A 135,273-nucleotide genomic window follows, 5' to 3' on the forward strand; every position below is an offset into this window, starting at 1 on the left:
TTACAAGGTTGTTAGATGTATCATGAAAGCAAATAATATTTTGAATCATATAATATGAAGTAGTGAATACACGTGAATTAAGTAAACATAAATAAATATTTAAAATTATGTGTTTTATTAAAAGTTCTAATCATGTGATGCATTTTAAGAGTTTTTTATTTCTTTTTTATTTTGTCATGTGATTTAGACTTACTTTGTTCATGCATTATGTATGATTTTTTGTTGAAAATTTTTTAGAAATACCCCAAAAGTAATTGGAGAAAAGCATAAATACTCCAAAACTATGCCAAATTGACAATCACCTCCTTTTCCATTAGAAATCTTAACGAGTTAAGGAAATAATTAATATATCCTTAGCTATATTATTCTATATCTTATAATATAAAATGTCGAATAGAAGAAGAAGGAATTCATGGAGGAAGAAATACGTTGAAATTTAGGATTTAATATTTTTAAATGCAATATTGTAAAGTCACAAGAGAGCAAAGGTAATATGAAATTATGAAATTGTTTAATTGAACCAAAAAAGAAAAAAAGAAAAAAATGAAATTATTAATCATGACTTAATTGAATTTGCTAACAAAGTGTATTATCTTAAAAATTTAAGAGACATTTTAAGGTGTCTGTTCTAATTTGATATATTTTTGGGGTGTGTGTTTTTTGTTGATTGTCTTGGGGTGTTTCTAAAAATATTTTCATTTTATCTAAAAATACATTATGCATGATTGAGAATAATAAATAATCATATAAAACTCACATATATAATCAGAATGTTTGTGGCTATTGTCTCTAGTTATACTATGTATCTAATTTATTTTAACACAATGACTTTCAATTTTTATTTTTATTTTTTTAAAGAAGAAGTTTGATATACTGAAGGCAATTGAAATACTTCTAACCTACAAGAAAAAAGAAATCTCAGGTAATTTTTTTTAATTTTTTATTTCTACTAACAATATGAACTAAATTATATTATTTATTTTTAATGAGTCAGATTGATTATCAAAATCGTCAAGTACAAAATTTCATAACTTAAAAGGGTGGCTCAGTTGGTAAAATACCAATGCTTCATATAGGAGATTAGAGTTTAATCCCTTTGGGGTTGAGGATGAAGTCCTACCTTGTATTTATATTATGTGTAATAGCTACATCCCCGAGGAGTAGTCCAGGTGCATGTAAATTGGCCCAAGCGAGCCTCAATTCAAAAGAAAAAAGAATTTCATACATTTCAATATATATTAGTTCAAAAGAAAAAAGAATTTCATACATTTCAATATATATTATGTGGTTCTTGACATGTGTTTTTTATTATAAACTATAATTTTGAAGTATTGTTATATTAGAATTAGCTGAATAAAGTTACAATTTTGCAATCACCAAGTAAAGTTGTATTAGAATTGTTGTAGTATTAGGTTAATATAAATATATACAATAAAGGACTTTATATGTAATACTTTTTGATATTCTAAATTTGGTTAAATATTAGATTCTTTTTTTCTCTTCTATAGTAGTTTGTAAGTAATTTATCTCCTATTATTGCAAAAGAGGGGAGAGAATAAATAATTAGTTAAATTAAATAAAATCATAAGAAATAAAAGAATTTAGGTATTACAAAAATTAATTACCATGGAAAAAATGATTATCAAGTAATTATATATTATTGAAAATTGGGTTGCAATTAATATTGATTATTATTATACGGTAAAATAAAGTTACATGTGTATTATTTATTATTGTATGCATATCAAATGATTAAGGACTCATAATGAAATAGAAATGTAGTCATTTTTCTTGAGTTTATGTTTTTATAATAGTGGCATAATAGTATTATATATGCTTTGGTTTTGATTTTGGTTCATTTTTATTAGTTTTTATTAGTTTTGATATCCCTAAAATATTCTTGTGTAGAGATACAATCAAGGTGAAGGTTTGAAAAAGATAAAAGTAATGTTTTCTTCTAATTTTTAACCTTGCTTAAGTAGTAATTTTGTAAATGTTCATTAATGGTATCCGCATAAACAAAAATATCAGTTTATGACAATAAATCATAAACAATAGTTGATCTATCTATTTTTAATTCAATTTATTTTTTTATGAGAAATAGGAGTCATAACTCATGAGAACACATCTATTTATGTTTGTATGCCAAATAATCACAAATTTTTTGTGACAGCAACCATATGTAGAATATGGGAGGAGCATAATAATTGCATGTTCAAAAGAAGCATTGCTGGGGTCTCGATTTTGCCTCTTAGGAACTTCTTTGCTTGTTAGCATCATCGAGTCACTTTCAATTGATATAAAGTGGTATGTTTTAGATAACTGAGGAGAATTGGATTGCCATCATTTGTGATGAATCTCGTATAAAAGATATTGGTGAATATAGGTCCATAGCTTGGAACCAACATAGCAAGATTTTTATTCACTTTAGCGGGGGCTCCTCAAGGCAATATATCTCGATTGGAACTATTGACTATCAAGCGTGGTATAGAAACAGTAAGAAGCATGGACTTTGATATAGTAGAAATTCAATCAAATACAACGGACAACAACATTTCTCAACCTCTTGGAGAGTCATGGATTTGGTAATGGAAATTAGGGAGCTTAGGAGTAACTTCAATCTTCAATAAAAAGTTCATTTTTTCTTTAAAAAAATCACAATTTTTTATATAAGTTTAAATGTTTTTTTTTTTTTATAGAATATAAGTTTAAATTACACTGAAGAGAGCTAAGGCGAGACGACGGAGATCAAACAGGAGTATAATATAAAATTAGAGGGTGTGGAATGAAATCGATTCAAAAACTATGATCGACGTGATTTTGTGAAGACAAATGAAGCTTTTGAAATCCGGCACCCCATAAATCCCGAGGAAAGGTGAACCGACGAATCGAGATTTTTACAACCAAACGGGTATAATTTTTAGATTTATGAATTCAAAGATTTGAAATCTCCATACTCATGTAACCAAACAGGCCCTAAACTAATTTGATCTATGGTAAGGATAATAACATTGAAATAAGCAAATACCAGGAATTCTAATCCAACGACAATCTGTAGAGCAACTCAAAATAAAGAAGAGACACGAACCCTTCGAGTCTGGAGCGGCACCCCGTCGGGGGAGTGCTCTGTGCTCCCCGACGGGTTTTCCACCACAAAAACAGGTGGGACCCACAGGATAAAAATCATAAAACATATAAAATTAAAAAAACATCATTTTTACCCGGTGAGTCCCACCTGTTTTTGTGGTGGAAAACCGTGGTGCTGATCCAGACTCGAACCCTTCGTCTGGTTTACCAATTTTGCCCCTCTGTTTGACGATTTGTCAGGTAGCGACATTTCTTCAATTTGATCAAAATTACCTGCACTTGCCCTTAGCAAAGTGGAGTTGAAACGTTGGAGTAAAGGATATTATTGGGAAAGTGAATTTCGGAAATCTTACAAACGATTCACTTTCAGATGAATAACAACTATTCCTGTTCGAAGATAATGTACTTTCTTTTAAATGCATTTATTAAATTTACATGCATGCCCCTGGAGATTCAATGTCTCGCAATAAACTATACTTTGTCCGAAGAAACGCCGCTCCCACTCCCAACGGCTACTTACAGAGCTCTCTTCCTCTTTCGGCATTTAAACCTCCTCGGTTTGCTAAACATGAAGATCAAAAGCTGAAAGAAGCAACGGAAGCAAGGCGTCTCTCTCTCTCCCTCTCTCTCCCTCTCTCTCTAAGCTAACCGTACTTCATTTCTAGTTCTTGAATTCCCAGATAGATCGGAAGCAACAAGTAAAGCGTGTAGGAGGAAAATGGAAAAGGGTCGATCAGCACTGTTGAACAAGGATGATGACGAGGAGTTCTACGAGAAGATTGAGGCTCCCAAGTATGTTGACTTCACCGTTCCAGACCCACCTCTTCCAGACGATCGTTCCTGGTTTTGTTCGCGTGTCGGTGAGTTAAACACTGCGGTTGGGTTCGGTTTCTGTTTGTCGGCTCGTCTGAATCTGATCCTTTTTTCTGTGTTCTGTAACTCTTTTTTCAACCTTCTACCCTGAAAAAAGTATTATCTTTCTGTTACTGGCATAATTCACTAACTTAAAGCTTGGATCTAGTGTATGCTTTGCTTAAATCTATCAGAATTTTAACTTGAGAACTTCTGTTTCACATGCTTTTCATTACTCGCGACTTCCTCATTTCCTGTGTCCCCAGTTATCTCCATATGTGCTTGTTTTGGTTTGATCTGCAATTAAAGTTTTTTTCTTTTTGGGTTGGGGGGGGGGTGTTGGAGATGGCCAACCGAAGATGCGATTGATCTGAGTTTTCTCCATACTCTACAGAATTTTTGGGTATCAGCTATCTGTATAATTCTTAGGTTGAATGGGTTGTACAGAGCTTTTATATTGCTGATTTCAGCTTGCTTTAGTAGCTTACTGTCGGGTTTAGCTTGGTGACCTTCTCTATCTATACAATCCAGAAACCCCTGTTTCTTTAAAATTCATAAGCTTTAATTATCATGTTTGTATTATAGATTGTCTTCAGTTTTTGCACTGAATTCAAGTCTGTTTAACAAATTCAACTTTCTAAGTTCAACTTTATGATTTGATTTTCCAATTAACCTGTTAGTTGTGCTTCAGGATGCGACCTGAAGCATGAGGAAGACATGGATCCTGATGCCATTTATAGAAGTTTCGTTCTTCGGGTGAGCTACTTCTATCTGCTCATTCTTTTCATTACATGGGTGACACTTCATTGCAGACATAACCTTTCCGAACTGTACAGGTTATGGCAGCAAGGAGCCCCAACATAAAACTTCAGAAGGCAATGAGCAGACTAGCTTCACAGTAAGTAAAGACTTTGGATACTCATAGTATGTTATTGCAAACTCAAGGATGAATTTCTATCAACTTATGTTAGGGGAGATTAAGATTGGACTGCTTGCTTGCTTCCCCCATCTACCATCAGAATTTCTTTTTTGGTTTTCTTGACACTTTAAGTTTGTTTGTGCTTTGACATGTATTTGTTATCTCTTCTTTTCTTCACAGTGCAACTACTGGATGTCCCCAGTCAGCACCTGCAAAATCATCGAAGAATAGAATATCAAGATTTACTGCAATCACGTTGGCATCTCAAAAGATGGCTGATAAGACACCAAAAGCCCATCCTATCTCTAAGCTTAACTCAGTTTCAAATGCAAAGGCTATGACAACTCCTAGGTCTAAAAAGCACCTCCCAGGGCCGGATCCCTTATGTAGTGCTGAGAACCCAAAAAGAGCTGTTTCATTGACAAAGAATAGAGTGGTCTCCAAGGCCCTCATATTCAACTCACCAAAGAAAGATGAAAGGGTGAAAACCTCGTCACATTTGCATAAACCAGTCACAGAATTATGTAAACAGGTAAAGAAGCTTGAGATAACCAGTCAACAAAAGCAGGGACGACATTCACGTATTGTACCATCACGGTACATCGCTAGCAACAAGGTTCCTACTTCCAAAATCTCCAAAGCACATTTGAAGCCCAGAAAGCTCAAAAGCCAAGCTGAGGTTCCATTCATTTCCCGAGGTCCCAAGAATGGCCAGATTGCAGAGACTTCAAGATGCCTGAAGAGCAAAACCAAAGCCAATTTACCTCAATCTAATCAATCTTTGTCACATGAACGGATTGATGATGACTCTAGTGATATGGAAATTGATGGAAAATCAAGGGATGGCTCCTTAGAAGCTTCTTCTGGATCAGAGAGTTCTGAAAATCATGGAAACACTGGTCATAACAAGCCCCTGACGACTGTAGAAGCCTCAGATAATTTAGGTGCTATTTCTACTGAAGATGAAAGTAATCCGACAGGGGAGCATGCATTAGCAGGTTCAAGCAATGTTGCAGCTTTACTTTCAAATTCGGAGGACGGAGGATTGACTTATGAGGAGAGGAAAGATTCAGAAGTTGGCATTCCCAAACATCGAACTCAAGAAGAAAACTTAGGTGCTAATTGTACTCAAGATGAAAATAATCCAATTGGGAAGAATCCATTTGCAAGGTCAAGTGATGTTGCAGCTGTACCCTCAAATTTAGAAGACCGGGGAATGAACTACAAAGAGAGTAAAGATTTAGTAGTTGTTACGAAGCATCAAACTCCCAATGCAGCAAGAATTGAGAATTATGCTGTAGAAAGTGATGATAAAGAAAATGCTTTGTTGCCTGATGATAACAGGTTTGAGCACCACACACTCATTTCTCCTCTCATAGTAGAACTAGTTGCAGATATTCATTCAAATTACACATTTATATTAACAAATTTACTTGCTTCAAACTGATGACAGAGAAATCAACATAAAGAATAGCCACTCTAAAACTCATGAAGCTCATGAAAAGTCTCAGAAGGTAACTTAATTAGATTTACATTAACTTTAGTCTGTACAGATATGGTTCCCTGATCTCAATAATTTCTTGTCATCCAACTGCTTTTGATCATTGTGCAGGTCATTCGGGAGTTTGGTAAAAGGGACTGCTCTACTTCTGTTGCTAGTGTTGCCCCAAAGTACAATAAAACAAAACCAACAAACCCTAAACCTTTCCGGCTACGAACTGATGTAAGTGAATTATTGAAGAAATAGTTCCTTTGTTAGTAACATCAATGTTTTGATGACATGAAATTTATATTAGGAAAGGAGCATCCTTAAGGAGGCAAACCTTGATAAAAGGCTGCATCTTCTTGCTCCTTCCAAAGAAAAGGCAACAGTCCAAAAGTTATCTACTGGAAGGTTGCGAAGAAGGCATCTAATGGAAACCCAAGTGAGTTTGTTGTCCTCATTAATCCCCCACCCTCCCTCTTCTCCATGACTGCTTAGCTAGAAGCCTATATTGACTTTCTGCTTTAACTATTTCAGAAAACTGAGCCGTCCCACCAAGGCACCCAAACTGAATCAGGAAAACCAGTTAGAAAGGTTTGAAGTCAGAATAATAATCTTGCATTCTTTGCCTTGATTGGGTATTTATTAAGTATAACATGGTGTCCTTTTTCAGCAGCAATTGAAAAATGGTTTTCTTAAACCATCAAAATGTGCTACAGAGACAAAAGTGGTGTCAACCATTCAAAAAAGCCAGATGGTAAGTTCTTCTTCCAGAAGGCAACATTTAGAGGTTCACCAATGTGAGAAACTTGTGTTAATACTCTGCCTTTGAAACGTATGACTCCTCAGGTGCAAGATGGTAAGGAAAGAGCAGGCCAAGAAGTAGAAAATAGCTCAAAAAAGTCTACATTGCCTTTGCGGAAACAACTTGTCAAACCTCAAAGGTTTTTAGCCATCATGTTTATATTAGTTATTGTAAATTATGAAGGGTTTTATCTCAACTGAGACTGAAAGGGCCTCGTTTGTGTTTTTCTCCTATTGTTTCTGTTGTCAGGAAGCCTTCAGCAAGCAAGGCAACACTAGCATCAATTAGCCAGTTGAGGACAATAAAAGAAACTTCATCTTCAAATTCACGCCGCAGGAAAGTTGTAGAGCCAACTGACAATGGCAACACAAACACCATCAGTAGTAAAGCAACAGCAATAAGGTCCTGTTCCAGAGGGAAAAGACCTTTAACAATTCCCAAGGAGCCAAACTTTCAGTGTGGCCGTATACCAAAGAGTTGCTCAAAGAAGCTGTCTCAGACAACACTGATCTCAAGTTAGAGAAGGGCTCTTTTCTTCTTTCTCTCATTTTCCCCCCTCTGTCGTAATGTTTTTAATCATGTGCAATTATTTCATTGAATCCGTCTTGTTTTTCAATGCAAACAATGTAATTTTTACTCATAGTTGGGCAAATTCACTGTGCTTGCTCAAAGAATGCAATCTAGTCACTGGGGGTTCAAATGTAACATCAGGCTGGTGTAAACTACCCATACAATTTTTGCACAGCGGAAAAAATACTGTTAGAATGCCACGAAATAACTAATCAAAAAAGAAACAATAATAAAAATATATAGAGATTTAACATGGTTCACACACCGATGTATTATGCTACGTCCATGGGCGAATAAAAAAGTTTTTTCATTTTGTAAAAGAACAACAAAAGAATATCTCACAACCTATCGCCAAGAACAATATTACAAGAACTCTCACCTAAAACCCTAATCAAAAATCTCAATCTCTCAATGATATGGTAGGTGAACATAAGGTACATATATATAGACTCTAATCGGGTAAATGGGAACAATGCTGCATGCATTATGACCCTCCAAGCCTATGCGTAGTGTACCATGCTACTTAAAACTGAGAAGAGAATGGTGGAACTGATAAAATATGAGCATTTTTCTTACAGGGCCACAAGATAACATCAGCATTTTCAGTGCAGGCTCCCATACCGGCAGAATCAAACACTATATAGAGCCTTTTCATTATTTTTTTTCTGGCGAACTATGAATTGGTAATACGGCCACTTTTCATTAAAGGATAATTGAATTCAAACAGGTGTTTTCCCTGATTTCAACAGAGACTGATATGATCATTATTATAACAACCATTCATTAGATAGTTGACCAAGAAAGCTCCTGGTGAAATGGGGTGCCTATAACATAATTATCATGTGGCAGATACAGGCAGACTAGCTCCTTGAAAAAGTTCACATAGCTTAGGGGCTTTCCCATAGAGGGAAAACCGAATTCGGATCATCACCCCTAACGGGGAGCACTCTCCCTGACGGTTTTTCCACCACAAAAACTGTGGCCACCTCTGAAAAATATTAAAATAAATAAATAAATAAAAACACTCCCATCACCACCCCTGCCCCCCACCCCTTTTTGTGGGGTCGCTGATCCGGATTCGGGAAAACCTTCACCTTCTGGTGACTGGCTGTGATGATAGGCATGAAGACCAATATTGGCTTTTACCCCAAGCTGGTGATAATGTACACAGCATTGCCTCTTTTACCTTTAAGGTTTCAAGAACACTATAAGTTGGTCAATGAACAAAACCAAGTGAAAATCTCAAGATAACCCACAACCTCAGTGACATTTGTTGCTTTGATCTGTATTGTCTTTGTATAACTCTTTCTGTAATCACTAATAACCCAGCACCTAGTTAGACATGTTCTCCGAGCAGTATGGTTTGACACCCTAAATGAAATTGAATCTCTACCAAAGGGTCACAAGAAACCTTCACGGTGGGCGAAGTTGAAGCTCAAGTCTTAATTGTATACAGAAAGTCTACTAGTAACAAAAATGCATTTGATATGAGAAATACATTTAGATGGGTAATATGGTGTACAAAACCTATTGAAATGGTACACAGCCATGAAAGTCAGTAGAAGCCAATTCAATCTCTACTATTCGACAAGAAGGAAGGAATAATGATAACTAGACTCCTACATGAACCCTTCACGGTCGCTTTGCCACCAACGTAAGGAATTCCTGCTCTACCATTGTCTTAAAAATACTCATATTTCATTACTGTCCCAAATGAGAAAAAGAACCTCTCCTTGCCAGGACTAGCAAACATAAAATTCTTTGGAAGTCCTAATAAGACATCCAAGTGGTTCCTGATCATTCTGGTGTCCTTTGGTTGTCTGAGCCGCAAGTGTAATATATGCTAGCATGTGTGTCAACCTCTCCCATCTTCACATGAAAGAACTTGCTGCCCTCCAATGCTGATACAATACCTCAAATGGTTTGTTCCCCTATGTTGCTTGCTCAGAATGTGACAGAAACATTTATGCCTTCACCGAGGAGCCTCACAAAAGAAACTAGTCATGGATACAGCTAAATAATTTAGAACAAAATTGTAGGGGTATTTCCAAACCCCAGGTTCTAAATTATCTACATAAAGAGAGGGAACAAAACTCAGACAAAATGTTTCTTCCTCCGATTATGGTCATCATTCTCATCTTTTCCTTTCCTCTTCATACCTTTTGATCTCTTTGGTGCCTGTGAAAAGAATTCAAGCAAATCCACAATTGCACTTGAGACAGGGTCATGATCAAGCAGAGCAATTACATCAGGGATTGGCAGTTAGAGAAACAAGAAAAAAAAATGCAAACCTCAGCAGAAAAGGTCTTGAGAGGATCTCCACTTTTCCTAAATTTTCTCTTTGGTCCCTGTCGTTTACCAGATTTGGTATTTCCCATTGCGGCTCTAGCAAGCTTGACAATCTTACTGGCTTCCTGAGTTGTCGGGTCCAAGAGGTATTCAGGCACAGCCTTAAGGTGTTCAGGAGGAGGTTTCTTGCTCAGCACTTTGTCATGCTTCAGTAGATCTGTTAAACCCAGCATCAATCTCAGAACCATTTGACACAGGAAGACTATAAATGCATATTAAGCCAAATATCCAACAAATGAACTCCATTACCCAAGTCCTTTGGATTAGCTTCAAAATGAGTCTTCAACCTGAACAACAGAAGAGTCAGTAGGGACTAACCACACAGAAATGATCAAGAATTTCTTCTACATATGAAGTACTTATGAATGCCCAGTTTGTTCAATATACACCAGAATCCATTTGATAGTCTATACCTTGAAATCATCAATTTATGGGAGTTCTTTGATAAATTATTTTTGCAGATTTCATTAGGGAAAACCAAAAGAAGGTAGATATCAGCCTTCATACAATGGTAATTCTTCAAAAACGTTACTTTTGTACACTCCATCTCCCCCTCTCATATGACATGTTTCAACCAAATCAGAAAAGGTCCTCTGATCTGGGTTTTCCATATGCAAAGGTAAATTCCTACTGGCAGCAGTCCACAAGGAGGAAGACTGTTAATTCCCTGTAATTTTTTAATTTGAACTCACCTCATTTAAATTTGCAACTTACAGATGGAAAAAGTTGTTTAAGAAATCTTACTTCTCAGAGTTGAGAATTTCATTCCTAAGGTCCTGAGCCCGTGATTCTCTTACTGCAACCTTTGTTATACTCTTCCCAACATCCTGTAACAGACAAGCAAATTAAATATACACAAATCGAGAGCATTACTCACAGCAATGATCTTCTACAAGGCAGGATTGAGGTAGGTACTACCAGTTCACTCAACTCAGAGTGGTGTGCTGTAATAGACCAACTAAAGGCCTTTATATGTGTCTTATGCCTTCGACTCATGCATTGACCTATTAACAACTGACATAGAATATACACATACAAGTACAAAGCACCAATGCACTTTTAGTACACCTCAATGACTGAGACATGGGGAAAGGTATTCGTTGCATACTAGGGCTGCAACAGGGCCGGGCTTTTGCAATCCCAAGCCCTGCCCTATATATTCTAATCTAAAATCATTCCCGCCCTGACCCTAATTCAGGGCCAAGGATTATTGTCCCTAACTCTAAGCCCTACAGGGCCAAGCCAAGCCCATTCCAGCCCTGATTGGCCCTGTACTTGGCCTTGTCCCTAGCCTTGATTGGCCTTGTCTCTGGCCCAAGCCCTGATTGACCCTATCCTTGTCCCTATTCCTAATTCATTGAGATCAAACATTAGGGACAAAATTAGGCCCAGAATCAGAGCCAAAATCTGGGCCAAGGTTAGGGCAAAAAATAAAGGACAGGTCGGGACAGGCAGAGTAATCCCAAGCCCGCCCTTGGCCCAAACCCACCCTTAGGGCCAAAATCTTAAGCCCAAGCCCTATTCGGGCTTAGGGTGGGTCAGGGCCAGATTTGCACCCCTATGCAGACCCATCACCTGGCACACACCAGGCAATGGATGTCTATAACTGACAAAAGCACAGAGAAGCATACAGAAACATATTATTTGACCATTTCCAACATTAGGAAGCTAATTTGGGGAAATCATAATAGGACATGTACCCTTTCTTTTATCAGGGCAAAGGTGGAGAAAGGGGGATAGATAACGAGTAAAGCTCACTAGCGTATATGGAGAGAGGAAAAGAATACAGTGCAAGCCTGAAATTGCTGAACCAAAAAAGGTAATCTGCTTGCTGGAACAGCAGCCTGACCACAGAGGTGTCAAAAGTGCATGAAGGAGGCTTCAGATGCGAAAAGATATCAATGAAACACAGATAACACTACTCTAAGCGGGAGTAAAAGTGGTTGACCTGGTAGATATCAAAGGAGGTGAAAGGGAATCCTGGCTTCATTAGCAAAAGCAAATTAACCCATGAGTTGGCAACAAATTACACAGAGAAATCTTCTAAGAATTACTCCAACGAAAAAATATGTCACACTCACGCACAATGGTGATCCTGATGAGGGTAAAAGTTTTCATCAAAGTTGAAATATAGTGCTCAAAAAACACAAAGATACTAACTAAATATCTCCAATTTAGGGTAACATTGTCAACCATTTGGATAGTTTCCTATCTATTCAACAGCACCACCGATGTGTTGCACATATTCAACATTGTAGTCATCAACCATTGGATGATATCCACTTATTAACACAAGAAATTTACCTCAGCTCTATATCGTAAGGATTCCACAGCGTTCTTAGTCAGTAAAGGAAATGGTGCGATGAAACTTGAAGTGTCTTCATTCTCATTATCTCCCATCATGGATTTGATCTCTTCAAAAATTTCCATTTCATCTGGAGAAACCTGGAATGAACCAGTAGTGAACTATGAGATACTACCATAAATAATAATATAATAGAAGTTCAAGACTACATCATTATCAGGTGCCGTCACACCATTTTGCACCCCTCAGTGAAAAACATATAATTCAAGAGAATGTATCATTTTGTAGGCTCATGATAACAAAGAAATTGAAAGATATCTATGCATGCATAATTAAGAATAACAAGTTACACATTGATGCAATTTTTCCTGATGAACTTAGTTTACATGCCAAATTAACGACGAAGAATTATTCCAGCAAGATAATCTTTTCTCAACTGGAAGCTGGGATCCCTTTTCCCAAAGTTTGGAACTTGAAGCCCCAAGGCAGTTCCACTGGCAGTGGTTACTCGAGCAAGTACAACAATATCATGCATTAATTAAAAACATACCAATGAGACTGATGCACCAGTATTATACGCTCTTCCTGTACGCCCTATTCGATGCACATATCCGGCAGCCGTCGGAGGCATTTCAAAATTTATAACCTGTCATAAACCGTACAACAGGGCAAGTTAAATGCCACATTTTTCAGCCAAGACAAGCACTGATGCAGAATTGGAAGAGTAGAATACAACATAGAACCAGAGCAGCACCAGTCCTTTCATGTGGGGCTGCGTCTGGCCACAGGTACATGCCCAAGCATAGCACCAGTTACCGTTACTTTTCCCTATTTTCAACTGATGAAACCAAATAACTTCAATTTTCTAATGAAAAACTATTTTTTGACAGTGATATCTTTCAGCTTGAGAGGGGAATTCTCTGTATGTTCTCCAGAGGGGGCATTTTCATCCTATAAATTTGTTACGAGGAATCACTTACAAAGAAGATATTCCCTTCATTTTGATTGTCATTATTCTAAATATTATAATAAAGTAGCAACTAACAGAATGAAGATGCGGTACTTGTTTCAGTTACTGAATTTGTTACCATTATGGGACTCACCCAGTTGATATGCATGGTAAGAGTTTTGATTTCAGGTGCCCCACCCGATCCACGCCCCACCTCTTTTTCTTCCTTTCTTTTTATCAGAATCCAGATTTCAGAATAGAAAGGACTTTTTTTTTCTTTTTTTCTTTTTTTGGGGGGGGGGGGGGTGTTGGTTGGAGTGATATGGGTAGTTAAAAATCTAGCTAGGTAACTATGCTAGAGTTGAGTGGCGTATAATGATAATTATCCTCATACTAGATGTATGAAGAACTTAATTTCATAGTAGAAACCCAAACTCTTCCAAATTGCTGCTCAAAATCACTTCCAGGTTTGAATTTGAAAACAAAAAATCTCCCGTACGTCAAAACGTCACCAATACTATAATATTTACTTCTAAAAACCATTAAATGGGGTCAGTGTTCTCAGTGGGAAGCGTGGCCCCTCCACATGCACAGGGAGCCAATGCAGGCTGCACATTGACATCATGAGAGGCGAAGTGACCACTCCCAACAAACCCCCCCCCCCCCCAAAAAAAAAAAAAAGGTTGGCCGGACAGAGAACTTTTCTCTATAAAATATTATGAAGATTTCGAGGAAGAATCACAACTCCAACACAGTTGTGTAGCATACCGTATAAACATTCTTGAAGTCAATTCCTCTAACTACTCCAAATTCTGAGTCTAACTTCTGCTTGAGGTGCTTTTTGGTTTTTCTTGATGAAACTTGATTCTCTGACTTGCCTTCTTCCTTCTCTTTTATTTGGCTATCAGTTGCTATAAGATAATCAAAAAGTCCTGCATTGAATTCCTGATGGAAAAAGAACGATATGAAGAATACTGAACATGGAATATGTTCAAAAAAGGGAATCTCAAATTGATATTAAAACATAAATGTAGGGAAAAAAGGAGTTTTAAGGTAAAAATAAAAGCCAATAGTGCCAGCATAAATCCCAGGAGGGTGAAAGCTTCATCCTGCACCTACAAGTGAAGAGAAACCTAAATTTCACAGTTTTATTAATTTTGGACTCCTTGAACAAACATGGTTCTCAGTTTCCAACGAAGATCAACTGCTTGTTCAGTCATACTCTTTTCCTACTCACCTTCATTAGTTTCCTTGATTTTTTTATGGCATCTTCACCTGGCAGCTTGAATTCAACAATTTTAGATGCCATTCTTATGCTGTACATCAGTACAATTTAACAAAGCTTCGGATTCCCTAAGTACAGAAATCTATTCAGTTCTCCATTTTGTTTATTTCAATCTTGGAAACCCACAGAAATTAAAAAAGTTGATGCATAAGGAGGCGTAAGAAAGCATATGCTTTTTTCCCCACAAATTCTACCCTCTGTTTCCCAGCATCAACTACCTACCTTGATGATGTGCTTTGGAGAAGAAAATGGTTGACACCAAGAACCAGCAGTCATTAAAAAGTAGACAATACCTTCTTCAAGAAACTACTTAGTTACAGCACTCATATCCACTATAACTAATGATGTACATTAATCTAAATATATGTCAAAACTAAACAAGATCACCAAGTAGTCTTAGTTTCAGGCCTAAACGAAACAAAAGCAAGTGCTGAAATCTCAAATTGAGATCCTGCATGTCTTCGTTTGGCCTGATGAAAACAGGACTTTGAAACAGAGTTTTAGAACCCTTGTCAAGACCCTTTTTTTATCTTGCAATCATCATCCCATATCTAACATAGACAAGCTTTCATTAGGTCATTGAAAACATGGGGAGAAATATTTGGCTAAGGTTTAAGACCTGCTTAGATACAAAATAATGTAGGCTAAACCCATTATTTCAAGTCACCAGTCAAGAACAGGATAAACAAGCACAAGACATACCTCAAGGATATGGAGACGTGAATTCTGTGGCAACTCACCATTTAAAACAGCAGATCTGATTCCAAACTGCCACAATGCAGAATTTCAGTCTCAGCAATCAAAGGTTAAAAACGAAAAACTAAATTTGAGTGGTATACAAATAAATAATGCACAAGGAATCTTTCTGAATTGTTCAACTTAGATCAGCCACAGGTGTCTGATGGATTCATTAATTATGAGGATAAAACTAAGAGGAAATCACATGCAATCCCCCTGGTTTTAGGCCCAATAACATGTATCCCTAAGAAACGGAATGTCGGAATCCCCCTGGTTTTAGGCCCAATTACATGTATCCCTAAGAAATTGGCCTACTTACATGCATGTTCTTATAATATGCTTTCGTTCTGGTCATTCTTCTCTCCAGTGTTGAGATGCAAAGCAGGTGAGGAGCATGAAGTTAATCATCACAGAAAGAGGAATGACCAAAACAGGAAGGAAGAGAGAGAGAGAGAGAGAGAGAGAGAGAGAGAGAAATAAAAGGGAGCAAAATGGCCACATTTCACACCTTAAAAGGGTAACATAGCCATTTCAAATATTTGTTCAAAAACTATCACGGAAAAGTTAAATGGGATTATTTGTACCCTAAGCAAATCACAAGGGGGCGCATGCAATCAGATAAATTTCCAGGGGGCGCACATGTAATTGGGTTAGAACCAGGGGGTTACATGTAATTTGCTAAAACTAATTTTTAGTAACTAGAGCTATAGTAAAATGAGGACACCGTCACATTAAGTCCCATCAAGTCCGTGTATACCCGGAAGGACAAAAGGGACAAGTGCAGCTCAATCCGGATACTCATGCTGCATTAGATGTTACTGTACCTGCTCTAGGAAAAGTCTCAATCTGAAAGCCATGTCAATTGTATTGACAAAAATCAGAACTTTTTTTTGAACAAGTTCCAGTTTCAAGAGAGCAAGGATGTGAAGTTGTTTGTCTCGAGCACTGCATGAAATCTGAATAAAACATTTAATTAGAACTTCTGTGTGGGTGGGAGATTTTTTTTTTTTTTTTTTTGGGGGGGGGGGAGCCTTAGAGTAAAGTTAGTTGACATCTAATGACCAAGGATAAGAAATATCTACTTCCCAAAAAAAAAAAACAAAGAAAAGCTTAAAAAAAGCTGACGAGCCAAAGAAAAAGGAAGAATAGATATGTGAACTCAAAAAGATCTTGAAATTTGATAAATAAAACTACAAAAAATAACTTTGTTGTCAGAAGGGGGCAATCATGTCCCCATAAAGAACATTTCCTCTTCAATAAGAATACTACTGTCTCTAGTCAGCAACAACCATATATCTCTAATCAATAGAGATATCTATGAATATATTAAACTATAGGGATGCGCGCACACAGACACCTTAATGCACATATCAAAGATCAAATTTTACCGAGAAACTATTTCTACAATTTTTTCCTCGAGGGTTCGACATTCGGATACTCATTGTTAGAAGAATTCATGTGATGGAACCTGTTATTTCTGTTCAACCTTCCACAGGTTCTGTGCTTCAGACGATCTGCTGTTTGTGGTTTTTTGGGCAGAGTGAGCATTGATAGTGCGAGTTCTTGGAAATGATAGCTTGATTGTTGTGAATGAAGGAGATGGCGTATAAATTATTTTATACAACAAAAAACTCAGCCTTATCCCAACTAAATGGGATTGGCTGACTAATTTCATAATCAAGTTGTAGCCTAGGCATCCAGGCGTATCTTTAGCAAATTGTTTGCCAGTTTCATTTTGACAATGCCTGGTTGCCTTGTTGGTGTCATCTTCAAACCCACTCATCTTTTTTCCTCTAAGACCTTGATTTGTCTAGACACCATGACAACTGCTGAAAAAGGTATCGACAAAACTTTCAAAACCAAACCAGTAGCAAACCAAAAAAAGATACTTGGTTACAGTGTTGACTCTTTCAACGAGACAAACATCAAGAGCACTAATCAAGCATGGCCAATAGTGCTCAAGCACTAGCTTGATGATTCCAGTCTTCATAGGTATAATATTTACTTCAACAAAAGGAAACTGTAAAATTGGATAGGGCAGTCATGTACTTTGAAGAAAACATAAAAACCTGATTTTTTTTTAGCTTTTACAACAATATCATGACAACAAAGCGTAAAGTGTCCAATATGGGTGAAAACAACCTGGCCCAGTTTTAAAACTTGGTCAAGATTCTAGCAATCCCATCATCATATATTTGTACAGGGAACAGAACGAAAAGTGAGCAAATTAACAGTGTTTGCAATTCTTTCTATGTTTATTTTTTGAACAAATTTTTATTTCTGCAAAATAGATCCATTCTTCTACCTGACCTTTTCTGCCAAGGAATTTATACGTAATCTTTGAGATTATTTTTATTTTATTTTTCTAACAAGTTTCTATTTCTGCAACATATATCCTTTCTACTCCCTGATCCTTTCTGCGAAGGAACTCATTGGTAAAGTAAAGCAATTTTTAATTGTATTACAGACGAAATTGGATAGGATTTTGTTAGAATCTGGTTTCCACATCAAGACTATTTCAAATGGAACTTCAATACTCTTCCCCACTGGATACATATTACCTTGGCTTAAGGAGCACTGATAGTTCCTTATACCTCTACATACACTATCCAATGGCGCTATTCTTCTTCACACATTCAGGCCCAGATCAAGCAAAATCCAGATTGAATACTTTCAATAAACATCCCTGCTAATACCAAACCTGGAAGAAATTCATTCACACAATTACGGACCTATGGATTAAACCCATTCTTCTTGGGCCAAGATCACCAAACTGCTTCTGCTTGCAAAATTAGTACTAGTTGATTTATGTAAACTTCAAAGACTCCAAAACAGGAAATACCAAGTTCCTGGGACAAATGAGGACTTATTGTTTAGATTTTAATATACAAAAATAATTAATGCACCAAGACTCTGCTTCTGCAGAACCACTTCAGCACCAGGTCACCCTTTTAATTGATTCTACAGGCACATCTTCAGAGATCTAACCCATTCAAAATCTCTGATAATGCGTTACATAATGTACTTTATACAATGGGTCCTAGGTTTGCTAATTCACACTAGGTGAATGGGGTTCCCTTGGCCATTTATAAGGCTCGCATAATTTTGGAAGGGAATGTAGGAGTTTCTATATTAGAAATTTAAATGTTGGTTACAAACAGAACATATTTATCGTGATATTTATTTTCTTGTCAAATTTCATAATATTTGTGGAAATTCCTTCTCTTCTTGATAACATATTCCATAGAGGAGTAATGGCCATATCATAACTATATTGTGGAAGGTTATATACAGCTCGACAATGAGGCCTCTCTATGTAGCCTCTTTTTGCCCCTTTTTCCGAGTGAAAATAAGAGTGGGAGGTAATAGTAAGGCCAGAGTATGCCATGGGCACAGGAACACAGATGCAATTTTTTAATGGTTGTGTTTCTTGCTTGGTGTTGCTTTGTTAATAAATTATACTGCTTAATGCTGCAGGCAGTGGCCTAATTAAACAATAATGGGATAGTAAATATCCATATCTCCTTTATTTTATAGATAGGTCCAAAAAAGAGCTGAGTTCATGAACACACAGATGTTGGTCCTTGCCAACTTAGTTAAATAACCACCCCTGCGTTTTATTTTTTTTTAGGAAAGGGGGGAGGGGTCTACTTGAGCAGGCAGAAAATCTTACCCAAAATTGCTGAACATTTTTAGGGATAATCTCATCCTTGGTATCTCCAATTTCTGGTAGAGTCAAAATGAACGGGTTGTGTAGAACAAGCTTCTTTAACTTCTCGACATCAGCACTGCCATTCAAGAGAGAGAGAGAGAAAAAAATTATGCATAGATGAACCTTTCTGAGAACTGAGAAAAAGGAAATACAACAAATAATTGCAGGATGCTCTTATAAATGAATCTGATAGCCTCTGAATCCTACAGTTTCTCACCCCCCCCCCCCAAGGTGTTTCCAACTCAACTAATATATATAGCAGAGAAAGAAAGTCAGAGCATAGGACTAATCAATCTGGTTGAAATCTATAAACTTATCTAAACTGCTTTAGTCTAATGAATTTGCCAATTCAGGTTTTCAAATCCCCCCCTCTCTGACTCTCTTCTTATGGGGGAGAAGGTGAGAAGGAATATATATTAGGACACACATGTAGTGCTAGCGAGTGAGTGAGTGTGTGTGTGTGTGTGTGAGAGAGAGAGAGAGAGAGAGAGTAATGCCTGAATAATTATAAATTTGAGCATATTAGTAAAGTTTAATAAGCACATATCAGGGATCAGCTGTACAGGAGCTACATGTTGGAATTGTCATCATTAATACGCAGAACAGAATGACACAAACTGCTGGCAGTTGTCAAATAATAGCACAACTAGTAAGTTTAATAACAAGAAGTCAAGTAGATATATATACAACAAACCTTGAGGTTGCAGACATAAGAAGTGACTGACAACGTCGAGGGATATAAGGAGTGAGTGCTTTTATATCATCTTCGTAGCCATATGACAAAAGAAGGTCGGCCTGAAAACAGATATGAATCAATCTTTTCTTAGTCCAACGAAGTAAAATAAGGGGAATTCTATGGTAAGGGAAAGATCCCAAAGGAACTGCAAAAGCAACAAGGTTGGAGTATTAAGACTGGAAAAAGCAAATAAATCTCACAGCATGATGACTTAATTATTCACAATGAAAAAATAAAAAATTATCCAAGTGAGATATTTGGATGCATGCTGAATTAGTTACAATGAGAGAGGGGGGGGGATTCAATCCAAAAGCATATAATAAAAATGTGTAAATATAATCCACTATTTTCCCATTTTCAATCCTATGCTAGGGGTATTCTCTGGAAGAAAAAAAATGCACTACCCTATGACCTGGACATGGTGACAAGTACCAGCCCTGCCCTACTTAGTTGGGTTAAAGCTTTACTTTAGTTAGTTGAGTTGTTAATGCAATAATGGTTTACAGGCAGAACAATGCATCTTCTTCCTCTGGTGACCTAGCTTCTGATGTAGATCACAAGTCCATAAGTTCCCCAGGAACAAGCCCCAAAACCAGTCCAGCAAGGTTGCAGGATTCATCCGGTGTGGGAGCCATCCTGGTCTGAGGATGCAGCAAGTTTTTGGTGGTTCGAAGGACTATCAACCAAGGCAGCCCCAGCCCAGAAGAAAATAAAAATAGAAGAAACCAAAACATAAATTTATTTGAGACAGAACCATAGAAGCTAGTGTTTGCAAACAGTGAGTTGGCACACATATTGGGCAGCTTACACTGAGTACAAGATATGGAAAGCTATATTCCTATTTTTGTATAGTTATGACAGCTTACTATGTTTTCTATTCTAATTTTCAATTTGGCTGTAAAAGAAATTAGATCGTTTCTAAATTCATTTTAGCAAGTTGGTACTAGTTTCTAATTTTGGCTTTAGAAAGTCAACTTAACAATTATCTAGACACCTAACTTTCTTAAGTTTCTATTTCAGTCATTTTTTATATGGTAGATAGTACCACTGAAGTTTGAACTCATGACCTCTAAATTATGAGGTGTTGAACTTTGCCAACAGAGGTTGAGTGGACCACAGTTGTAGCTTTAGCGCAATTGTCAGTGGACCACAGTTGCAGCCAGAGGTCAAGGCATCAAAACAGTCTCTCAGCAAAAAATGTTGTGGTAAGGCTGCAGCGTAGAACTTCTCCCCCACCCCAAAACAAAAAACAAAAAAACAAAAGAGGCTATGCTTGTGCAGAAGCCTTCGGCACAAGGTTAGCACTTTTTGACCTTTGGCAACTGAACTACCCTTTGGGATTTTCTATTACAGTCCTCTGTTTCCTTTTGGTTAGATTTAGTTTCTGTTTTCTCCTTCTCTTTTCATTGTTTTTTTTTTTTATCTTATTTGACACTTTCTCTTTTGTGAAGCATAGGCAAAGCTATAAACAGGCCCCATCAGTAGTGCTTGAATTAAGACATAAATTAATGGAAGTTATAGTGCTCACATGCAAGTGATAGGTCTGAGAAAGATATGTGTTCAACAACTGAGATAGATACAGGAGAGCAACCTAAGGCAGAGATAGCATATCATCCCAATCAGCCCCACTTCTATATCTTTTTTATTCTTCTTTCTTTGACCTTTATGTTCTCCATTCACAGAAATCAAAGTTTCAGCTATATAATCTTGTTCTTTATGTTATTGATCCTTGCGGCAATCAATCTCACAGACGTTTTTCCCAGACTGAGGTTGAGTTTGACATTAATATCTATGCACTCATTCAGACTGTCATAACAATAAATATATGAAAACACACCCTGATAGCATACTGATTTTTGTTAAAATAAATATATGAAAATAAAATCTGGCAGCATAATGATTTCCATTGCAGTAAATACTACTCAAAGGGATCCACAATTTTGATGCAGGTTAAAGTTAGAGTTTTAATCATGAAATATGGAAGACAGAGAGAGACTTTCCTATGTACCTCATCCAGAATAAGGATTGAAAGCGAATCCTGCAGGGACTTTCCTTGAAGGACATCTCCTGACATACATGTTGAAATGCAAGCGGGTGTGGAGATCAAAACATCAGGTGGCCCACACAATGCAGCACGCTAGGAGCAAGAACACAATAACCATAGACTACGTTATGCCCTGAGATAATTTTGCAGCATCTATCCAAAAACTGCTTACAACTCTAAAAGGTGAATTGGAACACAATATTTAAAAAATCAGACCAAATTGGCAGAATTGGACAATTTGAAACAGCATTGGCCAAGACCAATCATGATTTTGGCTGACTAGGACAAGTTTTTGCCAATTCCTGCAGTTTCTTGCTGATTTGGATCAGCATCTTTGGCAACCAATTCTGGTGCCAATTTCAATATCTTAAACCATGGGAAAAACCAACTTACCAAGTCAGAAATGGGCATGCTGCTTGTTAACTGCACAACTTTCAGTTGAACTCTACAGGACTCGATGAGAGACCGTACCTCAGAGTAAACCTAAAAAAAAAAATTAAAAGATAATAACATAAAATAAGAAGTTCAAAGCTAGCAAGTAGTGAGTTTCTTCATAAACCAACATTTAGCACTAGGTACTAAAACATGCCTGTTGGCACAGTTCACGGGTAGGGACAAGAACCATAGCACACGGAGCAGTTTTTGGAGAACCAACGTCCGAAAAGAGCTTCTGAAGTAATGGCAGGAGGTAAGCAAATGTCTTTCCAGAACCAGTTTTTGCCCGAGCAACAACATCCTTGCCTTCCTGTACAACATCAGGCAGTGAAAAATAACAACATTTGCAAGAAGAGACAATAGTAAGGCATAAAAACCCAAAATCCAACCTACAATTCTAAGAAAGAATAGAAAAGCATAAAAACCCAAAATCCAACCTACAATAGAAAGGGGAACGAGAAGCTTGGCAAAGTGAATACAATGAAACAGTGCAAGAACGAGAAGCTTGGCAAAGTGAATACAATGAAACAGTGCAATTAATAAAACTGACCAAAATCAAAGGGATGGCCACTTGCTGAATCGGAGTTGGTTTTGTGATACCCTTCTTTGTCAGTGCCCGAACCAGGCGGGGGTCCAAACCAAGCTCCTCGAAGGTCTGAATTTCTTCTTCTTCCTGCTCACCTTCTACCACGCCTTGCTTATCCATCGTGTCATTAGCCATGAACTCTCAACTAAAACAAATCATTCAACTACACTCAGATACAACAGGAACACCAAAAAGAAGATAGATAAACATGAGAAGTAAAAAACAAATATGAATCAAAACCATAACCAATAATTTCCCAGAATTGTTTCATCATTCCTGCTAGACAAAGAGAAGGAAACTACATCGGACTCTCCATATTGAAAACCTAAACAAGAAGAAAGCAAAAGAAAACTGAAGAACTAAATGTGCTACACCAAAGAAAAACGCAACCTCTAGGCATTGTCGTCATGCCAAAAACCAACGCAGGGGAGGATTTCGAAGTTTAGGGTATCTCGAAGAAACCCACTTTCTCCGGTGATCAAACAAAAGCTAAAAATAAAGAGTGAAGTATCGAATGTGCAATAGGGAACGAAAGTTGGAGGAAAGCTGATTACACTGTTTCCACAAACCAGCCGACAGAGGAAGAAAGAGAGAGAGTGTGTGTTTACCTCGTTCGTGTAGCTACTGCAAATACTCAAACAAACAGTTGCAGTTTATGCTCGCCCTAACAACTCCAGGCTCCTTCACAGGTTCTCTCAGACTCTAGGTCTCGAAGACGAAGAGGGAAACTTCAGCAAAACAACGATTAATCCTCCGGGGTATTTGTGTAATTTAAAGGTTCTTTTAATTTCATTTAAAGAATTAAAATTTACTAATTTACAAAAAAGACCCCTTAAAATGTAAAAAAAATCCTTTTGATTCTCAGCCGTTGGATCATGTTTTGATTATGTGGTGAAACAACACCCTTGGTAGCTACAGCGGCTTGACACGGCCCAATTAGAATGACAAGATACAATTTATCATAGGCCCAATGGTATAATATTCATGGGCCACACATGGGCTAGCCCAACTTATAAATAACACTAATGGGCTACACTTAGCCCACATTCTATAAGGGAGGAAGATTCTAGAGGAATCTACATCTATAAAGTATCTTGTCTCTAGAAATATCCCTATAAATATCTAGACCCACTAGAATATTCCTAACCATTAGATTCTAGACACTTTTACAAATCACAACCATTCATTGTATCCTACTTCACCTATAAATAGGGGAGGGACTCATTTGTACAAAGCATCAAGTAAGTGATCAATACAAGTTCTCTCAAGGTTCTCTTTAAGCTCTAAGCTTTATTCTACTCTCTCTAGCTAGGTTTTAGGCTGACTTAGTGCAAGTAAGTGCTAAGTGCCAGCACGGTTGGCTTAGTCAATAACTAAGGCCGTGACAGGCTGCTGCAAACAAAAATCAGGCTTCTAAGGGATTTGAATTTGAACCCTGGCCTCTTATGTGGAAGCATTAGTTTTTTGTCAATCGATCCATCCCTCGAGTTCAACTTCCCTCTTTTTCTATCGGAGGATTCAATTTTTTTTGTTTATATCAGGTATATGGGGGTATGTATTATAAAATATACCTATGGGTTCGGGTGGTCTTGTTGAATCTGGGTGGTTAATGCACTTGATTAATTCTAGACAGTCCAACTCCACCATAATGTGATCTCTACCATTTCCCAAGGTATGAAGAAGGCCGTTGTGGATGATATTAAAGTACTATGTAGTACCTTTATGTCTTGTAATGTGGCCCATATGTCTTGGAAATTTAATGTTGTTGCAGATTTCCTAGCCCGGAAAGTCCAGTCTCTTTCGGACGCGACTGCTTGGCTTGTTTCCTTTCCTTGGTTGCGCGAGTTATGCTCTCTCGCTCCCTTGGCTAGTCCGTCTCTTAAATAAAGAGTTTGATTACCCAAAAAAAAAAAAAAAAAACACCTCTTGGGTGTTGATCTTACCTACGGAACAACCCTAGGATGATGGGTCTTCTCCTTTGAAGGATATCTACTAATGAGTGATGAGAAGTTGTCACATATAATGTGCTTATATTTAAGGTTTAAGCTAAAACATTTCTTTTCACTCTACTTATAAACTCCCATCTTGAAATCCGATTTAGATTGAAACTGCATGGGTCTCTTTTGCCGAACGAAGAGGGGGAGATTGAAATCAAACTTGGGTTAACAATGGTACTATGGTCTTCAGGATTCGGGCTTGTGAATTGGATGTATACTATATATATATAATGGAAAAGGGGTTCTATTTTAACCCTTAGATCAGCACATTTATTATATGTGATAATTTTTTATCACTCATTGGATACTTATTAGAAGACGTTTTGAAAAGAGAGGAACCAAACCCAAAGCAAAGTGCAAAGGCCCAAAAAATATATCTCTTTTCTACCAATCGATTGAGTTCCTTTTGATCTTGAATAAATTATGGTCGGATTAGAGTTGAATATATGGCTAATGCTGGTATAGATGGCCAAGCCAAACATAAGCTTACAATAAGTTATTTTTTGATAAAAATATAAGAAAAATATAAAATTACATGTTGTTTTACTGTTTTGTGATTAAAGATAATATCATTTATAGTATTTTATCTGAATTCTATAAATTTTATAATGTATATTTTACAATAAAAGTTAAAAATTATTGGACTTGTTAGATGGGCTGGACTCTCAGCCCATAGCCTTATTAATAACCCAAACCATCCCTAACTTGGGTAAGAAATTTTCATTTAACTCAGCCCTCAAGATTCTTTCACCTTGTAATTCCATACCCAATGATGCAATGAAGTTGATTAGCATGAAAATCCTTTTTCCATGTGGCTAGATCCACATGGTGACAATGGCGGAGCTTCCTAATGTTGGGAAGCCGTGGCCCTCACAACGAATTTTTTGAATTTTTTTAAAATAGACTTTTCGGCCACATATAGTCAAACAAATGTACATACAGCGGCAATGAAACAAGGAATTGAGATCCAAAACTGAGCAAAAACTTGGCTGCCAATGCTTTACTGCATCATAAGTTTTAACACTCATGCTACAACATTCCACCCTTCCGACGCCCCCCAAGCCCATATTTTGATATGATGCTAAAGAAATGTAGTGCTGGTTTTCAGTCTTCATTGATAATATTCTTTTTTTTCCTTTAAAAAAGTAAACTCTTCAGTAGATTCAATTAGAAAAATTAATTTGTATCATATCAACAAGAGGGAAGAAAAAAAATGATGATATAATTAATAATTTTTTATATAAAAGTATATGATCAACATAGTATAGAAAGACATGAAATTATAAGAAAGAGAAAGAGAGACGACAGAGAGGGAAGAAAAAAGATAGATCTTTGAAAAAATGAACGGATTTGGGATAACTTTCAAAGAAAAATGATAAATTGTGTTTGCAAGAAACATTGAAATTGTGTGTTTTTGGATACACACAAAAAATGTGAACATTCTTGACATTATTCATGAGAATAAGAAATGCATACATAATGAATGACCAAGGAAAAAAACAAATTCTTGTATGTAGAATTTTTATTTTTATATATAAATTTTTTGGAGGGAAGAGAAAGATGGAAATAAAAATTTTATTAACAAAAAAAGCATCACTATATGTGACATTATATTAACAGCCACGCCCAACAAACATATAGCAGTGTCAACGAACCAAGTTAGGTCCAAATAAAATGTCTATATGAGAAGGAATTTGGTAAAGGGAATTTAGAACAAGGCCAAGTATCTCACCTCGATAAAGTTTCGGATTCGAATTCGGATGCCTTCTCTAAATTTTTGTCGGATTCGGATTCGGATAGCGGTTGCTAATCGAATTCTGATTCGGATTCAGATACTGGTGTATCTGAGCCGAATCCGATCTATTTACAGGTCTACTTAAAAGTGGGTTTCTTTTCGAAACATATGGCAAAGGTACATGAAGTGAGCACAGTCCTCAACCCACAAACCCAACTCAGTCTTCTTCCCCTGAAGCACCAGATCTGCACCAATGGGGGAGCATAAGACAAGAGGGACACTGGGTTAGCTTTTCAAATTTATAGACACATAGACATGGTCACACGATTGAGCACGGAACCACAAAGAGAACAGAGCTGGAATTGAAAGCTGTGGCAGCTAATGGTTGACTGCATTATAAGTTTTCAACCTATTTCCCATGGAATCAAATTTGGTGGCTTTGTGGCACCAAATTTCCTGCCGTGACCACACAATTGAATGATTAGTCATTCTAAAAAATTAAATGAATATATTAAATACTAATTTTGATCTAATTTATATTGATACTACCAATGAAAGATACAAGTTAAACAGATGAAGAATGAGTGCAACTACCCATTCAACTACTCAGAGACCTTCTTGTTTGTTTTTCTTGTAAGTGAGATGCCCAAGATTTTTCCGATCTAGAAGCTGGATTATTTTGAAATTTTGTATTAGTCTTAGTTGTTAAAACATGGCCAGGTAAGCTAGCTTCTTCTCCTTTCTGAAACTAGAAAAACCTTGGCCAAAGCATATATTTGTTACTGTTCTATGCTTTCATGGTTAAAATGTCTGGGAGAGCTTTTGTTTTGATATTCACCTTCTGGGCTTTGCTTACCATCATCACCCCAACTCTTATTTTCTTGTCTGCCTCTGCAAAGCATGGTTTGGATGACAAAGGTATGGATAGTAGGGAAACAGAATTAGATTCTCTGTTATTTGTTTGTGAATGAAGTGAATCATGAACATGAAATTTTCTTGTTTTTCAGATGGTGAACAGAATGGCAGAACAACATGGCCTAGAAGAATGATGGGTTATGAACAAGAACAGTTAAGGGTAGAATTGCAAACTCCGGCGGCTGCACCAGAACCTTCTCATATCAGCTCTGGCAATAGGATAAGAATAGCCCATGATCTGAAATCTGAACACCTGAACAGAGTCTTTCATGGAGTTAAGAGAGAAGGGGAAAGTGATGTTGGAGAAGCAAGACTGTCAATTATGTCATAAAGATCAGATTTTTATTATTATTGTTGTTATTTTTCAGTATTCATTGTAAAGATTAGAGTTGATACCACTAAAAACAGAGCTTGAAACAATGACAGAAAACTTTTACCTGTAAGCAATCTTGTTTTTTCGATCTGCTTGTGTACCATAATTTTGGGGAAATTTCTTATATTTATCAATTAAGAAAAAACGAAATAGGTGAATTAAGTGAAGATATAAACTCACTGTTCTATGATGATGTTCATTGTGCTTTGCATATTCTCATAGAAGAAAAAAAACTTGGCTGTTTCATTACCATCAACCAAGCAAACGATCATGATGAAAGGTTCTAAAATTGAGTATTTCTCTTCTGTTTGCCTTAAACTATGGATTTCTATTGTTTAGTGGTCATTGTACCCAATTAAGACTTGCAATGCTTATTGACTTTTCATTTTGATGACGTCACCGTTACTCTTAGACTGTTGTCCACATTATGAATGGATTGAAAGTATAAAAAAATTAGAAAAAAATTCTTGTTTTGCATGACTTTTTCAACTTAAGATGCTTATGAAAAAAGGTTTAAGTAACTTACATATGGATGGAATCATCCAACTAAGGTGATGGTTGACAATAAGTAAGTTGGAGTCTTGTAACTTGTGAATGAAGAAATGCGAAGAAAAAAAAATGTAAATGAGGGTTTTATGAATACATATAAGAATTAGGGAATTTTTGTAAACCTTTTGACTTTTTATTTTTTAAGTGAAACATATAACCAATTAGTACCCCATATGACAATCAATAAGGAAATCGAACAGGTTGGTTTCGAAGTCATGTGTGACAATAAAGTATATGCTTAATATACGAGAAAAGTTCATTCTTTTAGTTATATATTTGAATACGTATAATAATACAACGATTGATACGCGTATTTATTAACTATCTTGTGGACATAATACTTTAGAAAATTTTACATTAAGGGTTCGTTCAATGAATGCTAAAATCTTGTTGGGTCCCTTTGCTAAGAAAATTATGTCTAGGTCCAAAGGTCCTTAACACTGTTTGGGAATTGGAATTGTTAGTGGAATTCAAAATTTAAATGTTAAAGGATGAAAATACCACTACAAACATTTAATAAAAATAAATTTATTAAAATGCCCTCATAACTTTTTCTTAAAAACCATATATAAGGGTACTTTAATGCTGTGGCCACGATCTAACCGAGTGTTTGAGGTCGAAATTTCAACCACTCTTTCTTTTGGGTTACAGACTTATAGGTAATTATGGTTGAAAAAGTTATTAACAAAAAAAAAAAAACCCAAATGGATGATCGAGATTTTGACTTTGACCACTCATTTCATTCACCGTAGGTAGTTCAATGTTGCGGAATAAGACATCGACTACTCATTCCATCTTCACTGTACGTAGCTCAATGTTGCGCAATTATTGTGCAGCACTGAAGCTCTATCTAAAATCTCCGACCACCTAGTGGCTGATTGCCAAAATTCACAAAAAAAAAATATATATATTCTCCAGCACTGCCCCACGACTACCTACCAAAAATCACCAACCATTGTTAAACCACCCACCTGCCGGAATTTGGAGGGCTTTTTAAGCATCAATTTCAAGGAAAAAATCACTTTGATAAGGTTTGGTGTCAGATGCTGGTGTGAAAGCCCAGATTGGAAAATAGGGTTTGTCGGAAGCATTGAGAGGGTTTCTTCCATTGTCTTCGATCGAAATGCCTTACCTTGTGGATGGGAGTTTTGGAAATATGATATATATTTATCCATGACCAGGTACTTTTCAATAATCTTTAAAAGAGGAACCTACAAAAAATTGGACAATTCAGATGTAGTTGACGCAATTGAGTCAATTTTTTTTAGTGGTTTTTGGTGATTCGCTGATGGGTGATTTCTGATGAGGTGAAGGAAGAAGATGGGTGAAAGGGGAATTACTTCACCCACCTTTGTGATTTTAAAAATATATATAAGAGTATTTTAAATAAATTAAATTTTATTAAATTTTTAAGCACCTAGACCAATTTTGCTTCAGTGCTGCGAACGGTTGAGATTGAGCCAGAAAATAACAATAAACTACAGCCGTTGATTATAAAAATATTAAGATTTAGTGTTTTAAGTAGGTAAACTGGTTTGGTTCAAGACATTTACAAACCAAACCGACTCAATTTATACCAAACCGAAGCATTCAAAGATTGAGAAATAGAGGGGAAGCTAAACCTCGTCTTCTTCATTGTTTGAAAAGCAATCTGAGAGGAGAGAGAATGAAGAAGAAGACCCTAAGTGCCTCTCTCTCTCTCGTTCGCAAGCTGGAATGAAGAAGATGATTAGATGAACGAAGAAAAGCCCTATTTTTTCTCTTGATTTTGCTCCCATTTTGAAATGCCTCAGTTCGGTTCGTAAGTCGGTCCAACAACGGTTTGTTTTTCCCTCGTTGAACCGTTCAGTTCAATTATTATTTCACTTAAAACAATCAAAAGCTCACATGGGTTTAATCAAGAGTCAGCATTCTTTTGGAGGACATGGCATCATCTGGGCCGTTCGCAGCACGCACTAACTGAAGCAAGTTCCTCAAAAAAACGTTGTTGCAGGGAAACCCTTGCTTTCGCATAAAAAGGAATCCAGATCATCACCCCCGACGGGAAGCACTCTGTGCTCCCCGACGGTTTTTCCACCACAAAAATGGTGGGCCCCACCCACTGAAAATATTAAAAAAAAAGAAAAGAAAACCCTCCCATCACCACTCCTGGCTCCTATTTTTTGTGGACTCCATAAAAAGAGAGTGGAATCATTGGTTTTTAATTTTATTATTTCTTGTGGGCGGGGGGAGGGAGGAGAGCAAGGGAGACTACATCATAGCATTTCCTTATTTTGAAATGAAAGAGGAAGTAAGGTGAAAATGAAAAGCAAATAGTAACAGAACTTTTATTAAGAACAAAAGAACTGTCAAGGAAATTGAATATTGAAAACTATGTGTGCAACCAGTGGTTCATTATAACATCAGAAAAGATGTTCATTAAGGCAGCATTAAAGATGCTGGCATTGTAAAATTCCATACCCTGTGAAGGATTTGAGTTGAAGCTGAGTGGCATCAGCATTGTTCGATAGCAATCTCTTTCCAAGCCGGTTGCGCAAATTTGAGGTTTCCCACAATGTTGTTCAAAGAAGGAAATTATACAGAGGAGAAACAAGTTCAGAATCATTGAAAAAAAAGGATTGTTAGGTGATAAAGAGAAATAAAGAACACGAACCAGCTCGGTTAAACCTAGACCGAATTGAACCTAATAGAACCGACCATGTCAAATTCAGTCAAACAAGGCAAGGTCGGTCAAACAAAGCGTAAAGGCTATATATCAAGTTGAATCCAATTAGACTTGTAGCCAAAGAAGTATCTGATGGAAAGCGTAAGATTCCACAAAGACACATTACCATCAACCAATGAAACAGGTGAAACCAGTGCTGGCCAATCGAATGTCATCGAAAGATTGATACAAAAGATCCAAAACGGCAAACTACATATTTTGTGGAAGTGAGAAGTGATCGCTTATTCCTCTGGAAGGGTGCATCTACTTTTCGAAATGACAAACCATTTCCATTTTATGTCAAACTGGAATTTTCAATATTCAAAGAAATTCCTAGAATACTTGTGCAAGGTAAGCTTGCGCTTTAGAGGAAATAACCCCCTTCAAAACCCTTCGATACATACCACTGCAAGAAGCCCTTCGACAGGTTAGGAGAAGACACGAATCTGAAGCGCTTTCCCTTTGGATGAAGCCCTTCATTAATGAAATAAGCCCTTCAAAACCCACATCTCTGGATTTCCTCTCTGTGTTCAATCCCTAAACCTTCCGTCAAAGCCAATGTTGGAAGAGAATGAAAGAGACGATTGCAGCTCTCTCTCTTTAGGGTTTGAGAATGAATAGACGATCACACATCACTCTATCTCCGGTTCTCTCTTTCTCTATCCTCTCAGATTGCTTCTCAATAGAATGAAGAAGACGACCTAGTTTCCCTGGATTTGAAACTTTTGAATTGATCGGTTCGGTTTAGTTTTTAGCCGGTTTGGTTTGAAAATATTTTGAGCCAAACCAATTTACCTACTTAAGGCTGTGTTTGTTTGCTGGAATAAAGGTGGGGTGAGAAGAATCTTGAAAAGAGTGCAGATTTCTTACTTTTCCCTTAAATCTCAAAATGGTAGATTGTTTGGTTGCTTGGGGTGGGAGGGTGAGAGACAAGTTTCCTTGAATCAAGGGAACATGTCTGCGTTGATGTGGCAGCCCAACTTTCCCACCCCAAACCATTTTAAAATCCCACATATTTGGTGGGACTTTGTGGGAAAGTTGGGAAAAGTAAAAAGTGAGACCCACCACTATCACTTTTCTACAAAATCCTTTCATTTCCTTCTCTTTTACCCCACTACACATGAGATCTACATGTTTTTTTTTTCCATCCCTTTTTTCCCACCCCACCTTTGCAAACAAACGTAGCCTAAAAGACTAAAATTTCACATGCTTAAAATCAAATCCTATAATCCATTATTATTTTCTAGCTCAATCGGAGCCGACCGTTCGCAACTCAATGTTGCGCATTAATTGAAACAAAGTTCAGACTAGCCATGTGCATACCGCCCGTATAGATGCTTCCCAACTGTTGCATAGTTTTTCCTTCACTTGCCCCGAATGTTCTCCTACAAAAATAATTTTAACAATCAGTCTCAATTCTTGAAACGATGTTAACCATCTTTGAAACCTAGACATAATTTTCCCTGATGGCTAAGGACCCAACAAAATTTTAGATTTTACTAAAAGAACCTAATATAAACTTTTTAAAAGTGACCAATATAGAAATTCATAAATGTATATTAGAAGTTGGATACCAGAAAATCATGAATCTAGAAATCAGCTATAAACTTGTTCAAAAAGAATCGACATGGGAAAAAAAAAAAAAACACAAATATTTATGCTAGATTCAAAGGTTAGGTGGAAATACTCATTGATAAAATCAAGCTTGAAAAAAAAAGAATGATTATGATGGATCTAAGGAGAATTAGAAAAGAAGTAATCGTAAACTGGATGAGCAGGAATTGTTAAGAAAGAAATTTAGTAATCTAATTCAAGTTATATGAGAGACTTTTGTTTGGATGAAGAATTTAAGTTAAAATTAAGCTGATAATAATCAAATCAAAACTACAATCATAGTCTTTTAATATATTGAACTCTAATTTTTATTTATTTATTTAAATTATAATTAGTTTATATTAGATTCAAACATTTTTTTTATAGGTGGATAAGAAAAACTCACCCAACTAATCCAGCTGAAGCAGAGTATCTTCCAATGCCACCCAAGCCCACATTTTGCTATAATGGTAAACAAATGTAATGTAATTTTTCAGTCTCCATTGATAATATAGTCCTTTTTTTTTCCTAACTATTAAAAAAAAGTTCTTTTAATAATAAATTCAGTTTTAAAGAAAAAAAAACCTTGCCAGTAGTAAATTTTAAAGGGATTAACCATCGATTTTGCACCATTTCATCAACATAATATAATTAATATTTTTCTAGATAATATTATATGATCAACATAATATAGATTGAATATGGGAGAGAAACGTAGAGGGAAGAAAAATATGAGTTCTGAAAAAAATGAAGAGATTTGAGACTTACAAAAGGGTTTGGGTAATATCCAAATAAAAAGGATCAATTGTGTTTGCAATAAACATCCAAATTATGTGTTTTCAACACAATCAAAATAATGTGAACACTCTTAACATGGTTAATGGGAGAATGAGAAATGCATATATAATGAATGACTGGGGGAAAAAAGATATTATTGTTAATAAAGTTTTTTATTTCTTTTCCTTTTTGGGGGTGTTGTAAATTAAAATTTTATTAACCAAAACGACATGAGCTAAAAAACCCTCAATGCCAAAGCTGGTGGCTCTTAAAACACAAAAAGTTCAAGTGTGTTTTGAGGAAAGTAGTCTTAGAAGGACAAGTGAGTCCTAATGCAATCAAATTGCAAGCATATCATAATTGATAATTGAACAAGTTATTATTGTTAATTGAGTCTTAATAGCGAGATTCAGCCCCCGATGATAGTAGAGCCCTTGATCCAAGATATCCGTTACTTAATGTATAACTTTGTGCATTGTATCGCTGCCTATAAAATAACAAAATAATTATTTTTGTTTACTTGTATTGTAGCTTAAGTACTAATTTATCCTCTATATTTTTTAAATTTACTAATCTAACCTTAGATTTTACCTATAATTATTGTTGGTCCCTACTGTTAAACTCTGTTAGTTAAATGATGACGTGACAATTTTTATTAATTTAAAAATCTCAAAACAGTCTTAAGGTTTTATTCAACTTATTTATATTTTATATTAAATTACTTTATTACTCCTTTTTTTTCTTAATTATATTATTACTTTTTTTCTAAATTTGGTTGCTCCTCATTTTTTAATATATATATATATATATATATATATATATATTTTAAATTTGGTGTTATTATTATTATTTTTTAACTTCTTAATAATTTGAATTATCAAATTTAGAAAGTTCCTATTCCATTAGGTTTTCTTTATTTACTATCTAATTTGACATTATCAATTTTAGAAAGTTCATTTTCTTAGCAGGAAAAAAATAATTTGGATAATTTTTTTGAAATTAAATAATAAGAATACAACTCTAAAATTAATACTTGTTCTACAAAAAAAAAAGTACTTGTTATGGTTTTTCTAAATAAAGATAATATTGTGTTTTGACTTCTTAATTTATAAGAACAAAATAGACATTAAACATTCGACTGTAATGGTCTCTTAACACTATTAAAACTGAGGGGTAACAATAATTTCATAAAGAGCATGGTCATTTTAGTAATTAAGCGATAGTATAAAAGGACTAGTAAATATTTTTAAAATAATTCATAGATAAAATCTCCATTGGATCTCACATAGGTTCCACATAATATATATGATAAAAAAGCGTAAAGAGACAGGAGACCTAGCATGGTAGGGTTGAGTTGGATTGACCGTAAGAGCCCCAGGTATAGGATAAGCCAACCCAACATGGTCAATTGACATCGAATATGATTTTATTTAACTAAACATTTTAATGATAATTAATGGAAAATAGTCCATAAACACTATTTGCCATGAAAATAAAAAATTTAGAATGAACATGCATGTCTATCATTTCAATGTAGTGACATCTAGGTAATATACCACTATGATAATAAACTATGAAATAATATAATTCCACTTTAAATTTCTGTCATTAATTGTAATAGTCCATTGCAACTAGAACCAACAAGAAATTTTCGCTTTCGATAATATTTGATTTTGTAAATGTCGATGGATCATTGATTTGTTCATGGAATTCAATGTATATTTGTCCGAAGTGTACATGTTATAACGAGTCAGGCAAACTATCGAAGTCCCACCAGTTATTCCGACACCACCCAAGCCACCATTTGATTATTGATTACTAACAAACAAACCAATCTTTCCATCTCCATCCACAACAAAACTCTCTTTTCTCTTGATTGCAATCTCAAAACCTAGAATAAAGGTCCAAAAAACAAATAGATTATTTCGAGATACTAACATATATATGATCAACATTCTAACCAGATACCTAGAAATCTCTTTAACATTAAAAGAACAACAATTGCATGCAGAAGTGGAATGAAAGTGACTAACTCATCTCTTCTGTGGTGAAGATAAGATCCACTAGACAACAAACTACAAGTTTATAAACATAACTACATGAATATAAGATAGATGGATCAAAAGATCAAAAGGAAGAGAGACAAAAGGATTAGAAAAAGATATTTTCTTTTTTGATAGAATTTATAGGAAGATTAGAGTTTAGGGCTTAAGGGGATAATTTTGAAAGGTAAAGGGGGAGTATAATTGCGTTTCTCAGAAACATTGAATTTGTATGTGGTTTCACACAATCCAAACAGTGTGAAGACTTCTGTTGTCATCATAAATGAATAAAATAAAATTTTGTTGAGACCTTAATTTTCATGATAATTTTTTTAACCAAAGAAGAGAAACAACTAAAGCAATGGCAAAGCCACGGTATGAGGATCCCCTCAAACAGTGGAGGAGATCTGAAAAAAATGTCAAAGTGTTTCGGATTACCAGCGACACATTTGACTTCCAATCGCCGTAGCATTTGTCTTTGAAGACGTGACTTATTTTCATTTGTCCCTTAGACATAATCAATGATCTAATATTGTCGACGATAGAGATGAGCTCTAACAAGCCTGAGTGCCCATCTATTATTCAAGGTCATACAAGACCAATCAAGGCAAGGCTGGACTAGATTAAACCCTAACAAGGTTGGGTACGTTGGAAATACACATCTCTTTTGAGACTGTTTGATTAAATCATTTAATAGAAACTTAGAACATTGAAAATCCTTTAATTCACAAGCATAACTTTGCTGTTATCTTTTTCCTGGTGTGTACCCTATGCAATTACTTCTATATAAGTCTATTTTAAATATTTTTGTTCTTTATCTATTTTTAAGGCAAAAATGATTAAAATCACAAGTATAGTGAGTTGTAAAATACACTTGGATTTTTGGACATTCACCTAAATGCCAATCAAATTTTCTTTTTAAATCCATAGAAATATTCGATTTCAGGGAAAACTGACCTTATCAATTCTTGCTTTTGTTTAAAAATTGAGTTTTAGGTTCAGTTAAACTTTTAGTGCGGTTGGTGGTTCACATTCAAAATCTTCTGATAGAAGATTTAAACTTGAAATGAAACCAAGACTAGCTATTAATAGTTTTTGTATGGGAATTGGGAAAGTTTAAACCTATGACCTCTTTGCTAAAAGATGTAGGTCATTGCAAACTAAGGAATCCGATCGATGACAATAAATACCTCTTATTTTCATTTATTAAGAAATTTTAATATAAACTAATAATAATTGAATCACCATCAGATCCAGATCGTGTATATTGAGTAACAAACCTACTAAAGACTCCTATATAGAGACAGTTCCCCAAAACCACCACTAAACATTTATATTTAGAGGCGAATTACTAAAAAAATACCTCTAAACACTACTATATAGAGATGGTTTACCAAAACTTGCCATTGAAAACTCTCATATATAAGGCGCTGCTCATTAGTGCTAATTGAATGTTAGTTCTTGTAATCTCTCGCTAATAAAAATCTAAAACTGTCACCAACAATGAAATTTTTTGTTGTGGACCATTTCATTATTTCCGAATCCACCCAAGCCCCCTCTCATAATGATTCCAAACAAACGCAACATTTCAAGCTCCATTGCCAACAAAAATGTCATTTTCTTGGTTGCAGCTTTAAAATCTGGATCAACACATTCTGGAATTGAAAAAAAAAAAAAAAAAATCATTCAATAGGAACCTTAAAATTTATCTGGTTAAGCTAAAATCTCATTAATAACAAACCTGTAGAAGTGGAGTGGGAGAGACTTTCCTTCTGTGGTGAAGATAAGATCCACCAGTCAACAATCTACAAACCCATAAACACATTTACATGAACAGAATATAGATGGATGAAAAGATCAGAAAGAAAACTGATAGAATGGTTGGAGAATAAAAAATTAGAGTTCTGGGAAGATGAAGAGCAGATTTACAAAGGGGTGAAGTGATAATATGGACGAAAAAAATTGAGCATTTATGCTCAATTTGTGTGTGTTTTCAATTTTATAACCAAAGCAGCATGATCTTCGGTAGAAATCAGATCATAGAAACCCATTACTCATGAATATGGTATTTTTGTCATCTTATTTTTCTTTCATTTTTATTATATTATATTATGCATGGAAGATTTTAGTTAGGTACGTGATCTATGCCAGAACTCCCTCAAGTATATTTTCTCATACAACAAGAAAAGACAACTATAAAATAGAGTACACAAACCTAAATAAATAAATAAAAGACAAAGTAGATTGAATTAGTTCACCAAATGTAGTTCACATCTTGAAATTATAGGAGGTCCCACCTTGTCAGGTTTCATAGCTAGAACCTCCATCTGATTGTATGATGAACGGAGTAAGTGTTATATTATTATACACTAAGCTTGAGAGGAGGTGATTCAAATTCACTTTTGTATAAAAATGCTAGAGACTCTTTAGGAACTAAACACAAATATTTCATCATGAATTTAATCTTCAACACAGTGGTATATATATAGGAATATAGGCTCAACCAGCTTGAGCCCGAACATAGTCTAAAGCTTAAAATTCCATTCTTGAGGGTGACTTAAGGGTTGAGTATTTGACTTAGTTTGATTGACCCGATCCTATTACACTTTAAAATATTTTTTAATAAATGTAACACAACAATATTGAATTGTGAATTATTATGCTATTTTGTGACAAGAGTAGGACAAAACCTTACTGAGAAATTTAGGAGATATTATGTCGATAGTTACATTATATATATATCATCAATTTAATAACCCAAAACCTTTTAAAACATTATCATTTGGCAAAAGAAAAAATCACTGCAGAAGTAGAGTGAAGAAAATTGACTAATCTCTTCTGTGGTGAAGATAATAGGAAGTTACATTAAGTCTCCAAACATAACTACATCAAGGGAAGAGATAAGTTGTAAAATCAGAAAGAGACAAAAGGGTAAGAGTTTAAGGGAAGATAAAGAAACGGTTTCAAATGCATTTCTAAAGGGGTTAAGAGAATAACATCAAAAGAAAAAGGATAGAAACATTGAATTTTTATGTGTTTTCAGAGAATGAAAACAGCATGAACACTCTCAACATGGTTGAAAAAAAAAAAAAAAACTGAAAAAACCCATAAAAATTTTAAATTTTTATGCTTCAAGTAGGCTTCTGGGAGCTCTGTGCTTAACATTATCCATAGCCCGTAAGTCTTGCTAGCCTGGTTTTGCTCACCAAAAAAACTGAAAGTTTCCTCTAAATCGCTTGGATATTCTCATTAACCTTAAAGATTCCTAACAAAAATAAAATGTTTTTAGTTTTATTTATTTGTTTTTTATTTTTCAGAAAAATTTTAAGGACATCCAAGATAATTGACAAAAAACATACATTTCTCAAAACTATATAATTGACAATCATCTCCTTTTCCGTAGAATGATTAGTTAGATAAGATCACGAATACTCCCTTAGTTGTATTTTTCTATCTCTTATAATATGAAATGATAGAAGAACAAAAGAGAAAATACCTCATGGGCAAAGAAAGAAGATTAAGGGTATATGGAGGGTAGCACTATAAAATCAAAAGAGAATAATGCAGAAATGTCTAATGCAATTCACTAGGAAGGCGAGTACCAAACTGTTACTGTCTTATTCATATCCATATGAGTACTCAATCTAGTGGAATCAAACAAAGACCAAACACACATAACACACTCATTTACTCTTAATTACCAAGCAAGTGAACACCAAACACTATATCTAAGAAAAGCGTAGTTACTAAGCAAGTGAACGCCAAACACCATCTCCAGAGAAGGGTTATGATTCTCAGACGAATTGGTTGAGGAATTCATCCACAGTGGTGTATTTCACATCAGGATATAGCTCGGATGCTTCCACCCCGAATGAAGGTTCTATCTCAAAGTTTGTATGATCTCCCTTCACAAAAACCGAGTGCCCAATTGACAATGACACATTCATTGGAACAGGTGCCGCTGCAATGACACAAATAAAAAGAACAGAAATTAATCTTTGTCCCTCTTCTATTATCTGAAAGAGTTTTTAATCGATCTTCTTCTGTTCACTGACCTTCGATGATCTTGAGTACTTGATCCTCTGGAATATACACCCTTTCAACAGTTTTGCCGATCTTCTTCTCCCAGAGGGACACCAGATCATTGAATGAATAAATGTTGCCTGGTGGTTTGATGTAGAGGATCTTGTTCAAGGTCCTTGGGTCATCCACAGCTCTGATTGTGTAGGTGCCAATGTCTTTCTTACTGTTAAAAATTGCTGCAGAGAAGAAAACACAATATAGTTATTAAATAAAATAATATTACATCTAAATTAACTTAATGCGAGACCAATGGGAGAAAAAGATTATCAGCATGAATTTTAATTTGGAATGAAGAGAACTAAGAAGAGAAAATGCTATGAAGCTCAGGAATAAAACCATAGCTTTTGCTCAAACGCAATGCAGAAGTTCAAAGTTAAAAGAATAGTTAACCTTTAGGGTTTCCATCCCCCAAGATGATGACTTTGTCTCTAGGAGGTGCAGTGGCACCAGGCTGTGAGAAGTTGGGAAGAAAAGATTCAGCGAAGAAGTTGGAAGAAACATAGGTGTAGGGAATCCCTTCAGCCTCAACAGTTCGGCGGATTTGAGCCTTAACTCCAAATGTAGTCTTTGCAGGCTCAACAGCATGGGCACGATCCACATCATTCCCAAATTCTGAAGGGAAGAACCTCTGGGAAACAAGTCAAGAGTTGCAATAGAATCATTAAACAAAGAGTCACTCACAATTAAGCATTCGATCCAGTGAGTCATTCTTTAAATACTTCTCATAATCATTCTAATTATCAAAACCTAGATCATATATCTTGTTTTACTTTTGTGAAGGAACCGATCTGGTTCGATTACATGAACTCAAGGTACTGCGCTAGATTTGTGTAGTACAAGAATTTACCTAAAAAATTACATTTAGTGTAAGAATCAATTGTGGTTTTATAGCTTTGGGGTGAAGCAAGGATGAAATTGTTGAGTATGGCTCATGCTGGGGCAGCGCCCCCATTGTCTATAGACAGTCCATGTTTCTGTGGGATTCAGAGTTTTTTTCATAGTTTAGGCTTGGGCCTATAAATAGCTATGGCTTAGGGTTTATAAACGCTTATATACATGCTCTTGTAACCGAACATTGAATATAGTGAAAAACCTAATGCTAGATGTAGCCTCACATTGAGGTGAACCAGGGTAAAATCCGTGTCTCTCTCTTCCTTGTTTTCTATTAGATTGTGTGTGATTGATCGCTCTAATCCTAACATGAATCATGGAGTTGTGGACCTAACCATCATTCCCATGAAGAACAAGATACCCGACGCCGTACCCACCAACCCACTTCAAGCTACTGAACAGGGGAAGGTGGTGGAGATCACTCTTATCACAACAAAGTATTGGATGAGTGGCTAAATTTGACAGAGACATTACACATTTACCAACCACGTATTCAATAGAATTAAGGAGATCAAGGGTATGTGGGGGAAAACATCCTCTATTGTGCACAGTTCTAGTATGTTTTCCCCCGTATGAGATCTTGGTACGTTTGTCCTCAAATAATGAAAGATCTAGAAGTAGTTTTAGGAACCATTGTTTGGTTACTGATTTGGGGGCAGACTTGAATGCTGCGCATTAATGCGCAACACCTGCTGCAAACGCTCGAGATCGAAATCTCAGTCCGTTGGCAGCACTGAAGTTGAACCCACTGATTTGACTTTTGAGTATAGATCATTAACGTTTGAAAAAAGCTCATATTCCATAAATATCTGGTATGGTACAGTGGAAAACATGAGACTGTAAGGGCTTGTTTGGTTACATGAATCTAAGGATTTGAAATGAGATTAAATACTTATATTCATGGTTCAAAAAATTAACTGATTGGTTAACCTCAAATCTAGTTCGCAGAGTTCCGTCAGATAACTTTAGGAATGTCAACAGTGTGGTTTGGGGTGGTTTCGAGTTAAAAAACACTCAGCCCAAACATGATCTGTTAGCAAAATAACGGTTTTGGTTTGGTGCTACTTGGGTTCGGGCTAACTAACAGTTTCGGTTAACGGTCTAGACTAGGATTGACTAACGGTTTGGGCTAATAATTTATGGTATGCAAGAAAAAGAATAAAAAAAAAATAATCGAGCATCCTACAACGATAACCAAAATTTTATGGAAAACAAAATTGCTATTGATCAATTTTTATTAAAAAATGAAAAGTCATTCCATTGTAGAAATCCCACCCACCTTATACAAATCAAGAACTCAAATAGTAAGTAGTAACATAGAAACTGCAAGCTCATTCCTTAAGCTTCACCAGATAGTCTTGAAACAAATCTTCAAACCAAAAACCCTTTTAAATTTTAATTTGTGCTATGATTGATTGTCTTGAAATTGGATTTTTGTTTTGTGAGAACATTCATTTTCCCCCCCTTCTATGAATTTCTTCTCATTTTTGGGTTGGTATTTAGTTGATATGCAAAAGAAATACCTCTAGATAAATATAATTATACTTAATCAACATTCTTATACTTGATAAATATTTACTTAATTTAAACAAACTTTGTACATTCAATTGAATATTCATACTTAATCCTTCTAATTGTCCTTTACAAGTAGTGGAATGACTATTTGATCTTTGAATTTATGTTAAATTGTTCTGATAGTCTATACCATCTACCTAGTGGTAATATGATGAGTCAAATAATATTTAATTTAAAATTATAAATTAGGTTGTAAAACGGGTTATAACAGGTTGCGGTTTGGGTTCGGGTGGGTGTGGGCTCTGCCACCCTCAACCCAAAGATAGTCCATTAAGCTTCTATTCGGTTTTAATCGAGCTACAAATTGACACCCCTAGATAACTCTGTATGAATCCGTAAATTACATCCACTTTATACTCAAAAATGGCTTCGTTCACATTTTTAAGTAAAAAGGTGAAATTCCAGGATTTCATAAATCTACGGATGTTTTACAACCAAAGAGGCATAAATCTCAGATTCATGACTCCAGGGATTTGAAATTCCTGAATTCAGATCTCCAATAATTCATAAAACCTTACAAAGAAAAATGTCCGAAGTGAAACAGTGACAACTCGCAAAAGTGACACTCTAGAGAGTTTCAATTCATAGAACCCTAGAAGAAAAATGTCTGATATTCGTCCTTCTACCAATAATAGTAATAATAATAATTTGTTGTAGAATAATTTCTCCACAACAAGGGTTGCAGGGAGTTAATTTGCCTTTTTTTTCTTTCTTCTAGAGGAGGTTTTAGGGGTTCTCGCGCTTCTACGGGAGTCCAAACATTTTATATTAAGGACAACGAAGAGAAAAACCAGATTTATCAACATCCAATTCTTTTTTTACCTTAACGGTTCCAGCTTCTTTGATAGCAGCAATGATCTTTGTTTGATCTGCCAACTGCCCGTGACCAACAGCAGAGATCACCACATCGACCTGCTTGATCGCCTTCACCAAACTCTCGTGATTATACAAGTCACCCTAGATTATAAAGGAAGAAAAAAGATTATCTTAACCTGACTTGCAAAGAATAACAAAATAAAAACCCTTTCTGAATAATTTATTCATGCTTAGATTTCCTGTTCGAAAGTGTACTCACGTAGAGAAAGGTTACGCCAGATTCCTTGAAACTCTCGACGATTTTGGCTTTGGCTGGATTAGAAACGGTGCTTTCTCTGATCAAAGCAAATGTTGGGTGACCGTTCTTAGCGCTCTCTTCAACGATGAACTTTCCGATTTTACCAGTTCCTCCAATGATCAATATCTTGCTGGTTCCAGCCATTTCTGAATTGTGATAACAAGCAAACAGAAACAACAACGGTCAGAGATTGCAGCGGTGATTAGGAATTCCATGCTCTACCAACATGCTTATAAAGAGCCGAGCATAGCTCTGCTTCTGGAGAGAGGTACTGTCTTACTGGTGCAAGTTTTAGGTTTTTTTTCTTCTTCGTTTTTGGATCAACTAAATTTTAGGTTTGTTTATGTTTCTAAGTTAGCCAATGTGGTGGCCAATCATTGACTAGTATCTACTCTATGGTTGGACAAATCGTTTCTTGTGTCCGTGTGTTCTTATCGGCCTATTGAATGAAGGAATTTCTATAGAAGAAAAAGAAGAAGTGCAAGTCTTAGGTTTGACTATTTGGGAATTTTTATTTGCTGATAGCAAAACCTACGACTTGCATTTTGTTTTTTTGTAGCAAGTCATCACGAACGCCCCTCTCTTGTTCAAATTTGCAAGTAAAAGTGATCCAGAATTACGCATGTTAATTCCAAGGGGTGGCTCAGTTGGTAAAAGACCAATGCTTCCACACAGGAGATTAGAGTTCGAATCCCCTCAGGATGTGCTGCGAGCTCGTGGCTTTGTTGCGTGAAAGGGATCGAATTCCTTCCTGAGGCGTCCTGAGGTCGAATCCTTCTCATATTGTTTCCTCAAGATTAAAATTGGACCTTGGAATCCTAGAGGCCTATGTAATTTGGGAAAGCAATCTGCATTGGTTGAGTGGGTTAAACAGAATTCCATTGTAATGTGTGGTTTCATGGAGACTATAATACGTTTGGTTAACTTTTCCTTGTTTGATGTAGCTTCTTGCCTCTTTGGAACTGTGTTGAGAATTATCGTTTGTCAGAAGCTAGTAGAGTTTGGGTTTTTGGGACCCATTGAAGATTATGGCTCGTTGTGTGTGGGAGTCATCTCAACTTATTCATCTTGATGTTTTGGTGGTTGGGAGCTCAATTTCTTTTGAGGTTTTTTTTTGTGAATGGTTTGAATGAAGAGGATGAACACATCCACCTCTTCTATGATATCTGGTATTTGGCTTCTTCAATGGCAAAGCTGTGGGTGTTAATGGGTGATTGGAATGCTTATCTTGCTCACCAATGCATATCCTTCTTACTCAGTTGAAAATTCTAAAATGTGAGTTAAAAAAGTGGAGTAAGGTGGAGTTTCACATGCTAGACTGTCGTATTTGTGGCTTGAAAGTGCGGGTGGAGGGCTTTTGAGGTGGTGAAGGGCTTCTCAAACAAGCCTTGGTATGTGCTACCCCTTTTAGAAGATATTTGGGTGACTTCGAACAAGTTGTCGCATTGTGACTTTGTGCATTAGGTTAGGTTTTTATACTCTATATTTCTTATCAATATATTATACTCTCTTCTGTTTTACCAAAGAAAAAAAAAACCATTTATGACGGTAAGAAATCTTTTTAAAGTGGAATTTCCTGTTGGATTTTGTTTTAAAAAATATATAATATAATATAATATACTATTTAGATAAGTTTAAAAAATCATTAAAACTCTATCTCCCTAGTTTTGTTTTAGGACTCTTGTTTCTATAGGACTCTTCTGGATGTATATTAGGTAATTTAATTTACCCTATATGTTTAGTCCAACATCGGATGGAGCTAATGATTATATGATTATATAATCATATATAGCTCCTAAGTGGGGTGTATGGTGGTAAAGAGCTATGTGTGGATCACACGCATGCAACAAGCTGGACCAAGTTGGGCGTGATTGCGATAGTGGTCTGTAGACCCTAGTCTAACCAAGCCATGTGGCACTGTAATATTATATAAATAATATAAGGTCACAACCCTCTGCAGGTGACCTTACGTACATGTGCAGCCCTTTGAAGGTGTCCATACGAGTCAGTAAATAGAGGTTAAGCTCTAAACAAGATTTCATTCCGTTTTTTGGTGAAAAACAGAAATTCGAAAATCTAGTGTTAGAAAATTCCATTTTTTGTTTTCTTCATTCGGTGCTGTGTAGACTCTGTTGGAGTGCTGCCCTCGGATCTAGGAGTTGTTGTATCTTGGAGGTAAGAACGTCAAGGTCAAACCCAACAGCATAAAGGGGGTGTTCAAATACCTTAAGGAAAAGTACGGTTTGTACACCTCAACTCACCCTGTGAAAGTTCCTGTTTTCCTTTCGCTCATTCTACTATATTCGGGTAAGTGATTCTGACATAAAGAATACGTTATATATATTTATTTCTCTTTGATTCTATAATTGGGTCTGTCTTTATGTGCCTCTGGTATTCTAGTTCTAACATTTCCCCTCAAGGCATGTTTTGAATTTTAAAATAGAAAAGAAATAAAAAACACACTACTAACCAAGGTACCTTGTGTCGGCGATTTATCGCCGACACAAGGCGACTTTTCGCTGTGTCGCTGGAGGGCCACACGAAACCCCTCAGCGACATCGAATTTACATAAAGTCAGCGATATATCGCCGACGGTCGAAAAGTCGCGACATCCACCATGACTGGTTTTCCGATTCTTGCAGGCGCATCCATGGATAACAGAGGAAGAAAGGTAGAAGGAGGCCTTTGAGGGCAAATTTCGTCACCGTCGGTTTTACAGCATCCACAGAACTTAGAAGCAGGAGCAGCAGCAACATCTCTAGGAGGAGGAGGTCAGGACGGTGAGACTTTTAGGGCGGCGATGAATCTCAAGCGGCTAGACAGAGGAAGAGGAAGGGAAGAAGAAGAACACGCCTGACCCAGCGGAGAAAAAACACTCCGTTTGGAGGAATCCATCAATTTAAAAAATAGTAAAAAAAATTAGAGAAGTAGTGATTCTAACGACGGTGACATTTCTTTTTTCCGGCGACTCCTTGGTTGTTCGGTTGTTCCGTCAAGGGCGACTCCTTGGTTGTTCCCTAATGCGAGTTGATCTTCAGGTGGAGGCTGGAATCGCTGGATATGAATAGCATAGCATGAGATCTAGGGTTAATTTCCTCCTCCAACAGCTTCATCACCAGCATCAGCGTCTTCTCCACAGAAAACCCAGCCTCCGACTCCGGCGCTCCGGCCTCTCCTCTAACCACTTCATCCTCTTTGCCTCTTTCATTGCAGAGAAGGGAAGAGAGAAGGAGAAAACGAGAAAGTGAGAAGTAAGAACTGAGAAACTCAGAAACAGAGAGTCGCCCGAGTACTTGAACGCTTAGCATTAATCGCTCCACAGTGATTTCTCCAAATCTCTCCATCTCCATTAATCGCTCGACTTTTGGGGACATGTCGCCCGAGTCGCCATGTCGCCAGGGTCCGACACGACGACACGGGCCGACATGCCGAACTTTGCTACTAACTAATCTATAATCTTTCGAGTTTAGCTATATCTTGTAGTCAGTAGGTCTGCATAACTATAATTGTTTGTACTTTCAACCAAGAGTAGACTTTTATGCGCGCAATATGTTGAGTCCTAATTAGGTGGGAACAAAAATATCAAGTTTTTTGGTATGTTGTCATTATATAAAAAGAACATGGTTTCCAGATTAACAACCATAGACAAACACCTTGTGAAAAGTAAAGTATATAAAGAACTTCTCAAGAAATAGTAAGAATCTTTTTTTTCCCCTCTCGCAAATCATAATCTAAATCATCATGATAGATCTTTTGCACAGTCAACTACGAGAGTACTTTTCTTTTAGATGTTCTAAATTTACCGTAAAACTAATAAGATTGATTGACCTGTCCTTTCGCTTGTTTACAAGATAAAAAAAAAAGTGAGAAAAATAAACAAGTAAAATCTGCTACTAAGGTGGAGAGACAGAAAAAGGAGTTGTATTGAAAAATATAAAAATGTAAATCCCACTTTTATCATGCTCTTCCATTTTCCATAAAAATTCACAAAAAACAAAAGACCTCTAAAAGAAATGGAGCGGAAAAAAAAATAAAAAAATGAGACAGCCATTTAGCAAAACAAATTTTTTTAATTTAAAAAAATGTCTATACTCATTTTCCCACTCCATAGAACTAAATAATCTAGATTTAAAATTTTATAGGAAAAATTTACTTTTATCCACCATTTTTTTCTACCTCACTTCAAATTCTTCAATCAATGGCACAAACTAATAATGTTCTCAGTGAAAGTTTTCGTGAAGTGAATAACAATTATTGTAAATACGACCTCACCCCTCCCCCTCCTCCCTCCACATCCAAGATAATTGACAAAAAACATACACTCCTCAAAACTACGTCAAATTGACAATCATCTCTTTTTTGGTAGAATGATTAGTTAGATAAGATAACAAATAATCCCTTAGTTGTATTTTTTATATCTAATAATATGAAGTGACGAAGGAAAAAAGAAGAAGAAAGAACTCATGAGGAAGAAAGAAGATTAAAAGGGTATATAGAGGTACTACTATAAAATCAAAAGAGATTAATTCAGAAATGTCTAATGCTCACTAGGAAGTCGAGCACCAAACTGTTACTGCCATGCCTATATATATATATATATATATATATATATATATATATATATATATATATATATATCCATATGAGTACTCAATCTTGGTGAAATCAAACAAAGAACAAACACCCAGCACACTTATTTACTCATAACTACTAAGCAAGTGAACGCCAAACACCATCTCCGGAGAAGAGTTATGATTCTCAGACGAATTGGTTGAGGAATTCATCCACAGTAGTGTATTTCACATCAGGATAAAGCTCGGATGCTTCCACCCCAAATGAAGGTTCTATCTCAAAGTTTGTATGATCTCCCTTCACAAAAACTGGGTACTCAATTGATAATAACACATTCACTGGAACAGGTGCCTCTGCAATGACACAAATGAAAAAGCAGAGTAGAAATTAATCTTTGTCCCTCTCCGGCCTATTATCTGATAAGAGTTTTTAATCTTCTTCTGTTCACTGACCTTCGATGTTCTTGAGTACTTGATCCTCTGGAACATACACCCTTTCAACAGTTTTGCTGATCTTCTTCTCCCAGAGGGACACCAGATCATTGAATGAATAAATGTTGCCTGGTGGTCTGATGTAGAGGATCTTGTTCAAGGTCCTTGGGTCATCCACAGCTCTGATTGTGTAGGTGCCAATGTCTTTCTCATGGTTGAAAATTGCTGCAGAGAAGAAAACCCAATATATTAGTTATCAAATAAAGTTATATTAATCTAAACTTAATGCAAAACCAATGGGAGAAAAAAGTTATCAGCATGAATTTTAATTTGGAATGAAGAGAACTAAGAAGAGAAAATGCTATGAAGCTCAGGAATAAAACCATGGCTTTTGCTCAAACGCAATGCAGAAGTTCAAAGTTAACAGAGTAGTTAACCTTTAGGGTTTCCATCCCCCATGATGACGACTTTGTCTCTAGGAGGTGCAGTGGCACCAGGCTGTGACAAGTTGGGAAGAAAATAGCCAGCGAAGAAGTTGGAAGAAACATAGGTGTAGGGAATCCCTTCAGCTTCAATAGTTCGACGGATTTGAGCCTTGATTCCAAATGCAGTCTTTGCAGGCTCAACAGCATGGACACGATCCACATCATTCCCAAATTCCGAAGGGAAGAACCTCTGGAAAACAATTCAAAAGTTGCAATAGAATCATTTAACAAAGAGTCACTCACAATTAAGCATTCGACCCAGTGAGTCATTCTTTGAAAATTTCTCATAATCATTCTAATTACAAAAACCCAGATCATATATCTTGTTTTACTTTTATGAAGGAACCGATCTGGTTCGATTACATGAAGTCAAGGTGCCGCTGAGCTAGATTTGTGTAGTAGCAGAATTTACCCTCAAAAAATATGATTAGTGTAACTGTGTAAGAATCAATTATTGTTTTATAGCTTTAGGGCGAAGCAAGGATGGAATCATGGAGCTGTGGACCTACCCATCATTCCCATCAAGAACAAGACACCCAATGCCGTACCCACCAACTAGACCTGTAAATGGATAGCCGAAATCCGCCTCCGAATTCACATTCGTATTCGTTTTCAAAAATTTCTTACTGAAAAATATCTGTATCCATAAGCTAAGCAACCGGATTCAGATTCAGATAATTGTTTATCGGATCGGATAATATTCAGATAAATTTTTATCTGGATAGAGTAAAGTATTTAACATTTTTCTTTAAAAATAGATGAAAATCGAATTCGGATACAGGTAATCGGATTCGGATAGCAGTATTCGGTAATTGGAAATTAGAAATTTATAATAAAAAATGTAAAAAAGTGACAATTATCAATCAATAATCGGATATTTTATCAAATATCCGATAAAGTTTCGGATTTGAATTCGGATGCCTTCTCTAAATTTTTGCTGGATTCGGATTCGGATAGCGGATTCGGATACTGGTGTATCCGAGCCAAATCCGGTCCGTTTACAGGTCTACCACCAACCCACTTCAAGCTACCAAACAGTGGAGACCACTCTTATCACGACAAAGTATTGGATGAGTGTCAAAATTTGATAGAGACAGCCAAAGGTGGTATGTTAAAGCGGTTAACGATCCAATTTCTCTATGGGAGGTCTTGGGTTCGCACCCACTCGGCGACATTAACATAAAAAAGCTCCCTTGGGGATGTAAATCGTGGTACGCACAAGCTGGCCCAAACATTTTTTTAGAGGAGATTTCAGGGGTTTTCGCCGTTCTACAGGACAGGAGTCCAAACATTTTAAAATATTTAGGACAACGAGGAGAAAAATCAGATTCATCAACTTCCAATTTACCTTAACGGTTCCGGCTTCTTTGATCGCAGCAATGATCTTTGTTTGATCTGCCAACTGCCCGTGACCAACAGTAGAGATCACCACATCGACCTGCTTAATCGCCTTCACCAAACTCTCGTGATCATACAAGTCACCCTAGATTAGATTAGAAAGGAAGAAAAAAGAAAACATTATCTTAACCTGCCTTGCAAAAAAAAAAGAATAATAAAAACCATTTCTGAATAATTTATTCATGCTTAGATTTCCTGTTCGAAAGTGTACTCACGTAGAGAAAGGTTACGCCAGATTCCTTGAAACTCTCGACGATTTTGGCTTTGGCTGGATTAGAAACGGTGCTTTCTCTGATCAAAGCAAATGTTGGGTGACCAGACTTGGCGCTCGCTTCAACGATGAACTTTCCGATGTAACCAGTTCCTCCAATGATCAATACCTTGCTGGTTCCAGCCATTTCTGAATTCTGATAATTAACGACCAAACAGAAACAGAAACAAGAACGGTCGGAGATTGCACTGGTGATTATGAATTCCTTGCTCTGCTAACATGCTTATAACCAAGGTTTAAAGTATCCCTCGATATCATACGATACTAGTCGATACGTATCAATATTGACCCAACCGATACGATACTTATCGATACGTCTCTCCATGAAATTACACTAAAATACATTAGTCAGAGCGATACAATACTCGATATAAGACGATACGTCTCTTAAAATCACCTTACCGATACGCTACGCAATACCAATACTTTAAACCTTGCTTATAACGCCATAGGCCATAGCCTTGTGGGTGGTGAATTTACGTAAATGTCTTTCCTAGATTCATCGTGAGTGTCGACAACGGTTGGAGGAATTGTGGGCTCCACAAATACATCTAGAAGTTCTGTACCAATACGGTTTAAGGACTCCAACCAATTCGGTTGTGAATGTGTGGCTTTGATATATCAGACGTTCATTGCTATGTCGAGGTTCAAAGCTAACCTAATCCCAAGCTGGGAGAAGAGAAGCTTCTAGGACAATTTGGAGCTCGAATCGGATATATAGTAGGTGGAAACGGGTCGTGTTGCTCCGAATTGATTTAGCGGTTGAAATTAGAGCTACCAGTTTGTTGGGTTTGACCCGATGAATCTATATATATGAAATTGCTTCAGTCATGATCATATGCATGACTGTTAAACGGTTGAATCCAAAATTTTGGTCGAGATTTTGATTCAACGGTTCTATTTACTTTGCAGGACTGTCAACCTAACCGATGAGGAGAGAGGTACTCTCTTACAGGTGTAATCTTTAGTGACCGATCATTTAGCAAAAGAGGCCTTGTCATTATGTGTAATAAATTGAGTAGAATCCACTTTATGGTTGGACAAATCCTTTCATATTTCCATGTATTCTTTTCGACTTTGTTTTTTAGCAAGTCATCTTGAACATGCCACGTGTCATTTCTTTATCTTAAAAAAATTTAAAACCCACAAATGGCTGCAAGTGATGGTAATGGAACCACGATGATGGCCGGAGGGGGAGGTGGAGCACCTAGGGTTTGGAAAATTGGGGTATTGAATTGGGTAGAGCTTGGGACTTCCCTTTGTAGATCTTGAAAATTTTAAATCTTTAAATGTAAAATTAAATAAATAAATATTCCGGCAAGTTCTCTCATAAGTCAGATTCAATTTTGTATACGTGACAAAATCTTAATGGCTAGCAGCAACCACTGCTGCAAATAAAAATCCCTATGGTAGATGGTTACTTTGTCAGGTTGGACCAACCAAGAGAGGTGGATAATGAATTTCAAGATCAATTGGACTAGTGAAAACAGGATGTGTTGTTAGAAAACGGTCCGACCAACATTAGGATTGTGGACCAATCTAAATATCCTTACCAAGGTAATCTAAAATTGCCACGTGTTGTTACATAGTTACACCTAATCTTTATTGTCCATATATTGAATTATATTGGGATAATGTAGGGATAAACGACAAACAAAAATGATGGATAATGCCAATGGAGGAGTAGTAGGATGGTTAGGAATCCGCTTCTCAGTGGAGAGGTCATGGGTTCAACTCCTACCGGCGGCATATGTAATATCCCTATCCCCAAATATAAAAAGCGCCTTTGTACCAAAAAAAATGATGGATAATGTTTAATTAAGAAATGTCTAATGCAATTCACTTAGTACAGTTTGGCTTTAAAATGGATGGAAGGAAAAGTAATTCCTACAATTTTTTCGGATGCAAAAACACTGGGCCTTCACTTCTCTGTATTTAGTGCTGCTCCTCCACAAGAAATTTTTTGGTGTCCTCTTGCTGTAGGTTGAGTTAAACTAAATATTGGTGGGTCTTCTTTAGGCAATACAGGAAGGTCTGGCGTGGAGGAATACTTCGAAATGAAGTTGCTGCGGTGGTTTTCAATCTCAGTATTTTTTTAAATGTTAAAACCAACTTTGAGGCTGAATTGGAAACTTTCATTCACGGATTACGTTGGGCAAGGCATTTACAAATTAAAAAGCTTTGGGTAGAAAGTGATTCAAAAGCTGTGGTGACTTTAATACCTCAGAAGAAAATACCTTAGTATATCTTTTATATGTGGAGAGAGTTACAATAATATTTGTTGAATATAGATTGGAATATTTCACATTGCATACAATGACAGATTTTTTGACAAATTCGACAGCTAGAACAGAAACTTATGATATTAACATTCCTTGATCAGCTTCAATCCTTAATGAACTTGATGTGGATGCCTCTAGACGTCCTAGATTTCGTTTATAAGTTAGTGGTTTCTAATCTGAACAGGAATCAGTGAAGAAGGGTATATTGGGGGCAACAGTTGTTGCGGGTAAAGGAGGATGGTTCTTTATACGGTATTAATTGATGTACTTTTAATATTTCTTCTTCGCTTAATATAATGATCCTTTTAGCGAAAAAAGGAAGTCGAGCACCAAACTGTTACTGCCATATTCATATCCATATGAGTACTCAATCTTGTGAAATCAAACAAAGACCAAACACGTATCACACTTATTTACTCATAATTACTAACCAAGTGAACACCAAACACCATCTCTGGAAAAGCGTAGGTACTAAACAAGTGAACGCCAAACACCATCTCCGGAGAAGAGTTATGATTCTCAGACGAATTGGTTGAGGAATTCATCCACAGTGGTGTATTTCACATCAGGATAAAGTTCGGATGCTTCCACCCCAAATGAAGGTTCTATCTCAAAGTTTGTATGATCTCCCTTCACAAAAACTGAGTGCCCAATTGACAATATCACATTCACTGGAACAGGTGCCTCTGCAATGACACAAATGAAAAAGCAGAATAGAAATTAATCTTTACCCTCTCCTATTATCTGATAAGAGTTTTTAATCTTCTTCTGTTCACTGACCTTCGATGTTCTTGAGTACTTGATCCTCTGGAACATACACCCTTTCAACAGTTTTGCCGATCTTCTTCTCCCAGAGAGACACCAGATCATTGAATGAATAAATGTTGCCTGGTGGTCTGATGTAGAGGATCTTGTTCAAGGTCCTTGGGTCATCCACAGCTCTGATTGTGTAGGTGCCAATGTCTTTCTCATGGTTGAAAATTGCTGCAGAGAAGAAAACCCAATATATTAGTTATTAACTAAAATAATATTAATCAAAACTTATGCAAGACCAATGGGAGAAAAAAGTTATCACTTATCAGCATGAATTTTAATTCAGAATGAAGAGAACTAAGAAGAGAAAATGCTATGAAGCTCAGGAATAAAACCATAGCTTTTGCTCAAACGCAATGCAGAAGTTCAAAGTAAACAGAGTAGTTAACCTTTAGGGTTTCCATCCCCCAAGATGACGACTTTGTCTCTAGGAGGTGCAGTGGCACCAGGTTGTGACAAGTTGGGAAGAAAATAGCCAGCGAAGAAGTTGGAAGAAACATAGGTGTAGGGAATCCCTTCAGCTTCAATAGTTCGACGGATTTGAGCCTTGATTCCAAATGCAGTCTTTGCAGGCTCAACAGCATGAACACGATCCACATCATTTCCAAATTCCGAAGGGAAGAACCTCTGGAAAACAATTCAAGAGTTGCAATAGAATCATTAAACAAAGAATCACTCTCAATTAAGCATTCGATCCAGTGAGTCATTCTTTAAATACTTCTCATAATCATTCTAATTATCAAAACCCGATCTGGTTCGATCACAAGAAGTCAAGGTGCCACTGAGCTAGATTTGGGTAATACCAGAATTTACCCCAAAAAAGTACAAGTAGTGTAAGAATCAATTATTGTTTTATAGCTTTGGGACGAAGCAAGGATGGAATCATGGAGCTGTGGACCTAACCATCATTCCCATGAAGAACAAGACACCCGATGCCGCACCCACCAACCCAACTCAAGCTACCAAACAGGGGGAAGGTGGTGGAGAGTGGAGACCACTCTTATCACGACAAAGTATTTGGATGAGTGGAGAAATTTGACAGAGACGTCACACAATAATTAACCACACATTCATTAGAATTAAGGAGATCGAGGGTATGAGGTCCTGGTACGTTTGCTCTCAAATAATGAAAGATCCAGAAACAGTTTTAGAACATTTTTAGGTTGGTGATTTGAGATCCAATCTTGACTACTACTTTTGGTCTTTGCCAGTCACAGTTCTGTGGGACCTTGCTTGGGTCCTGCGCATTTACATCAAGTCATTCATTTCATTTTGGGTGGTGGGATCAGAATTTCGGTCGAGATCAAAATCTCGACCATCAAAATTCAACGATCGAAATCGAAATCTCGACCGAAATTTCAGCTTGATGGTTGTGCGCATAAGATCCAAGCTTTATCGAGCTCGGTGTTGTACATTAATTCTGCAGCATTTGATTAAAAGTGTTATCCGTACCGCGGAAAATGTGAATGCGAGACTCTAAAGATCTCCACTAATATTAATCTCCATAAAACCTAGCAAAGAAAAATGCCTGAAGTGAACAGTGACAACTCGCAAAAGTGAGACACTAGAGAGTTTCAATTCATAGAACCCTAGAAGAAAAATGTCTGATATTCATCCTTTTACCAAAAAATAATAATAATAATTTTTTGTTAGTAGACTAATTTCTCCACTACAGGGGTTGCAGGGAATTAGTTTGCCTTTTTTTTAAGGAGGTTTTAGGGGTTCTCGCGCTTCTACGGGAGTCCAAACATTTTATATTTAGGACAACGAAGAGAAAAACCAGATTCATCAACATCCAATTCTTTTTTTACCTTAACGGTTCCGGCTTCTTTGATGGCAGCAATGATCTTTGTTTGATCTGCCAACTGCCCGTGACCAACAGTAGAGATCACCACATCGACCTGCTTGATCGCCTTCACCAAACTCTCGTGATCGTACAAGTCACCCTAGATTAGGAAGGAAAAAAAACATTATCTTAACCTGACTAGCAAAGAATAAAAAAAATAAAAACCCTTTCTGAATAATTTATTCATGCTTAGATTTCCTGTTCGAAAATGTACTCACGTAGAGAAAGGTTACGCCAGATTCCTTGAAACTCTCGACGATTTTGGCTTTGGCTGGATTAGAAACGGTGCTTTCTCTGATCAAAGCAAATGTTGGATGACCGGACTTGGCGCTCGCTTCAACGATGAACTTTCCGATGTAACCAGTTCCTCCAATGATCAATATCTTGCTGGTTCCGGCCATTTCTGAATTGTGATAACAAGCAAACACAAACAAGAACGGTCGGAGATTGCAGTGGTGATTTGGAATTCCTTGCTCTGCCAACATACTTATAACGAGCCGAGCATAGCCGTAACGGCATAGCTTGTGGGTGGTGAATTTACGTAAATGTCCTTCCTAGATTCATCGTGAGTGTGGACAACTGTTGGAGGAATTGTGGGCTCCACAAAGACATCTAGAAGTTTCTGGACGAAAGGACTCGAACCAATTCGGTTGTGATATCAGACGTTCATTGCTATGTCCAGGTTCAAAGCTAACCTAATCCGAGCTGGGACAAGAGAAGCTTCTAGGACAATTTCGAGCTCGAATCGGATAGATGGTAGGTGGAAACGGGTTGTGTTGCTCCGAATTGATTTAGTGGTTGAAATTCGAGATACCAGTGTTTTTTTTTTTTGGTATAAAGACTTTTCATTCAAAGATGAAAAGACCAAGACAAGCTCGTGGGGACAGCAAAAGAGTCATCCAGCCATAGAGTGGTAATAGGCCATGATGTCGAGCTCGGAATCGACAATGCCACCTTTGCTAGTTTATCGGCCAAAACATTGGCCAATCTAGGAACAAAACAAAAAATGCAATTTTCAAAATGGGAAGCCAGAGAAAAAGCATCTGAAATTATAGGCTGAGCACTTAAAGGAGCTGATCTGTTGCTGTTGTTTAGGATTGAGATCAAATCCTTGTGTGTTGTGTTTGACCGTATGGATCTACATAATATGAAATTGCTTGAATCATGCACATGACCATCAAGCAAAATTTTAGACTGTCGTATCCAAAATTCTAGTTGAGATTTTGATCTGACGGCTCAATTTACTTAGCATGACAGTCCTGCATTTTTAATGTACAACACTGAAGCAAGGTCCCTATATATGAAGCGATACACAAAAATCAAAGAACCAACCTAATTTTTCAAACTAAGTTTTAGGTTTGTTTATGTTTCAAGGTTGGCCAATGTAGTGGCCGATCATTTAGCAAAAGAGACCTTGTCATTATGGGTAATAATTGACCAGGATCCACTCTATTGTCGGACAAATCCTTTCATGTCTCCACATTTTGTTTTCAACTTTGTTCTTTTAACAAGTCATCATGAACACGCCACTTGTTCTAATTTGCATCTAACGGTATGAGTCAAAAGTACAAGTGCGGGTACGTAAAAAGCTCAACTTTCCACCGGGAGGTCTTGGATTCGCACCATTCGACAACATTAATTATATAAAAGCTTCCTTGAGGATGAAGTAGTGACCACAAATAATCTGTAATCTTAACTAGAAACCAATTTCTTGCATTTCTTTTTTTTTTTTTTTTTTTTTTTTTTTTTTTTTAAGAACTGAAAACCCATAATGACTACAGGTGGTGGTAATGGTGCCACGATGATGGTCGGAAAAGGGGGAGGCTGAGGTGGACGTGGAGCAGCGGAGGAGTACCTAAGATTTGGAAAATTGGGAGATCAAGTCCGGTAGAATTAGGGACTTCACTTTATAGATCTTGAAAATTTTGAATCTTTGAATGTAAAACTAAATAAATAAATATACATATAAACTAAATAATCTTTCGAGTTTAGGTATATATTGTAGTCAGTAGGTCTTATGCACGCATCATGCTGAGTCCTAATTAGGTGGGAACAAAAATATCAGATTTTTTGTATGTTGTCATTATAAGAAAAGAACATGATTTCCTGATTAACAACTATAGAGGAAAACCTTGTGAAGTAGGGCATCTAAAGAACTTCTCAAGAAATAGTAGAAATCCTTTTTGGGTGATTTTCATCTGGACCCCAGAGGTTTGACTCAAGTCACTTTTAACCCAAAGAAGATGATATTTTGCATCTGCCTCCCCTGAGGTTTTAAAAAAAATCAATGTAAGGACAAATTAATTTTTTATGACCAAAGTGTCCTTGTATATATTTAAATTTTTATTTTTCTGAGAATTATAACTTTTTCTTTTAACAATCAAGGGGTTATTAGATACTAAATTTACAAAATCAAACCCTTGGGTGAAACCGGGTGGAAGCCCAAGAGTCTTCACTCAAACCCATCAAAGATGTTGAATCTGTTGATATTTATCCAGCTGGTTCAACTGTTACTGTTCACCGAGTGGGGAAAAAGATCCAAGACCTCAAGGCAAAGATCGAAAGGATCTCAGCAAACAGAAATAAGTATGGCGGTGATAATCTGGTCAAGGCAGATTCTTTGGGAGAAGATGTTCTCTTTCCTGAGCTGAGTTCATTTAATGGTGCCGAAAATCCCAGATCTCCCTTGCCTCTGTACAGCCGAAAATCCCGCTTTTCCTTACATCCATGGAATTGATAAAAACATCTTCACTCTTTTCCTTACATCCAAGCTTGCAGACACAATAATCTAATTTATACTACTGGTAAACAAATAGAGAAAACTTAGATTCATTACATTCCTGATCTTTGATTTGTATAAGAATACGAACACAAAACGCTGTAAAGTGACTCTTAACTGAGAATATGTATAAGATCAAATCTCTAGTCTTTTCTGGCTAATGAAGAGCTCTGTAATCAACCACTACAAATTCAAGAGATGGCTCCTGACCCCGCAGCTGCGAAAGGGCCACGGGGGGAGGGATGATATCGGGGGGCATGTTCGGCGGCGGAGGCACAATTTCAGGCGGCTTCGGTGGTACGACCTCAAGCGGTGGTGGTGGAACGATATCCGGCGGCGGCGGTAATGGTATGTCGGGTCCAGGCGGTGATGGGTTGGTGGGACAGGGAAAGGGAAATTCGGTCCACCTGGAGGTGCAACTGTTACTGTTCACAGAGTGGGGAAAAAGATCCAAGACCTCAAGGCAAAGATCGAAAGGATCTCAGCAAACAGAAATAAGTATGGCGGTGATAATCTGGTCAAGGCAGATTCTTTGGGAGAAGATGTTCTCTTGGATAGAAAATTAGTCCCACCATGTACGAGTGAATCAACAGATTCAACACCTTTGATGGGTTTGAGTGAGGATTCTTCGGCTTCCATTTGATTTCATCCAAGGGTCTGATTTTGTAAATTTAGTATCTAATAAACCCCTTGATTGTTAAAAGAAAAAGTTATAATTATCATAAAAATAAAAATTTAAATATATACAAGGGCACTTTGGTCATAAAAAATTAATTTGTCCTTACATTGATTTTTTTTTAAAACCTCAGGGGAGACAGATGCAAAATATCATCTTCTTTGGGTTAAAAGTGACCTGAGTCAAACCTCAGGGGGTCCAGATGAAAATTACCCATCCTTTTTTTTTTTTGTCCTCTCGCAAATCATAATCTAAACTGTCATGATAGATCGTTTGCACGGTAAACCACAGCAGTACTTTTCTTTTAAATGTTTTAAATTTACCATAAAATTAATAAGATTGATTTACCTGTCTTTTTTTTTTTTTTTTTTTGTGTGGTACGAAACTGAAGAGCTTCATTCATGCACATGAAGGAAATTACAGACACAGTAAAAAAAAGAAAGAAATACAAAGATAAATACATGAAACACAAGGTTCAATCCAAACCAAGGAATGAAAATTGACCAAATATCATACATGTAATAGACAAGGTCATCCAGGCTAACGAATGGGTCGAGCCCAAGCCCTTAGAAACGTGGTTGTAACAACCACATAAACAATTAAGCTCAAGGAATACGACATACGTATCCTCCATCACAACTACACTCCACAAGGACGAAAATACACACCTCAAGGGCGGAGAGATAACATGCCACGAGGGCAGAGAGATTTACATGTCCTTTCGCTTGTTTACAAGATAAAAAAAGAATGAAAAACATAAACCAAGTAAGATCTGCTAATAGTGAGAAGGAGAAACGGAAAAAGCATGAGTAATGTTGAAAAAAGAAAAAAATGTATATCCCACTTTTATTATGTTCCATTTTCCATAAAAACTCACTAAAAACAAAAGACTTATAAAAGAAATGAAATGAGACGCCCAAAACAAACTACTTTAATTTCAAAAGTGTCTAATCATTTCCCACTCCATTTGAACTAAATAATCTAGATTTTAAAATTTTACAAAAAAAATTTACTTTTACCCACCATTTTTTTTTTTACCCCACTTTAAATTCTTCAAACCAACGGCACGGACTAAATCTCAGTGGAAGTTTTCATGGAGTGATTCGAGTGAATAACAATTATTGTAAATACGACCTCACCTCTCCCCCTCCTCCCTCCACATCCATCCAACAACCATACTAAAGAGTAAAACAAAAGAAAAATCCCAACCTACCTTGTCCACTTAATTATGCCACCTTAAAAAGTAATGAACTAATTATTTAAATTAGGCTGTCTTGTCTATATTATCTCTGTTTTAAGCCATTTCAACTTTTCGATTCATCTTAAGCTTTTTAAGAGAAGTGGAGTCAATAATGGACAAGAGGCTTTCGATGAGATGTGATTTGGTAGTCCCTGGTGCTTCATGGCCATTTAGGATTTGAGGTGAGTTTTTGACTTCAGCTATGGATTTGATATGCCTTGTTTATCTCATGTAGAGTGTTGAGTATATATGAAGAATATATTCACAACAATGAACATATATGCCAAATAACTGACTAAGAAAGCAAAGAAACTACAAGACTATTTTGGACTCTTCAAATTTGAAATCAAACTTTAAATTTCAATATGTTATTTGATATAAAAAGTGCACTGTTGTGCACAACAAAGGATTTTTTCCCAAAAATCCTAGTATTGTTTAAGCACCAACAAGGGCGGTAGGCAAATTTTCTTTTTCCTGGGGTTCACCGGAGGATTTTTTCCTGGTTTTTAACTTTCTTGCTAGTCTGCCTTTATTAGTCCATACATTTCATACAATGACTCTGAAAATTAGAAAAGATATGAAAGATAGGCTAACATACTGCATTAGGAAGAGGATATACTACACCAGTGTGTCTAAATACTCACTGACTGTCATGTATTTCACGTTTGGATACAGAGCAATGCCATCTACGCCACCGGATGACTCGATATCATAGTAGGTTTGATCTCCTTTAATGAAAGCAGAATATATGAAGATCATCTCCATGTTATTTGGGTAAGGAGTATCTGCAGCAGGAGCACACATGTATAATACCCACTTATGATTGTTCATAAGTTTGATTTGGAGGTAGGAATAAACAACACACACCCAAGGAATAACAGAATATATGAGAAGAAAAAGTTCAGCCACAAAATTTACAGCATCTGATATGTTACAACTATAAATTAGGATGTGAAGACTCTTTAGGTTAAAATGCTACTCTTCTGAATTATTAGACTGATAGCCATGAGATTTATCTTTGTTGTATAAGTTTTCTAGGCCATAAAGCCAGTGCCCACAAGCTATGCTGTTTACGAATAATAAAATGCTGATTGATGAAGATTAGGGTCACGGTGCTGCCAAATGGTAAGAATTAAGGAAAGGCAATTGGGTCAAAAGATCTCAAGAGGGTTGCAGCACGGCAGAGTATAAGGAACACTTGTAAGGGGAAAAATAGATATGCACAGGTTAAAACTTACAGTCTGACCAAGAGAACCTAAATCCTAAAGTAACAACATTCATTAGAGTTGCAATTTGACCAACAGGTACCCCAAAAGTAAATACAACTTTAGTTCAATTGTCAATACGATAATAAATTCAGAGCCGTCTGCAAAGTGAAGAGGGTAAATTTTGTAAGCCAAATAAATACGACTGCACTAGTTGCAACAATCTTTTGGCCTAATATTTCAGATGCCACAAGAACTGATGCTGCTTGATTCTGAATGCTAAGTAACAATAAAATGGGTTGCAAGACCAGCAAGGAAAGAACTAAACATGAAACATCAAACACTAGAGAAATAACATTGCATCTATAGGAGAAAAATATTGAGAAAGATCCTCTCAAAAAATTCATAAATATGAAACGAAGACAACCCACTGCACCTGAAAGGAGTGATGTAGCAGAAACAAAGGTTGTAAATGAACTAGAGAAAGGCTGCAGATGCCGTGGCTTAAATGGTAAGACGCGCAACATCTGCAATGGCTTTAAATGGGATGAAATGGCCACATAATTTGTACAGAGATCAGTTAAGCTGGTTTTCGTATTTCACCAAATGGGAGTTAGGGGAGATAGAATCAGAGACAAATGTACTCAAAGAAATTGAAGGCAACATGGAGCACTGGTAGATCACTGGATTAAGTAAAGCCAAATGGTTTGGCTCTTCAAATGGTCAATAGACATGCTAGTAAAGAGCGATATGGTGCAAACGGTATTAAAAGACAGTCGGAAGTAAGAAAATAGATCAGTTGCAGTTGTATGCTTTTGATTTTAAATACGTAGCAGAAGATGGCACTAAATAGAGAACAGAAAGGATCCTTTATCCTTATAGCCAACTCCAATGGGTAGAGATCATGTCAACTTGGATAATTTAACCCGAAAATACAGGAACTATAACTTCCAGTTTTAACCTATTACCAGCATAAAAGAAAATTCTGAAATGGCCATGTATGCATAACAAACCATTTCCATCCCATCAGGAAGCTGTCTTGAGTACTACAGAACAATGCAAACTGTTACATACCTTGGATGTTCTTAAGAAGCTGCTCTTCTGATACATAGATCTTTTCAAGCTTCTTGCCAATCTTAGTCTCCCAAATCTCAACCAGCTCATTCATTGAGTAAACATTCCCTGGGGGCCTAAGATGCAACCCTTTATTTAGAGTCCTGGGATCATCCAGTGTGTTGATGGTGAAGGCTGCAACATCAGTTTCGTTCACAAAGACAGCTGCAAAGGAAATATCAATAACAAATCACAAAGGCCAAAAATTAAATTATCTTAACATCATTAATTTCAATATAGAGGTAGACTACCACAGAACTTTCAAAATCCAGAGAACCCAATCAAATGTCATTGCCATTGGTTGGAAAGATAAATAAATTAGAAAGACCTTTAGTATTCCCATCTCCAAATATCTTGACTCTGTCTCTGGGAGGCATCCTAAGGCCTGGTTGAACTAGTGATGGAAGCAAAACCCTTGTAAAGAGGTTGCATGAAATGTATGTACAGGGAATTTTTTCAGTTTCTATAATGCGTCTGATTTCAGATTTCCTGGAATAGAAGCCATAGTCAAGGTTGGATATCTGAACCTTATCAGGATCTACCCCAAATTCTGCTGGAATGAACCTCTGCAACATTCAGATTGGCAAGCCACTTAGTGGAAAGATTAATCAATCGCACCCAAATTGAATTTTACTTTTTCTACATTAACAGTATCTCTCTAAAGCATCAAATATCTGGAAAGCAAAGAAAAGAGAGGTTGGGGGGGGGGGGGGGGGAGCAGCTCCTCAATTTCATCAGTTAATTTCATAACTACTTGTTCCAATCCCATACCAAATACGCATTTATATACTGTCGATGTAAAAAATCAGCATAAATATCTTCCACACAGTTACCATTTAAAAATTTAGTTTAAATATCCTCCCCCCAACACACACACACACAATTAACTTGGGAGAGTTTCAACAACAACAACAAACAGAGTCTTATCCTAACTCAAAGTAGGACGCATGGATCCCAACAAAACAAAGTAGGAAAAACATGAAGTCTACCAAAAAGGGAATGAAATGATGGGGAGAGAAGGAATGGAAATTGAAAAATGAAAGATAGGGTACGACAATAAACAGTGAAGGATGAAGGTAAGAGGGAAGATGCACAGCCCAGCAAGTCAGGACGATCTCAGCTATATGAGACTGCTGCATGGATCGTTGCCCTCCAAGGCTCTAATAAGATCTATCCAAATTCATGCTTGGCACAAGACCTGGCGTATGCAAGTCATTTCTCAAAAGAACTCCTATGGTCATTTTAGGCCGGCCCCTAGCCCTTTTATTTCATTCAAATGGGATTGAATCACTGCTTTCTGAGGCATCTCTAGGCCTCTGTTGAACATGACTGTATCACATCAGACAACCTTGGGAGGTAAACCGGGTTCACTTTTGACCATACCACCTCAAAAAACTAAATCATAACTTTCAATGTATTTTGTAACAAGAAAAATGTTTCAATATATTTAGAGATGGTATTAAAGTTCTCCTGAAGTTTCATACTGCATCATCTGACCATCCAAATGACAAAACAACATGGTCAGTAAAAACATATAGAATTTAAGTCAAATTTAAATCAAAACCTGAACACTGATCAAGCCTTGGAGCCAACTCATTTAAGTGGACACCTTCCAACCCAAAAAAAAACTATTTCTATTGGACTGGCCATGTTTGGACATAAATGAGTTTCTTCTCGCTGTAAATTCTAGCAAGTTTGGGAAATTAAAGAGAATTGACCACTAGGTCGACTGAGTTGTATGATCTGTATACTCTGAACAGAACAGACAACACCCATAATCAATGCGAGAGAATCTGAGCTTTTGAGCATGCGATCTTCCCTTTGCTGACCTTATCAAACCCCAACAGACCCTCATCGTACCTTTAGAGTATTGCATCTATTAATTCTGGAGCAAGTCGCTTCTAATGGCAATTTCCACCCAGAAGGTCCTGAGCGACTCTTACAGCATGTATCCATGTAGTTGACTGCATTTAGTTGTTGTCAACTAGCCAGTCTACCTAATTGTGGACCCTCATGATGAAATTCAACTGGCATCATGGTCCACATCATCAAGTTATATAAGTGCCCCAAAAATCCAATCGCCTTGAATATTTTCTCAATATAAGGAGAGACTCCTTTTTAGCCTTTTAGCAAAGAACAGTGAAACTATTAAACTAATCATACTTTGACTTTGGTTTCAAGTAAGTAAAAGCCCCAACTCAAACGAAGCGTCTAATAGAGAAGCATCAAATCAACAACTGTGGCGAAGGCAAGCTTAATGCATCCATCAATCAACCAATAATTCACCAGAAATCCTATTATTGAGAAGGAAATGTAGGGGAAAAAAGTAACCTTGATGCATCCGGCTTGTTTAATAGCTTGTATAAGGAGCTTCTGATCGAGTACCTGCTTCGCTGGAACTGCACAAATGACCACATCAACTTGCTCAACCGCTTCAATGAGACTCGAGAAATCTTGTAGCGAACCCTATTCGGATATAAAAACCAGATAAGCAAGAAACGTGAATTTCGAAAGCGAAAACAATCCAAAGGGAAATCTCGAAGGATAGAAGGGGAAGACGGGAATAAGGAAATGTGAGGGACAAAAAGAGAGACCTTGAAGAGTTTCACTCCGGCACTGGAGAGAGCTTCGATTTTCCGGTATTTCTCAGGCTGAGAAAACGCGGATTCTCTAACGAGAGCAAAGGTTGGATGACCATAACTGATACTTGCGTTCGCCAGATGATACCCTAGACTTCCCGTCGCTCCGATAATCAAAACTCTACTCTTCGTCATCATCGACCTTTGTGGGTTTGGTAACAGTAAGAACACCTAAAGAAAACCTTGTTCTGCGTTCTCATGGAGCAGGAGCTTCGCAGTATGATAATAACCCAACTTCCAAAGGAGAACACGGGAAATGGACCAAATGGGTCCAGAATGTAATCGCCTTGAAGCAGTCTGAGTCGGTCCCGATTTCCACCATTGGAGGAAGAAGAAAAAACATGACTAGTAAGGATGGACCATGCTTGGGTGGTTGGGTTAATGCACAGAGCATCAAGTCAAACACTATGAGCCATCGGATCGGAATTTCAGTCAAAATTTCAATCTCAATCATTGAAATTCAATCATTTATATTCAATTACGACCAAATTTTGAATATAACGGTCCAAAATCTCGACTTGACGGTTAATGCACATGAACCAAGCAATTTCGAGTAACGATACAATATTGTTGCAAGTTGCAACAAATCTTATTTACAAGCTCATAAGAAGATTTTTCGTTAAGAATTTGTAATACAATCTATTAGCCGAGATGAAACCAATGTGACGAAAGATAGAATCTCATTTTATTGAAACCAATAGAAGAACAAAATAAGAACCTTTTGTAATCCTACTAACATGAAAATGAAGATAAAATCCCATTATAATTCTATCCCTCACCTAATGATTTTCAATTATAATTGCAAATCTCACTCACTGGATTCATCTCTATTTAAAGGGAATAAATTATCCCCTAAAGTAAGTAGAATAGGGGATTTATCTCCGTAAATGTAGGTCTTCCTCTTTGGGTGACCAAACCACACTATATCTTGTATTATTTTCTTCTATATTTTCTTTGATTTATTTTCATCACAAGGATTACAAAAAATTTCTGCAATTTATGTAATTATTTCATCTGATTACCTTTCCTATGTTTCCTTTTGCAACAGAGCATTGCACCCTCATCTGCAATTTAGTTGGCTAAAGTTTTCTATTTACTTGTGTATGAAAATTTAATTATGACTATACAGCATAAACAGTAATGTTACAAACTTACAATTATTTTACAATCAAAATTCCAACCCAGCTATAATACCTGGGGTCTTCAGCATTTGGTGCCTGTTACTGTGTTACACCATGTACACCTTATACAGTCTGAAGAGAAGCATTGAGTTTCAAGGATGACAGCCAATTTAGAAGAGCTTTATTAACTTCCTCAGGAACTTCATCATGTGGACAATGCCCTGCTTGGAGATTCACAAGGGATGTATTAGGATAGAATTCTTTGATTCGCACTGCCTTGGCAGGGCCTACCCAGGGATCCAAATCACCCCAGAGCAACAATAAAGGGCAAGAAAGTCTGCTTAACACACTGTCAAGTGTATACTTGGTCTGGTTTGACATGAACCGTGTCATTAATCTGGAAAATCAAAAACACATCACATTGTAAATAGAGCCAATATCTCTCTAAATGTCCATGACAAAGGAAAAAGAAGAAAAACTGAATGCTGAATTGGTATGGGGGTGATCACTACCAAGGAGCACAATAAGGATTACATATTCTAATTCCCCTGGGAGATGCCTGCTATCATGGTGGTAAAATCTTTAAGAGCAGCAACCTAGTCTAAAATACCCGGCACCACACGGTTACCAGTATCTAGGGGCCACTGGGGGGATGGAGAAGGTGGGGAAGATAAGAGTGTCAAACAGGCCAGTCGGGTACCGGAACCCTCCATGGATGGATCTCATACTCCATGTCAGCATCGAGGTCCAAAGAGAATCTCATCTAGTGTTTCTGGAAACATCTAATGTGCCACATTCATTTAGAGGCCAAAAGACCAGCCAAGGATGTACACAGTTATATGATGATCCTAGCAACAATAAGATGGGTTGAACAGAAAAGTAATGTATCCAACATGTTGAAAATCTAACACATCATTTTAGTGACTAAACACTCCCCTAAGTCACTTTAAGATGGGATCATATGATGGATCTATCAACTATTGCTTCATTTTGAGATGGGACCATGAAGGATTCTTCAGCTATTGCTTGGAATGGGTGAGTTCAACTTCATCTCAACATTCTTACCCTAAGTTGAACTAGAAAGACCAAGGGGGTCATAAACCAATTAAATTAATAGTTACCACTCCCATTGGTTATTTGTTATTTGAGAGGATCTGGGTTTATTAGCTATGTTCATGTGGCCAAAAGTATAAGCTTTTGTCCAGAACAGGATAAATGAACTCTTTAATCCATACCTGTAATAAACTTCTCCAGCATTGGGATCTGCAGCTGGCCTTGTTATAGACTCCACAAGATAGTCATCCACATTGGTTTTATTTATGTACACCTACATTGGAAAAAGAAATGTTATCGACTAGATGTATAATTGTACACTAGAATCAGCACACAGTGGTAAACATGAAGAGCATTAAAAATCTACTATAGTAGCAGGATAAAGGATCACAGCTTAGAGTTTGTTCAAATAGCTCGACTCTAGTGCTAGAATTATAAATACGGTGTCTTTGCTTTACGTAACGTTGCCCTGAATGTTTCTTCATAATGGCCATAGAAATTTCATTACATGTTTAGTTGCCTAAGATGTTAGTCTCATCACTCACCTTTGGGATCATCAAGTCAAATAAATGCAACCACAGGAGAGGATAGAATACTTGCATTTCACTTAAGTGTACACCATATGAACGGCAAAAACAGCACTGATATAAAAATTGCATTTGGTAGCATCAATGAAATGTATTATCTTCTCTTTGTAACAGGAATGGTTGACAAGCTCAGAACTAATCTCTGGGTCTAGAAAAAACAAAGTCCACCATTCCTTGCAACACAGCCACATTTTTATGTTCAATTCACTCTCATTAAGCTTTAGAAGTTTATATCACCAAGTGGAATAGAAAATGAGGACCATACACTTTTTAAGACTGATTCAACCCGGGCAGGTCTCTTTGCTTGCCAGAACAGAAATCCAAGAACAATACGCTGAAAAACTTCCTTCAGCGGCTTTAAAAGAAACTTTTGTAAAGGTGTTTCCTCAGAACTGGTGTCAGTTTCTCCACTAGCATTCCCAAACTGCCCAGCAGAGTTCAGCAGTGCAACTGCAGCGATTTGCTCAGGCAGGTCTGCTGCTGTAACCAATGCAGTGAATCCTCCAAGACTGAAATATAACCATAGAAGACATGGTCAAATAGAACTTCATGTCAATCGCTCTCGACATGAAAAGAAAACAACAGTAACCACTGAGATATATTCAAAGAAATTGATGTAGAACAGATATACTCTACACAGTATCACTGCAAGAAGAAGAAGAATCAGGTATAGCAGAAAAGATATACTCTAGTCAAGGATTCGTATATTTCATATCTCCTGTATGCTCTCTTCTTTCCTGTCCTGAGGTTTAAAAAATTACAGGATGTCTACAAAGCAGACAGTCTGCCATTTTGAGTATAGTAACTGCCTTGTAAGTTGTAGTTCAATAAATGGTTGCAGTCATCAGATGTCATCATTTTACAACAATATCTAAAAGAGATTCTTGCTAATAGGGTAACAACTCAAACTAATGTTCTATTATTCTCAGAAACATTTAACAACTGAGCAGTTTCTATAGCAATGTGAACAACTCAAGTACTCAACGATCAAGTAAGGTCAAATGGAGGCAAAATGGATTACATTTTAACTAAAGAAAAGTAAAGACTGCAGAACACCTCCCACAACCGCTTTTACAGATGACAAATTTTCTAAGTCCGATGCGGGTAAGCATGCAGATCCCCTTCCTGTGACAGTCACCATTAATGGAACAATCCTAGATTCATTCTTGTTACCTGGGTTCTATATTCTTCTCTTGTATGTCCTCTGAGACATCAGTCTAAGGGTCCCTCCCCCCACCCCCAGCAACCAAACAGCCTCTCTCTTATGTGCCATTCATGTTTTGGGTTCCTCCCCCTCTAGAGGTTGCTTTAGTTTAATTATTTATCCATCCAAAATAATAATAATAATAATAGTAATCCTAGAAGATTTCAAAGGCTATACAACAATGCCTGCTTTTTGTAGGTAGCTACCTGTTTCCAACTAAAACCGCTGGTTCCTTTACAATTTCCTTCAAAAAATCCACAACCTGGTCCCTCCATACCAAGGCATCATATTCAATTAGTGCCTTATCACTCCAACCAAATCCCAGCAGATCTATAGCATAAACTTTGTATCTTTTAGCCAACTCTGGAATGTTATATCTGAAAACAAGGAAAATTTCAAGTATTAGTTGACTACAGAGATCTACAAAAAAGGGCACTACATTAGAGGAACATATCAAATCAGCAGCACCTTCAAGATAAGTTTCCAAACAGCATGACAATCCAGGCGATACATTAATCAGGTTGAACATGTTTGTAACCAGTTTTAGTTAGTCCACCTTAAAATGTTTCAGTTCTGGAAAAATAAAGATAACACTGTTGTATTTAACTCCAAAAGAGAAAAGACTTTACCAGCTAAACTGACAGACCCCATTGCTTAGCAAAGCAAGATGAAATTTTACAAAGATTTTGCAACATACAAATATCAAAACTTCAATAAATCAAACTAATCACCTAAGAAGCAGCAACACTATTTCCAATACTAAAACTTATAGCAACAAAAGTAAATAATAATTTAAAATTTACTTATAGAAGGAGATATCGTCTAGTGCTACCCAATGCTGAAGATTTTATTAAATCAAAAGAAGGGTACGTTGAATTTTCATGACAGTGAACATGATGCAGGGGAAAAAGGGTGAACCTCCAGTGGAACGCAGAAGCACCAAAGCCGTGGATGAGAACAATAGGAAACCCTTCTCCTTGCTCTACATAATGTATTTTATGACCTCGCCACATCCAAAAATTATAGCCTTCTGGCTTTAAGGGTAGTCTTTCCATACCTGCAAATAAGATCTATTAAACCACTTCGAACGGGTAAGCTTGTTAACCAACACCATCTGGGAATGTGTCTAAAATTTGTCAGAAGAAAGACAACCCCCAATTCAACCCTGCAAAACCCCACCAAACCCTCAAAATTAAAGGTTCATCTGAAAGGAAAGAGGTAGTATGGGACATTATTTTTGACTAAGTATGGATTTCCCTCAAGTTCTTCCTATCCCCCTAAGCACAGAAAGAGATCAGAGTGGTACCTTCGGCTGGATTGGTACTCAGAGCAGAACCCACAACCGAAACACCTGCAACCACGACTCCCTTTAAGGCCAAATTCCTTCTAAGCATTCCGCACTTGTTTCCTTAAGAAGAGAGACAGAGAAAAGCAGACAACCTCAGAGAGCTTCAGATACTGAAATGGAACGAAAACCAAAGAGAAGTGTACAGAAAAGAAGAAAATCACTTACTATGTGGATAAGTTCTCCGGGGCAGGATGAATCGATGTCTGTGAGGATTAATGAACACTGTACTTCTGAAGGAAGCTGGAACAGCATATGAGGTAGACATCGGAATCTTAAAATCTTGAAACCTCAAACCCAATTACCACTGTCGGTAGCAAGCAAAGAGAGAGTGAGGAACAAAGAGAATTTTGAGATGCAGTAGGTTTCGTTTGTGTTTCTGTGGTGGTTAATGCTTTTGGTGCTGTGGCAAATTTCAGACCAGTTGAATCTCTAGATTCTTTTCAGTTTCATATGTTTTCCCGGGAAATTTAAGATTTTGGGCCCGGTTTTCGAGACCGGCCCATCCAGCATGTTTCAGAAGACAAACCGACTATCCTGTCTGGCAAGTCCGAGGGTGTTTTGGTAAATATCATAGAGAAGAATTTTCAACTTGTAGTCTCTAGATGGTTCCATCTGTACATGTGGGTCCAAAGGTTAAATTAAACTGCTCTTGGATTATAAATATGCTTCTACCACTTCTGTGAGTTTTTTTTTTTTTTTTTTTTCTTTTTAAACCACTTTTGTGAGTTCGGACAGTCTTTCCTGATGGGGAGCACTATATATTACCTCACAGAGATAGAGTGATGGGAGTTTTTTTTTTTTTTTTTTTTTTTTTTTTTTTTTTTTATTTTATTATTTTTTATTTGTAGGTCCCATAGAATTTGTGGTTGTAAGGCCATCAAGTCAGGAGAGCACAGAGTGTTCTTGTCAACAAAGATTTTTCACTCATCTTTGTGTGTAAAGAATACATTTAAGGAGATCTTGGATCGGAACTTTTACATGTTTTACATAGGTGAGAAATTGGTGGTTGAACGACTGTGTAAATTGCTTGATTGAACGCTCCTAGAAATCTTATTATTAAATTTGGTAGGATTAGATCTAGATCGTTCATTATAAATGTAGTCATTCATCAGCTACATTTATGCCAATATGTATGGAAAGGTGGTGACTAACCGACCGTATAAATTACTTAACTGAACGCTCCTAAAAATCCTACCATTAAACTTGGTAGGATTAAATATGGATCGTTCATCATAAACAATTGAGATTTAATTCAATAAATTCAATTGTAGGATTTATTTGTATAAGTGTTCAGCTACCTCAAGCCAAAGAATCCGACACACCATCGACATAGCTTTACAAGCAAGAGAGTCTGCTACAGCATTACACTCTCTATTAACATAATGGAAGGAAATATATATCAAATTGCAAGAAGAGGGCTTGGATGTCTTGAATGATATTTCTTATTTCCAATGGTGGACTTCTAGTTACAAAAAAGAGGCTCCATTAGAGTTGTCAACATGTTAACCAAAATTGGAGTTATAGTGGCCATGCAGTTTGCCTTGGGGTCTAGGTAACTTACATACATTTTCATTCTCTTATTTTTGACATTTTACAATGATGGTAGAGTAGAAAATACAAAATCTTCCATTTGGGTACATCCATTTATCTTTATGTGCAATTGAATGAATTGATCGTGTGCTAGAAACTAGGGGCAAAACCAGGATTTAACATTAAGCTAGCTGGGAGGTAGGGTGGAAAGGAGACTACCAAATCACATGTAAAGAAAGCCAAACGCTGATATTTTCACATATGAAAAAAAATCAAACGAGTCTCATTAGAGAAATTTCAACAGATCAAGGGTGCAAAGACAGTCACGCCAAGTGCTAGTTTCCACGCCTGAAAAGAGAGCAAATTTTAGGAAAATAAAAAAAGGTTGCCATGACCACCCTTGACACCAGTGGAAACTCCACCCTGGGGTACACCTCCATCTCTAGAAACAAGATTCTAAAAAACATCAAAAAACTTATTTCATTCATTTCCAAAATGTTATTTTCTTCTCTATTTTCTTATGACAAAACAGATAGACTTCTAAAAACATCAATTGAGTTTCAAAATGTTCTTTGCTTCTCTCTTTTCTTATGAGAAAATGAAAGACTCAAAATTAAACCCCCTATCCATGAAAATTCCATAGTAGGGGCTCAAAAGAAAAGATAAGAGCCACCATATGCAATTCTATATCTTCTTCTGCCCCTACTCTTGGAAACCGTTTTAGAACAAAGTTTACCATACTATTTACAACTCAAAAATATCTTTTATAGTACAAAAACAGAGGAAAGCAATACTTTAGGTGAATTGTGTGTTTTAGAACAAAATCCTTAGAAGAAAAAAAAAAAAGGAAGAAGAGAAAGTGTTTACTGTTGTTCACTAGTTACTTAAATATTCCGATTCTCAGATTTTATTATAAACCAAAACCTTAATATATACAGTAAGCAACATTTCAATACAAGGTCATTGAAATGGCACTCTCAGCTTTAATTGGGAAAATCAATAAACCATATTCATATTTTATAATTTTCACATATATATATGAGGCTTTGAGGCATGCTAGTGACTCTTTCAGGTAGTTATTCCTGGGCGATGAGTCCTGGTGCAGAAGAACTGAACTTGGTAATATGGTGCTGTGATGCATATTTGTTAGGAGCTTCTGTTCTTATCACAGGAGGTTCATTAAGAAAAGCCCAGTTGCTCATAGTCCACCTGTAGATTCAAAATAAAAAGAACAAAATTTTGAAAATCCTCCTTAGCAGGTTGATACAAACTATGGAGAAGCTTTGAAACAAGCTTATATTTACTAACCAGGCATTGTTTTTGATCATCTTCTCTGCATCAGTTTGAGAGTCCAGATTTGTGAGATTACTCTCCTTTATATTGGCTGAAGGAAAGAAGTTTGATTTCGAAATCCTTTCTCCTGATTTTTTTTCTACCTGTCATAAACAATATAACATTCAAACTTGTAAGATCGATCACAAACCAGTCATATCCAGTAAGCCAAGAGCTTCAATTCAGATCAATGGATGGATATATAGTACTATACCTGCTGATCAGTGGTCTTCTTTGACCTCCGAAAAGCTTCAATTTCTTCTTTGGTGAATGATCTGTTCCTCAGAAGGTTAGCTGATCAAAAAACAAAATCGTAAGAACCCATTACTGGAACAATCTGAAAATGATGAAGTGAGAATAGGGTATTGTTAGCTTACCAGATTTAGGATCTTGGACTGGTGAGTCCCATCCTGCCATTAACGAACCCATCAGAGAGAGAGAGAGAAAGAAAACTTTGAGAATGAATTCAAGCTTTGAATCAGAAACTGCACTTGGCTTTTCACTGTTTCTGAGTTTATCTGTGGGAAGCAAGCTTTAAATATAAGAAGAATCACTAGTGGTGGGTCTCACTTCCTTCTCATTCTTATCTCAACAATAAACCCAGAACAGGATAAACTTAATAATAGAAATAAATCCGCGTTCTTAGGGAAAAGCAGTTTAATGATTCGGACAGAATTTAACAACCAAAACCCCCCAAAAGAAAAATTAAAATTATAAATGGGTTTGTAATTTTATCATTAATACAATTTAAGTTTCATGTATGAAGGCTCAGTTGTCTCACTTAACTGTTCATATCTTCTATACTATTTCATTAATTTCTCCGAAACGAAGGTACATGGTAGGAGGGTTTGGATTCCATGCATGGCGGCGTTGATTCATACCACATTTCTTACCAGTGAGATCAAATAGTTAGACTTTTTTCTTAGGAAAAGTGATTATTCATGTATTAATTATAGTGTGATTGAACAATTTGTTAGTTCTTGATTAGTTACTATGAAAGCCTAATGACTGCATGGAATTTGGAGGATTGAAACTACACTGGAAGTGAAGCGCAGTAGATCATAACTCCTTTTCCTCATTAGATAAGAAGACGTGACTCATCTTTATCTTTTACAGAGATCATAAATTCGAAGAGCGCGTGAACACGAAGAATCCAACTTTTTTTATTTATTTATTTTTCTTCTGGTAAGAAGAAGAATAGAATCCTGTATTTTAATGCCCACTTGCCGCACACAGAAATCTCCTGTTTATTATATATTTATATGCGATCTCCCACTTGCAGCACACAGAAATTTTGGCCTATCTAGTTTGGATTCTGGTTTCCTAGATTTGTGTAATCGTGATGTTTTGCGTGGGTCCGCATTAATATATAAATATATTTAAAAAAAAAATCTTATCTTGACATCAACTTATTTTTAAGTAGAAAACAATTTTTTTAGATTCCTCAACATTCTAAAATCTTCAACCCTAAAAAAAAAGTAAATAAATAATGCAGACATTCCTAGAATCCCTTGCTATTGATATTTTTTTTTTGGTAAGGTTCATCTATTTGAGAGGGAGAACATATGCAATGATATTTATGTTACAGAGTTTGAATTCTCTATCCATAGAGATGGAAAATTTTAGTTTACATGTTTCGAATATGTTCAATCTAAAAACAAAATTGCAAATTTTAAGAAAAAAGAAAAAAAATTGGGTTTCTTATTTTTTTATATTTTTAAAAATAAGAGTATTTTTAAATAAAAAATATGTCAAGCATGGATGGAGGACTCAGACTCTCACACTAGTGGGTGATCAATTTGTTAACGACAACTCCATCTTTCTTGGGATTGAGTCTCTGAAAACCTTTCAATTGATGAGGAGTTGATCAGTTTTGACAATGATGATTACGAAAAACTTCTCCACTTGAAGTAGCCTTAGAATTTTTATGAACAATTATCGTGCGGATGGAGATTTTATTGTGGAATTCAAGATTTCAAAGAAAAGACGAGAAAGATATGTTGTTAGGATTAAAATTGAGGAACAATGACACAACAGAAGAAGAGAAACATAAAACACAAACAATTTTCACATGGGAAACCCTCAAGGGGAAGAAAACCCACAGCCGCTAAATAATCCTCTAATTTTTGCACACTACAAAAAACTAACTACAAGGGAGGAGAATTACATATTTATAAAAAAAAAAAAACTCTAAATTGAGATATAATCAACATTGTTCATATCTCAAGGTAATCTAGGCTATCGGATGAAGGATTTTCATGTAAATCAGGTATATAAAAATAATTTTCGGTGCAAAGAGATCGTCAACCTCATAAACTTGGCCTTCGCTTCTCGCTCCATTCCCCATGGGGGACTGCCGCCCTCTACCACCTCCCATAGTCACACAAAATCGGATCTACATACATAACATATGTGAAGCTAGGTTGAGAAAGCTCTAGAATTTTCAAGATTTTTTTGCCCAAAATTTTCAAGAATTTACTTGGCTATTTCTTTTAAAAAGAAATATGTGAGGATAGGTTGAGAAAGCTCTAGATTTTTCAAGAATTAGTAATGTAGATGGAAATTTACTTGGCTATTTCAAAGTCTTCAAAGAAAAGAAAGGAAAAAACTAAGACGTAAGGTTGTGCTTTATGTGTAATGTAATTCTATTTTTCTCCTTTTTCTTGGCTTTGTTGTCCAGCAATTGAAGAACCTTCTTTTGTGGCTCTGGTATTATTCTCTTCTTTGCTCCTCGTATTCTCTTGCCTTCTCCTTGTTTATATGTTAATTCATCCCAAAAAATAAATGCAAGTAGTACTTGAATAGTTGATGCATCGCATCTCGTATATTATTAATCATATATATATATATATATATATATATATATATATCATAACATCTATTGTGAAAGGACTTCCCAAGGATTCATCACTTTGTAATATTGCTATATTGAAACAAAGACAAGTGATGCTTCTATACTATGTTGATGTAGCCAACTGATTATCTTTTTGTTTGTAGCATCGAATGCAAAGCAACCTAAGAAAGCAGCTAGATTTAGTATTTGACAATTAATTTAATGCAGAATATGATGGATGCTCATGAATAATCCAAACGTCTATCACACACCATCAAGATAGATAAGAGAAGATAAAATTTTTGAGTAAAGGATCAGACTTATTGATTATAAAAGAAAAAACATGCACTCCTAAATAGGAACCATTGACACAAAGAAATAATTAAAATACAAGCAAAATATATGCTTTTATCATGAATATGATGAAATCAGAAGCTGTTAATCGAGTGAACAACAACTGGACTTCTGATGGTATGAATGTTGTCTGACCACTCCAGTAAAGCAAATGCCGTAAAAGATGCCGGGAATTTGGTCCCAAAAAGAGACCATAAATGATTTAACTTGATTCAATTATAAGATTAAATCTAATCAAGATCACATAGGTTGATAAAAAAGCACCATAAAATAATAATAACACAAAATGATGAAACATACTTTGTTTAGGATTTATTGGAGACAAAATGCAACGAAATCTTTTCTTTAGTCTCCCACGAAAAACGAACTTGAAGTTGATTTTATGACCAACTTAATATTAGATCTTCTCCTCTAAACTTTTCCATATTCACTGGTTCAATGGAATAATCTCTCTAAACTAATATTTCATGTGTAGAGAATAATGTAATATATTAGGATTTAAAAGAGGGACATAACATCTTTTATATAAGCAAATTCATTAGATCGTTCATCAAGATCTAACTATTTCTATTAACCCATTATAGTCAGTCCATAGAAGAGTTTTAGTAACCATATATTATCCATATCAGACCAAAGAAGAATGTAACATAATCAATAAATTCCATCTTATGTGAAATATTTTATTAATATTTTAACTTCTATAAACAAATAATAATCATAGAATGGGACAAAGTGATAGATGCCTTGTACGTGGAGTTTGCTGAGCCAAAATTATTAACTGTTCTTGTAAAGTTACGAACAAAAGGTCCATCTGTTGAAGAAAAAGCTGTCAATGATGAATGATTGAGATCCAGCTCCGTTCCATTAGTTCCTCCTGCTTGACAAGTAGTGTTGTTATCTCTTGATAGAAGTCTTACCCTCTTGGTATCCCAGCCTATATTGCAGAGGAATTTGATATAATCATCTTCTAAGATTTTTATATAGTAGACTAGGATTTATAGCTTTCAATGGATCGATATTCCCAGCACTATATGCAAACTCAGCATCTGGCTTTTTGGTGGCATTCGTCTACAAAGCTATAAAGATTTGATGAGAAAGAAAAGTTGGATTAAACTGAATTGGAAACAGCCTATTTCACCTAGGCAGAGATGTTTAGATACATTATTTAACAAACAAAAACTAATAACTACTCGAAGCAAATTTATATGGATAGGATGAAGGTATCACCAATGGTCATGAGTGCAGATTTGATGGCAGAAGGAGATCATTCTGGGTGGAAAATTTTAGCATAAGCAGCAGCACCAGAGAGCATGAGGACAAGCCATGGAGGCTCCAGATATTACAAAGTACTTCACACTCCTTTTATCACCTTCAACTCTCGATGGTGAAGCAATAAGTGAATATGCAACCAAGATCAGAGAGAGACCTTGTGATGAGAAAGATAAACTAAATGAACGGAACGCAAATACACAATGAAGCAACTATGAAAGGAGAGAGAGAGAGATTGAACTTGAGAATAGATGGTGTATGCCATTTGGTCTACCAGAAAAGAATGAAGCAAAATTGGAGCAAATGAATCATATACTGCCTCACTCTTCAAAACGTTTGCAGTAAGGTTGCTATAAATTAAAATGTATAGAACCTTAATTAATTGAGATTATCTAATTGGAAATTGTTTGGGTGCTGCGCAATTAATGTGGATTGTGAAAACCTTCAAGATAAATTATAAAATGATTAACTTTCTCGAGAACTTCTTCTAGTATGATTAAGTGTTTAGATGTAAGAAAAGATTCTCCATCAGGAAGTGCAGCCATCAACAACATGATAGATCCATGACTATGATTTTACTCATCAACTGGATAATCTCTATGCTAACCAAGATAAGATGGGATCAACTAATCCAACCAAATACTTAATGATATAACTAATCTCATCAGGTAAAATATTAGCGATAATGGCGAAATAATACAGTATGATTGACAATTCTCCAATGATAATGTTTCTATCAATACTTATACATATAGTTGACACATTCAGATATTACTTGCACTAAGTCCCTCAACTCAATGCCGAATAGGTGACCCAAAAAACTTGACCATGACATCTAGCAAGAGTTGACCTTAATCATGGATAATGAGGTAGGCTTGTTTATTAGGTGAAATTTACTCAAATTCAAGTATAAATTAATTATCATTGACCCTAAATTCTTAATTATAATACATTTATAATTGTTCATAACTATTACTATGAGTGGGGTTAAGGCACTTGATTAGATTAAGTCCAAGTCAAAGAAATGAGACCAGCAGAGCTTACTTTGGCAAATTAAATAAACCTCTCCCTTCTTAAGAACACTTCAACATTCTAACTATTAATGCCCTTCAAAGTTAGGTGACCCATAATGTCTCATATTCATCTCGATATTCAGCGCCGACTGCGATCGTGCGCCAATGAAGATTGTCATGACCAATAAAAATTGCCATATCGGTAGACCTCCCCCGTTTTGCATAGGAATACGAGAAACAATTAAAATAAACCAAAACCACCTTTAGAATCAGGCGACGCATAATCTTCTTCGTTTCAGCTCCGAATTGAGAGCTGATCACAGCCTCGACTAGTAGGGATATGAGTGTTTTGATGAGTCTGGCCCACACTGTAGGTGTGATGATCAAAGTTATTCTACCTTTTCTCCTTCAATGTAGGTTTATGATGAATTCCCAAGGACAAGCCCCCCGGTTCGGTTCACTTGTAGCCGGTTTGACCTCTGGCTCGTCCCAAAATTAACATCTTGGACAAAATTGGTATAACAGATATTTCTACTTTCACGGTGTGATGCGAATCATGCGACGTTGACCCAGCACTCAAAACGGCTTGATCTTTTTAAAATTTCAAATTCGAAATAGGAGAGAGAGGGAAAGTAGAAATAGAACGAGCAATCGCGTTTCTTCATATCTTCTTTTTAAATCTCCCCGAGAAACACTTCCATCTCGCCAAGCCTCTTCAGTTACTCTTCTTCTTCTTCTTCTTCTTCTTCTTCTTCTTCTTCTTCGATCATCTATCGCAAGCATTCTGTCTCAGTGAAACGTTCCATCTTCACCGTCTTTATTACACAGAACTGGAAAAACCTCAGTTTCTTCAAGGTCTCAACCTAGTCATTTTTGTTTCTGTTATTTCACAATTTGCTTTAAACTAGTGTTTCTTTAAATTTGATACGACAATTTCCTTACTCTTCTTTATTTGATTCTGAATTCAATCAGATCTCTTGAAGAAGAAATAAGAGTTCGAATAGACAAAACAATCCGATTCTGTAAGTTTGAAAATGCTTTTCCTGGTGTCTTAGTGTCATTTCTTGGTACATTCTGATCTCGTAAATCTTTTTGTTCTTCTTGCTCTGGCTTGTTTCTTTGCAGGTGTTCTTGCTTTATAGCTACAAACAAAGATGAACGATCTTATGACAAAATCGTTTCTGAGTTATGTGGAGTTGAAGAAACAGGCGGTGAAAGATCTTGAAGCAGGGCCTGATATTGAGATGGGACAGCTCGGCCCAACGGATGAAGAGAATCTGGTCCATTTCTTCGAAGAAGTTGGTATAATCAAGTCTGAGATGGAAGGGATCACTAATCTCCTCCTTGATCTTCAAGGTCTGAATGAAGAGACAAAAACCACTCACAGCACTAAAGTTCTTCGAGGTCTCAGAGACAGGATGGACTCAGACATGGTCAATGTCCTTCGCAAGGCAAAAATCATCAAATCACGATTGGTAGTTCTCGACCAATCTAACAAAACCAACCGCAAGATATCAGCAGCATATGGAGAAGGAAGCTCAGTAGATCGAACAAGGATCTCAGTGACAAACGGATTGAGAACTAAACTGAAGGACATGATGAACAATTTCGTGTCCTTGAGAGAAAAGATCGAATCAGATTACAGAGAAGGCCTAAAGAGGAGGTACTTCAATGCTACTGGTGAGGTTCCTAGCGAGGAGGTGATTGAGAAGATGATGAAAGGGGGTGAGCAAATCCAAGTGTTTCAAGATAAGACAGACTTGAATTTGGAGAATCAAGAGAGGGAGGAAACCGTGAGGCAGATAAAGAGAAGCTTGACAGAACTCCATCAGGTCTTTCTTGATATGGCTGTTTTGGTTGAAACACAGGGCCAACAGATAGACGATATAGAACAGAATGTGGCCCGTGCAGGTGATTTCATCAGTGGTGGAACGAACCAACTCATATACTCTAACAAGATGAAGAAGAAGAGGAAGCTATGGTTATATTGGGCTTGCGCTATGCTGCTAATCATTTTTTTGGTATGTCTCATTGTGTCTCTTAGTTCCTGAGGAGAGACAGTTCTAATGGTGTTCTTTTTCTTTCTTTTGGTTTTCTCTGGAATCCATCTGCTTCAATTTTAGAGAAGCTGATGCCTTGAAGTGCGGAGTTATTTTTTTGTCTGTAAATACATTTTCTAACTCTGTGCTCTCCAGGGTTTTCCTTCTTACCTAGTGTGTTTTAGCTTTAACAGCCAATTTAAGATTATGTTCTTACTTGCAGTCTTATGCTTGTTGTCAGTCAATAAAGATTTGTTTCTTCAATTCATGATCCCTAAATGCTCATCATATTAAAACTAGGTTAACTGGATATGTAAAGATTTCAGACACCTGAGATTAAAGGAGTGACCCAATTAGACATTGTCTCTTAGAACTCTGTGACTGATGTGTAAGCAAGTTTGGTAACATGTTTAATCAAATGCTTGCAAAGGATGCCTCCTATTAGATGCCCACATCTCTACTTGAGTTAAGGCTAACCTGAACGCATCAATGCTCACCAGCATTGTTTCAACTTGATCTTGAGGCTTGGGTTAAGGTTGCTGCATTCATGCACAATCGACAATAAAGAAGTGCAGATTGACCCTGTTCTTGGTTGTAGTCTAGTGGACAGCGCAGTGGGTGTGGAAGGCAGCTTTTGAGGGTTTCTAAAAAGTTGAACAAGAGAATTCTTGCATGGATCACCATGATTTCTCGATTGCCAAGCAAGGTTTGAGGAAGCAAGATTCTGAGTTATGACTCTGGAATTGCTCTAAACCTTAAGAACTAGATGGTTTTTTTTTTTTTTTTTTGAAGAAAATTATATTGGAGAGGATACCCTAAGATCACTTCCACCAATGTGTTGACTGCTAGCACTTGCAGACTTGCAGTTTAGCAGGCATGGTGGATGAGGGGATACTGTTCCTGAAAGCATGGGAAGTTTACAAATGAGTCCCTATAGAAGGAGCATTATGATGCATTGCTGATCTTCTTGGGAGAAGACTGCTGGAGGAAGGTGAAGCAAGTTGACAGTTACAATGCCCATGCAACCTAATGCTGCCATTGTTACTACTTGAATCCTACTGTATCTATAGAAAGGTTATGTTTAGGCATGCCAGTTGGCAGGATACTGCTTGAAGGGAACCAGCTCCAAAAGTGAAGAAGCTGGTGAAGGAAAGAGGCCATGAAACTCACCAGGCATGGTGTCCATGAATTTTCATGGGGGATGGATCTGGGTCTCTCAGCCAGAAATTAGAAGAGATTTATCTCACCAGGCAGAATGACAGAGACTCAACAGGAAGGATATTCCATTGAAACTAGAGATCTTACTCCTGATATGGAACAGAATGAAACTTCAATCCATCAGCAAAGAAGTTAGCCATTGCATATGGTCTCATTAGTACTGAGCCTCGAACATTGGTGTGAAAGATGACCACACAGCAGCAAAGTTCGTCCTAAAGTTAACTCATCAAATCGTCTTGCTGGGTAGGAGATGCTCTTGTAAGGATTACTGATGAAGAGAATAAAAGAGTGATACATTCATCGATTTTGTAGCCCATTACCATCTTATTCGATTAAACAAAACCAACAAATTCGTATAACTGAATAAAGATACATGAATGCATGTCCAACAAGTAAAAACGTTATTCTGAAACTGGATTCAAATCTCCATCGCAAGCTACAATATCAGTTCCCGACCAGCTTTGCTTCAGCTAATACTGATATGCTGCTCTGCTACCCATGACTGCCCAGGTTCAAGTTGAACTTTTCCAATCTGTAGTGAGATGCAAACCCAAATTAACTTCCAGAAGAATCCAGTAGAGTGTATATTGAATAACAAAAAGTCCTGTGCCTGAAGTACACAAGGCCGTTTCTTGATGATATAGAACCATCAACCACCATGGTTTAGTAGGCATGCCACCTAATGCAGGGGCTTTTGCTGAAATTTCCCAGAAGTCAAAGGTAGAATAACCCAAAACTTGAACAAGAAGTAATGGTACAACATAATGAACAATAACTCTGTGCCAATCACAATTATCCTTTAAATTATTCCCATCATGGAGAGGAAAGGATAAATAATTAATCAGCAAGGAAAAAGAAATTGTAAGTAGATTCAATACCTTAGCATTTTCAACACAAACAAAATCCTTGTAGCAGTGTTCCATCCGCAAATGAGGATTCCACAGAACACAATCTGTCCAACTGCTTATACAAGAAAGGTGTATAACAAGAACAAATGATAAGACATTTTCCCCTTTCCCTTTATACAAATTCTACTGATTAAAATAAGCAAATGACAGAGTTCAATATACATACTTGGAATTTTTTATGGTTATTTTGTCACCTAATCCATTGTCCAGTTGTACCTCATTGGGAGCATTCAGGTAAATGCAATCGACAAATCCCGGATAAGTGACTACATCCCTGAATTGTGGAAAACTAATCAGAAGCTACAGGAAGAAGAAAAAAAAGCAAAGGAGAAAACTCTTCTACATTCAATGTAAGATGTTAAATTATTAATGCAGTAATAAAATTCTTAATATTTAAGCAGTATTAACTATTAAGTGCTTCTACATAATTATTCATCCAGGAAAGAGTAACTAGGCTTATGAGTTTTGCAGTGGATATCTATCATTGTTAATTCCCTCTGCAAGATGTCCCAGATTTAAGGGCCGATTTGCACCCACAAGGACGAACAAACAAACACATAATATAGAGGATTTAATGTAATTCGGCACAAATGGTTACATCCCAATAGAGTTTTTCTGGCTTCGAAAAAAATCCCTGCTTCTCTCACTCTTGGGTTGCTATTCATGCTGGACCGTGTTAAATTCTTCATGGTATGATTCTTTCTTAGTTTCTCCCAACACTGAAACATTTTTACCAAACATATTTTTTGGAGCTAACAGAGTTCAGTTAAATGAGAAGACAGACCTGTCCTCCATGCCCTCCACAGGATTATTAGGATCTGGATCCTTGTTCAGTGTTTTGCAACCCTTCAGACCTTTAACTGATGCCCCTGTTACAGAACCCTGCACACAAATACTGATAGGCTTGAATCTGATCACTATTGAAAATTCTAAATGATGCTTCAGTTACTTGTGTAGAAATGTAATCAGGTACAGAACCTACATCATGAAAGAAAACAGCCCCAGCACAATGATTCATTCTAACCTAAAACCCTTATACCTCTTATGGATCTTAATTAATAGAGATGCTCTGAAATTTTGCTTAGAGCCAGACCTAGGATAAGTAGAGTCTCTTGTCACAGTATCCGAAACACAAATGAAGCCCAACTCTCAAAATCCAACCGACATCCAATTAATATTTCTGAAAATTTAGGTTTCAGTAAAACTGAACCTGAATTCAGATTTGGAATGTCCAATGCAATCTAGACTTAGATCTGCATGGAACTGCAAAATGAACCGATTTCATTCCCTAACAGAAATCACAAATTTAACATCCTTTTCCATCTATCATCTGGAAAGAATTTAGGATTCTTACACGGTAGTATGTGTGCAATGCAGTAGTAAATGAAAAGGGCTTAGTGTCTGTATTTTTTATGATCAGTTCCGTTGAGAGGCCCTTTGTATTCAATGTGACCTACAAAAAGTTGAAAATGGCAAAAAGCAGTGAGTTTGGCTTGGGACTAAACCATGTAATAAGCCAAAGAAATGGAAATATACTTAAAGTCATTTAAAAACTGACAGTGTACAAAGCGTGAAAGCTGAAATCCCACATAGAACGGCTGTAAGGACCATCCCTGAGCTCCAGAGTTATGACAGGATTTCCCTCCACATTGTCAAAATCAACAATAGACCAACTCATGTTCCTTGCAAATCCATGCTGTTCAGGAAGGAAAAACACATCTTCATGGATTAGAAGTCAATTGAGATGAACAAAATAGAAAGTGGGCAGAAATACCAGTTTTTCAGATATTTCCAACAACCCTGTTTATTTTTAGAACACTAATGTCAGGTATTAATTAATATTACTGAAAGAAAATGTTTACCAATGGCTTATGCAGCAGAGGGAAGGACAACCTTTCCTAGAGTTGCCTGACTTTGTCATATGAATATCATGAAAGGTAGAAATTATCTATATCACAAACACTGACTAGGTATCTTCTGAAAGTGGAGACTTCAATGATTTACATTTCTTCTTAAGCTATCATCATTATCTGGAGATATTTATTAATGCCCTATGCAAGAGTTTAGATGCCAATACTACTAAGGAGTGACCTTGTGGAATCTTGATGGGAACAGAGCTACTCATACCTAGAGACCTAAAGAAAATTGAACTCCAATTATAGGAAAAATATGAGAGAAATGACGATTATTGATTAATAGAAAAAGAAAGGGTAGGAAAAAAAACCAAACTGAACTGTACCTGCTGCAGTGGGCCAGGTCCAAACTGTGGGAAACAATGTGGGATGCCTCCACTAATTTCAATAAAACTATAGTTAGTATCATGGGCAAGAAACAAGAGGCCAAAGGAAATGGTAGTAACAACTTGAAACTTCAGCATTCAAATTCAATCTGATATGAAATTCAATCTGATATGACATGGATATATTATGAGGAAAAATAATTCAAAAAAAAAAAAAACCCAGAAAGGCAACACCAGTATTCATTTTATTTATTCTTATCAAGTTGTTTACATTCACTAAGTTGGAGCGGTTGGCAATTTGAAAGCTGAGATCTGGTTGCAAAACCCATTAACATGAAAAATGCTAACCTACCCAGTAGTCAAAACCCCAATATCATGCACACACATCCAATCATCCATTAGTGGCAAGAGAGGATGACTTTTTTATTATATGAGAAGGGAAAAATTCCATCTTGGACTAGAACTCAGATAAATCAAAATTCAAAATCTGATTTCTGTATTTGCTCTTCTTCTTTATTTATTTATTTTTTTACTGCATCTGCAGAACACTTATGTTCTTCATTTTTAGAAGAAGAAATCCTTTAATCGCTTTTGAACTGAATGCAATCATTGGAAAGTTGCTACTGATCAGAGAATAATCAATAAGTCACAAAATCTTGTTACTAGTTATGGAAATGTCAGGTTGCCTATTCCACATAAATCAAACTAGAACTTGGAAACTAATAATCTGCAGTGATCAGCTGATGCGCAAATACCTGATAGGTTTTTGATCACTGAACGTATAATCAGGTCGAACAAAAAGAAGATCCTTGCCACCTGCAACTTTCCATGAAGTGACACAGCCACCAAATAGAGATATCTCAGCCTCACTGCAAAGAAGAGATTCAGTCATTTGCGATTCCAATTAGTTTGGGGATTGTCAAAAGTGTACTGGGAAAATAAGCATATGGGTTTTCCTCCATGAAGGCAGTTGAGAGAGAAACTAAAAAGGAATTGAAGAATCTAACACGCAAGTACCTGCCATTAGCAGATTTTAGCACAACCTTTGGTAATTTCCCCTCTCCTTCTGTAAGTTGAACTCCCAAAGAAGCAGCTTCATCGTGTGAACATGAAAGAGTTGAGCCAGTAGATCTGTGGACAAATCGAGAAAAAGACAACGACATAAAATTACTGTCTGATATAAAGAGAAGAAAAAAAATGTCCAACTTCATAAAATTTTCAGCAAATAGTGAATGGAAACAGATCATCAATATAATAGAACCTGCAACTTTTTTAAGCGTTGTCTGTGGGTTAATAATCAATAAAATAAGCAGATCCTAACACCACAATTCACCCATTCGAGACTAATTATCAAAAAAACCAGAAGCAAAATGTTGGGAATTTCAGATACGAATCGAAACCCCATATCCAGAAAATCGAATTGCAGATAGTAAAACTCACCGATTTCGTCGTGTAAGATTTATGGAAGAGACAGAATTCGTTGCCATCTTCAAAATGCTGGTAACCCCTCTATACAGTGAGTTGTAAACAGATTAAACTTCAGGTTTATAGGCCACTAACAGGACATTTCTCTTCAAAGTGAAAAAACACACACACAAAAAAATAAAGATAAATAAATAAATAAAATTTGGGTGAAAGAAATAGTGAAAAATACAACAAACCAATAAAATTTCACCAAAACCTTTTTTTTTTTTTCCCTTTTTGAAAAATTTCTATCAAATATATGCTATATAGTTGACATTCTTATAAATAAATATTCAATTTTAAATTTTATGACAAGGTGACAAACTAACTAACCAATAATAACCAAAAAAATTAATTAAGAAAATGTACACAGATCAATTAGAAAAATCAAAATCAATAAATTCTTCTCTTAGACTAAAATTTTGGGAAAATGTTTCCTTTCAAGGTGCCCACTTAAGTGGGCCTATAGGCTATAAATTTTGATTGCCCTTTTTTTTTTTTTTTTTTTTTTTGTAACTAATAACTTCATTTTTTGAAAAGTAAAGAGAAATAAAAAGATAACAGCATGGAAACACAATTTTTGAATATAAACATTTGAAATCAAGGAGAGGAATTTGACCAAACTGTCATACATATATTAGACAAAGTCATCAAAGCTAAGGCATTGGTCCATCCCAATAACACATTAAAAATAAAGTTGTAATTACAATAGCAATTAATAAGCTCATAGGAACCAACGGGGGTCCAGTCGAACCTGTGGATGCAAATCAGGGTCGAACCACCGGTTTGGCAAACCAAAAAAAAACTCATAGGATACATGATACACATCCACCATCACAATCGCTCAAATAACTGAAAACATCTCAAGTCCCCACACTTCAACTTGTAGGCTTGGCATGAGTGTCTTGGCAATAGACAAATTTGATGAGCCGACAATTTCCTCAATGCAACAAAAATTGGAGTTGGTGGTAGATTATATCCGACCATATGCTTGGACAACCAACAAAACCCCTATCAATAGTGCTCCTAAATAGGGACCTCAAGTGCAAGAAAAAGTTGGATTAAATGTGATTCAAATTCCATAAAAGATTGCTTCAAACCAAAGACCATTAGATTTAACTAGATCTAAAGAGTAGGCACAACTATCTGAAAATATAAGAGCAGATAGACCAAGGCGAAAAGCATTGAGCTTGCGCATAGACTCATCGGCACACATTGGCTTTGCAAGAACCTCTTTGCATTTTCTAGCATCTCCATCTCTGATAGCTTGACTCTATGAGACTCCATCATAAAGGATAAACGTTTTCCAAGTGAAGCTGCTGAAGCCTTCAAACGTCTTCTTACACATTGGCTTTGCAAGAACCATGGTGGAGATTAAGGACAAATGAACCTTCTTTCAGTAGTTGTTGATCTTGAACTCAATGGTCACAGAAGCAATAGTCATGAAGGGAACAAGAAGACTAAGATGAGAATGCCAACAACAATAGAACACAAAGAGGGAAAACATGCCACTACGGTGGAGATTGACATGCCACTATAGCGGAGAAGAATCATGCCACAAGGGCAAAGAAACTACATCTTGAAAAGTAACTAGTCGATTTGGAGACGAAAATGGAGATAAGGTTTTCCCCTCTCACTACCATTGTCCTTGAGGATTCCTACGGCTCCTTCTCTCGATCCGGCACTAGGTTTTCCCCTGTTGCTAGGTGCTAGGGTGATTTGTTGGCTGTTTTACTCATTTGACTGTGGGCAAAATTTCATGGCACCCACCTTAGTGTTTTTGTATAATTCCAAGTTACCCATTGTTGGTGGCCAAAGGTTTGACCTTTACCTTTATTGTTCAAATAACTAATATACCCCTTTTACGTGTAAAAAGACTAAAATACCCTAAAATAAGTTTCCCTCCCATTTTGTTGTGGCTTCATGAAAAAGCTTCTTCAAATCGAATCCACCACTGCATCCTCCTCCTCCAACTTTGGCTACCACAAGGTGACAACCTTCAACGAACACCATCCACTACCACATCAACCTCCTCCTCCAACTTTGGTGACCATAAAGCCCTTGCAAGTAACACAACTCCGCCTTGCCAATATAACTCATGTGAACCTCAATCCCAATGCCATTTTCTCTTCAACCTAACCTCTACAACTCAGTGCGCAACCTAACCCTCGGCCTGATGAAGTTCATCATCTAGAACAATTCATGGTTCAATTCTTATCAACAATATTGGAACCATCACCACATTATTCTAATGGTAGTAGAGGAAAACACTATTCCTAATCTCATGTTCTCTATTACAAGAAATTGCATTAGTAAGGCAAGAAATCTCAAAGCCTGCAAATTGAAGTTAGGGAAAATGGCAAAAATTAGAGAACATGGCAAAAAAAAAGCCTAAATTTGCAGAGCTTTCAGGGGTGGCATAAGAAATCTCAAAATCAAAGTGTTTCTTTCTAGCAAGGGAATCATACATCTTGGTAGCAATCCTTAAAACCTTCTTATAGAGATCCAAAGCTTCTTTCACTAGCTTTAGAGTGTCTTTAATGGTGGACTTCATATTTTCTAACAACGAGAGTTTGCCAAATAACAAATATTGGTTTGCTAATGCTCTGTAATTCTCAGTAGAACCAAACAAAAGGACTCTGGAGTGATTTAGTGAGGGGTTAACCAAAGCATTCCAACATTCCATGGAAAAATGGATTTATACAAAAACCCTTGAAAGGATTTGAAGTTATATGGTAAGTTAAGATTTTGATGAGCAACCCAACCTACCTTGGCATCATCTGACAATGGGAGAGCAGTTAAAGGAGAATACCAAAATAAACCCCAAGTCCCAATGTATTCTTGGGATTTATGATCTTCAGAACCATGGATAAGAACTGAACTTCATCAACTAGAACTAGCATATCACTCCTATTCAAGGATTCAGAAAAATAGAGTACCATCAACAAGAATCTGATTAAGTTGCAGGTTTTAGTTTGGTTTTAGGAACTTACAAAGGGTCATATTTCTGAATGGTTACCTCTTTGATCTCCTTCAGCAGCTCATGCTCTCTTGGGCAAGCATTTGTCTCTAGGATGTATTGCAATTAAAGAACAAAATGGAGAAATTAGAAACCTAGGGGTAGTAAACTCGCTTTTGGTTTTGGGTTTCACTGTGGAAGTGGTAATGGAGACAAAAGCATAGCTGATTGGAGAAATGGTTATTAACGTTTTCTTGAACATTTTACGTTAAATGAATCTTAGAAATTGAGAACCTTTGAGGAAGTGGTGAGTATTTCTAGCAAGGGAAGGTGGGGGCAATGGTCGCCCAACATGGGAAGGGGTAGTGGTCATTAGCGGTGGTGGGCTTTCCGGCGAGGTATATGAAGAAAATGGAGTAAAGGGATTGAGTCACTTAAGTGAGTGAGAGGGCATTTTAGTCATTTAACACATATATGGGGTATATTAGTCATTTGAACAACAATGGTAATGGTAAAAGCTTTGACCACTAACAATGGATAACTTGGCATTATGCAAAAACACCAAGATAGGAGCCATGGAATTTTGCCCACTTGAGTGGCCAATCAAAAATCATACTTAAGTGGGTGCCCTAAACAATTAACTCAAGTATACATTGTGGTGCAATGGAGATCTATTTCTGTGAGTTATATATTCAATCAATGAAAGATAAGTTCTCTAGAAAGTTAATTTATTTATTTTTAATTAAAGTTAGAATTTTGTTTGAGAGAGAATTCTTCCACACTCAAAGACTTATCCTTTACAATTAAATTATTATATAGGAGTTCAAATTCGAAATAAATTTTAGTATTCATCATTTTGGATGCCCGTAAAGATTTGAAATATGATAAAGAAAGAATATGATTGGAAGAGAAAATAATAGAAAGATGTCACATATCTCACTATACGACCTTGCAAATCAGGAAATGAAAATTGCTTATTGGATAGACATTTTGTTGGGAAACACAAAACAAATATAATCCACATTATATTTGGAGGGTACAGAAGAAAACTATAGCTCAATAATCCATAATTACATGTTGGAGCTTATTTGTAAGGGTCTCTTTGATGACCACAAAACAATTCAGAAAAGAAGCAAAATGATGAAAATGAGAAGCCATTCAACTTTATTTGACCTGAAAATTCCACAGGTGATAAGAGACAACAAAGTTACAAGGAAAAGATTTATCCAATAAGAAGTGCTTTTGCACAAATGAATTGCACTCAAGAATTATTTGCAGCTGCATGGAGACTAGCAAAGGGGGAGATCTTTTGGTGGTGGTAATATGGATTGATCTGGGCCTGGTCCATCCTCTACCACAAAAGCAGTCTTCAACCCCCAACCCGTGTGGAGCTCCAAATGGCAATGCATGAACCATACACCTAAAAATCATGTATCAGTATCATCATGTCTCATTGCCATTACTTAAAAGTCATAACAAGGGGTATCAGAGCCAGGACATGAGGATTTTGCATAAATAACATACCTGGATTGTTAGCCTTGAATCTGATTGCAGTCCACCCACCTGTGGGAACTCCAACTGTGTTTCTCTCAGGAGGATCCACCAAGTTATATTTAGCCGGATCTTTCTTAGGGTCGAAGTTTCCAATTCCAGTTCCAACCACAAAGAAATTGTAGCCATGAAGATGGAATGGATGGGACTCAACAGTGAGAAGATTAGTGTCTTGAAGAACCAACTCCACAGTAGAGTTGTAGGCAATCTTGCTGAGTCTAGTTCCTAAAGAGGTCCCAAGGTTTGCTGTAAGTGGTGCACCAGTGTAATTAAATGGAGTGGGAGGACGGTCAGGGAAATCTGTCCTAAATACTCCTGTGATATTGAAATAATGAGATTGAAGAAGCCCAATTTTAGGCATCACAAAAGTGATGTTGTTTAAGGAAGCGATGAGTTGTGTTCCATTCTGGCAAGTAGGACATGGGTTCATTCCCAAGCCAATGGTATAGAAAAGATGCCTGTCTACCTTGAGTGGAACATTTGCAGGGAAGCTAGGAGAGTTTAAACTCTTAAGCTTGCTGGTGTAGTTCATAGAAAAGGCAGTATCATTTGGTAAAGGCAAGTGAGGTAAGCTTGGAATTACAGTATTTGGGATGCCTTTGTATTGTAAGATTGCAGTGACTGTTTTGTTGTCTATGGTAAGTGGAGCATCCATGAAAGGCCTAGCAGCCATGAAGTATCTGCTTGGTATTTGGTTAGCTTGAACAAGGACATTTGTGGTCTGCCCAGGTCCTAGAAGTATAGTTTGGGTGGTGAAGGGCTTGGTGTAAACTGCATCAATCTCCACAACGGTCATATTATGTCCAGCAATCGCAAAGAAAAGGTCGTCGTTCAGTGCAGCATTGATGATTCTCAACAGATAGGTCTTTCCCTGCTCTACCTCCATTGCATATGTATCTAAAGCACATTAAAGTGTATCAATAATCAAGATGAAAATTGAAAGGCAAAGCACAATCACAAGCTACTTGGGTAGAGGATCTAAACTCCAGGTTGAAAGCTTTCTTACGTTTCTCAAAACATGGAAAAAGAGGTCCTGGTTTTCCATTGATGGTATGAGCATCTGATGCTCTAGGTGGCAAACCCAACTTGTTGCCCTTCTTCAATTCTTCTTCAACATCTGTGTTCCACCATTCTCCTGCATGAAACGCAAGAATTACTGTAAGAAAGAATATCCTGTGTATAAGCTATGATCTCTACATTAGCTGCTAGGTTTTCAACTAACCCAAGATTATATTAGACTCCATATGAGGTTGTGGGAATGGAAATGGGGTTCCTTGTTGAGGCATAATCACAATGGCACCATAAACTGTGGCCCTCAGCCAGAAAATATGTGCATGCCACCATAAGGTTCCCCTTTGGCCTGTAACATTGAAATCATAAGTGTAGCTATGCCCAGTCTTAATTGGACACTGTGTTATATAAGCAGGTCCATCTGCCCAACCATTGCGAAATTGCTTCAATCCATGCCTACAAGAGCCAAGGAATGTTAGTGTAATTGCTATTGAGGAGATAAAAAAGAACGGAACTGATTGATCTGCAACATCACATTACCAATGGATGGACATGTTATATTTAGCATGGTTGGTAACATTGATAAGAACTCTATCTCCTTCTCTAACATAAATTGTAGGTCCTGGGAACATTCCATTTACAGTTACAATAGGCTTTTTATGGCACAATCTGCTCACATTTTTCACTTGAACCTGTAAAAGATGATGAAGAAGAAGATTAATGGTGGAAAGACCACGTGAAACGTGAAAGCCATTCAAAAGCTTGACAGAGAAGTAAATTTGAAAACATGCACTCACATCAAACTGGTATTTCTTCAATGCAGCTTCTGCAGATAAGGAAAGGAGACCGAAAAATATTGAAAAAAGGAAGATAAATGATGAGTAGGAAGTGCCTTGTGTCGCCATTGGAGGTCAAAAACGTTAAGAGACCCAAGTAAGCTGTGAAAAATGTGGATGAGAGATATGGTTTGATGGTGTAACATATTTATATGGTCATACAGGGAGGTTAGGCTTGCCTATCAGTTTGTTAGAAGAAGGGAGATGGTGTGGTTGATTAGGTGTGGGATGTGAAGGGCTTAGCCCAATGCCTAAGCTTGCAAGCAAATATTGATGGAGACTTGTTTGGGGTAATTGACTTAAGAGGCCAGGGAATGAGAATCTAAAGGCAAGTCAAGGAGAAGGGTTTAGAAGCACCAGAAGCTGCAACTTTAAAATATTAGAGGGTTTCAGAAAGAGAGCAACATGAGGCCAACCTAATCGCACTGAGCTTTGCCGTTAAGGAAAAGGAATAGCTTTTTAGGATTTCCACCATTGTTACCGTGAACTCTTTCTTCATATACATATTGCTTGCACTTCCATTTCAAACACAGAGCCCATAAGGGTAAGATTGTAGAACATTCATGTTTCATATTTCATGGCTCTTTTCTTGGTTGCAGGGTTTTCAACCCAGTTCAATATATTCTCTTATATGTCGTACCATTGGTCATCTTGCTCTTTATCCCTCTTATCTTATTAGTTTTTCCTTGTTTTATAGGTAGAACCCTAACTTATCCACAAAGGAACAAAAAGTTTACAGGGGTTTGTATATCAAAGTATAATACATAGATATGGACAAGGCAACAGTACTAAAGACGGTCCCCTAGCTAGTAAAGACTACATATTCTTATTTCTTAAGCTCAAATTATAAATCCAAGAAGTGGGGCTATAGGAAAAATTGCATATGCAGGAATAAGTTCAATTCCAGGGATTCTAATAGAGAAGTACAGCCATATATAAGCCATATATAGATCTCCTTCTCAAGAGAAAAATCAATAAATTAATGTGTTCAATAATTACATAAATAAATCAATAAATCATTGAAAATAATATTAGCAAGTGTCACAGTCATCTACATGAACTGAAGCTTTGAATTTGATGGAAATCAAATAAGTAGTGGATGTAATCCCAATCACTACTTATTCCCACCGGCATTGTTGGAGATGATCCAAGAAGGCCGGCGGAAATGTGTCGGTGATGGCCGTAGCCAAGCTCGCCCACCAATTATGTCTTTTGTCATGAAGGGCTTGGCCTCCGCTTCTGAGAGACTCTTCGACCATTTCACCCTTCCTGAAGAAGCTCCTCCTGGTCCGTAACTCTTGTACTCTCCATAATATGCAGTGCTGTAAATAGTCACACAGTCATAACAAAACAGATTAAGTGCATGAGAGAGACTTTAAGAATGAGAAATCATATAAAGGTGATGGATGATTTAGGGGTACCTATGGGTGGATGGACGACCCCAATCATCCCAACCTTGAGGAAGTACTGCACTAGACATGAAAGTCATGGCAAACACAACCCTAGAGTAAGATCCCCATGGCCTTCCTAAAACACAAGTGCCAACTCCAGTTATCTTGCAACTCAGGAATGTGTAGCCAGTTTTCTCTGAGGGTGATTCTCTTCTCTGTGCTGTGATTGCACCAGTTCCTTCAGATGTTGAATGCAGATGGCATTTCTGTGTACAAGCATCAAAACCCACATAAATCTTTGATGTCCAACTTTATGATTCTTGTTTTACAGGCTGAGGGCCGGGTGAGAAAGATTTACTTACTTCAAAGAGAGAAGCTGCATTTCCACAGATGAAATCAGTAGCACCTTCAATGTAACAGTTGTTGTAATAGTGCCTTCCTGTGTCATCAAGGAGGGTATCCTGATAAGAGGTAATCCTGCAGGTGTAAAATGCTGCTCTATCTGCTGAAACCCTCAGTGCAACCCCCTTGTCACCAGCACCATAAGTGTTCTGTAACCATAAATCAATCACAACCTATTTGAATCAGTTGTTTATTGAAAATATATAGATCATGGAACGTTTTGATCAATTTGCATATTCCATGGCTGTACCTATTTGGTACACTCCCCTGTACTCCCCCTGGTAGTACAGGTTTCAAATAAAGATGCATTGTACCTGGTGCTAGTTGATCAACAAGGTAGCGACCAACGAGCCCAGATCCTCTCCACTCAGCCTGTACATCAGATCACCCTCTCATATCCACATAAGGTAGAGGGACCTACACTCACAGGGTTTGCCTATATCAAGCCTTTGTAAGTGTGGGAGGATGGTCTGATGGACAATTTGGGTAGAGAAGATCTCCATTGGCCTTCAAGGTTAGGTTTTTAAATCCATGATCGATGGTCCTCGAATCTTGTTAGTGTCCAGGTGAGTATTCAATTTCTCTGTTATCATCATCTATCTTCATAACACAGATTAAGAGAAATCAGTTAAAGGCAGGATTTTTTGAATGAATTTTGATGGAAAAAAAAATCCAATTTAAAACTACTCTATTTATTTATTTATTTATTTTTCTTTCTAGGAATGAACTTAGACAAAAGATCACTTAAAAAACCAATTTAAAGTACTCTATGAACCTATCACATGGTTTTTGAATGGACTAATCGAAAAATTATTTCAAAATAGAACACCACTTATGATGTGCTCTCAACTTTTAATATAACACTACTTTGTCCTCAACTAAGCCACCACTACCAAAACTTTGTTTTTTCAATGGTTTCTTTATTTTCATATTTGAAAAAAATTTAGACACAAACAAAGGCACTTTTTATATATAGGGGATGAAGATAATACATATGCCATCAATAAGAGTCAAACATACCACCTTTTATTAAGAGATATTTGTCTCACCAATCGAGCAACCCCGTTTTGGCATTTAGGCAAACAAATCATGCATAATAAACATATTTTGTCTAAAATGAATATAGTAAGCATGTTTTTATTTCTCCTAAGGCTTTGAAATATAAATTATTATACAACACCAACACCAACAGAAACATTTCCTCCCCCAAAACTTGGCCCAATAAATCAATACAAAAAAATAAATTCCATAAAAATATGCCTAAGTCATAAATGATTTTCTTTTGGTAGAAAAATAATTAATTTATGCAGAGATACCAAAGTTATAGAGCAAATATCTCTAAGCTAAGGAATGGAGGGTGGCCAAAGTACAATTGTATTAGCACTCAATAGGGCCTTCTGGGCTAGACCATCCACTACAGTATTGCGGAGTCAAGAAATACAATATATTTAATATGCATACCCAAGTTTCATACTTGACTATAACTCAATGATGCTCTTCCTTTTACTTTTGGTAGGAAATATATCTATTGAACTAAAGACCGTGCAATAGCTGAGGTTCTTGGGAAACTCAAATCCAAGAGCCAAGGAATGGAAAGAGGTCAAACCATCATGCACGAAAGTGATAGGGCCTTCCTTGCAAGAGCATCCACAATGATGCTCTTTAAACCTTATCTTAAAAATTTAGCTTGGTTCTTTCTTTCATTAAATTTTGACAAAGTCTATTCATATGAAGCTTTCATAGCTCAGTTGGTTAGAGCACCCGTTTAGTAAGCGGGAGGTCTTGAGTTCAACTCTCAATGAAAGCAATTAAAAATTATTTCTTTTCCTGAAAAAAAAACCTTTTTTTTCCCTGCTACAACAGTGGCCTTTGAAGCCACAAACCCTAATTCTATGATAGAGTAAATCCAAAATAGAACACCACTTATGATGTAGTCTTCACTTTATATTATAACACTTACTTAGGCCTCCATCAAACCACCACCAAAACTTTGTTTCTTAATAGTTCTTTTTAAATTTGAAGAAATTTTTTATACAAATTGATTGTGTATAAAAAGCTTTTTTTTTTTTTCTGGGATGAATATAATAAGCATGTTTGTAATTTTTCTAAGGCTTAGAAACAGAAATTATTATACAAACAACATCAGCAGAAACATTTCCTCCCCAGAAATTTGGCCCAGTAAATTCAATATAAAGAATTATTTCTTAAATAAAAATAAAAAAATAAAACCCTCAAATCAGAAATGTTGTCATGCAAACACAATTTATACATTTACTTATAACTTAATGTTGCTGTTTGAAACCTATCTTTGGAATTTTTGGAGTTACCTTTATATCAAATTTAGACAAACTTTATTTAGGCCTTCATAGCTCAGTTAGTTATATGTGGCTTTCATAGCTTAAAAGTGACTTTTGAAAATGCTTCAAGTGGCATGCCCCAAACCCTAATTGTATAGTACTAATACAATCTAGAGTAAATTCAAGTCATTTCTCTAACAAATCATATTCATATTTGAAATCAAAACCAAAAAAATTAATCTTGGCCCAAGAAAAAAGAGCCTCTACATTAATATATACATATATAACACTTCTTTACAAGAATGGCCTTTAGAATGCTTCAAGTAGCATGCCACAAACCCTAATTCCAGAATACTAATTCAGGGTTCTAACAAAACATATTCATGCCTGAAACCAAAACCGACTCGAATTGAGAAAGAAAAAAAAAATTCTTTATTTTCGAACCATACCTGTATTGTGAGATATCGAGCCACAAAGTCAGTAGCCATCACTGAAAGTGTTGGGCATTCAAATATATTGCCATGATCATTTCCTGTAATTATGGTTGTGCTCGCCTTTGTTCCACTCAATGTTATGAAAGGCTTATCTGCTGGAATCACTACTTTCTCTCTGCAAAAATAACAAAAATTCTATATACAAACCAGCAACAAATCATCTCTGTCAAGAACAAGAGAGAGAGAGAGGGGTACCTGTAGGTCCCTGGTTTAATCCATATGAAGACATTGTCAACATTATTAGATGGAACAGCATCAACAGCATCTTGTATCTTCTTAAAATCACCATTTCCAGATTGGTCAACCTTGACAAGAAGGGCAGTAGTCCAATCTTTGGAAGCTGCTGCATCAGTAGTAGCTATGAGAGAAGAAGAAGAAGCCATGGCAACAAGGAGAAGAATGCAAGCACGAAGTTGAATCTCCATTGTTGCACCACCCACGTGTATTTGTATCATAATTTGTCTCGATCGTAGTGCAGAAAATTAGAAAATCTTCTATATTAAATTTGGGTTAGATTGCAGATTATACCCTTGCAGCACATGAACACATGAGAGGGAAGCAGGAAGCACAGAGAACGAGAAGGGAAGACCTTATTATATGGCAACCCCATACAAGGTCAACCCAAAATTTGTAGAAGATGATTACAATTTACAAGGTTGGTGGCTTCTTATCTACTATAAGCAACACTGGAATAGTTTTCTGGATTTGAATGTTTATAATAAGCAGAGACGTTTAAGTTTGGGAAGGAAGACCTTTAGATCGAAGTCCTTGCTTGTTTCAGTAGTTAATGATGAAGAACAGTTGGATTGGATGAACAGAGTCTAGCTTAGTTGGGAAATATCATGGATTTCTAAGTCGCGTAAGCGTATAATGTGGCATGAGTTTTGGTTTCTTGGAAGCCGTAATGATACTTTCTATCGCCATCAACCCATTGCACGCAAGGTCGTCATGTCCATTCATGTCTATTGATTGGCAATTATGGGAAGAAAGCGGCGAAATGTAGTTGCTTCATTGCAACTCTGAAGCTCATGACAAGGACAGTGATAAGGTTATTCTCACACAGGTCATCTGCATTTAGGTTTTTGTGCGACCAGCTCTTCTCAACCAAAGTAGGCCATGCATCCTCCCATCCTTCCTCCCAACCTCACATATGGTCTGTGTTAAGACAGGATTTGGGTGAATATTGGTCTCAATATTATTGAGAATTGATGCATATAAATACAGGAATGGTAGATTGACTTTCTCCATAAGAATAATAATTTATCTAGAATAGAAAATTACATTGAGTAATAAATCGATATAAAATAGAGGATTACAAGAAAATATTACAATGAGTAATCTACCTAAATTACAAGATATATGCGAACATACCTTATGTTACAATAATTGACTTCCTCATATTGTAGATATGCAATATAATAGCTGTAAACTTACTAATATTGAAGATATGTAGAATAATATATCAAATAACATTTCCCTTCAAGGTGGAGCATGAAGATCGTGATTGCCTAGTTTGGATTGGAGATGTTGGAATGATGGACGACCAAGGGATTTAGTAAATAAGTCTGCAAGATGCTCAAATGAGGCAATTTTAGTTGGACATATTAATCCCTATTGTAGTTTTTCACTAACGACATGGCAATCAATCTCAATATGTTTAGTTAGTTCGTGAAAAACAAGGTTAGGCAATGAGAAATGCAACCTAATAATCACAATATAAGGGAATCTGCGATGGCAAAGGTAAACCAAGATCACGAAAGAGAAATGAAAGTCATGTCAATTCATAGGTAGTAATGGACTAATGGTCATCGCACGATACTAAGCTTTTGCATAAGATCGGGAAACGGTGGTTTGTTTCTTTGTGTTTCAAGTGATAGGAACAGAACCTAGAAAAATGTAGTAGCCAATAGTGGATCGACAAGTTAAGGCAACTATAGCCCAATCAAAATCACAAAAGGTTGTCAATTTGAGTGTATTCACTGCAAGGATAAAAATACCTTGACTAGAGGAGCCTTTAGATATCGAAGAAGGTAATAGACAGCATCTAGGTGCGGTTGTCAAGGTTGATCCATGAATTGACTTTAAATGTTAACTGAATGCACAATGTCAAGCCTGGTCACAGTAAGGTAAATTAGATGACCAACAAGCAGTTGATCTAGTGCTAAATTAGAAAGAACTATGTCGTCAGAGTCAAAAAGTCTCACATTTTGTTTGATTGGAAAATATGATGGACGTGTTCTAGTAAAACCACAATCATTGAGAATATCCAATGTATACTTTCTTTGGCATAAATACAAGCCACGACGAAAACGGGAGACTTCAATCCCAATGAATTATTTGAATGAACCCATATCTTTTGTGTAAAATTTTTTGCGAATACGATCCCTAACTTCCTAAAGTAAGGTAGCATCAGAACCAATGACGACTATTTCGTCTACATAAACAAGGATAAAGGTGAAGTTGACGACCCCCGATGTAAGGAGAATAATGAGTGATCAACTTGTGATTGGGCAAAAACAAAACTAAATAGAATTGTAGAAAGCTTAGCAAAACAATTTCAAGCCATCTGTTTGAGGCCATAAAGAGATCGACGGAGTTTGCAAACAAGTTGCTCCCCCTTTTGTCGATATCCAAGTGGGGATTGCATGTATACATTTTTATGAAGGTCACCATTTAAGAAGGCATTGTAGACATCAAGCTAAAATATATAGAGGCCAATCATTGGCAATGGCTACAATGAGAATGACCCAAATGGTTGCCAACTTGGCCACCAATGCGAAGGTGTCATGGTAGTCAACTCCTTTAATATGATTGTAACCCTTAGCAACCAGGCAAGCCTTGTAACGCTCAACTGACCCATCTTGTTTTCGTTTAATTTTGAAACCATTTTGGAACCAATTGTAATCTTACCCGCAGGAAAGGAAACTCAAGACCAAGTTTGATTATTGGTTAGAGCAATGATTTTAGCTTTTGTAGCAGCACATCATTCAGGGTGCTTGATGTCTTTTGCAAAGGTAGAGGGCTCAGAAGTAATAGTTAGGATAGTAAGAAATGACATATGGGATGAAGAAAGATGATGATAACTTAAAAAATGCTAAAGGGGATGGGAAGTACTTGGACCAACTATAGAAGGCATAGTTGCGTCAGCAAGAGACAAGTGGTAGTCCTTTAGTTATGCTGGCAGCTTGCTAAAGGGGTGGGTTGGGTTTGTAGGTGGAACAAAAATATGTTTTCATGAAACACAACATCACGAAAAACATATGTGGATTTGGTGGTGAATTCGGAACCAAAAAAAAAAAAAAAAAGATTTGGTGGTGAATTCATAAATTTTGTAACCTTTCAGGCCAGATGGATAACCAATAAAAATTCCAGGAAAGGTGGACGTGTCAAATTTGTGGCATATAGAAATGTTACACAAAAAACAAAGGCAACCAAAAACTCTAAGGTGAGAGAAGGAAGGGATTTTTTAAAATAAAATTCCATGAAGGGTTTTTCCTTGAATAACGGGGGTGGTTAAGCAACCTATTAAATGACAAGTGGTGAGAACACAAGCACCCCAAAATTGTTAGATGGTTTTGGAACATGAAAACTACTGTGCAAAGGGAATTAGTAATTATCCCCAAGTAATAACAAACCTTAGAGATATTTTGGGGTGTAACATCATTAGCATCGAAGCTTAACAATAGGGAGCATTAGTCATTTCAGGCAAAGTCTAAGGTTGGATTAGTAATTTTGAAAAATATAAGGGATAATATAATAATTAAACTATAGTACAATGGGGCATTAGTAATTATCCTTCAAATCTATTTACAAAATTTTTGCCAGAAAATAGAATTGCTATTAGGTTTTGGGACATGATGACTTAATAAAAATACGAGGTCATTAGTCCCCCTTGAATGTTGAATTCTGACCCTGGCCCTGATGAGTCCGGATCCTCAACCCGTCAGGAGAGCACTTTGTGCTCCGCTTTACCACCACAAATTACAAGGGGCCCAGGTTGGGTGATGGAATTTTTTTTTATATATATATATATATATTATATATATATATATATATATATATATATATATATATATATATATATATATATATATATATATATATTTTTTTTTTTTTTTTTTTTTTACTTGTGGGGCCCACCGATTTTGTGATGGGAAAACCGTCGGGAGCACTCTGTGCTAGCTTCCTGACGGGGTGATGATCCGGATTCGGCCTTGATCTCACCATCTATGACCATGGATCGTAGACCTTAGAAATGAGACACCCCACCATATATGTCGTGTGGAGCTATCGCCCTCACCCTTGGGGGCCAACATGAGTTTGGTCTTTTTAAGATGGCAAAGGGGAAAACACGCAAGGGTATGCTTTAACCCATTGACTGACTGAATCCATATCTTCCATGATCTTTCAAAATATAGAATTGAATTAACTACCATATCTTGAAGGAACAAGGAAAGGTTCCTGACTCCTGATACTGTGATACACCAAGTCACCAACTATTCCAAAATTTGAGAGAGACAGCAAGCCTCCAGGCTCCAGCACAAACTACTCCAAGAATAAGAGTTGGGAGAGCGCGTTTTGTTGATGGTTGATGGTTGGTTCAGTGCCTTGTGGTCCAAGAGTCAAATGGTTGAATAAATTGAATTTGAATGCTTTGCTTCAAGTACATGTGGCTGCGCTGTCCCTTATTTTAGCACCTAAACTGTTTGAATAAATGTTTCAACGGGAACAAAAACTTGAAAAATACTCATACGTACCTTAAAATTGCCTTGTAATTCTCTTCTTCCTAGAGTGAAACCTCTCTCGACCTCTTAAAGCTCACCATTGTTTTGTTGGTCACTACCAAGCCCACAGGCTTGGCCCACAGCCTGATTCATTTCAGCTCATGGGCTATGCTAGAAACCTGCAAGTGCTGTAAAACCACCTCATCACATCAAATGATAAAGGGAAAAAAATATCTTCAAACACATCATTTAGAGTTAATGGTGAATCTTACTGTTTTAAGAATTCCCTACCTGCCTTCAGTAGTTAATTTTTACGAGTGAATTTTACTCAAGCATCAACATTATAATCTTTCATGATATCTGATTTCAATCTTTTCATTTCTCGCAGGTCAAAAAAGGTGTTTCCATCACTCCAAAGAGATATGGTTGATCTTGTCCCCAGATAACCCTACCATTGAACAAGATATGATGTTGATCTTAACCTCGTATATCTACACTTATTCATGAATCATTTTTTCCTTTTCATTTGTCTCTTGCTTCCTGTCTATTCTAAGTATTCATAATTAGACTTTCTGGTTTTTCTTTTCTATCTTTCTCTTGCAACCAATAGTTGGATCGGATCTAAGGTTTTACAGTTTCTTTTCTAAGGTTTTATCGGGCTCGACTCATACCTTAGTCTAGAAGACCCTGTCTATTATATGTATAACATTTTCGTCAATTCCTCTCCCTAGTTTTGGATTTCAATTCGAACCTTGTGTTTGCATGCAGCTTTCTTTCTGTAATTTTCTTTTTTGTGTGATTTACGTCTTTTTTTTTTTTTTTTTTTGGCATATTTCTATAATTCCTTACAGTTTCTATGAATGAAGTTTACTTCTTACTACAAAAAAAAGGATCAATTAGGGATCTTTTGAAAGAGAAAAAACATATAACAATCAACCAATATTAGGTTGGATAGGAAAATGCAAAAGTATACTAAAAAACAATAACTAATTGCTTACGAACCCATTGAGTAAGATAAAAGAAATGAATTAATTTATATGAAGAACAACAACCACCACCAACAAGAAAACTTTAAAAAGTTAAGTAATTTGTTTTCCATTTGCTTAATCATAGATTTCAGTCTTCTATGAGGTCCAAAAAACTAAATCTTTTAAGGGGAAAAAAATCACCAGATCTTATTTACTTTTTTTTATACATTATTAATATACTTTATATCTCAACAGCATTATAATGATGTCAAAGATATGGTCTACATCAGATTATAGAGTAAAAAAAGAAAAAGATCAAACACTATAGTAGGGTATTATCAATTATGCACCATACAAAGATGTTATGATAGTTAAAGATGATGTTTAAATTTATTGCTTGTAATAGGGGATTCTCCCTTTAAATAAATAAAAGTCTGTGTTACCAAAAAAAAAATGAAAGAAAATGAGCCAATAAAATGCAATGCATTGCAAAATCTAAGGAAGTCGAGTAACTCTCCATGATGTTGGGATTTACAAGATGGAATAGTGAATCTTTCTTAGTGGTCCATTTCAAACCATTGGAAGAGAGAGGAGAGACTATTTCACCATTAAAAGATGCATTACATGCCTTTTCATAATTATATCATTCTTTAAGATTTCATCATTTTTGGATAACATTAATTGATTAATTTATTTTCGTGGGTGCAAGATTTTAAGAAATTTTACACCAAAATCGATGTTGTTATATCCTATGTGTTGTTAAAAAATTTGAATATTTCATGTAAAAAAGAAAATTTGAATGTTTATGGTAAGAATCATCGCTATCTTTATTCATTTGTTTATTATCTATGAGATGTTTATTTGTGGTTTTCTCGTGATAGAGATAGTCTTCAATGTTGAAAACGGTATGACCAAAGAGCTTTTAAGTTCGAGTATCCGTTTTTCTACACTATTTCTTTATTTTTTCAACCCTAAATCTATAGTTGCTAATTCGTGTGATGATGACTTCAGAAAAAAGAGGAAAAATCAACTTATCCATAACATCTACACGAGAAAGTTTAAAACCATCAATGGAATAACATGAAAATGTAGTACTTTTCAGGGAATTTGGATCCTCACCCCGTCGGGGTAGCACAGTGTGCTCCCCGACGGGTTTCCGACCACACAAATCAGTGGGGCCCATGGATGAAATTTTATTTTATTTTATTAGTTTTTTTCAAAAAGTGATTTTCACCGTGGACCCCATTGTTTTGTGAGGTCGGGGGAGCTGATCCGGACTATCGTAGTCCCTCCAATCCTTCTAAAATATCACAACCATGGGACCATTGACTAGTATAAAGGAAGTCATGTGGGATTAATGAGAATATATATAGAAAAACCTTGTGAATGAGATTTATGCTTCTTTCTTTCTGTTTTTTATTTATTTTAACTCAGTTGCATCATACTTAATCATGGGTGATGGGCATTGCCCGCCATGAGAATTTTTTTCCCAACTATATTTTAAAGAAATTTTATTTTTAAATTATAATAAAAAAATATGACATTTAATTCTTGGGAGGAAGACCTCATGATGTTAGCCAGTGGGAGAACATCTCATCCTACATAATGAAAGAATGATTTTTTTTTGAGACGATGGTCTCAACTCTTGAAGGTGAACATATGGCTCTTAGGGAGGGGCTTATTTTTGTTGTTCGTGCTAGTTTTACGCGTATTTTCTTGGAGGCCGATTGCTTGGTTGCAATCTCTGTTCTACAAAAAGAGCGTGCTGATTCCCTCTCTATTTCCCCTCTAGTAGATGAGATTATCTCTTTTTGTGGCCCTCCCCTCCGTGTTTCATTTTATTGGATTTCGTGATCATATAATCTGATAGCTGATGCTTTGGCCCGTGGTGGTCTGTCTGCTGGTTCCAGATGTGTTTGGCCTGTGAGTTCTCCCTGGCTCTTGGATTTGTTATCCCAGGAGTTGGCCGTGTGTAACCATCTGCTGTTGAATAAAGTACGGTTTACCAAAAAAAAAAAAAATGAAAGAATGATTTCATTGTATTAAGCTCACATGTTTAGAAGAAAAAGATAAAATAAAATTCATTTAGGATGAATAGTAATATATAATATTATAGTATATTAAGACTGCGTTTGTTTACTAGAATAAAGGAGGGGGTGAGAAAATTTTTAAAAAAACAAATTTTAAATTTAAAAAAAAAAAAAATTTCTTACTTTTCCTTTAAATCCTAAAATATTGATTGTTTGATTGCTGGGATGAGAAAGCTAAGAAAACTTGTCTAGTCAACCCAACTTTTTTACACTAAGCGTTTTTAAAACTTTACAAAATTATGTAAGATTTTGTAGAAAAATGTGGAACCCACAATTAACACTTTTTCACAATTTCTTTTCATTTCCTTCCATTCCCTTCTCTTTTATTTCCTTTCCTTCTCCCTCACCCCACTACACATGAGACTCACATGTTTTTTTTTTTCCACTCCATCTTTACAAACAAATGCAGCCTAAAGAAATTTGTTTCTTATTCTTGTATTTCTTACCTTCTTAAATATTAAAAAAAAAAAAGAAAATAAAAGTAATAAAATAAATCATATGTATTATGTACTCGGCTAGAAGCGTGAATTCAAAGAGGTTTTTTTCTGAGTTTGAACTTTTGCGACACTTAATGATTACATGGATTATGTATTAGAAAAAAATTTGTATGGATAATATATTCATAAAATTAGCTAGGAGAAAGATAAAAAAAAGGTAAGAAAATTCATAAATATTTATAGATTCATTTTTGGGTAAATATTTATGGATTCAATTTATTTGGTAGAATATTTATTGATAGACTCATGATTGCGCTGTCACATAGCAGGCAACGCCAATTTACGGTTTTACCCAATCACATGACGTGTCTTCACTGTCTCACAAATAGAAATCCTCAGAAAGATGTGTGAAGAGAAGATAAGCAGATAACGATTTCCAAAGAAAACTTGTACAGAAGGCTTCTTGGTGTCATGGACTAATGGCTTCTGTGTCTGCTCTCACTCTCTCTCTTCTCTCTCTCTCAAACTCTGGCCAGAATCGTTAATGGATGAATTGTAAACTGAGTTTCAAAGCTTTATCGTCAGGTGAAGGAGCTCATATCAGAGGTTCTTATCACTGATCCATCATCAAACCATCTTCAAAAGCGACACCTTTCCCAGCCACATGAGCTTTTACGGAAAGAAAGTGATTGCTGAGAAGAAAGAGTAAAAAAGGGAGTGAGAAAGCTGTCAGTGATTGGCTCTTCGTCGTTAGAAATCCAAGCGAAAGTGAAGGAGGACCGAAGCGTTGCAGTAACGTTTATAAATTGTTTTTTCTCCATCCGTCACTCTCCAGTCTTACTATACTTTCTTTTGATTTCTCCCAAAAATGCAGTAGGAAATTGGGAACTCCTTGGGAATATCGAGGATGAAGCTGTCACGGTGGCGAAGGTATTGCCAAGGAAAAAAAATATTCTATATCGAAAACCGATGAATTTCAGTTTAAAAAAATGGAGTTTTTTAACTTTTGAAAAGGGGAAGGACGAGGGAAGCGCTGAGTACGTGTTGGAAGCAGCTGCTTAAGAGGGGAAGAAGAGATTGAGATCTGAGAAAAGGTGTTGGGCCTGTTGCTGCAGTGAGTGCTGTAGTGGGGAACGGTGCTCGCTGGCGGTGGTGGTGGTGGTGGCGGTGGTGGTTGTCTGAATCGGGACTGCTTAGGGTTTTGAAACTAAAGAAACCGGAGTACATGATCAGCCTTCTCGAGTTCCGGCCGTGTTTCTCTGATCTGAATCCTTTTTTATTTCCGGATTTTTGGAGTGTGAATGCTTCAATCTATCTTCTTACAACTTTCAAGTTTCTGTTTGTTCCAAGCATTGTTATTACTGTATTCCGACGGTTGTTCTGTTTGTCGTTGAAGAAAGTAGGTGCTTCAACAGCAAAAGTTAAGATCTTCCTTTGTTCTTCTTTCCTTGGACTTTCTCGCACTCTGCATTTTTGAGTTTCCGGCAAGAGATTCGTCCGTATTCGCTTGAATTTGTTGGATGGTCCAAGTAAATTTGAGGTATTTCGACTAATCGCCAGATCAGAAATCAGATTATCGGTGTTGAACCCGCATTTGAGCTATTGGAGATCTTGGAAGTTTCAACAATTAAGTGAAAATCTGTTTTTACTTCAAACATTTCTTGCTGGTAGAACATATCGCCCAAAAAGGTTTGCCTTTAGAAGGTAGTCAATGAATCGTGGGGCTTGCAGGGGTGTAAAAACGCTGGCTTTATCCAATCTGCACTGATCTAACAGTTCTTCTTCAGTCCAGATTGATAATACGATAGTTCCGTCTCATTAGGTAAGTCTTAAGAGCAAAGGAAACTTCAATCATCCTTCTGTGAACTCTGTTTACGTGATTCTGATCTGGAGTTTCATTACCTAGATGCATCAAGTCTCTTCAATAGGTTTACTTTTACCTCATTGCTTTATCTACTTTATGTTTCTTTAAAATTTTCTTTTGGAATATTTAGAGGAACAATCTGTGTGGCTGCAATGTCGTTAAAGAGTATTGTTCGTGAACTGAAAGAGATGAGAGACGGGCTAGGGAACATGTCGTGGAGAGGGGTAGAAGGGAAGCATACGCACAGCCGCACCAGTTCGCAGATCAGCTCCGATGTGACTAGATTGCATTCTGGATCCCTCCAACAGAGTCGTTGGGTTAACCTACCGCCGGAGCTGCTTGTAGATGTTATTCAGAGGTTGGAAGCAAGTGAGACGACATGGCCTGCTCGTAGGCATGTGGTTGCTTGTGCCTCGGTTTGCAGGTCATGGAGAGAGATTACAAAAGAGATTGTGAAGAACCCAGAAAGAAGTGGGAGGCTCACATTTCCTATATCACTGAAACAGGTAATCTTTTCTTGTTTCCACTTCTTCCCTTCTTGCCTATTGCTTCCTTCATTTTTAGTTGGTCATCTTGATTCTTGCTTATTTTCTTGGTGATTGACTTTTTGGCAGCCTGGCCCTCGCGATTCTCCTATACAGTGCTTCATAAGGAGGGAGAGAGCAACTTCTACTTATCGCCTTTATCTTGGTCTAACCCCTGGTCAGTATTTCCACTTTCATTTGGTGTTTCTTTTCTTATGCTAGTTTGCTTCCATCCGTTGGAGAGAGAGAGAGAGGGATGCTAGACTCGAGGAAATGCCAAGCCAAATAAGTTCCTGAAACTGAAGGTTTTCAATTGACCCTTTTGCTTTCATTTATATTTCTAGATTAGATGAGAGGAAGACGAGAAAAAATTATACAGTCTGCTGGTTACAGTATAGGAATTGTAGTAAGATAATGCCAAGATGTGCTTGTGAGGGAGTTTCAAAAATTCTTTCTTGATATGAAAATGCAGCTGGTCATCTGACTTCTTTGTTACTGATGATTTGGTTGAAATCTCTCAGCTCTGTTGGGCGAGAATGGGAAATTGTTGTTTGCTGCACGAAAGATCAGAAGGGCAACTAGTACAGATTTTGTGATATCCTTGGATTCAAATGATTTCTCCCGTGCCAGCAATACATATGTTGGGAAAATGAGGCAAGTTTGATATATTATCCTTGGAACCTTCTTGGCTACTACATTCTTTGTCATGATTCCAACAATTAATACAAAATCTTTCCAGATCCAATTTTCTAGGGACCAAGTTCATCATCTATGATAGCCAACCTCCATATGACACTGCTGTCCAGTCAAGTAGTCGGTCGAGTAGAAGAATTCATGCTAAGCAGGTGTCACCAAGGGTCCCTGCTGGTAGTTATGATGTTGCCACAATCTCCTATGAGCTTAACGTTCTTCGTACCAGAGGCCCGAGGAGAATGCAATGCACCATGCATTACATACCTGTCTCTGCAATTCAAGATGGGGGGTCTGCGCCAACACCAACTGAATTCTCACACTCCCTTGAAGAGCAATTTTCTTTTTTATCAGTTTCTAAACCCAAGGATCCAGCTTTGGATATCAGCTCCAGCAGCCTCTCAGAGCAACCATCTTTAGTCGGTGGTACTGGAGAACCACTAGTGCTAAAGAACAAAGCACCTAGATGGCATGAGCAGCTGCAATGCTGGTGCCTAAATTTTAGGGGGCGTGTTACGGTGGCCTCCGTTAAGAATTTCCAGCTTGTGGCAGCTGTGGAGCCTTGTCACCAAGTTTCAGTGGCCGAGCAAGAAAAGGTGATTCTGCAGTTTGGAAAAATAGGGAAGGACATATTTACCATGGATTATCGCTACCCACTTTCTGCCTTCCAAGCCTTCGCAATATGTCTTAGCAGCTTTGACACCAAGCCAGCCTGTGAATGATTTCTTTTTGCTAAATGATCTTGAATGTGGTTCACCGTTCTTGTTGATGGAGAAGTTGGTTGTAAATATTGTCAAATCAAGGCTTGTTAAAATCTGCTGTTAATCATGATTTAGTTTCGTAGCTGTGCAGGAATGGTTGATCCCTTGGCAGCAGTGGCCCCGAAAACATGTTGTATAAGCTGCAGTTGTATTTTATCTGTGGATGGGAGTTATAATGTAATGCTGTTTTGAAGCTTTTTGTACTCACATCGCTGCCAAATACTTGAAATCTAGTTTCTCAGAAATTTGGTTTTACCCATTTAATTGTGCTAAGCTGTCTTGTTTGTGATACCATTGTATACGTTGTCATAGTATATTTAAATGTTCAAATAATACTTTCACTACACAGCCTTGCTACTTTCATGTCCATACCAGCTACAGAAGCTGAAAAAAGGACGATACATGCTAGAGGGGAAGGATGTCAGGATCCTTCTTATTGTGATTATTACTAGCTTCTTCAAACATATACTTTCTGTAGTGCTGCTAGGAATACACCTGGATAAGCTTTACGAATCACGCAAAGATTCTTCAGTTTGCTTGTCAACTTTCCTTATCACAGCTGCAGTGGCAACAGTGATGGTGAGCCTTCTCATGGTTGTTTTGGTCAGTGTCACTGGATTCCACAAATAGGCCTCTGGGTTCGAAGGTGAGTGTCTGAGCTGGGGTAATGTTGATCTCTGCTTTGCTTACCTCAAAACTCTCTGTTTCCTCTTCCATGTCAATTGGTTCTTTTGGATTGTGAGAGAGAACAAGATGAACTCCAGGATTCCTTTCGCAATAGGAACTGTTGAAAAGCATTGAGTTGTTGATACCCTGCATATTGCTATTAAGATATGCCGAGGTAGCATCCTCCCCTGTTTTTGGATTCTCCATCATTCCCTTGGAGTTTCTTTCTCCTTCTGTAGTTCCATCTTCATTGTACTGGTTAATGTGGACTGATTCTTCTTTTTTTGCTGACTCAGAACCCAAATGCATGGTTGCTCCTCTATTTTCGCCCGACAGTGTTATAGCAGTTGCTGGTTTTTGGTTTATAGGCTGTTTTGGATCTCCAGTGATGATTTTGTGTATGAACTTTGTAATGTCTTCTCTGATCTCTCTTTGCAGGGAGCTTCGGTCACCAAGAAATGTTGAAAATTTTGGGTGAGATTCACTGCCTTTGCTTTTTTCTTTTGAGTGTGCAATAGCCACTCTGCTCTCTTGTTCTGCTGTTTCTGTGGCTTCATTTCCATTTGGGGCTGCTTGCTTCTCCTGCTGCTTTTGTCCTAATTGAGGTGTGATACTTGGCTGCCCATTTGTTTCCATTCGTATTCCTGAAACCCTGCTAATGAGTTCAGTGATTGTCCTTTGCTTTGGTTCCTCCACGGTAGGGGGGCTGGGCTTCACCTCTCTCTTTTGTTCTTCACTTGTTTGCTGCTGTGGTTTAATTTCTTCTGCCTTTGGAGATGTCTGTTGCCTGATAACTGTTTCCTGAACTTCCCCGGAAGAGAGTGTACTTGCCACAACTTGGTCTGATGCTTGGGGTGGGTAATTTGCAGCCTTATCTGGCTCTGCCGCAGCTTTTATCAGATTTTGATTTTGGGAAGGCGAGAGAGATCTAGATGAGGCTTCTAACGGAGTGACAATTTTTCTGGATTGTGGGTGGGGCAACACAGGCTCATCTTGAGCAGGAGGTAACATTAATGGGGATGGGAATTGAGGGGCTCTTTGAAATGTTGACACAGGAGGAGAGCTAGCCTGAGATGGTGGGGCTTGTGGCTTTGGTGATGGAGGCTGGGAGGTAGCTCGAGCCTTTTGTTGCTCTTTCAGGGCTGTACGGGATGGAGATGGAGGTTCTGGTGTTGTTCGAAGTGTTTGTTCAGGAGCAGTGCGAAATGGAGATGGAGGCTTGGAAGCTGCTCGAGCTTTTGGCTGCTCCACAAGGGCTATACGAGATGGAGATGATGGTTTTGGCCCTTTTGGGGGTGTTCCAGGTGTTTGTTGGGGAGCAGTGCGGGATGGAGATGAAGGCTGGGAGGCAGCTTGAGCCTTTGACTGCTCCATGAGTGCTGTACGAGATGGGGATGGAGGTTGTGGGGCGGTTCTATCTGTTTGTTGGAGTGCAGTGTGGAATGGAGATGGAGGCTTGGTAGATATTTGAGAAGCTGTATGAGATGGTGATGGAGCAGCCTTTCTAGATGGTGATGGGAGGGATGAGGTTTTCTGATCTACTGATTGGGGTGGAACCTTACGAGATGGTGAGGGAGGCTGAGATGCTGTTTGTGATCGTGGTGATGGTGGAACCTTACGAGATGGTGATGGAGGCTGTAAGGCCAATCGTGATGTAGCAATGGCAGATGGGGATGGCAGCTGAGATGCTACTTGTGATCGGGGTGATGGTGGGATATTACGAGATGGTGATGGAGGCTGTGAAGGTAATCGTGATGCAGCAATGGTAGATGGGGATGGGAGCTGAGATCCTACTTGTGATCGAGGTGATGGTGGTGGGACATTACGAGATGGTGACGGAGGCTGCGAAGGTATTCGTGATGCAGAAATGGTAGCTGGGGATGGGAGCTGAGATGCTACTTGTGATCGAGGTGATGATGGTGGGACATTACGAGATGGTGACACAGGCTGCGAAGGTAATCGTGATGCAGCAATGGTAGATGGGGATGGGAGCTGAGATGCTACTTGTGATCGAGGTGATGGTGGTGGGACATTACGAGATGGTGACGGAGGCTGCGAAGGCAATCGTGATGTAGCAACAGTAGATGGTGAGGGTTGAGTTTCTGTTTCTGACCTTGGTGAGGGTGTTGGGACAGTACGAGTTGGTGATGAAGGTTGTGAAGGTAATTGCGATGGAGCAGCATTAGATGGTGATGGGGGCTGAGAAGCAGTCCCTGGTTGGGCTTTGGGTTTGGGAGAGGAAGGAGGGGACTGTTCAGGTACTGTTCCTGGAACCCTGAAAGTTGGTAGCTGAATTGCTATTGCAGTGGATTGCTGAGTTGGGGGTCTTGGAGGGCCAGAGACAGCTGGTGGTGGTGCTGGTGCTGGTGCTGGTGCTGGTGCAGGTGGAGGTGGTGGTGGTGCAGGTGCAGGAGGAGGTGGTGGTGGTGGTCTTGCTGGTACTGGTGCTCTTGGCACTCGTGGTGGTGGTGGTGCTGTTGGTGTCTGACTCAAAAACCAAGGGAAGCGGAAGCGGAAGGGCTGCCTCTGTTCAGCCATCACTTGTTTGCTGTCTAAAATATTTGCCTGTGGATGGTGGTGGTGGTGGTGGTTTGTTCAGTCGTATGAGATGGACATATATAGCTTTACCTCCGATACTTTGAACTGTACAAAGGGGTTTTTCCAGTGTGGGCATCATTCTTTGTTAAGCTAGAGGCATTGGTTGCGTCTCCCTTTTTTGATTTGTGAATGCTCTTTTTGGGGCACAATTCACTGAACATAGATTTTTTGAGTAAGGTAAGTATGGATTCTTTACGTGGCTTTCTGGTCAATAATCTTATTTTACTTGATTCTCCCACACACCCTCTCCCTCTCTTTGAAGAGAAGGATGTTTCGGAAGATCTCATTTCTCTTTGAAGTTTCTCTCTAGTTGTTTGGATCATCTCTGCATCTTATTATGCATTATTTACTTTCTAACAATTTTCCAGCATAAGATCGATGGAATTCCCTTGCCCTTCTTGGCTAGGGGATATGGGGCTTGGCATAGAAAACTTGTATAAAGAAAGAACTAGGTAGGTTGGTTGCTATAATGTCTCAATGAAGTTTCACTGGGTTACAAATTTGTGGAAAGGTAGCTCCCAAGTCTACTGTTTACATGTTTAGAGTTCCATGCCTGCAGCAAAACATAAATTGAATACAAGATGAGTACAGTCAAGACCTCAATTGAACCAGTTAAACTGACTATGAACCCTTCCTGCTTGGTTCAATTTTGGGGTGGGATAACCCAACCAAAATCTGGGGCAATTAATATTTTGGGTTACTCTTTTGGATTTTTTTTTTATACAATATTTCTTTTAAATAAACACCACCAGAACCCTATCTTCTCGATAGGCTTTCTGATTAGTTGTGTGCTGCAGGTTATAACAATTTTGTAAAGCTACTTGAGTGACATGTGGTTTTCCCACAAACCCTTCAAATGCCTGCACATCTCATATTTTACTCTCTATACCTCATGACCTTTCCTTTGGCAGCCAATATAGGTACAAGATTTAATTGGTTCCGAATCAATCTGCCAAGTGGCAATGTATTTGGGGTCAAAAACACATATACCATGCTTGGACAGATCAAGAAGTTCCCTTCCAACCCTATGGTCTCTTGGGCCTTGGTTTGCCCTAGCCCACCCTTGTTGGGCTCTTTTCAACTAGTCTGAATCTTCTATCCCTTGTGCTTGGGGTAGAGGATTGTGCTTTCATCTCACTTTTTCACGACAAATTTAGGAGGGATGTTCACTTTTGAACATTAATAATGTTAGCCAATTGTAGATATAATTAGTAGAATAAATAATTAACAAAAAATTGGAAAGACATGTAAACAGAACCTAAACTGGTAGTAGAAGAATTAGGGAAAATTGTCAAAGCGTGTCAGATGCTTTCCTTCAACCAGATTCTTTACTTCCGGAGTGTGCTTGAGAATTCAACAAACGTTTATCTTCCAAGATACAACGACCAGTACAACGTAAACCGCTATAACGAACTTGAATTGTGCCTTTTTTCTATCACCCAAATACTAATAATGACAATACTCTCAAAATACTAATGTGACTCTCAAAAGAATTTTGGCATGACTCTAAAACTAAAAGAGAGAATAGCCCGAAAACCTTAAGCTCACCAAAAGGGGGTGGGAGGCTACAATTTATAATGGATATCTATAGTAGGTACAATTAACATACCATATAACAATAAATGCCTAATTAACAAGCTCGGAGAAACGAAAAGTTTTTGTCTTTTACGAACCAAACTCGTAAAACGAAGAGCTTCGGTTATTATGAAAAGTTTCGGGTCATTTATTAACCAAGCTCATGAAATGAGAGGTTCTTTGGGAAATGAAAGTCCCATAACACTCCATTCATGAACATTGCTCGAAAAATGTTAAGCCCAAACATTTCATGCATGAATCATCCTTGAGATTTGAAACACCTGCCATCTATGATTACTTCATGCACTCATTTCCACCAAATCCCCTCTTAATGAGCAAATTTCATTCAATTATGTTTATTTTACATAAGGTAAATCAGAGGTGCATCTCCTTCCTAAATATATGGTGACGACATATGAGGGGAGCACAGTCCTCTCTACCTGTAGAGGGTATGAGAGAATTGACTTGAAAATTGAATGCCTAAAACAAGATTTACTGCCATCCCTAACTACAATTTCCAACAAGTCACAACACCCAATGTGCCTAACGATCTTTGTGACAATAAATAACTCTCTTGTAAACTAGCCTTATGCTTGTTAAGCTTAGAATGATTTAGAGACAATTTTGATTTTCATGGGGTATACGGGAGATTTTTATATATAGAGAATGGAGATGTTACATATACCGTCAGCAAAGGTCGAACTTTTTTTTTTTTTTTTTTTTTTTCCGCCCGGGGGGGGGGGGGGAGGGAGGGAGGGGGGGGGCGAAAACAGAGGGAGCCAAGGAGGGGGCGGAGCGCGGGGGGGGGGGGGCGCCGCCCCCCCCCCCCCCCCCCCCCCCCCCCCCCCCCCACCCCAAACAACCGGGGAGGGGCACCCCCCGCCGCCCCCCCCGCCGCCCCCCCCCCCCCCCGGCCCCCCCCCGGGGGGGGGGGGGGGCAAATACAGCAAGCACTCAGAACCAAAGATTGGGGAGCCGGGGGAAGCGGCAAGGAGCGCGGGAAGCACGACGGGACAGACAGAAGAGCGAAACCACACCCAAGGCTGCGAACGACCCATCCCCCACGTGGGGATTCTCTACATTGGACTCTTGAAGGAGGAATTTGAAAATGTTCTCAAAGGTCGCTGGCGCCCCGCCCAAAAAACCAACTTACAATCTTTTTATTAAGAGATGTCATTTTTATCAATTGAGTCTATATGAGAGATTTAAATTATTGTGCAGATTTTTTATAGGGCCCATTTGGTTATATGAATTTAAAGATTTCAAATTTTTTGATTTTAAAAATCCCTGGATTCAAGATTCATCCTTTTACATTAAAAACGTAAATCAGTAGATTTATGGGTACACAGTGAAATCTGAGCATTTGAGCATTCACAAAAATCACGTCGACCAAATACTTTTTAGGATGAATTTATAGATTTCATTCCAAAACCTTTTAGTGAAGAAGTCACATGTAAAACTTGACAATTTCAACCTCGAAGATATTTGGAGCCGCAGCCGCTGGCCCAGTTGTTCCTCTTGAACTAACATAGAGAGACAATCCTGTAAACCATGCTGATCAAGAGTACCCCCAATAGGGTTTATAAACCCCACGAATGGTGTTAATGAACCACTTCAAAATCTGAAAAAATCATGAGTTTTCGAAAACTCCAGTGGAAAACTCTATTAAAATAAAAAATAAAAAAACCCCAAATCTCCACCATAGACACTCAAAACTATTCTGAAACACTGGGGCTCAGTTTAAGAGACCTGCAAGGCCATGAAATCAAATTGGATGCCAAAGATAGCTTTTGATAATAATTTTGCTGCAGATCCAAGCCATTGGTTTTTGTCAAAGTCAAATCAAACTGGGTAGCAGTTCTCATCTAAGCTAACTCCATAAACCGTGGAATTACTTTGCCCATGGAGGGTTTGGTAGAATGGTTAAGAAATTCACTTTTCCATACGTAGATTCAACCCTTGCCTGCAGGGTATGTAATTTCTCTATTCCTAATTTCCTTATATGTAAAAGCACCATGCACCATTGCAAGACCCTGAAAGTGATCTCATTGATGAGTATTTAAGAATAACCCTTCAGCACTTATGCGTGAGCTAACTTCATTGTCATACTTGAAAGTGTCAAAATCTGTGAGGAGAGACTCTTAAAGGAGCCTGTTCAAAGGAAGGCATGAACAGAGGAGCCTGTACTGCCAAGGAAGACAAAATCTTCACAGATTACATTGGGCTTCATGGCGAAGGGAGATGGAGAGACCTTCCCCAGAAAGCAGGTTTGTGAACTATAATAAAAGCAGTCAAATTCTTGTTTCTCCATTGTTAATTTACACCTGAAAATTAAGAAACATATTAATATGATCTTATAATCAGGCTTCACAAGCTCTTGGGCAACAGGTAATATGATCACTTGTTGAAGAGTAGAATTCATCATATTTATGAGTAACCCATAGAGTAATTGAGTTAATTTGATTGAATGTAGGTGGGCACTTATAGTAGGGAGGCTCCCAGGTAGAACAGACAATGAAATCAAGAACTACTAGAACACTATTTTATCGGAAGGCCAAGAAACCTCTTCTGGGCTGACTCAAAAAACGCTCAATTCAGTTTGAAAATGAAGCAAAACTCAAGAAGAAGAACACAATGATGATGACAGAAATGAAACCCCAGGTGGTTCGATCGAACCAAGGCATTAAGGTGCAGCCGGGGTTTTTCTCACTAGTAATATTCAAGAAGTTGCTGAACATGGTAACTTCAAATGAAATTTATCATATTCTTTGTTCAACTAAGAGACAAAATAAGATAACTGTGATAATCGATCTCCTGAAAGAGAGGAAAGAGAGGATGGATGACATGAATGTACCAAACCTGATTTTGGATTTCCCATCTTCACTTCTCTCCTGTGTAAAGTAGAAAGTTAGTTAGAGGGTTATTAATAGCTATGCATCCATCAAAATTTATGTTAGTTGCAGGTTTTTAACAAACAGATGGAGTCAATTAAAATCAGACATCACATATCTTAGAGGACATGAAATCAAAATTAAATGGCTGTAAGTTCCTCAGCTTTAATATTGATAGATCAGAAGATGAATCAACCCCTGAAACTGGATATCGGCGAAACTAAGCAGTGAATTCAAGTCAGCCTATCCTTCTAATTTCGTCCATACCTGGGGTGAACCCTAGGACATACTAAAGAAGAAAACAGGAAAGGAGCTCAGAAACTCTTATGAATGGATGAGAATCGTGTCCTCATTAACACAATCGTTCAGATTAACGAGATATTAAGCTTCATCATTGCACTTTCCTCTTTTCTCAATTTCTCACAAAACCACAACTACCTATTGCGGAAAACAATGACAGAATTAAAATGAACAGGTAACCATTACAGGGGGAAAAACTCAGTAGCTGATGAAACGAGTAAAAAATAAGTGAAAAAGATCAAATCAAGCAAAGGAAAATTTATGGAGAAGGAAGGATAGAGGGAGGAACAATGGGAAACCCACGGTATGGGAGGAATAGGAAAGGGAGGGTTTCTTCCTGAGAAAAATACCTTTCCCACCCAACCACATACCCTGTGTTTCACAGAGCTCTTCCCACTTTCGCCTTCTCCAGCTCGTAAGAGTTTTTTTCTCTGATGAATGAATTGATCTGATGGAACTTGGAATGCAGAGAAGTCTAAAAAGAAATCGGAGGAGAGAGGAAACCACTTGGTCGCCACAAGCGGCCAACCCTAAAATGATATCTACTTGAGAAGATGAGATTAGGGTTAGGGTTTTCCTCTCCTACCAGCCTACCATTAAATAGATATTCAGAAGACGTAAATGCCCTTTTAATCTTTTTTTGTTTTGGTAAAGACCTTTTAATTTTTAATAGGATAGGCAATAGGGATGGTTGGTTGCGGCGGGTAAATCCGTAAAACCACATTAGTCCTACTTTGATTGTGAGAGGTACCGAGTTTCGGTGAATTCCGCCGGTTCGGCAAAATTTGCCGAGATTTCGTTGACACAAAAACTAAATTTCGGAGACATCATGAGACATTAGATATAGGGATAATTACTATTGTCCCCCTGTACTATAGCTTAATTACTAATTTATCCCCTGTACTTTTTGAAATTACTAATTCAACCTTCAACTTTGCTTGTAATTACTATCGTCCCCCTACTGTTAAACTCCGTTAGTTAAATGATGATATGGCATATTTTATTTATTTTAAAATCCCAAATTAACCCTATAGTCTTATATTATTTATTTAGACTTTATATTAAATTACATTACTATCCTGAGTAATTAAGAAAAACTTAAACCTAATTAAACAATCTTCTTTTCTAGTCAAAAGAAATAGAGAAAATCAAGGGATACTCATTTTCAAATTTCGATATGTACTTTTCAATTTGGTAATAAAAAAATAGTAATTCCTAATTTTTTGTGTTATTTTTAATTTTGTTACTTACTTTCTAGTTTAATGTTATCAGTTTAAGAAGCTTCTACTTCCAATAGATTATTATTTATTTATTGTCTAATTTGACGTTAGCTATTTTAAGAAGTCCTACAACCAATAGGGTGCTTTATTTTTTTAATTCAAGATGATAAAAATACACATGTTAAATTATTTCATATGATTTTTTTTTTCTAAATAAGGATAATATGTTATTTGAATTCTTAATTATAAAATGGCAAAATAGACATCAAACATTCAACCTTAACGGTTGCTTAACACTGTTAGAATTAAAGGGGGCAACAGTAATTTCATAAAGAGTAGGGTTCTTTTAGTAATAAAGCTATAATACAGGGGGGCAATAGTAATTATCCCTTAGATATATCATATATATCACTCAAAATGAGATATTATATATATGATATATCTACATGCGTGAACAAATGGATGAGATTTTAAAAAGCCATTAAATACTGTGCGTACTATTTATAGACATGTAAATGGATACGAAACGCCATGCACGATCGTTAAGGGTATCCGATCCGAAAATTTTCACAGGAAAATATCCGACCGCCGAAGCAACCGGATTCGGATTCGGATAATTGCTTATCGGATCGGATAAAATCCGGATAAATTTTTATCCGGATAGAGTAAAATATTTAACATTTTTTCTTTAAAAATAGATGATAATCAAATTCGGATACCGGAATCGGATTCGGATAGCGGATCGGAATCGGAAATTAGAAATTTATAGTAAAAATGTAAAAGTGACAATTATCAATCAATAATCGGATATTTTATTGGATCGGATTATTAACGTATATCCGATAAAGTTTCGGATTCGGATTCGGATGCCTTCTCTAAATTTTTGCCGGATTCGGATACCGGATTTGCTAATCGAATTCGGATACTAGTGTATCCGAGCCGAATCCGGTCCATTTACCGGCCTAACTATTTACTCATCAACCCCTTCTTTCTCTTTCTTTCTTTCTTTCTTTCTTTCTTCTTCTTCTTCTTCTTCTTCTTCTTCTTCTTCTTTTTTTTTTTTTTTGTCATTTTCTTATTTTTCGAGGCTAACTAGATTACGAGCAAAGAGAAGCAAAATCGTAGGGATGAAGCTCAGATGAGTGGTTATTTGCGACGGTGGTTTCAATGAAGAGAAGCAGAGATGAAGGGAGAGTGTTGAAAATAGATTCTGTAATTTCGAACCCTAATTGCAAAATCTAGTAGTTCAGAGAAAAATGCTTATTAGAAAATTTGAATCTCAACCCAAGAGTTGGAATTTTTCTATGATTAAAAGCCTAAAAAATAATTGTAGAGATCATCCCCTTTTCTTCTGAATTAGTGTTGGCTCCTTTCAGAAGCAGAGTGCGCAATTGACTCCGTTAGCGAGAAAAACTCTAACCTCTCTCACCCTAATATCACAAAAATCCATTAAATATATGCCAAGTTTTTGGCATGGAGAGAGTAAGGAAGGAGTAGCAAGGCAGATTCCGGCGACTGGATGTCAAGTTTGGTGAAATTTCGCTTGAACTTTAATTTTATTTTGTAGTTCGTAGGAAAATCACCCATTTGCTGGCGACATAGATTTTGGTGCCCAAAAAAATTGGTTGCTTGGCAAATAGGCCGAAATTCGCCTAAAGGTAGTATCGTGCCTTCAAATATCAATCCATGTCTGGCTTTAGTTAACAAAGGGTGGGTGAAAGGAAAAAAAAATGTAGGCTCATCTACAATGAGGTGAGGGATGAGGAAAAGAAAATGGATGGATTATATAGAAAAATGTTAAATGTGGGTCAGGCTTTGTTGTTTTTCATTTTTTTTCTCACAAAAGTCTACCTATTTTATGAGGTTTGCCACCTCACTCCCCAGATTTCTCACCCCATGAAAAAAAAAACTTCAGTATTTCATGTAAAATTTTGTTCTTTCAAACTTTTATCCATTCACATTTATCCTAGAAAACAAACACGCGAATGGTTGACAACAGAATGGGTCAAACGGAGTGGAAGGGAGTTAGGGAGGTCATCCTAAAATTAATCAAATTAGTCAGTTTGTGATAAAAATAATAAAATAATAATCAGTGTATTTTTAGATTTTTTTTTTGTTTGCCAACCTCGGTTTTCAAGGCTTTGCCCTGACTAATCCGGTGTTTGACCCGGATCGCACACCTGGCTGTGGTGGGTGAGTCTTCCAGCGAGGTTTCAATCCCGGAACCTTGCTTAAGCAGACAAAACTGCTTACCACTTTGACCAACCCCGTTGGTTCAGTGCATTTTTAGATCAATTTCTCATATAAATGCTATTCACTTTCCTCTTTTTAATGTGTATAAAGGTATTTAATGAACAACTAAAACAAATGTGGGATTGCGCGTGACCGAAGTAACTGTCAGAAATTCAACGGTTGAGATTCAATTTTGACCGAAATTTCGGATTTAACTGTCAGAAATCTTGACTTGACAGTTTATTGCGCGTGATTCAAGTAAAATTAATTAAATCTACCCTTTTTGATAGATATTGTCATAAGTGCTCACAACACTAGCTTTTGTTGTTTTAAATGCCACACGCAATCACGGATGACGTGGTTTACTAGTTTGGCTATGTTAGGACTTTGCTTGGTCCTGCGCATTAAATGTGTAAGATCATCAAGTCGGCCGTCAGATCGAAATTTTGATCTCAAATATTGAAATTCAACAGTCGAGATTTAATTTATACGGAGATTTCGAATCTAATAGTCCAAAATCTCAGCTTGACTATTTAAATTTGTATGACCCAAGCAAAATTAATTAAATCTATCCCTTTTTGATAAATGTTGTTACAAGTGTTCAGAACCCCAGCTTTTGTTGTTAGAGTAGGAAAAATTGGGAAAATGTAGACCTTGTCATTGTAGTATCCATATTTCTTAATAAAGAAAAAAAAAACTTCTCAATATCTAACGGTAGCGGAGGAAACCCTAACCCTAATCTCACGTTCTCCAATAGGAATCGTTTAATTATAGGGTCGGCCGCTTGATTTGACCAAGCACTTCACTATCTCATACCATCTATCTATTTCTATGCTGCGATCATTCCCTGTTTCAGAAAAAAGAAAAACAGAAGTCTATGGCGAGGGGGAGCAGGAGGAGAAGAAGGTGAAAGTGGGAAGAGCTCTGTGAAACACAGGGTGGGAAAGGTATTTTTCTCAGGAAGGAAACCCTTTCCTACACCTCCCATACCGTGGGTTTCCCATTGTTCCTCCCTCTTTCCTTCCTTCTCCACAATTTTCCGTCCCTTGATTTCGATCTTTATTGTTAAAGTATTTCACTTATCTTACACTAGTTTCGTCAAGAACTGATTTTTCCTGGTTTGCTTTGCTTACCTGCTCGTTTTGATTCTTATGTTGTATTACGCAGTTGGTGGTTCTGGTTTCTTGATAAGAGGAAGGTGCGATGATGAAGCTTAATATCTCGTTAATCTGAACGAGTGTGTTAATGATGACACTATTCTCATCCATTCATTAAAGAGTTTCTGAGCTCCTTTCTTGTTTTCTTCTTTAGTATTTCCCCAGATAGGTTGACTTCGATTTCAGGGGTTTTGCTTCATCTTCTGATCTATGAATATTAAACCTGATGAATTTGCAGCCCATGTAATTTTGATTTCTTATCCCATCTTTAATTTTTATCTACCAAAACAAAAACCCATCTCTAATTTTTAATAATCCATCTGAAAACTAAACAGGTATACCTTGGGAAAAGAAAGAAAATCCAAAAACCATTAACACCCATAAGTCAGGTTTCTAGTAATCATAAACGATAGCCTCCAATTCTGAAATGAATCAGAAAGTATAGGTCAAAAGCCCAAAAAATTCTGTTCCAGATGAACTAGATCACTGCAGGCAGGTCGGCGCTGCAAGCCTGCAACTGATTCTGACCCAAATGGCTGATTTGGTTAACCCAATCCCGTTCCCCCGCCCCTGGTTTAGAGTGATGCGGAATTGTAGAAAGTAAAATAATCTGAAAAAGTTTTTTGATTATCTTATGCTCAGATTTAAGTTGGGTTGACAACTACTACTAAAAACAGTATTTTGACTAGGGTGCAACTTTGGCCTCCGCCACCCTAACCCGTTCTAAACCCGAATAGGGCTTAAGCTCATTCTCAAGCCCAAATATTTTAGCCTTGACTAGGGCCAAGTGCAGCTCTGAGAATACTCTTTGGCTTGTCGGACCCGTCTAAACCTATCCCTGATTTTGTCATGATCTTACCCTTGATTAGTCATACTAAAATAAGGTCAGTCAGGGCGAAGAATAGGACTAATCAGGGCTAAGAAATAAGAATAGAGCCAATCAAAGTCAGGGACAGGGCCAAGGCCAATCAAGGCAAATGACATGGCTAATCAAGGCTAGGGACTGGGCCAAGGCCAATCAAGGCAAAGGACATGGCTAATCAAGGCTAAGGGGGGGTCCTCCTTTTTTTTTTCTTTTTTTTTTTTTTTTTTCCGTGGCCTTGAGCCAACTGCCTCTATTTGAGACAAACCAATCAATGGGACAATTAGGATGGGAATGGGATTGGCTTGCCCTTGTAGGACTTAGGATCAGCCCTAAATTAGGGTCAGGGCAGGAACAAGCTTAAATCACAATATATAGGGTTGGGCTTGGAATTGGGATTGCAAAAGCCCAGCCCAACCTAACCCTGTTGTAACCCTAATTTGGATGAATTTTATGATAATTTAGCCCCTCTTCTCCTCCGCCTCCACATCTTAGCTTCCTCTTGCACCCTGCAATCCATTGCCTGCCCCGAATATTTGGCCTTGAGAATGAGCCTAAACTCTTTTATAATACGATAGAATTCTTTCATTTGTTACTTTTTCAAACCCTAATGATATGGATGATTCGGTTCTTCATCTTCTGTATTTCTAGTGACACAAGTTTCTCTTCATCTTTGCTATTTCTAGTGACCCAAGTTCCTCTTCACCTTCTCTATCTCCAGTGAAACCCTAATCCCTATTTTTGTGAAAGAGGCCCCTATTGTTCCTTCTCTATCCCATTAGTAAGATAAAATGCCTGCTAATATTATTTCTACTTCCATAAACAAGTTTTATCAAAAACCTATAAAAGTATTTCTGCTTCTAAAAGCACTCCAAACTACTTCCAATGTTTCTTGAAACATAAAACACTTGGGTTATGAAATGGGTCTTAAATTTTCAAACCCATCTTTGAAACTATATTAACATTTAGATCCACCTGAAATTAGTGATTTCTTAGCCCAACTTGCTCAAAAACTGGGTTGGGCTTTATCAGGCTTTCAGGAAGGGATAGCTAGCCTGGCTCAAACAGCACTTAAAATATTGGGAAATAGAGGAACAGATGTACATGAACAAACAGAGCTGTTTCTAGTTTCTAGTGTATAAAACAAACAACAACTCTCCAATAAATAATGATGTTAACTGTAACCTGTCTCACTTTCTGCTCCATTAACCGCACAAATCTAATCTAGTTAATGGGCCAGAAGAAATCCCACAAATTGGGGTCCGAAATCTTAGTTATTAGTACAAAAGATAACTTAGTTTTGAAGCATTAATGAAATATAAGGCCCCTAATCAAGCACCAAATCATGCATTTTAGGTAAACTTTGGGCTGTAATCAGATTTCATATCATATATAGTAATTGGTGTTAATACTATTGCTATTATCTATCTAATAAAGTTTCCAGGAATAAAATCAACACTGGATGAGGATATACTCACTTTTGGAGGTTGGACTGATGCTGTTTGGAGCTACTTGGATGAAACACTACCAAAGATTAATGAGGGGAAGGAAAATAATGAAAGTTACCACCAAAGGAAGTGGAGCCCAGTAGAAAATTGAAAAGGGCAAATCATCTCTCACCATCCAAACAGAGAGAAAAGAAAGAAAGAAAAAAAGAGAATCTTTAGATATCTTGGATTTGGATGAGGCAGGCAAGAAACATAAATCCATTGCAATTTTATATGACTTTCTTTCTAAAGAAAAAGAAGGGGGAAAAGCTCTTTTGAAGAATCCAAGGACAAGAGAGAAGTTGCAGTGAAGCTGCAAACAGCATCTGCTGGGCCCTTAGCCGCAACTGAAAAGCTCCTTTCTTCCCCACTAAGGTAAAGCCTTGGAAGCAATGAAGAAGATGCATGGAAAGGGACATCTCTCTTTTATCATCTACTTCTCAATTAAGATCAAGAGGAAATTATTCAGATATCGATTTAATTAAACTAAGAGACAAAGATCTTTTATACACATAATGACTCGTGGGGTTTACACTGACACATTCTTTTTGTATGAAAAAACTGTATGTAGTAATACATAGACAAGTTCCAATACAAGAATAAATGAGATAGCTCAATTAAACTACTTTTAATCAATTTCCAAGATACACATCCCATAGATAGAACATGGATTTCTATTGCAATCCAGGGATGTCCTTATCATGTCCAACCATGAGGGATGACAAAGGGGGTAAGAGTACAAAGTAGTTATGTTGTGTGGGTCTATGGTTGTCTAAGGTAGAAGGATAGGTCATAGTTTTGTGACCCTTGGTCTCATTCAAATGACCCACAGCCTTTGAGGTCCTTCAATGGCCGCCACCTTCATCCACGGCCTTTGAGGTCCTTTAATGGCTGCCACCTTCCATTTTCCATTCACACTCTTAATGTTACCAAATCCACGGCCTTTAAGGTCCTTCAATGGCCGCCACCTTCCATTTTCCATTCTCACTCTTAATGTTAACACATCCACGGCCTTGACGTCCTTCAATGGCCAGTCACCTTCCATTTTCCATTCTCACTCTTAATGTTACCACATTCCATTTTTATTAAGAGATTTGTTTAGGTCCATAGTGTCTTTATGTATCAGTTCTTCATGCACAACATATGCTTTTAGGTTTGGTATTATAGTTATCCTCATTTATCTATACACGAGAGCGATGACAATTATAATCCTACATTGGTTTGTTTAGATCTTTGGTGCCTTCATGTGTGATGAGTTATCTTCACTTATATCTTTATGATATATAATTTGAGGATATATAATTTAATTAAAAATATAACATACTATACAAATGAGTGTAGTAGGTAGGACCTGGAAACTGTTTTATCAAAAGAAATATCAAATTTAATTTTTAGATTTTATTTTTGGATGTATGACCTCAAATGGGGACCTATTCCACTATTAGCAAATTGCATTTGCAATCCCTCTCAGTTTGGTCACCATCAATCTTTTTTGGACTTGTGGTTGTGGTCCTCTCTCCTCTCTAAGATGTCTTCATCATTCCATGTCAGGCATGAAATGCATAGAGTATATACAGATTTTGATGAAAATAGTGAAGGGTATCATTATTATTTACCTGTATTCCTAGACTCCATGGCTTCTTGAAGCTTTATAAGCAAAGATTTCATGAACATTTCTACTCGTTTGAGTAAATTAACTCTTTACCTCAAATTTAAAAAAAAAAAGAAGGAGAAGCATGTATAGAGGACAAATATTGATTGTTAAGAAGGTATAAGATGACTGTTATTACTTTAACAACTGCAGTTGTACATAATTACATACAATGATACACATATATCTTGCTTATCTCAACCAAGCTGAAAAAAAAAACAAAAAAGAACAAAAGAAGAGAAAGGGAAAAAGAAAAAAAAAATAAGGAGAATAAAGAGAGACTGAAAAGAATCAGGGTATGGCCATGAGTATATATATAGACTAATATATGTTATCTGCTCCTCACATCTCCATCTTTAGAATGTTAGCAGCTTCCAAGGTGCCTGCCAAAATCAATTTACACATCAATTACGCTTTATTTAGATTCTAATCCTATGCAAATTAAGGAGAAAAACAGATGTATTCAATCAAGAGAAGGGGAAAACAGAACAAGCTCAAAAGTTACCTTGGAACTGTTGGGATGGGAAAAGAGTTGATCTCCCTTGATATTCCACATTAAAGAGGCCTTGTAAATCAGTTTCCCAAGTAGAAGAAGGAGGTTGAACCTGCTGTAATGAAATGTAATCCTCAAACATTAACTAGCTGGTTTTGTACAGGACTAAACAGTACAGTGAGAGAAGAGAAAAGGAGGGGAAAAAAGTTTTTAAGAAGAAATTACATTGAAGCAGGATGAATCTAAATATGATTCTGGTGCTGTAGACACAGGAGCACTTGTGGTTCTTCGAATTGTCATTTCAGAAGGATTTATTCCCATATCCAAACCACAACATGAGACCACCTGCTGCACTGGATTATTAAATTGATGGTAACCTGGATTTGTAAGTTCTGAAGAAATCCCCAGAGGAAAACTAGTGGTGCTAGCAGGAAACATCTGTTGTTCATCAATATACAATTAGAAATAACATATTAGATTACTGACAAAATTTTGATACACATGTAAGTTCTGAAGAAATCCCCAGAGGAAAACTAGTGGTGCTAGCAGGAAACATCTGTTGTTCATCAATATACAATTAGAAATAACATATTAGATTACTGACAAAATTTTGATACACATACAGGATATTGGAGTGAGAAGGCTATGTAATCACCTCTTTATTGAACATGTTGTCCGTGTTAATATCAAGCCTTGGATTCACAACAGCAAGTTTCATGGACAAGAACTGCATTTGATTGTCAAGGAATTAAAGTGGATAAGGAGATTCTAAATGAAAATAGATTACAAGGAACAACAAATTAAGTTGCAGGTCTATCTATTACCTCTACTTGTCTCTGGAGCGATTGAACATAGTTGATGATTTCGTCTAGCATTCCAGCCTTTCCTGTGATCTTGTTGCATCCAGGAACTAAATCTTGCAAATATTTCATTCTCTCACTAATCTTTTCCCTTCTCACCTAGAAGATAACATGTAGGTCAGAACTTTCCCTTCTCCAAATTCACAAACACAAACACAAAACATATTAATGGGAAACAAAGAGGGTTCAAGAGGATTCCTTCACTCACTCTCTCTGCTAAGCTGTGGCTATCTGTGGCCTGCCCACGACGCGCTCGAACATGAATGTAATCTGGTTTTTTAACCTCAGGTGCCTTCGAATCCTCTTTTGAAGTATCAGAAGGAGAAGTTTCATTGTTAGCAGCAGCAGCAGCAGCAGCAGCAGTAGTGGTGGTGGAAGAAGTATTGTTTTGCTCTGTAATCCTAGATTCCACCTCTTCATCTTCTTTGGCCCTCTTATCTTTTGCTTCCTCTGCACCAACCTGGGTGTATCCAACCAGAAAGAGTACTTGTTAGATAAATTCTCACAAAGCGATTACACAATCATCATTAATACCCAACTAGAAAAATTCCTCTTCGTTCTTAACGTACACGTAGAACTTTGCCTTTCATTACTACAAATTTCCATTAATAACCAATCAATGCTACAAGCCCAGAACTGAAAAGTAGCAAAATAGGAGATTCAAGAAGAAATTGGGAAGAAACACACCTTTGGGTTGTGTACTTTATCCATTTTCCTCTTCTTGAAGCTTTCTCTCCCAACTCTTGAAGTTGTTAACACAGATTCTCTCCCTTTCTCCTCTGCCACAGACGGTGGACAGCTTGCAGTTCTGGAAAGGGAGAAATCCATCCCAGTACGATCAGTGGCATACCCAGGAGAGTGAGACACGAATCCTGTTCTGGGTATTGCATATTTCCCCAATTCCGGCCAAACATTTTCTGTACTAGGGTTATCAATCAACTCCTGAAACTGTTGCATCGTCTGATGAGCTGATTGCTGGAAGAAATCGCTGAATTGGGTTTCATTTAAATAGCTCTGTTGCGGTTGCAGAGGGAACTGAGGTTGTTGTTGTTGTTGTTGTTGCTGTTGCTGTTGCTGCTGCTCCCATTTCAGTTGAGCTCGTTGCCTTTCCAATACTGTGATGTCCATAACTTTCCCGACGAGATTCTCTGGATTGTATTGGCAATGTAACATCTATGGCAACAAATCTCCAAATAAACAGAGAAAAAAAAAGTGGGATTTCATGAATAAAGGTAGTGGTGTAAGAGATTAGGAACACTTGCAGGCTTTCATGCAGAACGCATGTTTTCCAAAAAGTCTCAGAAGCTCTTCAACTGCTCCACTGCTTAATAACTTTTCAAGAGGAAATTGAAGCCCCAGTAACCGTTTTTTTTCGTGTCTGAATAATCCAGAGGAGTTGAAGAGTGACAGGGAATAAAAAATAACAAAAAAAAAAGCAGAAACTGAAAAAGAGAACCTGCAAGGCTGCAAGTAAAAGATGAGCATCAAAGGTAGTATATATATATGAAGAAAAGTTCGCCTGAGCGTCTGACATAAACCGCCGGATTCTGACACATTTTACCGGAATAAATCACTGTGACTGTGAGAGAGAGAGATAAGACCCTGACTATTTATAATCCACAAGAGAGAGAGGAGTGGACGACTAGGGCAGAGTGCCCTTACACGGGTTGGTGGGTCCCACTGACTTAGGGTTGGTGGGTCCCAACAGACATGACTGCCACGTGGGCATGTCCAGAAAACAGAGAAATGGATAATTTATATTAAACCTAAGCTGGTATTGGGATTTGGAAGTCCAAAAAGACACCGTCCCGTGAAGGGTGGCGGCACACGTCGACCGTTCCTTACGTTGTTACCCACGTGGGTCCTTACACGTGGCGGACTTGGACGCTATTATTTCGGACATGTCACACTGCTTACGTGGATGTGGTTACTTGGTGAGACGTAAACGAAGACTATTTTCTTTGTTTGACGATGGGACCTACATCTAAATATTAATAAAATAATTTTTAGCACAGAGTTTATATTTATTATGTGGTGAAAAAACGTCAGCAGAACAGCGTGTGAATTGATTCGAGAATTAAGAGTTTAAGCTAACTGGTCCTTAAAAAGAATAAATAAAATGATTATAAGATCACATTATTTAATTACGGTGGCCTAAAAAAATCCTTTTTCTTTAATTTTCTATTAAATACAAGGGTTTGTTTGTATGTAATTTGCTAAAAATCTTGGCTTTGCATGCATTTATGGATTCAACTCCATGAATGTCCTAATCGAGCTGAGTTTTATTGTTTATTTTGATGAGTACAAATTCCATGTCTCATCTTTTACATAATCTAATCACTACGTATGTTTAAACTAGAGTTGGGTCGATGAAGTTTATGGTGGAAAATTGAATTCCCATGATAGGGTGGTCCATGAAAATATATGAGATTTAGGGTTGATGACTACCCATGTCTATTCAAGTAATAATAAGAAAGAATAAACATAAGATAAGTAGGCAATTTGGCAAGATTAGTTGTTTTATTATTCTTGAGACATGTTTGTTTGTATCTATACGGACTATGGTCAGAGTCAGTGCGTGGCTTTAGCTCTTTAAAGGGAAACAAACACCAAATAGAGGTTTTTAATGCTTATAGAGGATCTTAAAATGGGCATCAATAATTAATCAGGGAGAAGGTCTGGACAAGAAATGACATGAGCTTGTCAGGGTGAGGTGGTATCAAAGCATTTGATCTATGACTTCTAAAATGTGTATGACACTGCAGATGCAACTACTTTGAAACCAGAACTTAGAGAGAAAGTGATTAGAGAGGTATAATTTCCATTGGTGGGAACACATCCAGAGAGGATGAATGCTACACTTATTATCCTTTCATGGGTCCCCTGATATCTCTCCCCCATTACTTCTCTCTCTCTCACCAAATTGCAGACATGGACAATCAAAGGGAAATGGGTCCCTCTCTCTCTTCCCAAAATTCCTCTCTATCATTTTCTAGGTGGACATGAACAGCAAAGAGAGAAATTCTGTCTCAACTTCTTCATTTCTAGATGTGGATCATCCAAGCTACCATATGACTGCACCATCTTGAGATAGATTGACTAAGAAGACCCATCAACCAGTAACAGAGAGTACTGTAACAACAAATATGGGTCTTTAATTAGTTACCTTCTCTCTGCTATAAGCCATTGATTGGGAGGTATTGAGATAGATATTGATACAGAAAAATTCAAAAAATCTTTGATACTCTCAGCAGTCCATTGGAAGTGTCGAAAATGATATGTTGGTTTGCAAATATTGTTGGAAACCATTTTTTATCTGGATGTTCTCTTTAAAATATCCGCCCTTATCTTATCCTTTCCTTGGATAAATAATAGAGATAATAATAAAGATAAGAGGAAAGAGTAGAAGCCATGGTGGGTGTTGGAGAATGGACACAGCAGCAGATCCAAGGTATCTAGAGTAATCCTCCTTCCAACCCCACAGACATTAAAATTATGGGTTAGCATTGAGAGAACCAACAACCTGCAGATCTCTCTCTTTCTCTCTCTGATCTCACACACAGAGAGAGAGAGAGAGAGAGAGAGAGAGAGATCACTTGCGGTTTCATGCAGCTTCTCCCTCAATCATAGAACACAACAACATGCATGGGCACTTGCAGTTCATCACTTCGCTCTCGCTCCCAGATTTGCAGAAGAAGGGTCTTATGCAATATATCACTGGAGGCTTTGCCATATGATGTAATTAATGCGTTGGAACCTGGCGTGCTGCATGGCTAAACTCTGAAATGAAATGAAGAGTCTCAGTTCAGTTGACTGACTTCTCTAATTCAAGGCTTCCAGTCTTACCCAATAAAGACTGCCCACGTCATTATTTCCTTATCCCATGTGGCTCAAGCTGATTGGACCTCTTCTTAAAATCTTTCTTCATATCTCCATCTTACACGTCTCACCAACAAATAGACAAAGAAATGGACTGCTGTGGTTATTTTGACGTCTTCTTGAATAATGTAACTCTTTAGCTATGGCTAATGCTATTCAAGGGATCAGCAAATTGCTACATTGGGGCCTGAATTCTTGTACTTGATTTTAAAAATGGACCGACACCGATATAATTTGGTAGATGATCTAAATAACCTGATTTAGGAGATCTCTGATGGAAGTAGAGAGTTTGGCAATTAGTTGAAAGAACTCTATTCTTTACTTTCTTTTTTTAGAAAGTGTGAAAATTCTTCTTCTACATTTGTGGACGTAGCACAGCGTATTGATGTATAAACTATGTTAAATATTTGTATTAATTTGTTTTGTTTTGTTTCAATTTCAATTCATGATTTCTTGGTATTTGTTCTGACATTAATCATCAAAGATAAGTTTGAACAATAATTTTGAAACATATTAGAGCACCAAAACTGAGTAGTAGAAAGATAATGGACCAAATATTCATTTTTCATGGTCCATAGTAAATGAAAGCACAAGGATAAGGAGAGATATGGATTGTAAGTAAGAACTGTAGCTCTCTATGGTTTGCATGTGAATGAATCAAAATGTAGTCAAAGACAGCATATGCCAAGCAAGGAACTTATAACCCCAGAAATATAAATGACAAAAACACAAAGACTTTAAAAAGATATTAAAAAGTATTAAGAGAATATAAATAGGCTCTTTAAGATACCATTAATGCAAAATGTGATACCATTGAGATTAGCTGCTGTAGTTGTGTCTGGTAGGAAAAGAAGTTGGTGACCATATTAAACTAATCAGCAGAGAAGGAGAGACAAGATTAAAATAGACTTAAAAAGGTCTGAAAAGAGATTTGAAATGATATGTTGATGGTGATGTGTTTGTATAAATAAACTATATACTTACTGATATTATCAAATTTGGAATTTGATTGAAGAGGGCTTAGGAACAATAGAGGATAAGTGATGGGAACAGAAGACCATAGATTAAGATATGTTTGAAACCTTCCATCATAATTTCATATGGGTTTGTCTCCTAAGTTCTTGAGTCTTGAAGTATGACCATTCACCTACCACTACAATATCATTCTCATATCAACCCTTCTTAACATTTCCTTTGGTCCCCACAAGTATATCTTTTCAATGGTACCAAAACTGAACTTGCCATCTTTATAATCTCTTCTTCTAAATGGGTTTAGGGTTTGCTTCATGAAGATGCAATTAATGAAACTTTATCTTCTATATCAGTTGCACTTGCGCCGCCTACGCACAAGGTACTTCAACTTGAAGCAAAGACCAAGCATTTGCACACTCAACTCCTCCATATACATGCATGGGAAGAGAAGTGTGAAACCACTTGCTCATTAACAAAAAGGAGAAAAGGAAAAGGTTAAAGAAGAAGGCTGTTTAGGTGCATGGATGAATCCAGTTGAAGTCCCCACACACTTGGTGTCTATATTTTTGTGCTTATGATTTTATAATCTAAGTAGGTGGGGAGGAATATTGTCTCCTCTCCTAACACATATTGTTGTCTAGTGTGCATTCCAACACTAACACATGGTGTTTAATTACATTAATTAATTAATACATTGTTTTTGTCTTTCTAATAATATATTATTAGGGTATAAAACTAATCTGAAACATTTTTTTGAAAAAGAAATCCATGTTTGCTGTTAGCTTGGAACACTGGGCATGGTTAGGCTTACTGTGTTATATCATTCTGACAGTGGCAGCTAGGTTAACATTAAAATATATCTTATAGTGCCTAAATCTTAGCTTCATGGTTAATTTGTATTATTGCAACTAACAGGTCATGGGTTCAAAACATGGAAATGAACCCTAGGAAGGTAAGATTGCATGCATGTGTCTACATATTTCGACCTTGTAACAACAAAACCCTAGATGGTTTTCTTTGTCCGTATGGTAAAATGAGTTATTTTTCATATGTAACTTTTTTAGTAGAAACAGATAGCGAATAATAAAAGTTTTCCAACAAAGGAGTGAAGTAGCGCCAAACAATCGTGTATGTTTACGATTATACCCTCGATGCTAGGTGATCAGCCACAAAGTTAATCCACGTAAGAATATAAGACAAAATACGATCCTTAAAAGAAGTTCTTGAATATTGAATATCTGTTAGGATACGTGCTGTGGCCAATCGAGGAGTCCCAACCACTAGAGACACGGAAGAAATGAGCTCCATGGAGTCTACTTCAAATATCACTCTTCCATAGCCTTAGAGACCACATGCAACATGGATCTACATCTTCTACTATTCCTATCCCTTGCAATTCTTAGTAATTCGTATCTAAGATTCTAACACGTTGTTGTTAATTATCCAATGGTTAGAATTAGAACCTAATTAGGAATTGAATCTAATAAATTCTTAAAAATTAAGCCTCAAAAAAGAGAAAAGACGAAATTAAGAAAAAATTTAAGCAAAAGCTTTTCTTCATCTACAATAAAGAGATTCATTCGGAATAAAACTTAGATATAATTATTATTTCCCTACTAAAGAATGTCAAAACCTAGATTATTTTTCCTTTCAAACTTCAATATAAAAAATAAATCAAAACATCCTGTTGTATAACATAGGTTTAGCAAAATATCGATTTTTTTTGCCAAAGGTTCGGTACAATATTCACCCTTTCATTAATTCCCTTATTTTAAGAAGATATCTGAAGGTGATTTTTAAGGTATGTAACGGAGAAGAATATAAAAATCTATTAAGTTTAGAAAGATGAAGTTTAAACCACCAGTTAGCCAATATTATACCTACTCATCAAGTTAGAATAACTTTGAAGATAAGGATTTGGTTGAAAATCTCAGGCTACTTTCTGATGGGGGTAAAACTATAAATAAAATTAATTTACCATGCTATAATTCAGAAATAAGAAAATAATCTAAACTCATTTATAGTCTAATCATGGGTTAATTTAACAAATTTTAGCTTTTCCACTAGGAGATTTTGTTTTTTTTTTTTTGCTCGCCCATAACCTCTTCATCCACCATCATATATGTTTATGATTAGACTCCTGGGCAGATGAGTTTTTACTTTTACTCTTACATCTTCGATCATGAAATCAAAATCACCACCAGCCTAAGATTCTCTAACACAACCTTTTTGGATTTTCTTTTCTCCTCTAAGGAAATTCAAAACCTTCACTCATTTTCTTTGTCAACTTTTAATTTGAAATTTCTCAACACCTTTACAGTGTTTCAGTGGAACATAGTTGGTCTGATTGGGTACTCCAACTGTAAAGATGCAAGGAGAAATAAAAGTCTACAGTCATAATGATGGTCGATCATGGCACTTCAACAAAGTCAACATTAGTTTAGAGACAACCAGCTGGATTCCTTAGAAGCACTTTTTTTTCTTTTTGAAAATTCTTAGGGGTTTTTTTTCCAATCCAGCTTGAGATCCCCATAACTGAGAAAAGGTCTTGGAGGCCCAAGTCCATCAACAGAAAGTCAAGACTCCTCATCTTGGGCTTGGGGTGGGCCAGTTATTTTCTTTCCATGGTTCTTGGAAATTAGTCCGGACGATGAGTTCGACTTCAGTGCTGCACATTAATTCTACAGCACCCAAACAATTTCCCAGATGATGGGCAAAGGTCTGTGCTTTAGAACAATGGCTGACGTGGCACTACTGCACCTGCAGCGAATGGTCAGATCGGCTTAACTTGTGCAAAATCCCAAGTGAATTGATTGAATCGGTTCGTTTGGCAAAACCGGTTCGAACCCACACTTCACTACACATTAGAAGTGAGGCCCACAAGAAACCTATTGGAATCCTACCTCTGATTCTTTTTGGCAACAATCAGAGGTGAACCCCAACCTAATGCATAATAAAGAAGTGAG

At 37.0% G+C, this 135,273-nt stretch overlaps 15 protein-coding genes and 3 non-coding genes across 21 annotated transcripts; 5 read left to right on the forward strand and 13 right to left on the reverse strand.

Annotated features, from left to right (window-relative positions):
- The first annotated feature begins 3,640 nt into the window (after positions 1 to 3,640).
- LOC149015200 (uncharacterized) lies at positions 3,641 to 7,666 on the forward strand. Its single transcript, XM_089156503.1, has 11 exons — positions 3,641 to 3,947; positions 4,631 to 4,695; positions 4,776 to 4,837; positions 5,039 to 6,202; positions 6,312 to 6,372; positions 6,471 to 6,581; positions 6,655 to 6,783; positions 6,879 to 6,935; positions 7,015 to 7,098; positions 7,191 to 7,285; positions 7,396 to 7,666. The coding sequence occupies exons 1-11, from the start codon at positions 3,806 to 3,808 to the stop codon at positions 7,664 to 7,666; spliced, it is 2,241 nt and encodes a 746-aa protein (XP_089012629.1). The 5' UTR covers positions 3,641 to 3,805.
- Positions 7,667 to 9,378: 1,712 nt separating this feature from the next.
- Positions 9,379 to 23,581, reverse strand: LOC149015201 (DEAD-box ATP-dependent RNA helicase 16-like). 2 transcript variants are annotated; one of them, XM_089155146.1, is made up of 16 exons: positions 23,464 to 23,581; positions 22,820 to 23,000; positions 22,424 to 22,579; positions 22,228 to 22,317; positions 21,799 to 21,927; positions 19,749 to 19,849; positions 19,016 to 19,130; positions 16,167 to 16,298; positions 15,307 to 15,372; positions 14,088 to 14,264; positions 12,921 to 13,016; positions 12,370 to 12,510; positions 10,810 to 10,892; positions 10,315 to 10,352; positions 10,008 to 10,222; positions 9,379 to 9,894 (listed from the first exon to the last, which is right to left on the reverse strand). In XM_089155146.1, the coding sequence occupies exons 2-16, from the start codon at positions 22,988 to 22,990 to the stop codon at positions 9,811 to 9,813; spliced, it is 1,794 nt and encodes a 597-aa protein (XP_089011272.1). In that variant the 5' UTR covers positions 22,991 to 23,000; positions 23,464 to 23,581; the 3' UTR covers positions 9,379 to 9,810. The 2 variants fall into 2 exon arrangements, with proteins under 2 accessions (XP_089011272.1, XP_089011273.1); XM_089155147.1 differs by lacking the exon at positions 16,167 to 16,298.
- Positions 23,582 to 39,047: 15,466 nt separating this feature from the next.
- Positions 39,048 to 43,461, reverse strand: LOC149015202 (phenylcoumaran benzylic ether reductase POP1-like). The gene is made up of 5 exons (XM_089155538.1): positions 43,165 to 43,461; positions 42,912 to 43,046; positions 40,014 to 40,251; positions 39,596 to 39,799; positions 39,048 to 39,501 (listed from the first exon to the last, which is right to left on the reverse strand). Exons 1-5 carry the CDS (start codon positions 43,345 to 43,347, stop codon positions 39,335 to 39,337), a joined length of 927 nt encoding a protein of 308 aa, XP_089011664.1. The 5' UTR covers positions 43,348 to 43,461; the 3' UTR covers positions 39,048 to 39,334.
- A 4,354-nt stretch (positions 43,462 to 47,815) lies between these two features.
- LOC149015203 (phenylcoumaran benzylic ether reductase Pyrc5-like) lies at positions 47,816 to 50,497 on the reverse strand. The gene is made up of 5 exons (XM_089155355.1): positions 50,305 to 50,497; positions 50,040 to 50,174; positions 48,644 to 48,881; positions 48,228 to 48,431; positions 47,816 to 48,128 (listed from the first exon to the last, which is right to left on the reverse strand). The coding sequence occupies exons 1-5, from the start codon at positions 50,485 to 50,487 to the stop codon at positions 47,962 to 47,964; spliced, it is 927 nt and encodes a 308-aa protein (XP_089011481.1). The 5' UTR covers positions 50,488 to 50,497; the 3' UTR covers positions 47,816 to 47,961.
- A 2,467-nt stretch (positions 50,498 to 52,964) lies between these two features.
- Positions 52,965 to 55,773, reverse strand: LOC149015204 (phenylcoumaran benzylic ether reductase Pyrc5-like). Its single transcript, XM_089155354.1, has 5 exons — positions 55,520 to 55,773; positions 55,267 to 55,401; positions 53,845 to 54,082; positions 53,423 to 53,626; positions 52,965 to 53,328 (listed from the first exon to the last, which is right to left on the reverse strand). Exons 1-5 carry the CDS (start codon positions 55,700 to 55,702, stop codon positions 53,162 to 53,164), a joined length of 927 nt encoding a protein of 308 aa, XP_089011480.1. The 5' UTR covers positions 55,703 to 55,773; the 3' UTR covers positions 52,965 to 53,161.
- Positions 55,774 to 59,109: 3,336 nt separating this feature from the next.
- LOC149015205 (NmrA-like negative transcriptional regulator family protein) lies at positions 59,110 to 65,732 on the reverse strand. The gene is made up of 5 exons (XM_089155257.1): positions 64,909 to 65,732; positions 64,646 to 64,780; positions 62,643 to 62,880; positions 62,276 to 62,479; positions 59,110 to 60,781 (listed from the first exon to the last, which is right to left on the reverse strand). The coding sequence occupies exons 1-5, from the start codon at positions 65,089 to 65,091 to the stop codon at positions 60,615 to 60,617; spliced, it is 927 nt and encodes a 308-aa protein (XP_089011383.1). The 5' UTR covers positions 65,092 to 65,732; the 3' UTR covers positions 59,110 to 60,614.
- A 303-nt stretch (positions 65,733 to 66,035) lies between these two features.
- On the reverse strand, positions 66,036 to 70,669 carry LOC149015206 (alpha/beta-Hydrolases superfamily protein). Its single transcript, XM_089155256.1, has 7 exons — positions 70,432 to 70,669; positions 70,225 to 70,326; positions 69,837 to 69,975; positions 69,125 to 69,295; positions 67,980 to 68,223; positions 67,310 to 67,401; positions 66,036 to 66,471 (listed from the first exon to the last, which is right to left on the reverse strand). Exons 1-7 carry the CDS (start codon positions 70,529 to 70,531, stop codon positions 66,198 to 66,200), a joined length of 1,122 nt encoding a protein of 373 aa, XP_089011382.1. The 5' UTR covers positions 70,532 to 70,669; the 3' UTR covers positions 66,036 to 66,197.
- A 1,123-nt stretch (positions 70,670 to 71,792) lies between these two features.
- Positions 71,793 to 73,625, reverse strand: LOC149015207 (uncharacterized). The gene is made up of 4 exons (XM_089156925.1): positions 73,506 to 73,625; positions 73,343 to 73,422; positions 73,105 to 73,232; positions 71,793 to 73,005 (listed from the first exon to the last, which is right to left on the reverse strand). The coding sequence occupies exons 1-4, from the start codon at positions 73,555 to 73,557 to the stop codon at positions 72,873 to 72,875; spliced, it is 393 nt and encodes a 130-aa protein (XP_089013051.1). The 5' UTR covers positions 73,558 to 73,625; the 3' UTR covers positions 71,793 to 72,872.
- Positions 73,626 to 79,292: 5,667 nt separating this feature from the next.
- LOC149015208 (syntaxin-112-like) lies at positions 79,293 to 81,050 on the forward strand. Of its 2 annotated transcripts, XM_089156078.1 has the most exons (3): positions 79,293 to 79,452; positions 79,570 to 79,619; positions 79,723 to 81,050. In XM_089156078.1, the coding sequence occupies exon 3, from the start codon at positions 79,752 to 79,754 to the stop codon at positions 80,646 to 80,648; it is 897 nt and encodes a 298-aa protein (XP_089012204.1). In that variant the 5' UTR covers positions 79,293 to 79,452; positions 79,570 to 79,619; positions 79,723 to 79,751; the 3' UTR covers positions 80,649 to 81,050. The 2 variants fall into 2 exon arrangements, with proteins under 2 accessions (XP_089012204.1, XP_089012206.1); XM_089156080.1 differs by having other exon boundaries at positions 79,570 to 81,050.
- Positions 81,051 to 82,126: 1,076 nt separating this feature from the next.
- LOC149015209 (putative glucose-6-phosphate 1-epimerase) lies at positions 82,127 to 86,562 on the reverse strand. Of its 2 annotated transcripts, none has more exons than XM_089156957.1 (10): positions 86,442 to 86,562; positions 86,019 to 86,132; positions 85,757 to 85,870; positions 85,002 to 85,053; positions 84,321 to 84,458; positions 84,117 to 84,215; positions 83,547 to 83,644; positions 82,929 to 83,036; positions 82,733 to 82,814; positions 82,127 to 82,386 (listed from the first exon to the last, which is right to left on the reverse strand). In XM_089156957.1, the coding sequence occupies exons 1-10, from the start codon at positions 86,486 to 86,488 to the stop codon at positions 82,321 to 82,323; spliced, it is 918 nt and encodes a 305-aa protein (XP_089013083.1). In that variant the 5' UTR covers positions 86,489 to 86,562; the 3' UTR covers positions 82,127 to 82,320. The 2 variants fall into 2 exon arrangements, with proteins under 2 accessions (XP_089013083.1, XP_089013084.1); XM_089156958.1 differs by having other exon boundaries at positions 86,045 to 86,132; positions 86,442 to 86,549.
- Positions 86,563 to 90,391: 3,829 nt separating this feature from the next.
- Positions 90,392 to 92,927, reverse strand: LOC149015210 (laccase-11-like). Its single transcript, XM_089155195.1, has 6 exons — positions 92,784 to 92,927; positions 92,527 to 92,678; positions 92,198 to 92,442; positions 91,982 to 92,110; positions 90,949 to 91,872; positions 90,392 to 90,844 (listed from the first exon to the last, which is right to left on the reverse strand). Exons 1-6 carry the CDS (start codon positions 92,889 to 92,891, stop codon positions 90,714 to 90,716), a joined length of 1,689 nt encoding a protein of 562 aa, XP_089011321.1. The 5' UTR covers positions 92,892 to 92,927; the 3' UTR covers positions 90,392 to 90,713.
- A 787-nt stretch (positions 92,928 to 93,714) lies between these two features.
- Positions 93,715 to 98,013, reverse strand: LOC149015211 (putative pectinesterase 11). The gene is made up of 5 exons (XM_089154969.1): positions 97,602 to 98,013; positions 97,362 to 97,521; positions 94,576 to 94,764; positions 94,244 to 94,479; positions 93,715 to 94,144 (listed from the first exon to the last, which is right to left on the reverse strand). Exons 1-5 carry the CDS (start codon positions 97,859 to 97,861, stop codon positions 93,937 to 93,939), a joined length of 1,053 nt encoding a protein of 350 aa, XP_089011095.1. The 5' UTR covers positions 97,862 to 98,013; the 3' UTR covers positions 93,715 to 93,936.
- Positions 96,349 to 96,422, forward strand: TRNAT-AGU (transfer RNA threonine (anticodon AGU)). Its single transcript has one exon. It is a non-coding gene; the product is annotated as a tRNA-Thr (tRNA).
- Positions 98,014 to 106,024: 8,011 nt separating the features above from the next.
- LOC149015213 (tubby-like F-box protein 5) lies at positions 106,025 to 109,936 on the forward strand. The gene is made up of 5 exons (XM_089154971.1): positions 106,025 to 107,447; positions 107,620 to 107,995; positions 108,104 to 108,191; positions 108,535 to 108,667; positions 108,753 to 109,936. Exons 2-5 carry the CDS (start codon positions 107,642 to 107,644, stop codon positions 109,423 to 109,425), a joined length of 1,248 nt encoding a protein of 415 aa, XP_089011097.1. The 5' UTR covers positions 106,025 to 107,447; positions 107,620 to 107,641; the 3' UTR covers positions 109,426 to 109,936.
- A 59-nt stretch (positions 109,937 to 109,995) lies between these two features.
- Positions 109,996 to 112,699, reverse strand: LOC149015214 (uncharacterized). The gene has a single exon (XM_089154970.1). The coding sequence runs from the start codon at positions 112,666 to 112,668 to the stop codon at positions 110,005 to 110,007; it is 2,664 nt and encodes an 887-aa protein (XP_089011096.1). The 5' UTR covers positions 112,669 to 112,699; the 3' UTR covers positions 109,996 to 110,004.
- Positions 112,700 to 117,506: 4,807 nt separating this feature from the next.
- Positions 117,507 to 117,593, reverse strand: LOC149015215 (small nucleolar RNA U30). Its single transcript, XR_016173824.1, has one exon. It is a non-coding gene; the product is annotated as a small nucleolar RNA U30 (small nucleolar RNA).
- Positions 117,594 to 122,145: 4,552 nt separating this feature from the next.
- On the forward strand, positions 122,146 to 122,234 carry LOC149015216 (small nucleolar RNA U30). The gene has a single exon (XR_016173825.1). It is a non-coding gene; the product is annotated as a small nucleolar RNA U30 (small nucleolar RNA).
- A 4,200-nt stretch (positions 122,235 to 126,434) lies between these two features.
- Positions 126,435 to 129,042, reverse strand: LOC149015217 (transcription factor bHLH63-like). Its single transcript, XM_089157180.1, has 7 exons — positions 128,144 to 129,042; positions 127,665 to 127,916; positions 127,421 to 127,555; positions 127,252 to 127,323; positions 126,822 to 127,034; positions 126,609 to 126,711; positions 126,435 to 126,486 (listed from the first exon to the last, which is right to left on the reverse strand). The coding sequence occupies exons 1-7, from the start codon at positions 128,627 to 128,629 to the stop codon at positions 126,446 to 126,448; spliced, it is 1,302 nt and encodes a 433-aa protein (XP_089013306.1). The 5' UTR covers positions 128,630 to 129,042; the 3' UTR covers positions 126,435 to 126,445.
- Positions 129,043 to 135,273: the final 6,231 nt, after the last annotated feature.

This window comes from Hakea prostrata, chromosome 5, assembly GCF_041222555.1.
Source record: "Hakea prostrata isolate BN-2017 chromosome 5, UWA_Hpros_2, whole genome shotgun sequence".
Classification (NCBI taxonomy): Eukaryota; Viridiplantae; Streptophyta; class Magnoliopsida; order Proteales; family Proteaceae; genus Hakea; species Hakea prostrata.

Coding starts and splice junctions, on each gene's coding strand:
- LOC149015200 (XM_089156503.1), top strand. CDS start 3,806: ATGGAAAAGGGTCGATCAGCACTGTTGAACAAGGATGATGACGAGGAG. Junction 4,838..5,038: donor ATGAGCAGACTAGCTTCACA/GTAAGTAAAGAC, acceptor TTTTCTTCACAG/TGCAACTACTGGATGTCCCC. Junction 6,203..6,311: donor TTGTTGCCTGATGATAACAG/GTTTGAGCACCA, acceptor AACTGATGACAG/AGAAATCAACATAAAGAATA.
- LOC149015202 (XM_089155538.1), bottom strand. CDS start 43,347: ATGGCTGGAACCAGCAAGATATTGATCATTGGAGGAACTGGTAAAATC. Junction 43,047..43,164: donor CTGGCGTAACCTTTCTCTAC/GTGAGTACACTT, acceptor TTTATAATCTAG/GGTGACTTGTATAATCACGA. Junction 39,800..40,013: donor GGGGGATGGAAACCCTAAAG/GTTAACTATTCT, acceptor TCTTCTCTGCAG/CAATTTTTAACAGTAAGAAA.
- LOC149015205 (XM_089155257.1), bottom strand. CDS start 65,091: ATGATGACGAAGAGTAGAGTTTTGATTATCGGAGCGACGGGAAGTCTA. Junction 62,881..64,645: donor AACAAGCCGGATGCATCAAG/GTTACTTTTTTC, acceptor TGAATGTTGCAG/AGGTTCATTCCAGCAGAATT. Junction 60,782..62,275: donor GCTTCTTAAGAACATCCAAG/GTATGTAACAGT, acceptor CTCCTGCTGCAG/ATACTCCTTACCCAAATAAC.
- LOC149015203 (XM_089155355.1), bottom strand. CDS start 50,487: ATGGCTGGAACCAGCAAGGTATTGATCATTGGAGGAACTGGTTACATC. Junction 48,882..50,039: donor AAGAAGCCGGAACCGTTAAG/GTAAATTGGAAG, acceptor ATTGTTTTCCAG/AGGTTCTTCCCTTCGGAATT. Junction 48,129..48,227: donor AGTACTCAAGAACATCGAAG/GTCAGTGAACAG, acceptor GTGTCATTGCAG/AGGCACCTGTTCCAGTGAAT.
- LOC149015214 (XM_089154970.1), bottom strand. CDS start 112,668: ATGGCTGAACAGAGGCAGCCCTTCCGCTTCCGCTTCCCTTGGTTTTTG.
- LOC149015209 (XM_089156957.1), bottom strand. CDS start 86,488: ATGGCAACGAATTCTGTCTCTTCCATAAATCTTACACGACGAAATCG. Junction 83,645..84,116: donor CATTGCACACATACTACCGT/GTAAGAATCCTA, acceptor ATTTGTGTGCAG/GGTTCTGTAACAGGGGCATC. Junction 82,815..82,928: donor ATAACCATAAAAAATTCCAA/GTATGTATATTG, acceptor TTGTATAAGCAG/TTGGACAGATTGTGTTCTGT.
- LOC149015204 (XM_089155354.1), bottom strand. CDS start 55,702: ATGGCCGGAACCAGCAAGATATTGATCATTGGAGGAACTGGTTACATC. Junction 53,627..53,844: donor GGGGGATGGAAACCCTAAAG/GTTAACTACTCT, acceptor TCTTCTCTGCAG/CAATTTTCAACCATGAGAAA. Junction 53,329..53,422: donor AGTACTCAAGAACATCGAAG/GTCAGTGAACAG, acceptor GTGTCATTGCAG/AGGCACCTGTTCCAGTGAAT.
- LOC149015207 (XM_089156925.1), bottom strand. CDS start 73,557: ATGGGTTCGTTAATGGCAGGATGGGACTCACCAGTCCAAGATCCTAAA. Junction 73,423..73,505: donor AGTCCAAGATCCTAAATCTG/GTAAGCTAACAA, acceptor TTTTTTGATCAG/CTAACCTTCTGAGGAACAGA. Junction 73,233..73,342: donor AGAAGACCACTGATCAGCAG/GTATAGTACTAT, acceptor TGTTTATGACAG/GTAGAAAAAAAATCAGGAGA.
- LOC149015206 (XM_089155256.1), bottom strand. CDS start 70,531: ATGTCTACCTCATATGCTGTTCCAGCTTCCTTCAGAAGTACAGTGTTC. Junction 69,296..69,836: donor GCTTCTGCGTTCCACTGGAG/GTTCACCCTTTT, acceptor CCTTGTTTTCAG/ATATAACATTCCAGAGTTGG. Junction 68,224..69,124: donor GCGGTTTTAGTTGGAAACAG/GTAGCTACCTAC, acceptor GTTATATTTCAG/TCTTGGAGGATTCACTGCAT.
- LOC149015217 (XM_089157180.1), bottom strand. CDS start 128,629: ATGTTACATTGCCAATACAATCCAGAGAATCTCGTCGGGAAAGTTATG. Junction 126,712..126,821: donor TAGATTCATCCTGCTTCAAT/GTAATTTCTTCT, acceptor ATTTCATTACAG/CAGGTTCAACCTCCTTCTTC. Junction 126,487..126,608: donor CCCATCCCAACAGTTCCAAG/GTAACTTTTGAG, acceptor TGATTTTGGCAG/GCACCTTGGAAGCTGCTAAC.
- LOC149015213 (XM_089154971.1), top strand. CDS start 107,642: ATGTCGTTAAAGAGTATTGTTCGTGAACTGAAAGAGATGAGAGACGGG. Junction 107,996..108,103: donor TTCCTATATCACTGAAACAG/GTAATCTTTTCT, acceptor ACTTTTTGGCAG/CCTGGCCCTCGCGATTCTCC. Junction 108,192..108,534: donor TTATCTTGGTCTAACCCCTG/GTCAGTATTTCC, acceptor GAAATCTCTCAG/CTCTGTTGGGCGAGAATGGG.
- LOC149015201 (XM_089155146.1), bottom strand. CDS start 22,990: ATGGCTAATGACACGATGGATAAGCAAGGCGTGGTAGAAGGTGAGCAG. Junction 19,850..21,798: donor CAATCCTTATTCTGGATGAG/GTACATAGGAAA, acceptor ATCTGTTTTCAG/GCCGACCTTCTTTTGTCATA. Junction 10,893..12,369: donor CCTTACGATATAGAGCTGAG/GTAAATTTCTTG, acceptor TGTCTGTTACAG/GATGTTGGGAAGAGTATAAC.
- LOC149015211 (XM_089154969.1), bottom strand. CDS start 97,861: ATGATACAAATACACGTGGGTGGTGCAACAATGGAGATTCAACTTCGT. Junction 97,522..97,601: donor ATTAAACCAGGGACCTACAG/GTACCCCTCTCT, acceptor TTATTTTTGCAG/AGAGAAAGTAGTGATTCCAG. Junction 94,145..94,243: donor GGTCGTCCATCCACCCATAG/GTACCCCTAAAT, acceptor GACTATTTACAG/CACTGCATATTATGGAGAGT.
- LOC149015210 (XM_089155195.1), bottom strand. CDS start 92,891: ATGGCGACACAAGGCACTTCCTACTCATCATTTATCTTCCTTTTTTCA. Junction 92,443..92,526: donor TATAACATGTCCATCCATTG/GTAATGTGATGT, acceptor TGGCTCTTGTAG/GCATGGATTGAAGCAATTTC. Junction 90,845..90,948: donor ATTCAAGGCTAACAATCCAG/GTATGTTATTTA, acceptor CATGATTTTTAG/GTGTATGGTTCATGCATTGC.
- LOC149015208 (XM_089156080.1), top strand. CDS start 79,752: ATGAACGATCTTATGACAAAATCGTTTCTGAGTTATGTGGAGTTGAAG.